We start from the raw sequence: 144,179 nt of genomic DNA, 5'->3' as shown, positions 1-144,179 counted from the left end.
GGAGGTACTTCTAAAACTTTAGAGAGAAGAGCTTTAGGAAGGGGGCCCAGTGGCTTATAAGCCACTCTTTTTCTGTGTGAGCTTGGATAACCTTTCTCCTGTCTCAGTTTTCTTATCTGCTAAATGGGATCATAGTAACAGTTCTCATAAGATCTCAAAAGAATCTTTATTGTAAACATTCACTGAATTAATACATGTAGGCATTAGAACAATATCTGGTACATACTAAACATTTAATATTTGATTTTATTATTGCTTTTAAAATATAAATATTGGATGCACATGGTGCAAATTTTAAAAGGTATACATCAGCACACAGTAAGAAGTAAGTTGGCCTCTGTCACTATCTCTGGACCCCCAGTTCTCTTCCCAAGGCAACCAGGGTTACCATATTTTTGGGTAAGCGCTTAGAGACATTGTAAACATGTAACATATGTGATATGTGTGTCTATACTTTTAAAAAAAAATAATGGTAGTGTATCCTGCATACCATTTTTTGCATTTTGCTTTTTTCACCTAATAATCCATCCTGAAGATAGTTCCTTATCTGTCCTTATAGAGATGCCCTGCTTATTTCAGTATCAATACAAGATATTTCATTAAATTTAAGTATCATGATTTATTAAGCAGATCTCTGTTGATGCACATGTGGATTGTTTCCAATCTTTTTTAATTGAAATATAGTTGATTTACAGTGTTGTGTTAGTTTCAGGTGTACAGCAAAGTGATTCAATTATATATATAGTTTATATAAATATATACATTCTTTTTCATATTCTTTTCCATCATAGGTTATTACAAGATATTGAATATAGTTCCCTGTGCTATATAGTAGGTACTTGTTGTTTATCTATTTCATGTAGGATTGTTTCTAATCTTTTGCTGTCACAAACAATGGTTTAATGTCTACACTTAGACATCTTTGCACAAATGTATGTTTATATCTGTAGGAAAAATGACTACAAGTGGATTTATTGGGTCAAAGGATATGTCCATTCTTTGTCCAATTGTCCGAAAGAAGATCTTCAGATGTGAATATACCTTGTCCAGTAAAAAGTATATCACATACAAAAGGTATAAAGGTATGCTGTTATATCACAATTTTCAAAGGGAGGAATCTGTTCGCCATCCAGCATCACCTGATGCAGAATGTCCTATAATTTTTTAATTGTTCACAATTATTTTTACTGAGTCACCCTCTCCTCCAAAGTTATAGAACTAATTAATTAAATACATTTGCTCAGCCTGGATAACTATGATAGGTCATGTGTGTGTACACTTTGCCCTGATCACATATAAAAATAGAATTAGGGGACTGAAAGTTAACATAGGAATTATTTTTCCAACCCTCTCATTTGACCTACAAGGATGCAAAGGAGGCACGGTGATATGTTCATGGATATATGTGGCAGAGGAAGGCCTAGAATTATCCAGGGTCCTCATTCAGGGTCAGGAGAAGACTGCCTCTTCCTCAATCTTGTTACCCGCTGAGGCCCAAATCAGGGGCCAAGGAGCAAAGTTTAAACTCATATAAGAGTAATTTTAAACAGCTTGTAATGGGGGGGACAGGTAGCAAAATGGGAAAGTGCAGTTTTTGTATGTATCTGACAAATTGATGAAATAAATACAATCCTATATAAATTATGCTTAACAACAAGCTTTTAAGATATCAAAAGTTACATCAATAATATAAACACTAATGGTTCTTCTCTGATGAGGTATATAAAAAAACTTTTTTGTCTCTTCTATATTTTTAGACATAGAAAATGTTTCATTTCCACAGAGGTTATACCTGTAGTTTTCTGAGGAATAAAATTTTCTTTTTCTTAGCAAAAGTCATTGAAATGAATATAGTAACACTTCAAAATAAGCTGAGGATTATTTTACAGATAACAATCAAAAACAAAATTATCTCCCCAAATTTAAAAATTCTTCCTCAAAATATAACTCTCTTCAGAATGTAGTCTTCCAAAAGGTAATCGACAGTTATCAATTGTTTGTATATCACTCATCTCACTGTCCTCCATAAAAGATAACATACTTTGAGTATTAATTCTAGATCAAAAAACTATTTTTAGCATTCTCACAAAATTGAAATAGTATCACTCTATGTATTATAAATAAATAATTTTTATTTAGAACTAGACTAGTTTACATAACATAAATTCATATCTGATGAAAGAAGAAACATAAATAACCAAAACACTCTACAGCATCCCTTATGGGAGGCTTAAGAACAATGTTTAATAAATACTATGTGTGACTACCATAATGAGATAGCAGTTTACTTTGTTTAGTTTCCCATGCTACAGAATTCTCCATAAAACATCTTTTATTTACCCCATACACAAAACACCAAAGTTAGAGGCTGACATGGCCTTACATAAAATTAGCTCTGCTACACATCCCAAATTATGTACATGGAGTGACTAATTACTTCCCTGCTTGTTTGGCTGGTATCATTAGAGTACATCTCATTTTACTGTTTTTGTATGTGCTTTTACATGTTTCTCCAATTTGATATTATCTGTTACAAACAGTCAGCTACTTATGGGCTGCTTCCAAAGTATTTTATAACAAGCCCAGGCGGGTGCTTAATGAGCCTATTACAAGGGCTTTGGGAAGAAGAGGCTTTTGTGAGTCCCTTTCTGCCCCCTTTCGAGTTTAGAAGGTGGGAGAAAGTGGTGGAGAGGGTTTAAATGAGCCTTTGCTGGTCGATCTACCTGTGAATAGAACTGGTGTGTTGCAATTAGAAAGGGGGAGTGGCTGGGGGAACTGAGAGCACTCCGGGGAGCATCTCTTGGGGGCTGACTTGGCAGCCACCTAAGGTTCCGGATTGAGGCCATCTCAGAGTCCAGGCAGATGGATTCCCGCCTTCACACCAACATAGCTTTGAGCAAGTGACTCTTTTCCAGACTCTGATGCTAGTGTCACTCTGATTTTTGAAAAACAGAATTTATCCCTGTAAAAATATTTCGATCTTGGGGCTTCCCTGGTGGCGCAGTGGTTGAGAGTCCGCCTGCCGATGCGGGAGACACGGGTTCGTGCCCCGGTCCGGGAAGATCCCACATGCCGCGGAGCGGCTGGGCCCGTGAGCCATGGCCGCTGAGCCTGCGCGTCCGTAGCCTGTGCTCCGCAACGGGAGAGGCCACAACGGTGAGAGGCCCGCGTACAGAAAAAAAAAAAAAAAAAAAAAAAATTCGATCTAGATAATTATATTAGAGTCAGAGTGATAGTGAAGATTCCCAGGAAATGAGGTCAGACCAACCAACAATCTACTCCCATCTCTGCCCCTTGCCAGCTCTGTGACCTTGAGCAAATTACTTAATAAGCTTATTTGTGCCTCAGTTTTCTCATCTATAAAATGGGCATGATAATCATGCCTTCCTCAGTTGTTTTGAAGATTAAGTGTTGCATGCAAATTACTTGTTTTGCAAAGATTTCTTATTAGCTGTGACTGTTCCCAGTACATAATAAGGGCTCCCTGGGAATCATATATACGTGTATAGTCCTCACTGCTCACCAGACCAAGGTAAATAGTAGGCGCCCAAAGGTGTATTGAATAAAATTTCTAATTATGTTAACACACCATAGTTGGTAAGAAAAAAAATAACGCCAGAAAGTAGCCATTACTGTTTTTGTTGCCTAATAATTTACTGAAATAATATTTTGTGCTTTCCCATTGAATTTTTCCAACACTGTGACCTCAGGCAGAGTAAGTATCCCAACCCTTCAGTTATTCTTGCATTTCTCTGCCTCAAGGAGTTTTGCAGAATTGAAAGTAGATGTTCAAGAGCTCATACTATATTTTGTAAAAGATTAAACAAAGGATTTCAAACTGAGATTCTCACACGGGTGTGTGTGTGTGTGTGTGTGTGTGTGTGTGTGTGTGTGTGTGTTTTAAATTGAATTTGAGAGGCTTTAGACATTCAATTACTCTCTAATTCACTAAAATCCCCATCCCTCCTTTGTTTCACACTAACTCACTTCTCTCATTTATTTATTTTAATTTTAAATTTATGTTTTAATATTAATATGGGAGATAACGATAAACAAAATTTAAATAAACAAAAGGTTTTATGGGTCCTCAATAAGATTTTTTTTTAATTTTTTTTTCACTTTCTTTTTTTTTTTACCTGCTTGCTCCTGAAGGAATTTGAGTCGCATCCTTGGAAGCTCATGAAAACATTATCCTGTGTATCCTTGGAGAGAACAGGAATAGGGGAGTGGGCTTTAAGGGAAAGATGAGGAAGAGATTTTCCTCAGGCTGAAAAAGACCAAATGTTTGGGGCACTGTGTCTGATGGGGGAGACTGCCTGGCCTGATGGCAGCAGAAACTCAGAGGGGACCTGACCAAGGACCTCCTGCCTCATCCATGATTCACCCATGTTCCAAACCTGATAGAAAAGCCACCGAGCCATTAGACTGAAGTGACCATGAGGAGGCCAGTGGGTATGTCGGCATTCAAGTGTGACCCGATGACCAGTGACAGGTGGCTGAAAGGGCATTCCCAATGCCTGGGTGTCACAACCCAGACCTCAGGTGACCCTGGCATGTGGAAGGTGGTGAAAAAAAACATAATGGCTGAGATTGCCTGACCACCAGCCCAACAGGATGGCTGCTGGGCTTGGACTAAATTAGCAAAAAGAAAATAAAAGATATGAGGATTATTTTATGCAGTTTGTCAACAATAAATTGTAGCTCACTCCATCACTGTCTTTTTAATATGATACATTTTATGCTAAATTAAAGAAAATAAGAGCTACATTTCAGTGGGAGAATGTTATTATGTCACTGTGTTAAGTGTGTGTGTTAAAGACTGCTTTATACATGAAAACCTCAGTGCTAGGCAATTTAGGTGTCCTCTCTGCCTACAACTGCTGCCCTCTGGCCCAACTGAGCAGTGGCTTTATTTTATTTGACTAGAAAAATAAAATGATTAAATTAAAATAAATAAATAAAATATATAAATAATAAAATAATACAGTTATACTTTAGGTAAGACACGAATTCTCTAGTTTCTGGGCCCAACTAGAAGCTCCATATTCTTTTGTAACGTGCCTGTCATGAAGGCATTTGAATTTCAGATTATGATGTAAAGGCTAACATGACAATGCTATGGGATATCCCGACCCCCTGTAATTAACTCCACCTCCACTCCATCTCATTAGGTATTGCACATGGACCTGGTGATGTTTACTTGAAAGAAAAATGGTCTTTTGAAACAAAATAGATCAAAACCACTATTTGTCTTTCAGTTTTTCTCTCTAGTAGATTTTGGTGAGTAAATGCTTGACTTTAATTTTGTCTTCAAATGTGTTTTTCTTTCCTATCTTCTTTCCTTCTTTCCTTCCTTCCTCCCTTCCTTTCTTTTCTTCCCTGAAGAAAGGAATGCTTCATTCAGATCTTTGGCCCAACTAATTAAAAATCTCAAAAAACTGTACTCTTGCTAATACCCAAGTGACTAACCACTGCAGGCCAGATTCAAATGGGATTTGTATTATTCACTCATGTCTGAGCTATTCACCATTAGGCTACATATTACAGTTTGTCACAAACCAAAAATCTTCTCTGTTATGCTAAAAGAGTATCATTTCACAGTCTCTGTTTCTGAGTTACATCACCACCATTTTTAGGAGAAGTCGTGACCCTGTCACCCCTTCGCAGCAGAGGCAATTTGGCCTCACTTGCTGCAACACAGCTGTGCCTCCGGTACTGTCCTCGTAACGCAAAAGGGGAAATCCATTTCTCTGTTCATTCAGGTCTTTGGCCTGTCTGCTGAGAAGCCCTGCAAGGATGAAAACCATGTTACTTACATAAGTGATTTAATTTTGATAGTGTAATAGCTGACCATTAGATCACAGACCAGATTCAAACAGGATTTGCTCTCCAAATTGTTCACCATTTCACTGTTTCACGGCAGACATTTTTGGTTTTGTTTTCTTTTTACTAGCTGGAAGCATTTGAAAATAATTGCAAAGATAAGAATCATCAGAGAATCTTAAAAGTAGAAAGTAGACCATGGTTCTTATGCTTAGATAAATATACAATCTCAGAAGTCAGAGGATTTATTGTACTGGCTTTCACATGTGATTGATTTAGGCTGTGGGAGTCCATTGACTTGATTATGTTCTTACACAAACTCATCGTAGAAAATGTCTTCTTCCAACAGCTTGGGGTTTAGTTTGGAGTGCCTTGTAGACAGCTGATGCCAGCTCTTGTGATCTAGTTAAAGAGAGACAGCATCTCGAATGTTTGGCATGATTCATTAGACAAATTACCAAATACTGCCATAAGGTAATCTTGCACTGTGTGGCAACGTTCCCTTCTTGCAAAGATTAGTTTCTTTAAGATGCATGAAGTCCTGCATCAAATGTATCTTGTTTTCTATTGTAGAAGCTTACTGAACAGAGTCATCTTTCCAAACAAATACATTAAGATCTGCTGCCTCAGTTCCAAACACACAAACTTCAAATCCGTCCACCAAAATTGCTTCTCATAGGGTTTATGGAAATATAGAAACATTCAAAGGTAGCCAATGTGAGCTTCCTCAGTTTGACATCATGATTAAAAATCAATAGAAATAAGGCATCGTTTTCTCTAATTGAGACACAGAGTTCTGTGTAGTTTAATTTTTGGTGACACCAATTGCTAAAGTACAGCTCTGAAATCGGCAGATATCCATTCTCATTTTGGCTTCCTATTCCACCTCTCTAATTCACTTCTGGGGCAAAATCATGGTCATTTCTAATTATACCCACAGTTGCTTAATTACTAGAGTAATTGGTCACTTGTGTACCCACAATCAGAGACAAATGCCGGATTTCCACTGCCAACAGCAGGTGTAATTATTTGTTAGCAGAATTTCTACCTGAAACTAAAAATGACCACCAGAACTACAGGTGTAAAAAATAAGATGCTGGAAATTGGGGCTGAATCAATGTCTCATTTGGCTGAAGGGAACTGGTAACCAAGAGAACATAAATAATGAGAATTGTCTATATGACCTTGGGAAATCTCCAGGAAATAGTGAAAGTCAGTTGTGCTGGGGGTGGATAGAAAGGTAGGTACAGAGAGAGAGAAGGAGGAAGAGAGGCAGAACCAACAGTCTTAGAGAAAAATAATACCACCTCATCAAAATGTACATACCACCTAATCAAAGCCAGCCTGACTTCTCTCATCTAAATCAGAACTGCAAGAATGAGGCTCTGGTGATCAATTTCTTTTCACAGAAAACAGAGGTGGAGAATACCTAACACCCCAGTACATTTTTCATCCTTAAAGAACACCCCCTCCAAGTCTGAAGGTTATTTTTTTCCCCTAAAGATGTTGTAGGGCCTAGGGAGCCACTTAAAGTTCCTTGCCATGCTTGCCCAAGAAGCACAAAGTGTTGGTAAAGTATAAACAGAGAGTGCTTTTTCTTTGACCCACTCTGCAGTGTGATGGGGCAGTGTTGTTAGTTTATGCGAGAGAAAATAGCATAGGCTTTCTGAAAAAAGTGGAATTGGATTAAGGCCTTTGTGCGAGCCTCAATGCTGAGGGGAATTAGCAAGAGTTGTAGGCACTTAAAGGGGCCCTCATGCTGAAGCTTATCCCAGATTTTGCACAATAAACATTTGAATATCAACAGTGTTTTGCAACTTGCAGCACTAATGTATAAACTTCTCTCTTTTGAAACTCCCAAATCCTTCCAAATGTCTGTAACACCCTTTACATAAACATATAGGAGCTAGAGTAGAAAACACCTAGTCAAGGGTGCAAGTCTGCTTTTTAAAAAAGATCTTTCTCCTTTTCTATCTGCAGGGTCTAGAATGCTTTATAATGGCCAGCTAAGGACTTTAGATGCTCTATTTCATTTTAACCATTCAACTTTCTTTCAGGCTCTGCATTCTGATATGGGGGTTGGGGGGCAATGGGGGTCCCAGGAATGAATAAGGAAGCACGGTTGAGCTCAGAACTGTTTTGACCAAGATTTTTGTTGTTGCTTTTTAAATATCAGAATCCAAGAAGGTGTTGTTTTAGAAGGACTTTTTAGGAAGTTTTCAGAAAGAAACCCAACTTTGGAAGAAACTGTTTTGTCTATAACAGCCCGCTGCTGCCTCATTGAGAATCCACATATGAGAGTCAGTTCCCACCCCACACACTAAACTGATTCCCAGTCTTCCTGACTAAAGACAGTAGACTGATTTTGTAGCAAGTGTCCAACATCAAACTTATTTGATGTTCCTGACACTAAGCAAGTTCTATTTTTCTCTTTAACAGTTCCAAACTCCCAAAAGTGAAATCGAAGTGTTGTAGAGCCTAGGGGGGATAAAGCTTTAATTCCTCTCTCTTCCGAGATCAATCAGAAGACAGACATAATATTTTGTTTTCTGAGAACAGTATATTTGCTTTTGGTTGCTGGGATAGCAGAATTCTCCCTTTCAGTTCTTTGTGTCATCTGTGCAATGGTGTCACTTTATCTGATTTGATGCTCTTAATTTTAGACTAAAGCAAACACTTGGGATGCAAGCACATTATTCATCAAAATCTATATCACCAGTTTATGGGATTTAATGAATAAACGTATCCCCTTCTTCCTTTCCAGCATGTATTATCTAGAGATGATTCTAAGTAACACAGTCTGGAGGTAATGTATTCCATCCAACTGAGGAATTTGCAGGGAAATTTATCTATGGTGACCCAACAGAGTAGTAAAACACTTGTTTGAAATTATTTTTTGGAACTGTGTTCATTTCATGCCTGAAAAGGCGGTGGTAAAAATCTCATTGCATTGGGGGCTGGGGGTAGGGGGGTGGGGAATGAAGACATAACTGTCCTGTCCAGCTCTGAGGCATGTTGAAGCAGTTTGCCTATTGAATTTGATACAATGATGTGTAGATGAATAAAGTTATCTCCAGTTCTGAATAGGATGGTGTCAGTGGGAGGGTAAGAAGGGGGGAACTTGGAATCTGAAAAGAATTCTTTTTTTTCTTTTTCTTAAAAAAAAAAAGAACTTGAAGGTCAGGGTCCAGCTGCCGGGCAAGAGTAGAACATAACAAAATGCTGGACAGGCCCAAATAAAGACAACTATAGACACCCAGACATACATATTGCAAAAGTTGCTTGCTTCAAGTAACTAATGTATTAACATGTATTTCTATAGGCAAACAGCCATTTCTTCCCTTTAGGCTGTCTTAGACACTGATGCAAACATAGGAACATCAAGAGCATCTGTAAAAATTACAGCTTTAATGAAACAGATGAAACAGGCCATCAAAGGTAGGAGAAAAGAAGAAATTCTAATGATTATGGCTTAATTCTAATAGATTATAATTATTATGATTGGTATGAACCAGTTTCTGACTGACATTCCATTTTCCCCATTTAAGCTTTCATTTAAAAAGGCGGGGGGGGGGAACAAAACCAACAGCCACTAATTATTCTCCAGGATTTGCTGTTTAACTCAATACAAGGCCTTTAATCAAATAGAGTAAAGAGATAAAACCTTTAAATACGAATCATCACACAGATACACACTTTTCCTCCTCCCGTTCTTTTTATATTGGCTTGAAAAGTTAACATTTTGATTTTTAATCGTTTGAGTTCTGTGATAGAAAAAGATGATCTGAAGAATTTTCAGGTAGTGGGATAGATTAAAACTAAAAAGGTTGGGAAGTTTATGGCAAATCGAGTTATCTAATAAATGTTTTATGTTCTCAGTATTTTTGATTACTTTTATATTTTTATTCAAATGTGGTGTTATTTTCCATGAAGTATAATGATTGTTAAACATTTACTTTGGTTAGATGATGCTTGTCTGTACTCTGATAAGTTTTTAGAAGACAGAGAGAATGAGAAAAAGAGAGATGAGAATAGGATAAGGGCAAAGCACAGCTTGCCCAAAGGGCCTGAAAATAATATCCCTTTCTGCCACATTGCAGCTCTTTACTTTCTATGGAGATATATCTGCAAAGTAACCTCAAAGTGCAAAATTTTAGATTTTTTATATACATATATGTTCATTTTTAATTCCATTTTAACATATTTTTGAAAAAAATCCTCTCATCCCAGGTTAATAGGTTGGAAGCATGCTGTATGAGAGTTTTGTTTCTCTGTACTTTGGACTAATGCACAATAGTAAATTAGTCAATTTTGATGATGCCAAACTACAAAAATTCAAAATGAATGAAAAAGGTTGCCTCTCTGTATTTGGCCACAGAATTTTATAAGTCCAGAGTAGAAATGTAAACTTGCAATCATAAACATTAGCATAGATTAAAAGGCTATTTTCATAGAAATTAAATTTCATTTGATATTTTCAATAAAGCCAAAACATCTTACAAATTAAAAAGTATTTAACTTCTTTGACAAACTATGAAAACTAATAATAATACTTAATAACCTAAGTTATTTCACCAGCTTACGTAACAACCACCTTATATTATTCCACATTTTATCAGCATGACTTGTACTAGAGCTTTTTCTTCTATTCTGTAATGAAAAAGCCAGGGAAAGATCTATAGACTGAACTGCATTAAGCTACAGGGTGGCACAGCTTTTTAACCATGACAGTTAGCTCTGTACTTCCACAGGAAAAAAAAAAATGATGAGTTTCTTCATCGTGCATGTTGCCATTAGACTATTGACATCCTATTGTGTGGTTGAGAGAGGTAAAGCAACCCAGGAGATTATTCAGAATGTGAGATTGTAAATGTTTCTTAAAGATGTCTTTACAGAAAGTACAGCTTCTCTCGTGTGGTCTTCCAGGCTGCCGTGCACAGCTCTGGAGCTGCAGTTGTTAAAGGCGGGATTGGTGGCATGCTGTGTTTAATGCAACTCTTACCAACAACTTGCAGAGATTAGGAGACTGGCAGAATGATGTCAATGGAGGTTTAAGGGCTCTGCTTTCTGAAGTTGTTCTGAGTTAATAATTAATGGATATCTTTCTTTGATGGCTCTTTTATATTTAGATGCAGCTGCCTGAAAATCAGCCACAAAGGAAACTTGGTTTTGTTTGTCATTAATTTTGACTTTGCTTAACAAATGTTTTTGTGTGCCTCAGCATCATAGCCTCCCTAATTTGGTCTTGGTTTCATGTGGAGATTAAATCCTTGATTAACAAAACTGTTGTTAATTTTCAGAGGTTGGTGATGGTTTTCTTTCTGGGTTTTTTTTTTGTTGTTGTTATTTGTTTGTTTTATGGAGTTAGGTCATTCAAAGTAGTTTTCAAATCTTTCAGATGGGCTGAATCCAAGTAACAGTTCAGTGGTGATGCTAATTTTGAGGGAATATGTTCACAGAGGAGTTCCTGGTCTCAGATAATGTAATAATTTATTCTGAGTTCCTTTAGCATATGACTATTCTGATATTCTCTCCTATGCTATATTTTAAAGGCAAGAGGGAGAATTACATAATTGCCCACGATGAGCAAATCCTAAATGTCTTCTCTATACATGAGTTCCACTAAATTACATGCAACAATTTGACCAAATTGATATGGAAGATATTAATTAAGAAAAAAATAAACTTTGAAGTATAACCAGGCTTGAAGATATTCAAATAAATTGTTGCCATAAGATACATGTAATTTACCAGGATTTTTATTTGCACCAAATCCAATCTGTCTCAAAGATCTCAGTACTATCTTAGAAATAAAACAGCAAATTTAATGTTTGTATTATATGCATTGGAAATAGTTTGGTAGAACCATACTTAAAGTCATTTCAAATGTCTTTTTTTATGCCAAAACAATTCCTGTTGACTCGTTTCCAATTTCTAATTATATGAATAATTATTTCTGAATCCCACAGTTCTCCTAAATAGCATCTATTTTAATAACTGCAATTGATACTTCCATCAGTTAATATACTGTCTTGCTTCAGCAAATAACTAAACATCTGCTGGTTGCATTTATTGTCACTGAGTAAATGATTTTATTTAAAAGAAATCATGTAAATTAGGTAGGACAGACTACACAATTTTCTCTTTTTCACTGGCAGAAGAGCTTCCTTTCCCTTAAGAACTGTATGTGCCTTATAGACCTAAAGAAAAGTATCTGCCTTACCAGCTTTCAGTAACAAGATTAGGGAATAAAATTTGATTCTAGAAAAATAATATGAAAATAAATTCTATTTGATTAAGTATATTCCTTAATATTCCAACTGTTGATATTTGATTAGTTAACTGGGATAGTTGAGCTCTTTAAGACTTATTGGCATTGGCGCTTCATTTTGCTATGTTATGTTATTTTCTGTTATCTAACTATAGCCTTAGATGTTAAAGGAAGCTTTTGGCCCCTAAAGCTCTATTTGTCACAGAAGGGGAAACTAGATGCTTTCAACACTATTTTTCTTAGACTTTTTTTTTCCTATAAGCACTTAAAAGTCTTTTTCTCAGCCCCTTCTAATAGCTACAGATGGCGTCCTTTAAAAAAAAAAAGTAAGCCTTCCTCATCATTCCAACATCCTGGTGCTATCGGTGATCTCCTGTAATTGATAAGAGCATCTCTAGCTTGTTTTTATCTGACAGGTGTCAGACTCGAAAGCCACAAACGCACTGGGGTCATAATATACTTGTTCATGCCCTTACCTGTTTTCACTGAGAAGGTTAAAAAAAGAAACTGTTACTCTCTTCCTGGATGTGTGATTACTACTTGGGTTGGACTTGACAATACCTTGGAACGATGTGTCAAAAAGATAGGGAGGGCACTTCGGAAAACTCCCAGACCAAAATGTTAAAAGGTGACTAGGTAATGAACACAAAGAGTGCAGGGAAGACATGAGAAGAATTCTTTTAAATAGTACAATCAATAACAGTGCTTTTAAAACTCCATTTGAAAAAAAGAAAGCAAAAGTTGTAGTTTTTTGTGAAAAGAAAGTTTGTCACAATTTGACAATTAATCTTACATAGTTAATATGAAAACACTTTTTAAAGAATCGTGACACTTGTTGCAAACATTTTCTTTTGATAACCTCTCACAATCACACATTAAAAATTACATTTTTGTCCTCAAAGCGGTAATTACAAGATCAACATTACACAGATGATTATATCCCTGTTTTATGACTGGTTTTGTGTTCCCAATATTAACAATTTTTAGTAGCCTATTTAGGGAGGAGAAAAAAGAGGAACAGTGGAATATTTTAGAGTGATTTTTATCATCTCTGATTTAATTCTGTTGAAGTTCCTCCATTAGCTAAAAATGGAAATTGCCCTTCTCACTGTTTTTGTCAAAATACATAATTTATTTTATCATTAGTTTCCAAACTGTCATCCATTTTCCAAGCCTAGAAAAAAAAATATTTAAAAGAAATGTTTGACGTTCAGTATCACTCAGAGAAAAAGAGGCATACATTTAACAATATGTATGTCTTCTAAAAGAGATTATGCAGGTATTTAAGGAACAAAAAAATAAAGCACTACCAGATTTTTACACTTTTTAATTTTGAGAAAGCTTACCTTGACATTGGAAGTTATTCTTGCTGTTGATTATAGTAACATTATCTAGAATGTATAGGTATCTTTAAAACAAGCTACCTCTATATTGGCCAGATGAAAATTCAAATCTCCACCTCATTGTCTTTAATCGTAAATACACTTTCAATGGCATAGCACCTAAACTGAGAATATACACCTCATGAAAAATGAAGGTCTAAAACACATTCACCCTATTAGCTTTCAACTATGACAAGATTAAATACGTTTTCCTTAAATTGATTTTACGTATTCCTGCTGTTTTTACTGAATCCTTCACTTTGTACTTTGGTTATGCTACCCTTTGCTCAAAAGAAGTACGGTGCTGGAATATTAGAAAATGTGGAAAAAACGCACCATGGTTCCAATGTAATAGATATTGTTTTAGAATATTTGTCCTTGAGTTTAAAATAAAAGAAATGTTAATAAGTGCCCCATTCAAGACTTTCCTCTCCAACGCTAAGAAGCTTGTTTTCATTTGATGAAAACTATTAATGCTAAAACAAAAATTGTTTTGAATTCATTTATAAGGGATATGCACCTACCTCTTTAATTAAAATCAGTGATCCATTAAGGCTTTTTAGCTTTTTTCCAAGCTGTGAGCATACTGAGTATTTAAGTATGAATAAGAGTGAATGTGGGGGGTAGGTTAGCTAAATAAAAGATTGCTTGATATCTTGGAGTTCTTTGAAGAGTTTTATAGGCTTAGAGTTCAGAGTTTGAATGAAGGACATTTTTTTAAACTTATATATATAGAAGTTTGTTAACCTGCATTTCAATTATGGAATAATTAATTAATTATACTAATTACCTTAGTGAAAAATTTTACACTGTGAGTACCCTAAGCTTAAGTCATAACTTAGTGATAGATTTGATATTGAAATAATTAAAATTGTCTTAGGGTGTCACTAATTTTTATTTTTCAGCATAGAATGTTCACTTTACATGAAAAATATTCAGGTGTCTGTTCTGGAATATTAGTTTAGCATTTATCAATGCTTCTAAACATTAAGCTATCAAAATAATGTATGCAAAGAGACCAGATATTTACATGCTGCAGTGTTTTGGCTTGAGGATTTGTAAATATTGGCACTTAAAGAAAATAAAAGTGATTAAATACATTTTTATGAAGAAATCTGATTCTTATATGCCAAGAAATTAAAATTAAAGAACAGAGAAGAGTAAATGGCAAAAAATGTGATCTACCTTCAGAAATTTTCCCTTTTATAAAAGTATTTTAATATAACAAGATATACCAAAAATTGTATAAATTGAAGAAAGAAAAAATTATCATTCTTTACTGAATTTTTACTACCTGTTTTGAAAAACTCTTATTCTTTATGTATCTAAGAATACGTAGGTCTTCAAACTCACAAAGCAAATAAAATGAATTGAATCGTGCAGACTTCTATGAAATAATTTTACCAACAGAAATAAATAGAAGGCAAACAGAGTTATACTTGTTCCAATATTGACACAAATCGATGAGAAATGTTTTCCCTTTCGAGTAAAACTCTCTGCCACCGTATTGTTTTTTAAGGATAGCCAAGATTAATATGCCAAACTTTCCACTGGCTTATTTCTTAATCATGATAGTAACTTAGAATTTTAACAGAATTATACCTTTGAAATATCTTTCCATCTTCATTAACTAATACTGCTGTGTGGTCTGTACAAATGATCTAGAATAGAGAAATAAGTCCAACAGAATGGCTCCACATATACTTGAGTTGCTTTGCTCCATTTTGTTATTTATTATGGTCTTTAGAAACTAACATAGTAAATTCTATTATAATTTTCTATAATAGAACATTTTAATATCATAAATGGTTTAAAATCATAAATTATAAAATTGAAATCAAACCCATAAATCTTTACCTTCTCTGCAATTTCTGATATTGTCTTTTAAGGTGACTGCTACAATCTATAAAATATATTAAAGCAAAAACATTTCTAATAATTATGAGTTACCTCCCTATTCTTCTTGCCCTTGGAATATATTTTGCAGTTGAATTTTATTACTTGGAATTATAATTAAGAAGATTTCTTCATAAATAATAATAGAATGTAAAAAGTATATTATCACTAAAAAAATCTCTAATTTTGATAGTCCATGTAAAAATTGTAAAATCTGCATAAGCCTAGTTTTATTTTTACTGTATTTTAGTCCACAAATAGAAACATAGTTGGGTGTATCTAAAATTAATCTTCTTTAAATATCAAAGTACTGACAACACTGACAGGGAAAAATAAAATTCTACTATATTAAAGTAAACAGTGTTGTTCTTAAACTCTACTTTTCTTAATTTAATACTATTTAAATAAATCTTAAATGTCTAGTTGATTGCTTTGATACAAAAATTTCCATAAAATTAAATGATCCACAAAAACTTAGATTTTTAAAAATATTAAAGACAGTGTTTGCATTCTACTTCATTTAGGTGTGCAACTTAAAGAAAAGCTATTTCTTAAAAATACATTTAAATAAATAGTAGTGTGATAATTTAACTTAGCATTTGGTTTAATGAAAAATTACTTGACAAATTGTAATGCTAGAGGACAAAAACAAAAGAATTTCTATTCCTTCTTGAAATTTAAATTATGAAAATAAAGGATTCATTGTTCATATCAAAGTATTGCAATACTCATTTTAATTTTAAATTGAGAAACAAAAAAATAGCATTGTAATTTTTTTCATAAATTAATATTATTTGGTATTAAACTGTGAAAAATACTTACTTAGGCCATGTGTTCAAATGCAAACTGAGATGAACTTCTTCATATTTAAAGAAGTCCTAAGGCATAGACAGCATATTATAACTTAAAGAAAAATATAGATATAAATAGTCTTGCTATTTTTGAATTGTTTGTATGCAAATTATATTGTCACATGAAAAGCTCAATCTTTAAAAAAATATAACTCAATATTTAAATAATAGTCTACAGTATTAAAATTTGAAACTATTTTTTCTTGTTTTGGTGGTCTGTGTTACATTACTACTTATTTATAAAACTTTTGAAATGTATACAAACTATAAGCAGCACCAATTATAGGTGAAAGTATTGGCTGGTATTTTATTTGTGGTAACTGAAAGAAGAGCAGGTCAAAATCTAATTTTTTAACTGTAATTCATGTTGGTTTTATTTTAATGTTTTTCCCATGTGAGTATATATCACTGCAGTTTGAAATCACTAAATAGCTTTTTGTGCCATAGTCTACATTCCAAGAAGAATTATCATACATATGAATTATACTCCGTGAACATTTTTAAATTTGTCAAAAGGTAATAGAATAAATTTTAACCATAAATTATTGCCTCATTTATTTACACAGATTCCAGTTGAATAAAATTTCAAAAATAAAAATACCTTTCTTAACTTTATCTCACATTAGAAAGTTTTTAGTATAAAGTGGTCTGAGTGACTTGGTCAGGAACAGATTGTATAGTAATGAATGAGAAGATTCTAGAATGAAAAATAGGACAGAATCTTCCAGTAATAAAAAGAGGCAATTAAATGTAGAGGGAAGTTTCTGAGATAATAAAGGATATAAGCTCCTTGGGTTATTATATACAGCAGTTGTTTTTTTAAGCATTTACTAACATATTTTTTAAAATGCTCAATGATTTTATATCTGTGTGTATCACATATTTTATGTATACATATATGTATGTGTATATATTATATTTTTATAATATATTATGTATTTAATATTTTATATTTGCAATAGGAACAGTTAAAATGTTTAACTTTTAAAGTGTGAAAATATTTTACATTCAACAAAGTAAGTAAGGTTGGATGAAATAAACCTTTTTAGACATTTTGTTGAGCTGGAGTTAAATGAACTCATTGTCATTGTACCTTCCTTTGGAACACATGATGAATAGATAGATTTACAAAGCAAAAATTTGAATTGAAAACACATCATTACTTGAGATGAAGACTTTTTTGATTAATTTAGTGTACTGATTTGGAGCCTATTAAACAAGGAGAAAAGTTGGCTGTTTTCAAAGTACTGAATTGAGGATTATCATTATTTTGATGAGGCCACCCTACTATGATAGGGCAATGTAATCAGAACATTGAATTAAGTCAAGCTGTAGTCTGCAAAGAATAAACTGTATTCATCAGTAAATGTTCTTAATGGGAATCCTGAAACTATTTCATTATTCCTAATTTAATTAAGGGGCCTTCAACACTTACTATGGGTCCACATTCATATTCAAGAATATATTATCAGCAATACCATAAGAAATGGTGCACTGGGTCCTGATTTCAACCTGCATTTTTATTTTCAAATGAGAAATAGGCTTCTTTGCTTTACGAACACTCATTCTGTATACAGTTCTGAAAATTTACAAAGTCGTTGGCTATGTATTACCAATAGAAACCTGCTTAAACCAACATGTTAATTAAACGTTAATTCATAAATATTTATTCTGGCTTTATGTTAATATGAAGTTCAATTATATTGGCCTTATCTGTATAAATAATGGATGTGCGACCCTATCAATAATTGTACCTCAGGAGTAGTGCATAACATCCCAAGCATGTTTATAGACAAGCATTTTTTTTGCATTATTTTCATCTACATCCACAATCGTTACATGGCAAGGGACAAGAGAACCACATCCCAGGTGTTTTCAGCATCAGAGGTGACGCAGTCACATCCTTAGCACAATGCCAGACACATAGTAAGCAGTGCAGAAGGAGTTATTCACAATATTACTAGAGGGTCCCTCTTCATAAGAGCACTGCTCTGTCATTATAGCCCAAAGGAAGTTCACTCAATTACACACTTCTTCAAAGTAACTCCTCACATCCATCACACATTTTATCAGTATAATATGCATTGCCATTTAGGGTTATACATAGTGTAAGGAAGAAATTGGTGCAGGCTGAATGTACTTCTGATAAAATATATGAAAAAGACTTGGCAGATGATTCTGTAGCAGAAAGTACACATAGTAACAAACCAAAGCCTGTGTCTTAACACAATCCACAGCTATATGCACGTTGGCAACAGGAAGGAACTGCACAAATTGAACAAACTGCACAGTCATACTTTAAACTTCTTCCCTAAAGGTTCTTGGTTTGCTGAACTTAAATTTGATTTGCTCCTTTTCACTCTCTCTAGTAAAATGGTAAGGGGACTCTGGTAGACATGCAAGCAAAGGGTATTGGGCCACACAATCCATTTGGTGCCTTTTCTGATACAATTGCTCTGAGTGGCAGTGCAGGGTGAAGAAATGGAGCATGTGTGTGATCTGATGAGCTTGGCTCAACGGAGGCTGCTTCTTTAGGCAGCTAAATTAAAAACCTCCCTGCAATTTTGAACTTAATCACCCCCTCCGAGGTTGTAATTGGTGATGGTCACTTAACTCTTTCTAGCCTTCTAAATTCAAATGTGTAGTGTCCCTTTATACCATGCATTTATTACAACCCTCCAAAAGGATTCAAATAACATGGAGTACATAGCCTTGCCAACATAATATTGAGATTGAAGGGTTTTGACTACATCAGATCTCATCAGTCTAATGCATTTTTCCCTTCTTCTTTTGAGTAAGAGAAAGGAGGTAACATCTCTAAAATAAAAGTGACATAGGGAGCTTCCCTGGTGGTGCAGTGGTTGAGAGTCCACCTGCCGATGCAGGGGACACGGGTTCGTGCCCCAGTCCAGGAAGATTCCACATGCCGCGGAGAGGCTGGGCCCGTGAGCCATGGCCGCTGAGCCTGCACGTCCGGAGCCTGTGCTCCACAACGGGAAAGGCCACAACAGTGAGAGGCCCGCATACCGCAAAAAAAAAAAAAAAAAAAAGTGACATAGGTTTTGACTTTTTCAAAGTTGATACTAAAAGCCCATATTTATAAAATAACAAAGGATTATACTGCGTACATTGGACCTATAATCTGTGAAATTGATGAAGTCCTTTAAAAATTGAAAAGCACTCTAAAATTTATTTAGAACTGAAGATCAAGCTAGAGGAAATCTAATCTTTAAAAAAATTCCAAATGTAAGAACATCTGATGACACTCTAAAAATGCTCAATGAAACCAAAGCAGGGCTCTCTGACAGTTAAGAGTGCTTGTTGCACTGGTGTTTCCTTTTCTGTATTTCTTTCTTAGCACAGAAACATAAATTATTGGGAGTTACAGGCGAACTAGGGTGATTATAGAAGATACCCAAATCCCCATGCAGTCCGGAAGGTGATTGTAGGGGCAGGGTAGAGGACTAGGTGAGTTTAATAAACATTTACTGAACTGTGGCAGGCCTGGGAGATGCGCACACACACAGATGAGGCTCCCTCCCTCATATTCCTCATAAGGAATTCACTGTCCCATGGGAAAGAGAGTGGACAGTCAAAGGGACATATCACTCAAATACTGATGGAAGCACGCCATAACAGAAACATGCACAAATACACCAGAGGGATGCAGCGAGGACCAAGAAGAAGGCCAAGAGTTGCAGAGAAGTTCATATTTCACCCAATAAAGACACCTGAGAAATAAAAAGTGGTCTCTCTCACATTGCTGTGCTTTAATTGATACAACTGAGACTTGTAAATTCATCTTCATGACTGAAAGGATGAGCTCAGCAGGACCGGGGCCGGAGAATGGAGTGTGGTGGTGTGGGAATGTTGGTGGAAACCCAGGTGGTTTTCTCGTGCTTGAATCCTGGTACCAGTGTCAGGAAGCATCTGGGTTAAAAGAGGAAAGAGAGAGAAATGATATTGGAAGAAAGAGTCTGTTTCTCTGCCCAGGCAGAGCAACCCTCTCTGTTGAAGCAGGCTCACATATTACTCAACAAGCATATTGTGTATGTCGGACCTCAGCTGACTCTGTTTCTGGGAGGGAGGAATGAGAAAGTAATGTTCTAATTCATTTTGAAGACAGTCCTCAGTCACACTTAAGCAACAAGCCAATCCAACTAGAGGGGAAGTTAGAACCCACCATCAGCCCTGTGCTGGGAGCTGGCAGGGAGCGTGGTCCCTGCGGTGGGGAGCTAAGGACCATCGTTACCTTGACCAACTACTGACTTTGTGGAACAACAGTGTGCCACGTACCTGCCTGTTGGGTCTGCAGTGTGAATTTAAAGCATCCACACTCTTCACTTCTTTCTGGTTTTACAGTCTAAGAACTGTGTGAGCCTAAGATATTTACAAATTCACACCAGGACCTGCAGGAAACTAGGTTCCTGGTCTCCTGATCTGCTGAATATTAGAGCTTAAGAAAATCAGAGGGATCCCTCTTTTATTTCTTCAGGAGAGGAAACTGAGGCCTAAAGGAGAAGTAACTTGCCTAAATTAGCAGCTTGTGACTGGTAAGGTTGAGACCAGAACCCATGTGGCTGAAATCTTTGTTCAGTGTTCTTTCCACAACATAAAAAATCTTGTTGTCATTCTGATTCTTGCTAATAAGCCATTCATTTAGCCCACTCAGAGCCGGACACTCTCAAGAGATATGACACTGAATGTGTTGTAATTCCAGTCCTCAAAGAACTTGCAGCCTTTTGGGGTGACACAGAAATAACTAGAAATTGCAGTGGAGTGTCTAGCTGTGTGTGGTTCTGGCGGGGTCCTGAATAGGCAAAAGACAGGGCTGTGTAAGTTATCATTTCTCATTTCCCAGTTTCTGCTCCCTCCTCCACCAGATACTGTGCCTGGAAATCTTTGGCTGTTCCACATGGGGCACTAAGAATTCCTAAGTGATCCAGACAAGAGATGAACACGCTTTTAGCATCTAACCAGAGACATGGGAAAGTAAGCACAGACACAACCTGTCCTTCCATATAAGAAAAGACCCAAGCCCAGAAACCAGCTATAGATCACTCAGCAAAATGGATAAATACTGATCATGGCTTCATATGTGTTGTTCAATCACGGAGCAAGCTGTGAAGACATCTGAGAGCAAATTGTATTATGTTGGGTGTACGTAGTGCACTGGCTTCCTGCTTTCTTCTCCTTACCTTGGGTCTCTTGTTCTACAACATTGTGGGAAATTCAGGATAACAGCTGCAGAGCCTCACAGAGCACACTGTGCAAAACAAGAGCCCTGAGCAAAACAGCTCTTTGCTCTCCATCCCACCGTGTAGCACACACTAGAGATTATTGATGCCAAGTACTTTCCTTCAGGAATTTTAAACATCCTCCCACTGAGCAGGAAATCATATACCATCCAGAGTTCTGATGTAAGCAGCACAAGCTTCCTGGAGCTTTGCAGGAGACATATGGAAGTGGTGTGACTTCTTTTGCGAGTTGCCAGCCCAAATGCATGGACCATGTCTTCCTTAGAAGGGTATGTGCTTCTTTTCAAAAGGGTTTTCTTTATGACAGTCATCTTGCAGGGCATGGTGGCAAGTCAGTGAGTCAGTAAGCCCCTGTGAGAAAGGCACTGAAGGAATTATCTTGGAGAATGATCCAGGTGGGACACTTCCCTTCCCGACTGGCAACAGGCTATGTGTACCCAACTCCCCTTCCCCTACCAGGATGAGTAAGGGAGCCCGGCTCTATAGTGGGAGACTCTCTTACCCACATGAGATATCCTGGAAGCGAAATGTGAAGAGATGAGGCTGTGAGGACATAGAAAGTTTAACCTAAGGAAACACCAGAGACGTGGGCTGCTGTCTGCAGCTGCACTCCAGGGTTCCCTGTGGCTTGGTTCAAGCTCCATTTGGCAGCCAGAAATGGGGTTTGATGAGTGTTATTGCCATAAGATTTTTCTAGAAGGGTGGAGGAGTGATTATAGAGGTCTCCACATGACTATAGAACCTCTAGACGTAGGGTCTAAGAGGACAGAGATTGTTGCTATTTTGTTCACTGCTGCATTCCCAGAAAGAAGAGCAACCTGGCACTCCCCTCTCGCATCCAGCAGACATTTGGTCCAAAATCAGGACAACCTCTCACTCTGTGCTCCAACTACTGCATTTCCCTCATTCATACAGGAGTTATAAGGAAAGCAGCCAATATATGGAAAACAAAATAAGAATTGGACACAGTTATATGATGTTTACTGCAAGCCAGTCTCCTTTTTCAGCATCTTCATTTACTTTAACTTCACATGAACATTTTTAGGTAGGTACTCTTATTATTTCCAAAGGAGGAGGAGGAAACTAAAGCAAAGAGAAGCGAGTAAGCTGCCGAGAACGCACAGCTAATAGTTGACAGATCCAGGATTATGAACCCAGCAGTCTGCTACACAACACCAATATGTTCTTTTCTTAAAACCAGCGGGCTTTTCTGTACACAGGAAGGTCTCCAGACCTTCTAGAGAAAACTTCTAGTGGGAAATAGATGACCATGGTGTTTTCCCCAACTTGAAAAACAATGGGCGATGATGGTTCCCTCAAATTCTTCCTTTACACATAACTTTAATTCCTTAGATGATGAGCGACCAGTGGTTGGGAGTGATTCCTCTCTCTCTCTCTCTCTCTCTCTCTCTCCTCTCCCAACTTCTGGCCTCGCTAACCGAGGAAACTCAATAAACACTACAATGTACTTCAAAGTAAAGATGACAGATTTATAGGAAACATCCATTTCCATTAATGGACAATAAAGGGAATTTTTTAAAGGAAAAAATACAAGGACAGGAAAAACAGAAGTTGTTACACTAACATCAACATTTTCAAAGGTGTAAGGCAGAGGGAAAAATAGCTGACACAAGAAAACAGAATCCTAACCGAGCATGGGGAAAGCAGACAACTGACCAAATTCATATCAGGCATCCCCAAAAGGCTCAAGAATTGGTGTTATCACATAACTCTGGAAAGAGGCATGAATAAGAGGTGCTAACAAAAAGAGGTTCAAATAAAAGTGTGTTTAAAAAAAAACCCTCAGACTCCCAAATCATTATTTCTGCACACCAGAGTGAACTGTTTCTTCTTCATCATGGTAAAAGATGAAAGCTCCAATCTTTGAAGAAAGCAAAAAACAGTCTTTGGACTGGGGGAACACCAGACATATCTGAGGGTGGGTATCATATGCAAACCAGGGTGATTCCAACACTGACTGCTCTTCATTCTCCTTGCCTCCAGAATGCTGGCAGCTTGACTTCCAGGCAAGAGATTAAAAGACATTTTCACCCAGGTTACTACCTTCTCCCCAAAGGAAAGACTGAAAGATTCTAACATTGGAGATTCCCCAACTAAACGGCCAAGTTACACCACACAACAGTTCAGCTTCCAGGTGGCAAGCTCAGTCAGCTTTTAAAATTCCTTTCTTTTAAACACAAGAAGACAAAGGGAAATTATGACACCAGAAAAGCCTATCACATGAAAGACAGGGATGATAACACAAAAACAGAAAAAGCAACTTGGAGGAAAGAAAAGATCAAATAATGTCCCCTCAAAAATAGGAGAAATAATGCAATTCGAAGCAATTTTTTTTAAGTTAGGAGAAAAATAAAATAAAGTAATATCCTCTGGGGTATTATTTTTAAAGGAACATTTAGAAAACCAACAAAGAAAAACTATTAGAAATTAAAAGCATAATAGCAGAAATAAAAACATCAATAGAAGGGTTAGAAGTTAAAGTTGACACAATCTAAAAAAGTAAAACAGAGGGACAAAAAGAAAATAAAGAAAATACATGGACAAGACCTTCCGTGTATCTCAGTAACAGAAGTTCCTGGAAGGAAGGAAATCATCAATAATTTAATTCAAGAGAATTTTCCAGAACTGAAGGATATAGATTTCCAGATGGAAAGAGCCCATTGAATTTTGAACATAATGGATGAAAAATCCACACAGGCACATCATCATGAAAGTTCAGAATTCTGGTGACAAAGATAAGGTCCTACCATCTAGAGATGGAAGACAATGGGTCATATAGGAAGAATCAGGAATCAGAGGGCTTTGAAATGCCTAATAGTAATACTAGAAGCCAATAGAATAATGTCTTCAACAATGGAGTAAGGAAGAAAAACAAAAAACATGTCATCCTAAAATTCTATTTCTAGGAAAACTAACAAACATAAAAATGAATATAAACGTTTTCAGCATGCTGGGTCACAAGAAACATTTCCCCTCCTATACTCTGTCTCAGGAAACTACTAAAGGATGTGTACCACGAAAACAAGGGAATAAACCAAGGAAGAAGGTGCAGGAGAGAGAAAACAAACTCCAACACAAGAGAAGAACAGAAAGAAGCTCAGGAGTCACAATTAAATGCTGACAGAATGGCACCTGAGCCCTAGGTGGAGATGGCACCCAGACCTGACAAAGCAGATCTAGGCCAGATGAAGGCAACTCCAGGAGAGAATATAAAATTAATAGAATACATAATATATTGTATATCAGAATGTCTTGAAAACAATATCTTCCCCCATCCTCTGCCCTCTAACTTCAATTATTTTGCCAATCCCATCTAGGCAAATGCTTAATCTACATAAAATCCAGGAACTTAGGAAGCAAGTGCATTTTTACAATGTCTACATGTTTTTCTTGCCATCCAGATTCTGACCCTAAATCCCTCTTACACAGAAGTTGGGCTCCACCACTGGTCAGCAGAAAGTGCTTTGAAATGAGAGAGACCTGAGTTCAAATCATATCTCTGCATTCAAATCTGTACTTTGCTGAGCCAAGTAGCTTCTTACAAATAATCTGGATTCACGTGCAACTTCACATAAAATCACAAGATACATTTTATTTTCCAAAACAAGAAAATAACTGGATAATTTTCATTGACCATATGAAAATCGTAAGATATTTCTGCATTTATGGGCAGGACAGATAAATACTAGGAGGTTGTTAGACTAGGGCACAGTAAGGGGTTCCAACAGTTAAGAAGGTAGTGACAGTGATTCAGAGTTTCAAAACTGGAACTAGGAAGGTGATGTTCTACTGGGGAGCTGAGCTTAGGAGGGATCCAATAGTGGTATATATCAAATAAAAGAAGTTATTATCCCTGCGACGTCAAACAGCTGTTCGCCATTTCCCCTGAAAGCAGTGGGAAATTGGCTTAAACTGTAAGGATTTGAGTTAGACATAAGGAAAAAATTCCTGACAGTAGGGGCTGTTAAACAATGGAACAAGTTAGCTATAACAATTGTGGAATGGGTTTCCCAGGGCTCTTTGGACATTGCACCCCATTTGTCTAGAAGGTTTTGATATAACCTTGCCTATTGGAGACCTCCGAGGATCCTTTCCAGTTCTCTGGGTCTTAATTAGTTCAGCATGCTATTACATTAATAGCATTATAATCCTCGTCACAACTGATTAAAAGACAAAAATCAATTTCCCACTCAAATCCCCCAAACAAGAAGGTGTTTTGCTCCCCTGTGCACAAGAACTGGGATGGTCTGCACATTTTCGTTCATATGTTTTTAATTCCTTTGGGGAAGTTTTAAAACTGAGATTTCCATAAACCAAAGTTTAGACCAAGAATACATGGAATTATAAACTGGTGGAAATGCTGAATAGTGATGTATAGTGGAAACATTAACAGGGCTTTAGCAATGATGGCAATAGCATGTCACTACAATGCAAGGAAATCGTGTTAAAGTAACTGCTATTGTAGATAAGGGGGCGCCGTTCTTAATAATGGATTTCTCATGCATTACTTCTATGCCTTTAACATTTTTTCCATCGTGAATAGTGACCTTGGAATAATGCTAAGAACCATATTTTGTATTTAACCTAAATACCAAATTTAAAGACTTAAATAGATGATACAAAAGACGACTCCATGCTGCTGGAGATTGTGCAAGGTCGTAGAATGCTTCTACAAACTCATATGTAATGGAAGTAAATCTTTTTTATTGAAAATATGCAGTGCATAACTACTGTCTTCCAACAATGCCAGGAATATTTCGTGGAAAGGAAAAAAAATTGGAACTGAACTGATAAGTAGATATCGTGTTGGTACAAAGATGGATGGAAGGAGCTTCAGCCTTCCCCTCCGATAATCCCTACAGTCCTGCCAAAGCCACCCTAAAAAATGTTTAAAGCAAATATAGTGTACTTGCAATCACAGTTTCCAGTGAATTCCCATAATCCTTCTTCCAACCAGACTGCTGTCCTAAGACTCTCCTCCACCTAAATTCTAAAACTCCAGTGTATCAAGAGAAACAAACAAAATAAATTGAGTATGTATTTATTCTGGTCCTAGAAAAAACTAAAAAGTATGGATTTAAACTTTGTTGACCCAAGCCACTTCCCTTAAAACTCTCAGTCCTTCACTCCTCTGGCATCTTAGCCATCCTCTGTGGCTAGCATACTCATGTCACACTCCATTTCTCTTGGTCTGTCCCTGCCCTGATTCTGCTCATCCCACTTCATATTCTAGTCTTTTTCTCTCAGGGTCAGGATGCCAACCAGCTGGGCTGACAAATTTACTGATCTGGTGGGAAATGGGTAGGTAAGTAAAGGACACAAGCTCTGAAGGAGACTGCCTGGTGTTAAATACCAACAGCTCCACCTCCATCTGTGAATCCTTGGACAGCATATTTAACCTTTTTGTGCTTGATTTTCATCCTCTATAAGATGGAGATGTTAATAATACCTATCTCCAGGGGTATTATTGGAGGATTAAATGAGTTAATACACATAAAACACAGACAGTGACTGGCACAGGTAAACACATAATAAATGTGAGTTGTTATTTAGTATTCAAGAGATAAGACCTTGATTTCCCCATAATTTGGGACTACATGGGTCAGCATTTCAGCTCAAGGCAAGCAAACAAGTGAATTCTTTGAGACAATGGGTCCTAGAATGTAAGTGACCAGTTTTTCTGCCCGTGAGAAATGACTGAAGAAACATATGCAGTGCATAATTGTGCATATATGTACCAGCTGGGTTAGAAAAGAAGAGCGTTCACCAACAAAATCCACCAAACAATCAAATAAGAATAACTGATATTGGCTCCAACTTCCACTGCCTTCAAACTGTGTGGCTTTAGGCAAGTCTGTTGACCTCTAAGAGCTTCTTTTTTCTTATTTGTAAAATAGAGACAATACTGATCTCACAGGAGATTTAGGAAGTGCAAAGGAGATAATGTAAGTGAAAGTTTATATTAAAGGAAATTATAGGGAATGATATAATTTGGTATATTACTTTTTTTGTTGAATTTTCTCCTGGAGTTTCTACTTTCCCTAATTTGAATTTCAGGGAAAATTGTCTTTTACAAAAACTTACTGTTTTTTTCTTGGTCTGCTCATCTCCAAATTTACCTCTAGAAAATCCACTTCCTGTCTCAAAATCTGTACTTGGAAAACTCTTTTGTCTGCTCTGGGATTCAGGGTTAAACAACCTCCTGCCTGCCCATGTTCTTTCATTCTCCCCAACTGAAGAAGGAAAGACTGTCTTGCATCTTGGTATAATTCTACATATGGCATTATTATTTTGGTTTTCTAAAAAACAAACAAAACAAAAAACCTTTATCTGAAGAAATGGCTGAGAAAGCGTTTTACTTTCTCCTACTAGCTCTTCTTCCTCCTCAGTTACCACAGTTTATCATGTAAAAAATTAATAATAACTGAAATTTTAGAAATTCATACTTCAAACAAAAAGAATGACAAAAGCTAGAAGTGTAAGTCTTAGTTTTGAAAGTTTGCCTTGGTCGTCTCCCCTCTTGTTAGGTTGTAATACAAAGAGAGTATCACAAGCAGGCGAATAAAGCATCAGATAAAAGAGACCCACAGCTATCTTGGAAAGATCCAGTCTCCAGGGAGACTCTACAAATCCCCATTCCTTCCAGATCTGCCTGGACCACAGACCACAATCAGGATATCTCAGATATCCTGAAAGCTGGGATGAATGGTATCACCAGGGCACTATTCCAGGTATCCAGGTTTTATAGGGAAATAAAGGGTGGGAATATAGAGTGGAAAGTGTTAGAGTGAAAAAGAAGAGAGAAAAGAAAAATAATGTATAAAAAATACAGCAACTACCTCTGTTGAACACTAGACAACTTCTCATTTAATCCTTACAACAATCCAGTAAGCTAAGGATGTTTATTCACATTTTCAGGCGGGAGACAGGCCCACAGAGCTAGTAAGCTATAGACCTGGGATCAGAAACCACATCTGTCTTATTTCAGAGCTTGTACTGTTGACTCACAGCTTCTCTAACCTCCTACACAGCTTAAATACATGTTCAGCCTGTCATATTTCATCAATATAATAAAATTAAGCTTACACACTATCACAGCCTAAAGTGTCAACTATTTAAGGAAAGAAAGCAGCCAACAAAAGTAAGATTTTGATTAAGCTGGTTTAAGAACTTGTTACTCTGATTCTCCTTATCTCCCTTGAGTGAGTACTCAACAATGCATCCTCTAGGAACATACCCACTCTCTTTCTGACTTACCTTACCCTGGGTCTCAGTAGGTTTCTTATTTATGTAATATTTTTAAAGATTTCTTTTTAATGTGGACCATTTTTGAAGTCTTTATTGAATTTGTTATAATATCACTTCTGTTTTATGTTTTGGTTTTTTGTCCCTGAGGCATGTGGGATCTTAGCTCCCTGACTAGGGATCGAACCTGCACCCCCTGCATTGGAAGTCAAAGTCTTAACCACTGGACCACCATAGAAGTCCCTTATTTATGTAATTTTTATTTCAAACCTACTTCAGTAAGCATCAGGCTAAGTGCTAATAATGCCACTTTATACCCAGACCACTCTTCCTTCCCAAAGTCAATTTCTTCTGCAATATTTTTGTGTTTGCACTCCACACTTGAGCTTGGAAACCCAGCAAGACATAAATCAAATCCAAGTCCACCATCAGGTGTGGACAAATTTCCTTCTTGGTTTCCTCATTTTAAAAAATGGGTGTAATTCATAAGATCTGAAAAAGTGTGTACAAAGTCCCAAGCATATAACACACTCTCTGTTAGTAACAACTATTGGCAATGTTACTCACGGTGAGGTTTGAAGACGTATTGTACAAAGATGGTACCTTTATGGGGACCAGAAGTTTCATACTATCTTTCTTCCCTGAATAATACTGGAGAAACCCTGCTAACTTCTGGATCTTTGTGTGCCCTTTTATCAGTCCCTACGCTGGTGGTGTACAAGCTTTTAGATATGAAAACTCATTTTTAACACCCAAAAAGCACACTGGTGTCTCATAGGGTGATAGTTGGTGGTTAAGAAAATAATTGTCATCAGACCCCTTTCCCATACATTGGGAACCTGCCTCTCAGCTTCTCATGCCCCTTCTGTTGAGAAATTCTCTCTCCAAACACAATATGAGAAAATGGGTCTTTACTCATCAAATAGCAATCACATTCCTACCTCCAGTTCTGCCTCCTGTTGAGAATTACAGGGTCACCTGGATTGGACAGTTGGCTATTCTCAAACTTTCCTGTTCACTTTGTAGAAAATGCCTTGATTTACTCTCACAGATGGTTCATCATGTCCATTGTTCATGAATTTTTTAATAGTTTAATACTCTGAAAACAACCTTATTTCCTTTTATTTTAAGTTCCTGGCAGAGTATGTGGGAAAGAAAAGATTTCACTTGACCCTTTGTACTTACAACATAGACTTTCAATAAACATACACTAATTTTGTTCATGATGTTGAGATTTAAAGTAGACATTTGCATTCTTCATAGAAACCCAACACTTTCCCAACTCCGAATTTTCTCTACCTAGAGGGGTTTCTCTTCGTGTTCAAATTCAGTCAATGCTTCTAAGGCCCAGTATTGCTCCAACACCAACTTCTTTAGGAAATATTCCTCTCCTGAACTCCTGACAGCTTGCCCACAGTTCAGGCTAGGACTTTCTGTCCCTAACCACACCACAGGATGCATCAATGCAATCATACGATGCCCGCCTGCTAGATTACAACCTAAAAATGTGACACAGCATTCCACAATCTTCCTTCTTATCCATGCCACCCGCACTCTCGCCCCTAATCTTCTCTGCCCTGCTCAAATCATTTTCTTATACTTAAGACTATGATCTCTGAGTCTAGGTCTTATTTTTCTTTGTATTTCCAACTGCCTGGGTTACAGTAGATACTAAACTATGGAGAACAGGGGGAGGATGAGTTTGCAAGCACCACTCTCTTCCTCTCCTTGCCACCTCCAGCTGTTTCTCTACATCTCCATTTTCCTTCCAACAATATTGTCATTTTGCTTACAGCAAACAAACTCAGGGTATCTCAGCACCCCACACCCACATATATTCCCATCAAAACCAAACACAAAGTAAGTGAAAAAGAGAAGGGCTTATATTTCCCATTACATCTGCTATCTGATCATATTTCAATTCTGAACATGTTTTCAGTTGTTATTTTCCTGGCTCAGGAAGGTTACTGGAATTACAAGGTGAAGATTATGGACATGAAGTCCAGTACCCATGAGTTCATATGAGATTAGGATGCTAAACAGTAGGTCCCACGGATTTCTCTTACCCGCAGGACTGAAATTATTAACACAGCATACCATTATAGATATAGATATAGATGTAGATATAGATATGGATCCCAACCATTTATTTTCTTGCTTGTTGCCTAATACATCACACAATTCAGGAACTGCTTTAGTGATTACTTAATCAACGAAGACCATCAAACCCAGGTATTACTTTTTACCTAATTGCCTCCCTCTTTCCCAGAGGCCTCTACTCTACAGCATCAGACCGTGCTCTGACTAGAAGGAAGGGGTCAAGGTACGAAGTGACTGCAGTGTTAATGTGGATGTCACGTAAATGCATTAGCTTGGTGGACCAAATAAGGGAAAATATTTTGATGAGAAAATGGCATCTAGAAATGTTAGTGCCTTTAAAACATTTTCCCAGTGTGGTTACATTAGTGGACCTAGACAATCAAGGGCCATGAGGCATTGCTGCAGGGACTGTGAGGTTAAAAAGTTACCCTTGTTCTGACACCTATTAATAACCACCTTTGGAGAATAATAAAGCAGAGTGAAAAGAGAATTGTTCATCTCTGCGCCTGCAAATATTCCATAACTGTAACTCATAGAAGCAAAATAAGAAAAAAAATCGGTACAATATGATATGTTTATTCTCTACTGAAAAAGAGGCTTTTGGCATTAAGAAATCTATTGTAAATAATTCTAGGTGCCGGTGGCACTTGGGACCATTTCCTGACATTTCCTACTTAAGGAGCAGATTGGTTGCACAGTCTGCACAATGTTTATTGGCCAAATAATTCAGAATGTATAAGCTTGTTCCAGCTTTGAAGGAATTTTCACTCCCTGGACTAAAGAAAACCTCAACACATGGGAAAAGAAGAACTTTTCTCATCTTAGATCTTTTGACTCAACTGCCTCTTGCAGCGAGTTCTGGAAATGCCTCCATTGGCATTGATTGCTTAAATTTTTCACTGAAGGAAGATGATTGTGGGGGAGGAAGGGAACCTCAGCGTGTGTTGATATTTAGGATTGTGCAATCAAATATCAAATGCCAGCTTGTTTGACCGAGTTACATTTACAGGATCGTGGTACATGATGAGAAGGAGCCTCTAATTAGCCTTCCATTTCCACTGGTATTGCTAATTTGGGCACCCTAAAGTCTCTCGCCACTGATGTCAAACTTAAACATCACTGGAAAGATCTTTATTTGTCCCTGAAGCAGAGAATTCCAAATGCAGAAGGCCAGCAAAAGGAGCTAAAGATCCTGTGCCTTTTTCTTAATCAACTCCTAAAAAGCCAAATTGGAGATATCCCATCTTAAGCGTCTGCCCTCGATGTACAGAGTTACTTTGACAGAGCTCAGATTCTAACCAGGGGCCCCTGTACTTATCTCTAGGCAGTTGTCATAAAGTTTAGACCAAAAGAGAGATTCCCTCTGGCCAAACCAGTAGGGGCTGTGATAAGCTAGTTGGAGTTTTAAGTCTTTCACAAAGACTTAAAAGGGATTATAGAGAAGACAAAACCTCAGTGTAAATTCAGCTCTGAGGCCAACGTCAGCCCTCAGACAGAGGCTGAATCTGGCAAGGCAGAGCAAATTGTAGAGGGATACTCACATCTGGAGGATATTGCCTGGGGGATGTGGATCCTGGGTGAGATGTATGTCTGTGGGACCCAGGCAACAGGGGAGTTACCTTCATTTTCAGGACTTGACAAGAGTTCTTTTCTCATTACAGATAAATAAACTAAAGTTCAGAATCATAAACTCATAGAAGTTCAGGATTGGAAAGGTTGTATTGTCCAATTTCCTGCTTCTTTGGATGCTCAGATCTTCACTATCGCATCCCCTTCAACTTCAGAATCACCAATTTCAGCATCAGGGCCACTATTAGAGCGTTAATTGAATGGCCACTATGCTCAGCCTTCCTTAAGCATTATTCCACTCATCTGCCCATCAATTCTGTGACTTGTTTATTATTAGCCCATTTCACACATGAAGAAACTGAGAAATTAAATAACTTGCCAAATCAAGAGGAGCTGGGATTTGAATGCTGATTATTCTATTGTTTCCCCAATGGGTCACCCAATGCCAACTTGAATACTATTAAGAACAAGGAGCTCAGTACTGCCCAAAGCAGTCATGTCTATTTTAAGACAGTTCCTTTTGTACCTACATGAAATAAGCTGAAATTCTGCCCTTAGATTGAAATTCTGCCTGCTGAGGTCCTGAAGAACAGGTCTAATCTGTCTTTTATATGGACACCCTGAAACCATGGGGAGACAGTAATTATGCCCCTCTATTTGAGTCTTCTTTCCTTCCAACTAAATTTCCTTTCCCCCCCCCCCCAACACTTCTTGTAACTAATAATGTGAGATTCTGGCCTCAAAACCCAAGCTTTTCTAAAGCAGGAGCTGGGGAGGAGCCAAGATGGCTGAATAAGAGAACATGGAATTCATCGCTCCTCACAAGTACATCAAGAATGGAACAATTCTCTCAGAGCACCTGCTGAACATTAGCGGAAGATTTTGGACACCAAAAAGGACAAGAAAAATCCCCTCTCAACCGGGTAAGACAAAAGAAAGAAAAAAAGAAAAGAGGAATCAAAACAGGGACCAGTAACCCTGGCAGGAAGCTGAAGGTGAAGAAAGGTCCGCACACTCAGAAAAGCTCCCTCATGGTGGGGAAATCAGCTGGGATAGAAAGGGACCTTTGGGGAGATCAAAGGAGAGCACAGTGGATGACCTTTGGAAGGCAGCACAAAGTATGAACTGCGTGCATGTTATGCGCTGCAACCCTGAGCATCCCAGCCTGAGTTGTGAGTCTCCTGTTCTGGAGGAGGTGGGGTGCTGGAAAATGGGGTTTGGAGTATGGACCCAGAGAGGGGACAGTTTTTGGCTGTAGAATGACAGCCTGAAGGGACAGGAATAAGGAGCTCCACAACTGGGAAAGTTTGCAGAAAAAGCCCAGGACACAATAGAAGCAAGGAGTCATTGTTGAGTGACATGCAAGGGGCAGGGCCGCCAATACAACCCCTTTCCCCACCCACTGGCTTCTTCAGCCTCCACGGGTACTGAGAGAGACTCCCACCAGAGTGAGTATGCCCCAGGCTGTTGCAACTGCCTGTCAGTACCCGCCACCACAGGCAATTCACGAACACAATTATAGCTGCCATACCCCTCTCCAGCCTAAGGGAGTAAGTGTGCCCCAATCAGTGGCTGCTTTCACTCCCTCTCATCTGTGGGGAACAGATGCCTGAGGGTGGTGCACACACAGAGGTGGGGCCCAAACCAAAGTGAGCCCCAGGGGCAGTGTGACTAAGGAAGAGGAAGTCTTTTGTGCAAGTGCACCAGCCACAGATTAAATCCCCATGATCAGCTTGGTAAATCCTGGGTCTGTGGAGTACCTGAATAGACAATGAGTGTTCCCACAACTGTTCCTGGTCTAGCCTTAGCAGCAGTGGACTTTGGGTCAAGTACTCATGGGAGTTGGGCCAGGTCAGAGTCTGAGCTGTCCCCACAGTGCCCACAGCAGGTCCAGAGACCTACCAAGAGTTTGGTTTTTGTTGTTAACATTTGACTTGGATTTGGAGTGAATGTTTGTTTTATTTCTTCTTTGTGTGTGTGTTGTTGTTGCTGATTTTTTTTTGTTTGTTTTTGCTATTTGTCCTGGGTTTTGTTTGTCTGTTTGTTTTCTTTTCCTTTTTTTTTCTTTCTCTTTTCCTTCTGTTTTCTCTGGCCATGCAGCATGGCTTGCGGGCTCTTGGTTCCCTGGCCAGGGGTCGGGCCTTGGCCTCCAGAGTGGGAGCACCGAGCCCAGGATGCTGGACCGCCAGAGAATTTCTGGGCCCAGGGAATATTAATCAGCATGTACTCTCCCAGAGGTATCCATCCTGACACCAAGTCCTGGCTCCACCCAACTGCCTGCAAGCTCCAGTGCTGGACACTTCATGTCAAACAACCAGCAAGACAGCCCTACCCATCAGCAGACAGGCTTCCAAAAGTCATACTAAGCCCACAGACACCCCCAAACACACCACCTGATGCAGCCCTGCCCATCAGAGAGGAAAGACTCAGCTCCACCCACCAGAGCACAGGTACCAGTCCCTCTCACCAGGAAGCCTACACAAGCCCCTGGACCAAACTCACTCACCAGGGGACAGACAACAGAAGCAAGAGGAACTACAACCCTGCAGCCTGTGGGAAGACCACAAACACAGTAAGTTAGACAAAATGAGATATCAGAGAAATATGCTGCAGATGAAGGAACAAGGTAAAAACCCACAAGACCAAACAAATGAAGAGGAAATAGGCAATCTACCTGAAAAAGAATTCAGAGTAATGATAGTAAAGATAATCCAAGATCTCGGAAATAGAATGGAGGAACAGATCAAGAAGACACAAGAAATGTTTAACAAGGACCCAGAAGAACTAAAGAAGAACAAATAATCAGTGATGAATGACATGATAACTGAAAACACAACAGAAAGAATGCATAGCAGGATAACTGAGGCAAAAGAACAGATAAGTGAGCTCAAAGATAGAATAGTGGAAATAACAGCCATGGAGCAGAATAAAGAAAAAGAATGAAAAGAATTGAGGACAGTCTCAGAGACCTCTGGGACAAAATTAAATGCACCAACATTCAAATTATAGGGGTTCCAGAAGAAGAAGAGAAAGGGAAAGGGCCTGAGAAAATATTTGAAGAGATTGTAGCTGAAAACTTTCCTAACATGGGAAAGGAAATAGTCAATCAAGTCCAGGAAGCAGAGAGAGTCCCATACAGGATAAACCCAATGAGAAACAGGCTGAAACCCATATTAATCAAATTAACAAAAATTAAATACAAAGAAAAAATATTAAAAGCAGCAAGGGAAAAGCAACAAATAACATACAAGAGAATCCCCATAATGTTATCAGCTGATTTTTCAGCAGAAACTCTGTAGGTCAGAAGGGAGTGGCAGGACATATTTAAAGTGATGAAAGGAAAAAAACCCTATAACCAAGATTACTTTACCCAGTAAGGATCTCATTTAGATTTGACAGAGAAATCAAAAGATTTACAGACAAGCAAAAGCTAAGAGAATTCAGCACCACCAAACCAACTTTACAACAAATGCTAAAGGAACATCTCTAGGCAGGAAACACAAGAGAAGAAAAAGACCTACAAAAACAAACCCAAAACAATTAAGAAAATGGTAATAGGAACATACATATCAATAATTACCTTAAATTTAAATGGATTAAATGCTCCAACCAAAAGACACACACTGATTGCATGAATACAAAAACAAGACCCATATATATGCTGTCTACAAGAGACCCACTTCAGACCTAGGGACACATACGGACTGGCGAAAGTGAGGGGATGGAAAAAGATATTCCATGCAAATGGAAATCAAAAGAAAGCTGGAGTAGCAATACTCATATCAGATAACATAGACTTTAAAATAAAGACTATTACAAGAGACAAAGAAGAACACTACATAATGATCAAGGGATCAATCCAAGAAGAAGATATAACAATTGTAAATATTTATGTACCCAACATAGGAGCACCTCAATACACAAGGCAAATGCTAATAGCCATAAAAGGGGAAACCAACAGTAACACAATAATAGTAGAGGACTTTAACACCCCACTTTCAACAACAGACAGATCATCCAAAATGAAAATAAATAAGGAAACATAAGCCTTAAATGACACTTTAGACCAGATAGACTTAATTGATACTTATAGGACATTCCATCTGAAAGCAGCAGAATACACGTTCTTCTCAAGTGCACACGGAACATTCTCCAGGATAGATTACATCTTGGGTCACAAATCAAGTCTTTGTAAATTTAAGAATATTGGAATCACATCAAGCATCTTTTCCGACCACAACGTTATGAAATCAGTAATTACAGGACAAAAACTGTAAAAATCACAAACACATGGAGGCTAAAAATTATGCTACTAAATAACCAAGAGATCACTGAAGAAATCAAAGAGGAAATTAAAAAATACCTAGAAACAAATGACAATGAAAATACAACAACCCAAAACCTATGGGATGCAGCAAAAGCAGTTCTAAGAGGGAAGTTTATAGCAATACAATCCTACCTCAAGAAACAAGAAAAATCTCAAATAAAAAATCTAGAGCAGGAGCCATTTCTTTCTTATCTCATATCCTCAAAACCTATCACTGTGTCTGGCCCAAAGTGAGCTCTCTATAAAAGCTAATTGGTATAGTAGGAGATCAATAAATTCTTCAATAGTAGGTTTTTGAGAGATATTAAACAATTTGAATGTTTGTCTTTAAAACTGTGGGAACTTTTCACAGTTTTTCATGGAGTGTGGAGCCAAAATGAAATGGAATCTCCATGTGTGAGATGGCTTTTAATTTGGATAAGACTAGCACATTCCTTCTGGGAAATGCTACATTACTCTTAATGCAGCATAGGATGGTGTTAGCATTTTGAGTGCCTGGTTACGCTGCTGACTCATGCCAAAATTAGGAAAAACAAAGCTCTAGATCATTTTGTATGGGTTGTTCATAATCCATGTTGTGCTAGAACAGTAGCTCTCAGGTCTAAGGGCAGGAATTTATCCCTAGTAAAGCTTATGCTAAGTCCATGGTCTAGCCTGCTAGTATGTTTTAGGATCCTGCAGTCGATCATGGAAAAGAGTCATTACCCTTTCTGCCTTTTGTTTTATGCTTGAATTTGTGAAGCCAGACATCCATGATCTTACTCCTACCATGGAAGAAAGACCTTTCATGGCTGGTTTTCCTTTTAAGCCCTCTTTTCCTACAAAATGAAGTCCTCTTGACTCTGCAATAGCTGATGTTTCTTGTCCCTTCACCTAGAATTAATCCTGATCCTTGAAAAGAGATTGTTAAGGAGTTTCATACTCAGGATCTGAGGGTCAAGTCACTCTATTTCATCCAGTTCTGATCTCCTTGGTACTCTGGTTCCTGGGTTGGTAATTAGTTTAGTACATTAGTTGCATGAGGGCCATGTAAGTTCAATTAAACTAGCTATATGCAGGAACAAACAAATTCCTAAAGCTATCAATAACACTCACAAATTTGTTTCACACTCATGCAAAGTTGGAGAGTCTATTTCCAGGCTAATTCCATCTTACGGTGCTACCATTTCAACATGTAGCCACCACAGTCACCATGGCAAGAGAAAGAACACAGGAAGCCTTACACTTGCTCTTGGGTGCTGCCTCCCAGAAGATACACCAAGCCATTTCCCATGGGATCAGTGGTCAGAACTTGGAAAAAGGCCTCCACCTAACAACAGTGTGATGCTGTTGGAAAACTTTTGTGTGCCTTGGAAGAAAAAAATGACACCAGACTTGATGGGCGCAGAGTATTGTTTCTGCTGCAACTATTGTCTTACATTCCCCCTTTCATCTTTTCTTCTGGGATTAATTCCTCCCCAAACTGAACATGGTGATTAGAACTGTACTTTTCTGATGCTTTCTGTCTGCCATAGTTCTTTTTAAAAAAACTTTTATTGAAATATAGTTGCTTTACAATGTTTCAGGTGTACAGCAAAGTGATTCAGTTATGTATGTGTATATATATATGTATATTTATACATATATATATGGAGAGACAGATTTTTCAGATTCTTTTCCATTATAGCTTATTACTCTGCCATAGTTCTTATCATCACCTCCTCTTTGATTTCTCACTGACATGCTCAGAAGATCCCATGCATCAATCAGGACTCCTGTCACAAATAACAGAAAATTCCACACACAGAGATTTAAGCAAGAAAGGGAATTTACTATCTCATGTAACAACGTAGTTCAGATGTAGATTTAGTTCTGAATTCACAGCTCAGATGATGTCATCAGGACTTGTCTACTCTCCATTTCTTGGGCTCTGTCTATTCCCATATTAGCTTCATTCTCAGGTTCCACACGTTAGGCACTGAGGACACAGACTCACATTATCACATCAAAGCATGTTCTGGGGCAGAGGGAGTATGTGAGCCCAATTCCTACGCAGATCAGTCAAAATTGCTGGGTATATATCTCCTAGTTTCTGATTAACCTGCCCAAACAGGTGCATGTTCCTGAACCAACTACTGTCTCTCATGAGATGGGCTGCTTTAATTGGGCAGACAGGGTCACGTGATATTTCCTGGAGCTAGATGTGGGATTCTGCAGGAGTCATATTCACATAAAGTAGGAATAAGTTGTATACTCAGATGAAAACTTGGGCTGTTTCATAAAATGAGTGAATAGGTTCTGGTAGTCACAGACATTGACTATCCATTAACCATCACTTACCTTTGTGTAAACTAGCCTCCGAGAGCAGAGTTTAACACCTGCCTGGCCTGAGCCTCAGTCGCCATAGCCTTTGCCAGCTGACCTACTCCTCCTTCAGCCCCTGGGAGTGGATCTGCTTGCCAGGACCAGATTTCATCTCAGCAGGAGGTTTAATTTTAGGTCAAATGTCCAGTTTAACCATTCTCACCAATAGAAACTAACCAGGCCTGATCTGTATCCTACGACAATGGATTGAAAAGAGCCTTGTGTCATACTATTAAAGACCACTTCAAGATGAATAGTGATACTCCTTCATGCAACACTCTAAAAAGCAATCAATCCTTCAGCCCCCAATTTTACTACTATCTGATTTGCATTTCTCCATTTTATTTTATAAGGCTTCGGTGAGAGACTGCATCAGTTGTCTTTCTGAAGTCCTTATACACTTAATCTTCCTGACTTGTAACTCTATCCAAAAAGGAAATGAAGTTATTAATCTGGCATGATTTATTCTCAGCAAATCCATCTAGTTTCTAAGACCACCACTTCTTTTTGTCAAGGGCTCACAAACCATCCTCTTAATAATCCATTCTAGAATTTCAGTCAGGATTGACATTAAACTCACAGGTCTATAGTTTGCAAAATCCCTTCTCCCCCTTTCCAAAGCCAGGGCTGTGCATGTCAGCCTCCTGTCTCTCAGCGCCTCCTCCTCTTTATAAGCAGGAGCTAATGGAGGATTTGCCTAATGTCTCTTAATGAGCCAGGATTAGAAGTCAGCAGACCGTGAGGGTCCAGACTTTTGCTTCTTCTTTGCAGCCCTGATGATTTCCCCACCCTGTTTTTCCCTGAGATGAGAGCTCTGCATCAGAACTGCCAAATGCAATATTTCTTTACAGAAATTGGTCAACCTTTCCTCTCCTTTTTACATGCTTCTCCCAGGGCATTGGAACAGTGGGTCAAATGGGAGAACTGGGGCCTGAGGCTTCTGTGCCCAGTGCAGGCCTAATCTACAGCGAGGAACGATCTATATCACTGTCACTGCTATAACTGATCTAGCATTTCCCCTGCTCATTTATGAATTGACTGTTATGAAGTGATTTCACCTGGAGGTCCTCTGAAACTGAATGTAAACACTGGGGTGTTGCCGCATAGCACAGGGAGATCAGCTCCATGCTTTGTGTCCACCTAGAGGGGGATAGGGAGGGTGGGAGGGAGACACAAGAGGGAGGAGATATGGGGATATATGTATATGTATAGTTGATTCACTTTGTTATACAGCAGAAACTAACACACCATTGTAAAGCAATTACACTCCAATAAAGATGTTAAAAAAAAAAATTGGGGGGTTGGGGGGTTAGAATCACATCTGTGTAAATGGCCAGTTGGAACTGCCTAGTAATTCCCACCATGCAGGCAACCACATTTTTTCTGAAAATCAACCTGCTCTGAGCTGGTTTAATTGGGTGAACTGCCTTCCTTTTAACTTTCTTTCTATTATCTTATGTGGATAACTTTACCTTTAAATATTAGCCCAATTTCCATTTCACATTTAAAAATCTCAACTAACTTAGCATAAGTTAATAAGAAAATCCACATTACACCACAATTTAGAGCTCAACTACCCCAATACCAGAGTGGCATTGGTCATATGTCTGGGCAGAATAGATTTCCAAATTGGTGTAAAGTGTACTTAATATTGATAGCTCTGTAATTTCCATAAGAGTTCAGAATCAGAGTGATGTAGTTAGGTTTTATTTGAGATTTTTCTTTAGATTTAAAGGGAAAGAGGGGGAAAATCAATATATTACCTTGCTATGAAGCAAAAATAAATGAATTGCCCGCCTGTTTTAATTTATCCCTTGAACTGAGGAGAATAATATTCACCTCTCTGGATGATTTTTTGTCACATCATGCATAGATACTGTGCTAATTTTTAAAGGCTAAATTCAATATTTCCACAAAATAGAGAAGTCGTTTTTCACTCCTGACTCACAATATGATTGAGTGTAGAATCTGTACACACACTCAATACACACTCAATTGAGTGTGTATCTGTACACATAACATTTCCTTTACTTTGTGCCACAGTGTGTTCTTATGAGAAAAAAAAAATACCTTATAAAAAATAACACCACCACCAACAACAAAACAGTCCAAATGATAAATTTTCTTCCTCTCTTCATATGTGGGGGTGGGGAGGAAGCACAGCTGTTGAAGGAAGACGGCACGAAAGTTTGAAGGCACCAAGTGAACCTAAGCACCCTACCAGTGGGTGAACTGAGGCAGGCCATTAACATCTCCAGTCTAACCATATATGACATGGGAGTAACAACACACACAATGTATTAGTCAGCTGTTGTGGTGACAGTGTTCTGTAACAAACATTCCCTAATTCCCAGTACCTCACAGAACAGTATTTTATTTCACACTCATGGGTCTGTGTATTGGCTGAGATTCTGCTGCTTCTAGGTGGCCATGACTGGGCTCAGCTGGACTGCAGACTTGCATGAGTTGGAGGTTTGCCCTCCATGTTTTCATTCTGGGATGTGGGCACACTCTTCTCATGGAAGGGGTCAGAAACTCAAGTGGGATAAAGTGAAACACATAAGGCCTCTTACAGACTTTGCCCCTAAGGGGAAGATTGACACTTCTACGCACATTCCATTGACCAAAGCAAATTTTTTGGCCAAGCCCAACATCAAAGAGATGGAGAAGTATATTCCACCCATAGTAAATATAACAAGTATGTAATAGAGGGAAAATATGAGCAAATGTTTCATCCTTTCCCCCTCCACATGGCTATTATAAGGATGTTTGAATGAGTTAAGGTGTATAAAGCACAAGAACATAATAGGCATGCAAAATGTGGAGCTATTATTGACCATCTCATTATGTGATTAAGGGATCTTAAAATTATCAACACATTTCTCAACCCTGATTCCAATGAGCCCTTATAGACTGGCATTTTAATCACTTGATACTCAACCATAAAGTGAGTGATTCTTTGCCAGAGAAATGTTTTGTCCATTTGACATCATATATATCAATACTTGGGATGTGGCCAAGCTACAAACAGAAGAATGTGTCTGTAATTGGCATAGCTTGGTTACAAGTGGAGTCAACTTGTTTCCACTTTCTACATTTATCTGAGAAGATATGAACAGGCACCTGCCCTCTTCCTGGTAAGCTGGTGAAACTGTTACAATTTGTGTTACTGAATAAAGGAATCAATGCAAATTGTTAAGATTTTTGGAGTGCCTGGCAGAGCTACTAGTAGATGCAATTCCACAAAATTCAGAACCTGTTTTGCTTGAGTTGGTGTTTTCAGTTTGTTTTTTTTTAAATTTCAATGCTGTTTCCTGCTTGAGAATGAAGGATCAGTTTAGAAAACATATCTTTAGGGTTAAAAAAAAAAATCCACATAGAATATTTTGAGCAGGAAAGGCAGCCCTGAGATCCTGTCCAACTCTGACTCATTTCTCCTATACATACAACTCTTAATCTCTCTGCACCTACCTCTTCTCAACGGTAAAGTAAGAGGATCTACTTGGAAAACCTTTGCTATCTTTTCAAGATCAAAACTTCTATGGTGTTAACCTAACTCCCACTTAAATTGGAAAGAGTCTCAACAGAGATTTGGCTCAGATGCAGAGGTGATGTCAGTTGTCAGGACACCCACAGGCAAAATCTTGATGAAGCATTCAATCCAAAGGGTTTTGCTGAAGCTAAAAACCTGTGTCATCATTGATCTCTTTCCCCTCTTTTCCACCACCAACACTCAACCTCCCACACATGCCCCAAATTTGCCCACAACTCGCTATTTCCACTGTGACCACCTGGGTCCAAGTTCTCACCTGAACATGGCAGAGCCTCCTCCCTGGCCTCCTGATTTCACTTCTGCCTCAATCCAGTCTGTTCTCCACCCAGTGGCCAGAATGCTATCTGTAAAATCAAAATTAGACCATCCTTACTTTTGGAACTCAATGTCTACTTCTTATACTTGGAATAAAATCTCAAGCCCTTCCATGGACTTTCAGGCCTGATATACCCTGGCCCCTGCCTACCCCTTCCCTCTGACTTCTTCTCAGTTCCATCTCCTCATTCTCTGTACCCCAGCCACATGGGCTTTCTTTTGGTCCTTGATCATGCCGAACTCACTCCCCATGTCTTTTCTCCACCATTCTTTCTATCTGGACATTCCCCCAGATTGTCGGGTCTCAGCTCCAGTATCACCTCCTCAGAGAACTTTCCTGAACATCACATCCAAAGAGCTCCCCTCTCCACCTCCAGTCTCTATTTTTCATAGTACATTTTTTAGACCCTTTATCATTATGTGAAATGGTCTTGTTCATTTGCCTACTTGCTTTTTACCTCACGCTAACATACAAGCTCTTACTGGTCCCTGCTGGATCCACAGCAGCTAAAATATTGTCTGGAACATAGTTGGGACTCAACAAATAATTTTTAAATCAGTGATGGAAGTTATGAGGTGAGCTGGCACACGCTTTATCCCAGCAGCTCAGAGAAAGGGAGAATGGATCTTCCAGTGGCCCTTTGAGTGGTTGGGACTATGTTCTCCCTGGAATAATAAAGTAAAAGTTGTTAAGTTGTTAACCCCAAGTATCTCTATCTCATGAGGTGAGTGAAGACTCCAGAAGGCTCTGAGAGGGAGAGGTGGGGTCCAGGTAGATTTCACAGAGGTCAACACCCAAATCATTCAATGTCAGGATGACTTTCTTGACCCAAGAAAGAGGAAAGCCCAGGATCCAAAGATCTAAGCAGTGAATATGAAGAGAAATCACAAGCTGCCCTGGGCATGATCACAGCCTAGCCTTGAACCTCAGAACCTCTCTCTCTCTCTCTCTCAGTCTTGGGTTTCTTGTCTGTGAAATGGAAATGGTGACAATGATTGTCACCCAATGGGCTTATTGGAAGAACTACATCAAACGTGTGAGAAAAGGCTCTAGCACATAACATGCACTCAGGAAAGAATAGTCTCTTTACTTCCTTTTTGGAAACCACATCAATGATGATACTTTTGGCAGCAAGTAAACCCATACCTAAGACGGGTTTACACAGAAGGAGCTTATTTTCCTCACATGACGTGATACTGGAGGAGGTGGTCCAGGGCCCAGCTGCCCCAGGTCTATTTGCATGTGATTCTGTCCACCTTCCCCACACAGGGACAAATCACCACCTTGGCTTCCATCATCCGGTCTCCCGGGACAAGAGTTGAAGGATGGAGAAAGAGGAAGGGACTTCCTTCTCCCTGTCTGTCTCTTTCTTTCAGAACCTAAGATGTGTCTTTTATCCCTTTGAATCTACCCTCCCTCCTCCACCTTCTCCACTCCCTGGAGGCTGACCTTCCTGCACCTGGGTAGCTTCCCTTGGCCTCTGGCTTTCAGTTGCATTTGGATCCCTCCCTGCTGAGTCCCACTTCCAGTGGGCTGCATACCTCAACCAAAGGCCACAGCTCCTGTTGGGTGGCCCTTTCCCACAGTAAGAGCCAGTGTCTCTGGGTTCTGGTAACCACTACCCACATGCTCTTGCAGTCCCCAAGTGCTAATGACTCCACACTGACTCTAACCCCACAGTGGGTCCCCTTAACCATCCCTTGTAAGCTTTCCTTAACCCTGCTTAGATCTGTGTAAATAGCACTTTATTAAAATCTCCTTAATTATCCTGTGTGAATCAGCCATCTGTTTCCTGCTGGGACCCTGACTAGTACAGGAAAAATAATCTTTCTCAGAAGCTGACCAATGCTCCCATCCCTCTTCCTGCCTAACCCAACCAAAACAAAACAAAACAAAACAAAACAAATCTTTTCTCTACATCTTGCTCTAGGATTGGATCATGCAATGGAGCTTGGGAAAACAAGTATCTGACATTTCCCAACAACCACCATGGGATGGTTATTGCTTGACAACAAATAATGTTTGCCTCAAGGGTACTCCAACTCTTTACCAAAAGAAGAAAAAATGTCCATGTGCAGAGTAGGAGAGAAAGACCAGACAGTTGGTCCCACACCCAGTTTTCTGGCAGCCAGAAGGAACTCTTCTGGCTCTCAGTTTGCCAAGAGTTACTGTGGTTATGGTGGTGGTGAGCAGCAAGAAACTGTTCCAGAGGGCAACCAAGGAGAGCGGCAGAAGGCTGCCAGCCACCTGCTCATGGATGCTCGCTCACATTACTAGCAATGATGAGAGGAACTTTTAGCTGGGAAATAAGAGGGATTTTCAGATCCTCATGAGTAAGCCTTGCTTTTCAGACTGAGACTCAACAAGGAAGTGTTTGTTGCTATTGTTGTTTTGCCCCAGATTCTTTCCTTTGGGTCCCCACACAGACAAAACAAAAAATTTGTGGGCCAGTGATGGAAAGTGTATCACCTGTATTTACACACACAACATATGATTAACTCTTAACCAGCCTGAGCTGATGGAGACATCGGAGATAAATTGGGACCCGGAGGGGATATTCAGATCGCCACCTATTTTGATCACGTGTGGTCCTGAATGTCTTTTTACTTTGTATCACATACAGTGTCACAGGTGTTTTATGAATGGCCAGGATAAAAAAGTCACCATGTCCTCTTCCTTAATAAGTAATTTGTTGTTGCTGTTATTTGTTTTTCGTTTTGTGTTTGTGTGTCTTTGTTTTGTTTTTTAGAAAAAGAGTCCTGGCTTTTAGCCATATGGAAATGAAGAGAAAAGGTCTTAATATAAAATAAGAATGTGTTTAGCCATTGAACATGTATTATTTGTCCAGCCACCATGGATGTTGCACGTAAATTTGATTTTCATGGCTTTTCCTTTGTTCACAAGCCTCTTATGACAGCAACCAAGGTTGATAAATATACACAATATATTATACGTATTTATCTTGTCTATTGAGTGTGTCACTTTCTAGAATGCAAAGCCAGGGATTTCTGACTATCATGCCCCCTGCTGTACCTCCAATACCTATAATGGTAGCTGGAACATAGTAGATGCTCAATAAACATTCGTTGACTACAGAATTGTATTAGTGGATGTGTGAATGGCTAAACATAACCTCTGACATTGCTTGCTGTCTGGAGTTCAGGCAATAACTCTCTCACCATCTCACACCACCCTTTTCCAGAGAAGATGCTCAGACTGTCCAGTGAATAAGTAAGAGGCTTGGGTGCCATATGGCAATTCCCACATACCTTAGGTCCCACAAGTCCCCGGGTGGAGAAATCTAGCCAGCAGCTTCTCTATTTTGAAAACTCTCAGATGTCTCAGAGTGATGCCTGAGCAGGTGAATATACAGCCATGAGTGGAGAAGGTATCTCAGAATAGTCCTCTGGAGCAACACCTTCTACTGGCACAAAGGGTGTGGCTGCTATTGACCAGTGTCTGGGATCATCATCACCATATTTGACAAATCTTTTTTTTTAACATCTTTATTGGAGTATAATTGATTTACAATGGTGTGTTAGTTTCTGCTTTATAACAAAGTGAATCAGTTATACACATACATATGTCCCCATATCTCTTCCCTCTTGCATCTCCCTCCCTCCCACCCTCCCTATCCCACCCCTCTAGGTGGTCACAAAGCACTGAGCTGATGTCCCTGTGCTATGCAGCTGCTTCTCACCAGCTATCTATTTTACATTTGGTAGTGTATACATGTCCATGCCACTCTCTCACTTTGTCCCAGCTTACCCTTCCCCCTCCCCATACCCTCAAGTCCATTCTCTAGTAGGTCTGTGTCTTTATTCCCGTCTTGCCCCTAGGTTCTTCATGGCCTTTTTTTTTTTTTTTCTCTTTCTGACTTACTTCACTCTGTATGACAGACTCTAGGTCCATCCACTTCACTACAAATAACTCAATTTTGCTCCTTTTATGGCTGAGTAATATTCCATTGTATATACGTGCCACATCTTCTTTATCTATTCATCTGTTTATGGACACTTAGGTTGCTTCCATGTCCTGGCTATTGTAAATAGAGCTGCAATGAACATTTTGGTACATGACTCTTTTTGAATTATGGTTTTCTCAGGGTATATGCCCAGTAGTGGGATTGCTGGGTCGTATGGTAGTTCTATTTTTAGTTTTTTTAAGGAACCTCCATACTGTTCTCCATAGTGGTTGTATCAATTTACATTCCCACCAACAGTGCAAGAGGGTTCCCTTTTCTCCACACCCTCTCCAGCATTTATTGTTTGTAGATTTTTTGATGATGGCCATTCTGACTGGTATGAGAAGATATCTCATTGTAGTTTTGATTTGCATTTCTCTAATGATGTTGAGAATTCTTTCATGTGTTTGTTTAACAAATCTTTGAGGCAGATAATTGAGCCTTTTTTTTTTTTCCAGAGGGAGGCAATGTTTCAAAGACTAAGTCAATGAGTTAAACCCAGTAAGAACTGCTCATTATGAGTTACAAAAAGAGGCCAAGATGGAGAGAAGCCTCTATTCCCTCCTTACCACTGACCTCAGGAAGACTGGACAGATGTTCAGAACACCTGCAGCTTTATATTTACCCTGTATTCACATACTCACTGCCTTGGAGGACACCATATTGCATCATTCAGAACCAGAAGTGTTGCTATCAAATGTTCTCCTCATTAGAAGCATGCTTCATGTCCACTACCCTAGATAATAGACATTCTGGTCAATGCCACCATCTGGGAGCTCTGTGCATTGCACAGCAGCAATCACTTAGGTGAAACTCAAAGCTAAGCACTTGACAAGAGGATCCCAATCTCTCTCCACTAAAAGCCTGGCAGTAAATTTCTAGCCTCTTTTTATTAGATCAAAGACTCTCAAATTATTTGTCTCATGACCTCTTTACACTCTTAAAAATTATTAAGAACCCAAAGAACTTTTGTTTATGTTGGTTATATGTGTCAATGCTTACAGAATTAGACAATAAAATTGAGAAGGGTTTAAAATATTAATTTTAAATCTATGTTAAATTTTAAACCTATATTAGAATAACCAGATAAACCATTACATGTTAACATAAATAACACATTTTTAATGGAAGATAATATTCGGCAAAACAGAAACAATGAGAAGAGTAGGATTGTTTTACATTTTTACAAATCTATTTAAAGTTCAGCTTAATACAAAAACAGCCGATTCTCATATCTGCTTCTGCGTTTTATGTAATGTGATATCACACAGCTTGCAGCCTCTGGAAAGTCCCACTGTACACTCATGAGAGAATGAAAATTAAAAAGGAAACAAAAACAAACAAACAAAGAAAAAACCTCATTATTATGAGAGTCATTTTGAACAATTCTCATCTTATTCTTTTGGGTCTATTGTCTCCCTCCCCATTGAGGCTCTGGCCCAAATGAATGGGTAATCTTCTCTGGTGGTAGACTAAAGAAATTTATTTTCATGGTGACCACGATGCTCAGGACACAGAGGGACAGCTTTCTCGATCATGACATGCTGGAGTCCATTCAATGTTAGTCTTCAACATACTCCATCCTTGAAATAGCTTTTGCCAGGTGAAGTGGGAGTGGGGTTGGGAACAATGGATATACCACTCCAACCAAGAGCTGACCTCCAGGGAATTCCCTGGTGGTCCACTGGTTGGGACTCTGTGCTCTCACTGCCAAGGCCCTGGGTTCAGTCCCTGGTAGGGGAATTAAGCCCTCTCATGCCGCACGGCACAGCCAAATAAATAAATAATAAAGTTTTAAAAAAAGAATAGGTGCAGACTGCTGCCCAATCTGAGTTCCCTATCTCCCAATCTGCCAACCCACCATAAGTGAAATAATAACATTGTATGAAATCCCTGGCAGGCGACCTGCAGTGTAGCTGGCATCATAAAAGTAATTACTTCAGCCTCAAGACAAAGTATTTTTCAGGACTGTACTCCTTTCAGAAATGACACTGAATAAAGCAATCGTGCTGATACTTGTTTCATTTTAAGAATTAATCAGAAGTCTGCAACAAATAGCTGGCATCATAAAAGTATCCATTTCTCAACCCCAAGGCAAAGTATTTTTAAGGACTGTGCTTCTTTTAGAAATGATACTAAATAAAGCAATATGGCAGATGTTTGTTTCATTTTAAGAATAAATCAGAAGTTTTCAACATTACACATTTGGGGAGCATTAATCCTCATTCACACCTCTGTTAAAGTAGAGAAGGAAGAGGTGGCTTCCTCAGAAGTGTGCTTAACACTTCACTGCTTACCCTAAAATGGAATTTCACAGAGCTTCAAGGGACGAAAAGTTTCACCAGCCTCCAAATGGCCACAATCCAGCTTTATGATCTAGGAGAGGAAGTAGCTGCTTTCTGGAACTCTGAGTGAATCCTGCTTTACAAAACTATCTGCCTCTCCAACAAGAAAATTTATCTTTAAAAGTATCTTTTATTCAAATAGAACAAAATTATGATCAATATTCTTATGGTTAAATTTTTGTGCACATTCATGATTGTTTATAATCGTGGTTCTACCTCGATAAAAAAGAAAAAAAAAAAAAAAAAAGAAAGGAAATTGTCCAGCCAAAGAGAATTATCTAAGTGCATGATAGCATAAAAGAAGCAAGTATGTGTGAAGTGCTTAGTGCAGGCCTGGGACATAGTAGGTTCTCAACAAAACACTTTATTATTATTATTATTGCAACAATAGTGCAGTGATCCAGGTCGTATGTAGATACAGTATTTTTTTTTTTTTTTTTTTTTTTTTTTTTTGCGGTACGCAGGCCTCTCACTGTTGTGGCCTCTCCCTTTGCGGAGCACAGGCTCTGGACGCGCAGGCTCAGCTGCCATGGCTCACAGGCCCAGCCGCTCTGCGGCACGTAGGATCTTCCCGGACTGGGGCATGAACCCGTGTCCCCTGCATTGGCAGGCGGACTCTCAACCACTGCGCCACCAGGGAAGCCCAGGATACAGTATTTTTAAAGATGGGGAAAATAAAAAGAAATGCCATTGAAATATGTCCCCAATATACTATGAAGTAAAAATAATCATTACAAAATACTGTGTGTTTGAGATCTCATATGTTTTTCTTCTCTTATGTTTTTTAATATGTTAAAAGCATTACAATTTTCTTTATGTATTTTTTCTTCCACTAATTTTCTATATATTTTTGTAACATTTTAATAAAAATTTCTAAAATACAAGACATTTGAAAGAATTTTACAGTAAATATCCATACACCCAAACCTAGATTCTTCCATTAATATTGTACTATAGTTCTGTTGTCACATGTACTTCTGTTGTCACATGTCTAGGCATTTACTTATCACATATCTAGGCATTTAGTTATCCTCTATCCATCAACAATCTACCTAATTTTTGAACTATATTTCAAAGTAATTGCAGATATTACCATGTGTCTCCCTATTTAATTATTTAATTCAGCATGCAGATTGTTAATTAAGACTTCAGTATTTCAAGTTTCTTATTTTGAGGTAAAATTTATACACAATGAAATATAAATCTTAGGTATACAATAGTTAAGTTTTGACAAAGACCTACACTCATGTAACCCAACCTCTATCAAAATTTCATTTTTTGATTCATTTTGTTACAATATTTTCCAGAATTAAAGCCCATTGATTTTTAAAAGAAGGAAAATGTTCTATGTTCAAAACACTATTTGCCAATGTTACTAAAGTTTTCTCCCTCCCTCAAGTAAAATGCCATGACCCCTATGAGAGGTGGCACTTGGAGCCTTCTTGGTAGCTTTAGTTGCAGACCAAGGCGCCACTGAGGTATGAGGTGGACTGGTGAAAACAGTTGATCAAACTGGACAGACTCATGGTTTTTCCCAAGAGTGTTTCTGAAGGCATCATGTTGATTTTCAGCAGAGAAGCCTTTTTCCTCCCTCTGGAATATCAGTTATACTAGGAGAAACAGAATATAAGCAGGATCTCAATAGAAAGTCAAGAGCATAAAAGGAGCTGTCTCTCCTCCACACCTCACCTGCCATGGGTTCTGGTGATTTGGGGTGAGGAAGACCAGAATTGGGTCTATACTCTGCTGCTGACCAGATAAGGAACCATGGCCAGATCCAGACATTTCCTGAGTCTATTTCCTCACTTACCAAGTGGGAATCATAATATTATCAAACTTCCTAGAGATTTGTAAGCACTAAATGAGATAATATATCTAAAAATCTTTAGCACAATGTCTGATGCTCAATAAATGTCAGATACTGTGATATTTATTTGCCAGGGTCAAGGGGAAAAGTGAGCTATTTTCATGCTTAAGACTATTAAATAAGTTAAACTATATCATGCTTGGTATTTCTGTAGCATTTCCACAATTTCCTTTTTATTCTAGAAAATTCAGGCACCCGGCAAACTTCCTATTTTGGAAATCCACTTTCATCAGACTTTTCTTTTAGCCTGAAGGCTACAGTGTTTGAGGTTCAGAAGTTCACCATGTCTATTTTTATCTTTAGTTAGTCTGATAGCTGTTCTTTAATAGGAAACTTCTGGGAAAGAATAAGATTATAACAGTACTATTCTAAAATAAACTATAAGGACTGAACATATAGCCCGCTTCATTTAAGAAAGATCTATATCCCAGAATTGAAAGTTATGATAATAATCTTTAATGGTTTTTGAGAATAAGTATCTATGCATTCCTGGTTCTGTTTGTTTTTTGACTTAGAAATCCAGTGAACTATAATCAGGGCCTCTTCAAAGTTGTGTGTGTGTGTGTGTTTGTGTGTCTGTGTGTGTGTGTCTGTGTGTGTGTCTGTGTGTTAGCACATAAAAATAGATGTACTGGGTTACTTATTAGGGAGAATGATGCTGGAATAAAATTAGATGAGAAGTCACTTTGCACTTTTATCCAAGTTAAAAATATAAGATGCCTCAGAGAAGCTCCATACCATAAAAGTTAGTGAATATGCCCAAAAAATATCTATGTGGATGTAGTAATAGAACTTCCCGGGAGATTTGACTTCAAGTATTCTACTCTTGGGTACCCATAGGCACATTATTATTGTAAGACTAGGCATCTCAATTTGGGATTTGGAACATCTGACCCTTGAGCACACAATAGATCTGTCTCCATTGGACGCCCACTCTGACCCCCAAATTGGCCAGTTGAATTCTGTACAAGGTTCCCTTTTCACCCAGCCAATACATTTTGTCTTCAACCAATTCTATTTTAGGTTTATAAATGTAGGAATCAAGGTGATTTGATGGCCCCTGCCATGCCCAAGTCTTGCTCCTAGTTACATCTTTCTAATTTCCCCAGTAATAGCAGGTGACCCACTTTTCTTCTGCAAACTTCCATGGATGGGATGGTGGCAAATGTCAGTACACATTTGCTACTGGTTACCTATTTGATATCACCTAGATTATTTTAAGTTTTTGTAAAAAATATGAATAATAAACTATGTATTAAATGCTTCCTCTGTGGCAATCATCATACTAAGTGCTTCACGTGCATTATATCATTCAATCCTCACAATACAGATGAAGAATCTGAGACTCAGAGGCCTTAGGGAATTTGACCAAATGACAAGCTCATGAGGAGCACATCAGATAGATTTTGTCTAGTTCTGATGCCTATTTATCCAGATGTCTTATTTTAAAGTCTCTTCTCTACTCCACTGAAAACTCTGCTGAGGAAATGGGAATGCAAGCTGTAGACAAGTCCAGAGAAGACCCAGTTGGAGCAAATCATTGAGTTTGTCAGTTGGAGAAGAAAGCTGCTGACACTGATGGCTTCCTTTGGTCTCATGGGGTGATGAGGAAAAGAAAGCAGGAATCAGCTGAGCATGCTGTACCTCGCTGGTTACATGAAGCAGTTCCCTTTGCCTGACAGTAGGGAGCGTGCTAGCGAGAGAAGGGCAACACATTACCTTAAACTTTACTTCATATCTTTAGGACATTATTTTGACCTACACCAGAGTCTTAGGAGTTTTTCTGCTCCCCAGACTTGTGTTACATTTAAAGACCCTATGTCACAACACTACACTGAATGGTGTGACATACTCATTGGCTTCCCCAGTAAGGTCATAGCAACCTGAGGGTGGTGACTGTGTTTTATTTCCACTTGGAATCTAGGACATGGCCTGACATTCAGGAGGAAACCAAAAATGGTGAATAAATGAACAGATGGATCTTAGAATAAAACACAACTGTGCCACATATACACACACATAGACTTGCTATGCCATCTGCATCTCAGCCACCTTACTTATGCCAGTATCTCTGCCTAGAATCTTTGCTGCCTTCCTCTTACCTCTAAAAATAATCTTGTCCTTCAAGGCCCCAATTCAAAATTTCACCTCTTCTGTGAAGATTTTGCTATGCCATTTTCTCAATGTTGCTTTGACTGTGTATATTTCTGTTATTTATACTTCATAGTTTAACACACGGGGTTCTTTGTTTCTTGACTGGTCTCAGTAAGACTATACATTCCCAAAGGATAGATAGACTGTATTTTAGACTTTAATAAAAGACTCCCAAACAACCAGAAACCCTACATACTGCTGGTAAGTGGGTATAATACTTTTGAAAACTCTTTGGTAGGGGGCTTCCCTGGTGGCGCAGTGGTTGAGAGTCCACCTGCCGATGCAGGGGACACGGGTTTGTGCCCCAGTCCGGGAAGATCCCACATGTCGCGGAGCAGCTGGGCCTGTGAGCCATGGCCGCTGAGCCTGCGCACCTGGAGCCTGTGCTCCGCAAAGGGAGAGGCCACAACAGTGAGAGGCCCACGTACAGAAAAAAAAAAAAAAAACCTCTTTGGTAGTATCTATTAAAGATAAATATGTGCATATCCTATGACCCAGCAGGTAAATTTCTAATGTGTGTTCATCAGAAATGCATATACCTGTTCACCAAAACACATAACCTATAGTGTTCTGGTAGTACTATTGTCATAGCTAAAACCCAACAATCATGCAAATTTCCTCAATATTAATATGTCAACATAGGAATACTGTACAGCAATGATAATGAATGAATTCAAATACATGCAACATGAAAAATCTTTTACAAAAATAATACTTAGCAAAAGCAGCCAGACACTAAACACTGCAATGTTTCATTTATATAAAGTTCAAAAAGAGGCAAAATACAATCTACATAATTAGCAATCAGGATTATAGTTAACATTGGGGCAGGTGTAAAGCTAGCAGGAAACCAAAAATGGTGACTGGAGCACTGATAATGCTTTGATTATTGATCTGGGTGCTAATTTCACGTATGTGCTCAATTTGTGAAAATCCACTAAAGTGAAAACTCACAGGCTCTATTCTGCATGTATGTTATACTTCTATGTTTTGCTTTGCTTTTTAAGTCTCCCAAAGAAACTTTCAGTTCAGGCCAAGATGGAGTAAAAGGGACCAGATTTACTCACCTATCTTAAACAATTAAAAAACCAAACGAAATACATGAAACAATGGTTTTCAGAAATTGAATAACAAGCAACACAGGACTATCATGCCTGAAAGAAGGGGAACAAGTAAGGAACTATCAATGTTCCAGTCTCCAGCCTGCAACATAGGGAGGGGAAAAGACAATCCAACTGTCTCACTAAACTGACAAGAGAGAGATTAGCATACAGAAAGATTTTAAGAAGGCAAAGGCAGCTATAATAGGGGTGAGGAACAGAATGCTAGAGAGGAGGGAGCTACTATAAAGAGGGCTCTGGAAAACTGCTGTGGTGTCTCCATGAGTTTTTAGTTGAATACTGATTGGCATGTGCATGAAACTACCAAAGAACAGGGGAAGAACCACTAAAAATAAATTGACTGGCTGAGCAGTCCCCATGGCTCACACAGGGTTGGTGATAAGTTTTGCTTCTACCAGTCATAGCGAAAGACCTCATGATGCATAGGGAATTGGGTAGAGCTCTCAGAAATGTATCACTTAATAGTGGAGTAAATTAGCCCTAAACTAAAGAGGGCTCCAGACTACTCATAAGTCTTAAATGCAAGCCTTGAAAAGATCAATCTGATCTCAAGTAAATTAACTGGTGCCACACAAAATCTGACACTACTTAAAACAACACATCAAAATCCAGCACCCAACAAGGTAAAATTCACAATGCCTAACATCCAATTTAAGAAAATAGGCATTCAAAGAAGCATAAGAATATGACCCCCATAAGCAGTAGAAAACTCAATCAATAAAAACAGATCCAGATTTGACAAAGAGAATTAACAGACATGTATGTCAAAACAGGTTTTACAAATATACTCCAGAAGTTCAAAAACGTAGAAGCTCATATGCTCATATGAGCATAATAAGGATTAAAATGTAAGGTAATTAAAAAGATCCAAATGGAACTTCTAGAGATGAAAAATAAAATATCTCAAATTAAAAAAAAAAAAAAAAACACTGACCAGTATTAATAGTAGATTAGACACTATGGAGAAAAAGATCAGTGAACTTGAAGCACAAAGAGAAAAGTTTTTAATGAACAGAACATCAGACATATAAAGCAATCTAGCATAAATGTAAATGGATTCCCTAGAAGAGGGAGTAAGGAACAAATATTTTGAAAAATAATTATCAAAATGTTCAAAATATGAGGAAATTATAAAACAACAGATACAAGAAGCTCAAAAATTCAAGCAGAAGGAGCATAAAGAAAATGTATCAAGGCACACTGTAACTAAACTTCTGAAAATGAGTGAGAAAGAGTAAAGTCATAAAACTACCAGAGGAAAATGACATATTATGTAAAGGAACAAAGAAGAATGGCAACAGACTTCTGATCAGAAGCTATAAGGAACACCATCTTTAAAGTAACGGAAGAAAAAATATCTGTCAATCTAGAATTCTATACCAAGTGAAAATATCTTTTAAAATTAAGGCAAAATGAAGACTTTTTCAGACAATAAGAAGCTGAGAGAATTCATCACCAGCAGCGATGCACTACTGTTTAAATAAATTCTTCAGGCAGAAGGAAAATAATAACAGATGGAAATTTGGATCTACACTAAAGAAATGAAAAGAGCAAAAACTGGTAAGTATGTGGGTAAATATAAAACACATTTTCTCATGTTTTAAATAGCATTTAAAAGCAAGTTAATAAAACGTTGTATTTGGGGGATTAAAACATACATAAAAATAAAATGTATAATAATCGCACAAAGAGCAAGAGAGTGCAAGTGAAAGCATACTGTTACAAGGTTTTTACACTAAACATGAAGTGGCACAACATTATTTGAAGGTAGTCTGTGATAAGACAACATGTATACAGTAAACACTACAGCAACCATTAAAAAGTAAAACTAGAAAAAGGAAAAGCTAATAAGTCAATAACAGAGAAGAAATAGAATCATAGCAAGACTAAGTAAGGAAAAAAAAAAAGGTAAGGATAAAAGGGAAAATATAAAACAAGTAGCATGATCATGATTAAACCCAAAGCATTTGATAATTATATTAATTTTAATAGTTTAAACACATTAAGTAAAAGGCAAATTTTGCAAATTTGATTAAAATGCAAGACCCAACCATACGCCAACTATAAGAAAGACAATTTAAATATAAAGATTGTAATGGGCTAAAAGTAATAGAATGGGGAAATATATATATGAAAATACTAACCAAAAGAAAGTTGATTGGATATAGTAATATCAGACAAAGTAAATTTCATAACAATATTACCAGGATAAAGGGGATATTTCATAATGATTCAACAGAGGAACATAACAATTCTATATGTGTATGTACCCATTAACTGAACTTCAAAATACATGAAGCAAACCTGATAGAACTAAGAGAAATGAGCAAATGCAAAATTCGGCTTGAAATTTCAAAATTCCTCTCTCAGTAATTGATAGAACAATTAGAAAGAAAATCAGGAGATTTAGAAGACTTAGACAACACTATCAATCAACTTGACCTAAATGACATTTACAGAACACTTCATCTATCAACAGCAAAATACACAGTCTTTTCAAGTGTAAAAAGAACATTTACTAAGACACACCATATATGTACTAAGACCATATATTGACTCAATAATTTTAGAAATATTGAAATGATGTAAAGTATGTTCTCTGACAACAGAATTAAGCTAGAAAACAATAGCAGAAAGATATCTGCAAAATCTGAAAACATTTGGAAATTAATAATGCACTCCTAAAAAACCCAGTGTCAAAGAAGAAATTGTAATGGAAATTAGAAAAAAAAATACAGTTAATAAAAATAAAAGCAAAACATATCAAATTGTGAGCAATGTCATTAAAGTGCTTGAGAAATACTTATATCATTAAATTCTTATATTAGAAAAGAAAAAAAGAAACAATTATCTAAGACCTAACCTTAAGGAACTAGAATAAGAAGATTAAATTAAACCCTAATGAATGAAAATTGAAATGACAAAGATAAGAAGAGAACCATGAAATGGGAAGCAGGAAAACTGTTAGTTGTTTGAAAAGTCAGTTTGCTTAAAAAAAGCAGCTCTAGCCAAAATAAACAGGAAAAAAATAGAGACTGCACAAATTACTTTTGTCAGGAATAAAAGAGTGGACTTCACTACAAATCCTAAATATGTTAAAAGGTCAATAAGAGAATATTATGAACACCTCTATGTCAAGATAGCCAACAGCTTAGATAATATGGAAAAATTCCTGAAAAATACAAACTACCAAACTCATTTACTCGAGAAGAATTAGATAATGTCAATAGCCTTATATCTATTTTTTAAATTAAATTTATGATTAAAAAACTTCCCCACAACCTAAGAAAAAAAATCCAGAGACAGATGGCTTCACTGGTGAATTCTCCAAAATATTTAAGTAGTAAATAATAGCAGATTATACAAACACCTCCAGAAAATAAAGAAAAAACTCATACCAGCTCATTTTATGAAGTCATCATGACCCTGGTTTTGGCCAAAAATCCAGACCAAAAATTATGAGAAAATATACTTGCAGACCAGTGTCTCTCATGAGCATGAATACAAAATTATCAAATTTTTTTTAGAAAATAAAATCCAGAAATATATAAATAGGATATTACATCAAGACTAAGTGGAGTTGATACCAGGAATGCAAGATTGGTTTAACATTTGAAAATCAAGGTGTGTACCTCATCATATTAACAGTCTAAGGAAGAAAAACCACAATTACCTCAAGAGATGCCAAAAAAACATTTGACAAAATCCAACATCTACTCATCACTCATTAAACTTCCTCAACCTGAGAAAGAGAACCTCAAAAACAAAACTACAACTAACATCATACTTATTGATGAAAGACTGAAAAATTTCCCCTTCACAACAATAATAAGAATCTCCATTCTCACTAATCCTAATCCAACATTCTACTAGAGGTCCTAACAAGTGCAATAAGGGAAGAAAAAAAAATAATAAATGGCATATTTATTGAAAAAGAAAGAAGCAATTTTTCTTTATTTACAAACAACATAATCATCTACATAAATATTTTAAGAAATTATTTTTTAAAGCTACTAGAACTCATAGTGAGTTAACAAAGTTATAGTCTACAAGGTCAATATTTTAAAAATCAATTATATTTTCATATACTAGAAATAAACAATTGTAAATGGAAATATAAAAGATGTAATCTCTGCAACAGCACAAAAACATAAGATACTTTGGGACACATTTAACAAAATATGTGAAAAACCTTGATGAGAAATTAAAGAATGCCTAAATAAATGAAGCAATATACTATGTTCACGTACTCAATCTTGTTAAGATACCATTCTCCCCAAATTAATATATAGCTCAATGAAATTCTCATCAAAATCCAAAAATTTATGTTTGGAGAAATAGACAAGTTATTCTAAAATTTATATGGAAAGTCAAAGAACCAAGAATGCCCAAAACAATTTTGAAAAACATAAATTTAGAAAACTTATACTACCTCTTTTTAAGACTTATTATAAAGGTACAATAATCATAACAACATGGTATTGACATAAAGTTATACAAATAGCTCAATGGAATAGAAATGAGTGTTCAAAAACAGATCCAGGTATATATAATGAATTAGTTTTCAAGAGAGATGCCAAGACAATTTATTAGAGAATGGATCGTCTTCTCAACAAATGGCATTGGAACAACTGGACAGCCATATGTGAAACATGAACTTCAATGCTTCTCTCATACTATCAATAAAATTAACTAAAGCTGATAGTGGTAGACCTAAATGTAAAGGCTAAAACAAATTTCTAGAAGAAAACATAAGAGAAAATCTTTGTGATATTTGGTTAAGCTAAATTTTTTGGACAGGACAAGGAAGCATTAACTATTAATTTAAAAAATTAATGAATTAGTTTTCATAAAAATTTTAAACTGTTGTTCTTCAAAAGACTCTTAAAAATCAAAAAGCAAACCACAGACTAGCATAAAATTTGTCCAAAACCCAAATCTGAAAAAGAACTTTTATCCAAAATATATAAGAACTTTTACAACTCAATAGTAAGAAGAGAAACAATCCAATTTTTAAAAAGTAGAAAATAACTGAAGAAGATATATGGATGACAAATAAGCACATGAAAAGATGTTCTACATCATTTGTCATTTGAAATGCAAATCAAAACCACCATGAAATACCACTACACACTCATTAGAATAGTGAAAATTGAAAAGACTAATAATAGCTAGTGTTGGCAAGTATGTAAAACTACTGGAAGTATCTTACATTGCTGGTGGAAGGTACAAACGGTACAGCCACTTTGGAAAAGAGTTTGACAGTTTCTTATAAAGTTACATATACATCTACCATATGAGCCAGCAATCATCGTCTTTTCTATTAATCCAAGAGAATGAAAACAAACTTCCACACAGAGACTGGTATTCAAATGTTCATAGCAGTTTCATGTATTGTAGCCAAAACTTGAAAACAATCCAAGTATTCATCAATTGGTGAATGGATAAATAAACTATGATGCATCTACGCAATGAAATATTGCTCAGCAATAAAAAAGAAAAAAATGATACACAGAAGATCATGAATTAATCTCAAAAGCATTAAACTGAGTGGAAAAAGCCAAACAGAAAGGACTATACAAGTTATGACTCCATTTACATGAAATTCTAGAAAAGGTAAAACATTAGTGACAAAAATAAATATCAGTGGTTGACACAGGCTAGAAGGGAAGGAGATTAATGACATCAGAGCATGAAGGAACATTTGGGTGTAAAGGGAATGCCCTACATCATGATTATGGTGGTGGTCCCATGACTGTGTGAATTTCTCAAAATTCATCAAATTGTCTCTTAAAATTAGTGACTTTCATTGTGTGTAAATTATATTTTAATAAAGTTGATTAAAAAGTCTTCAAAGAGAAAAATTATATATATAGACACACACACACATATATATACATTCCTACCAGACATACTCATATATATACTTTTTAAATTAAATCTTTACATCCATAGACAACCTATGGAATGGAAGAAAATATTTGCAAATGATGTGACCAATAAGGTGTTAATATCAAAAGAATATACAAACATCACATACAACTCAATATCAAAAAAGCAAACAACCCCATCAAAATATGTACAGAAGGGCTTCCCTGGTGGCGCAGTGGTTGGGAGTCTGCCTGCCGATTCAGGGGACGCGGGTTCGTGCCCCGGTCCGGGAGGATCCCACATGCCGCGGAGGGGCTGGGCCCGTGGGCCTTGGCCGCTGGGCCTGCGCGTCCGGAGCCTGTGCTCCGCAGCGGGAGAAGCCACAACAGTGAGAGGCCGCGTACCACAAAATATATATGTATATACATATATATATGTATATATATATATATATGTATATATATATATACAGAAGAAGTAAATAGACATTTCTCCAAAGAAGACACACAGATATCCAATGGGCACATAAAAGATGCTCAACATCACCAATTATTAGAGAAATGCAAATCAAAACCACAATGAGGTATCACCTCACACCAGTCAGAATGGCTATCATCAAAAAGCCTACAAATAATAAATGCCAGAGAGGGTGTGGAGAAAAGGGAACTCTCCTACACTGTTGGTAGGAACATATATTGGTGCAGCTACTAGGGAAAACAGTAAGGAGGTTCCTTAAAAAACTAAAAATAGAGCTACCATATGATCCAGCAATCCCACTCCTGGGTATATATCTGGAAAAAAAAGAAAAAAAAAACTGGAGTTCAAAAAGATACATGTGCCCCAGTGTTCACAGCAGTACTGTTTGCAGTAGCCAAGACATGGAAACAACCCAAGTGCCCATCAACAGACAATTGGCTTAAGAAGATGCAATATATATATATATATATATGTTGGAATATTAGCTATAAAAAAGAATCAAATACTGCCATTTGTAGCACCATGGATGGACTTAGATAATATTACACTTAGTGAAGTAAGTCAAGCAGAGAAAGTTAAATATGATATCACTTACATGTGGAATCTAAAAAATTTTTCAAATGAATCTATATACAAAACAGAAACAGACTCACAGGCATAGAAAACAAACTTAGGGTTACCAAAGGGGAAAGGGAGGGGGAAAGGGATAAATTAGGAGTATGGGATTAACAGATACAAACTACTATACATAAAATAGATAAGCAACAAGGATTTGCTATATAGCACAGGGAGTATATTCGATATCTTGTAATAAACTACAAAGGAAAGTAATCTCAAAAAATATATATATATATATATATAACTGATCACTTTGCTGTATACCTGAAACTAACACAGTATTGTAAATTAACTATACTTCAATTAAAAAACCTTTACATTCATGCAGAATAGAATGCTAGTTATCTAAAATAGGATAACAACTTTTAAAATGGCAAGTCTTTGATAATATTTTTATGTAATTGCTTGCTCCCTTTCCACCCAGAAGAATATGATACCTACATATTTTCTGTACACCAAAAGCATATGAAATAGTATCGTAAGTTTCACCGATAATCCGCCCCCAAACACTTATTAACTCTAGTCCCTGATGTAAACTTTCCATTTCTTAGAGGACAAAATGAGACTGTGGTTGATGAAAAACTAATTCTTAATCCATATTCAGATCTATTTTATTAGACTATTTCATTTAACAATGTTTATGAAGAGGTTTGGAAACATTTTCCTAGAGAAAAACTCAAAGCCGTAGTGACTCTATGACAAGCATTTACTATTTTTCTTACAACATACAGAGCAGGATTCAAGGATAAGGGTAGAATACCGAAGATTTGCTCCATGAGCAATTTTAATGGCAACGGAAAGTTGACTTTTGCTTATTATATAATTTCAACTAAAACTGACCTTCATCATATGAAGATTTCATTTTCACAAATAAATGGTTGGACTGAAGTCTTTTAGATTCACAAACAGTAATCAGCATAGATGCTTTCAAGGCTACAGTCTTTCTTTTAATTCAAACTACACATAACAGAACAGAAGTCATGGGAGGCACTAAAAGCTAAAGTAATCTTTGTTTCTTAAGAACACATAGCTATTTACTTAGGGATCTCATTCTGCCACTTTCCAACATTATCAAGTTTTCATATTTATCCTGTTAATGGGATGGATTTATTGTTTGTGTATAATAATTTGGGCCCAAGCTGCGTTGATGTGTTTTATGGCATGTAGTCAATGCCGATATATTGCGGGTCTATAACCGCTCCATAAACTGCAGATGCCATCATTGAAATGAATGAGCCCAAGTATCTACTGAGCTGTTTTTAATTACATGTTTATCTTTCCTCATTCCTTTGACTCACATTTTGTTTATACCAAATGTGGTTACATGTGGTATAGAAGCAATTTTAGAGGGTTTTGGAAACCCTAAGCAATCATCTTATTTTACTCAGCAAAGCCACATTACTTACATTGACAGCAATTATGTCTCTATATATCATAACATTCATACAATTTCTGGTCCCTTCCAACCACACTATTTCCATTTGATTTCTCATAAAGACAGAAGACTTTAAATGAAGCTTATTCATTGTTCTTGAAATTCCAAATGATTCATTCCATTGTGTTTGTAGTTATAACCATGCCATAATGCCTAAGCCTAATTAATTATTGAATTATTCTATGATATCCTACACTAAAAAAAAATTACAAATATTTACTGAAAATTTTAACTTGTCCTAGGAAATAATTACTTGTAGGTCCAATTTAAACTATTTTGATTCATAGAGTTTATCTAGGCATGCATTACCTTTGCTTTGAATTAACAGGATCTCAACAGACTAAAATTATCCTGCTGCCCAGAGACCAGGTTTACCATGAGCCAGACATTTTCATTTTCTACCTGTGTAGCTTCAGCTCACACTTTCCAACCTCACCCCACACTAATTGCAGTGATATGTGAATAACTTCTGGCCTTTGACTTGCTGTCCATGAAATGAGAGCCTCTCTCCCAGTATCTTCCTGGTGACTAGGGCCCTTCCTGACCTCTGCCCTGAAGGCCAGAACTCATGCCCTTCAGATATTTTGCATTTATGCCTACGTTCCCTACTGCCTGGTCCAAACTTCCTACTTCTCCAAGAGTACTTTGCATTCAAGTCCACTCAGATTATGACAACGGCTTTGAAATGTTAAACTGCATTTTCCTTTTTCTGTGGGCTGTTAATTTCTGCATATAATTACTGTTTGAATCTTTTTTCCATGCTTCTTCTGCTGCTTAGCAGCATGAATAAAATCTCACTGGTATGACTTTATTAAGGGCAGAAGGAATGTTCTCTCACTCTATAACTCAGCTTCATCTAACTGGTTAGATTATCTGATTTAACAGAACTTTAAGACTGTGAGTTTTATCATCAGGATTGGCCTCTTAGAAAAAGTTGACAGGTTGTCTAGAGATAGCAGAGATTGGAAAAGAGTATTGAGATGTTCAGAATAATTACCATTACAAACCCACTTACATACTTGCCAGTTTGGACAGGGGAAGGGTCAAGGGCTTATCAAATAATTGTATTCAGTGCATCCAGACAGCCAGTTAGAGCTAGGCTCACATGCACAATTTAGTCTCCATCAGACTGACTGTCACTTACACTTACAACATTGGCTCAAGAACTGTCTACTTCAGCTAACTTGCTATAAACCAGATATACACACCCAGAAAAGCACAAGGGGAGGTAGGCTTCTCCTGGGACATATTTCATCACAAAGTAGAAGCCATACATGCCTTCTGATAAACATCCTTGACTCTTTAGAGAAGGAAGCTCAAAAGGCCAATGGTTTGTTTCAAAGCAGGGAAAGCAGCAAGTTGAAGGCATTAGTTTTGTTCCATTTCTTTTTTTAAGAGTTTAGTCTGTGCCTAAATCTGAATTTATACTTCTAAGAGGTGAGTTTTTTAACTTAGAAGCATATATAGGACCTTTTGCTGCCTGGAGCATTTCTGGAGAGCTCATTTTAACCTTATAAAACATTGCAATATTTAGATTTTGAAGTTGATTAATTCATTGGTTTGTTCATTGAACAACTATCTAATTGCTGCATCCGACACTGTCCTAGGTGTTGGGGATACTGCAGGGAGAAAAATATAAAATACTGTCTCCATGGACCTTCCATTCTGGTTGGGAAGACTGACAGTAAAACAAAGAATTAACATGTGGCTGAACTCCAGGCAATAATAAGTATCATGAAGAAATAAAAAGAGAGTACAGTCTAAACACAGAAGAGGGGGGACAAATTTATAGGTAGAACAGTCAGGAAAGGTCCCCCTGAGGAGCTAAGACCCTACATGTCTGAGAAGTGAGACCCAGATCAATATGGGGCAGAGGAGTCAGAGGAGTCTTCCAGCAAAAGGAAGAGAAAGTCCAAAGTCCCTGAGGCAGAGAAAAATAACCTTGGTCTGTTCAAAGAGCAGCAAGAGGCCAATGTGCCTGGAGCTACGGAAGCAAGGGAGACAGGTTAATATTCTCCAGCCTGGTCATTTCATATCATGTTAAATATTTTTTCTCCGTAGCGTGCCAAGTAAACACTGCTTTAAATCAAGACATTTTTTTTTCCTGACCCCAACCTGACTCAGAAGTCACCTTTGTTTGAATTAATTATTTAATCACTTTCATCACACATGACTTCAAGAACCGTCTTGTGTTCAATTCAAGACAGTTGGCTTTCTCTTTGAAGACAGATTAAAAACGGAGTGGCAGAATGGAGAGGCGGTGTCTTAAGCTTAGGACTGATGCAGAGAAGAGCCAGGCGGGGGGTGTCCATGGTACTTTTCTTTGACTCACAAGAGCCATTTAGATTCTGGCAGTGACAACCTCCAAATTTAGCCAAGCGACAATGTTCACAGAATAGGGAGCTAATATAATAAATAAACCCAGTGCAAGAGCCACACCTGCCTGAAGCCCGTCATTATGTGACCAAGGGGTTCTGAAAACAAGAGACTGGACGGGGGTTAAGCTGAGTTAGAAAGAGGGCAGAACCCCATCACGCCAAGCCTCCTACACTGGCTGGTGTGTGATCTTCTGGCAGCAACACTGTCTGCTTTATCTGATTTTTTTTTTTTTTTTTTTAGACAGCTGTAATCTTCTCCCTTCAAACCCTTGTCACTGCCGTTCACAGGAATGTAAGTGATATGATTAGGGAACATGGCATCTTGTGTAATCGGTCATAATCACCATCTGAGGGTTTCAGGAACATGACACACACTTCTAGGGCTGCCTGAGAGCAGGAGCACAGGATGACAGGAGACACACTCGTGTCCCCACCCCATACGTGCACACTTCCTTTTAGCCAATGCATGGAACTCCCACGCATTGGGGAACACTTTCTTGTTTTTATTTGTTAGATGAAAAATTTGCACTTCCTCTGTCAACGTGTTCTGCCTAAGAGGATTTTCCAGATAACTGAAGGATTTGCCTTTAAGTGTGCAAATAATTCATCTTTCAATGCAATTTTTAAAAACTCTTTTAAAACAGGTTTTAATTCTGTTACTTAAAAATTATATGGCAAACCTCCCTCTTTTCTCTAAAATAAATATTATTTAGCAGTACCTTGAGATCAAAGGAGTCTCATTTTTATTGTCTGAAATGATATAATGAAGTCCTTAGGATCTGTAAAAGTTTATGGCTGTTCATTCCTTATATGATGTCCTATGCGAAAAACACCTGGTGGTGGACCCTAGCTCTGCTACTCTCTAGCTGTGTGATCTTGGGCAAGTTGCTTACTCTCTCTGAATTTGTTTCCTCATTTCTAAGAAGAGACATGGAGACATTTCTAAGAAGAGACATAAGCCTCACTGAGTTGTCCTGAGCACTTGTGCCAGTTGGGGTTCTTAGTTGCAAAAAAGAGAATGGGACTCTGGCTCATTTACATGGAAAGTAAACATTTGGAAAGATATCAGGTAACTCATGGAATTGAAGGAAAATATGGAAAACTAGGTCAAGAAAATGAGTGGGAACAAAGAAGCCAGGCAGCAGAAAACACAGGAGAAGTCATGCTCCAGGCTATACAGTTAGAAGACCTCACAGGACATACCACCACACATTTTGCTACCACAACTGGGGCATCAACACAAACAGTCCCTGGTGGCCTCTCTGCCATCTCATTACTCCTTCCACAGCTGAAGACCACCTGTTGATGGGGAATGGGGAAAAGAGACCCTCTTCTTCTTGAAGTTCTTAGTGGGAGGCAGGGTGCTACCACCTCAAAATCCACACCCCAGGGATCTCCCAAAGGAAGACTGGGTTCAGAAGTTGAAGTGTGCTATTAGTAAGATCTAGACATGTGAGCTATCAATTTTTATTCTTCTCTTTTATTCCCTTAAAAACAATGATTGGAGAGTCAGAGCTTGTAAAACTTCTTGTGTCCCCCCTTCTTTCGGAATCTCAAGCTGGAGTTAGTGAGTCCTTCCCCCAGAGAACAGTTGTGAGTATTGTACAAGATAATATTGATACAAAGCCCCCACCCAGTAATAAGCAGGTAATAGGTTAATGTTTATCGGAGGCTTCCCACTCTTCAGAGTGTATGGAGATCTTCATCTTTTCTTTGCTCTCTATACCCATGGGGGTCTAGAAATCTCTATGCCCAGACTGCACCCCAGACCAATTATATCAGAACCATCCAGGGAAGAAACCAAGCATCAGTATTTTCAACACTACTCAGGGGACTGTCACATGCAGCCAGGTTGGGGAGCACAGCTCTCTACTTTTATCCCTTCTCATAGCTTCACTGAACATCTGCATACAGAGACCCGAGACCTCCCTCTCTAGCTTTCACAATCAATGGAATTAATCAGTTTCATATTTTTAGCTACTTGTAGGCAATCGATATGCCATCCATTACCTGAAATTCTGTAGTTTCACATCTAAGTTTGCTTCCTCCCCGGTCCTACCTGAGATAACATGGGTTCATCTCCAAACCTTCCCTTTCTATGCTTGCCGCCACCAATCTCCTGGCCACCAGAGCTCAGAATCATGAGTATATGGTTTCTCTCCATCACCTAAGGAGTCCTCAAGTTCTCTCTTGGTCATCTCTCTCTGATTAAACCTTGTTTTCAATACTATATCCCACCTCTAGTATATCACACTAAGAGTTTTCCTACAGCTTAATTTTTCCCTAGCTCAAATCCATGAATCCTGCCTCCAGGTTCGTCTTCCTAAAACTTCACTTCCTTTTTCACACCTCCTACTGTTAATCTGTCATGAGCCTTCATTTCCCATTGGATAAATTCCAAATTACCAGTCCTGGTCTTTGTAATGTACAAAAAACCCTATCTTACTCAACCTATGAGTACTCAATCAATTAGTCAATCAGTAATCATTGATTAGTAGATACTAACCAATAATCCCCAATTATGTACCAGCATAGTGAGAGGGTTCAGAGATTCTTGGCAGCCAGAATAGGAATATAATCCTACCGTGAGTGGATTGACCTGTATGTGTGAGCTGCTCACCCAGCTGGGGGGAATCAGCTCTCCAAGGACACTAACTCCCTTCTAGAAATAATCTATAGCACACTACTATGGAATTCCAAAGTTAACTGAATGCATCTTACCCGGCTTTGCTACTGAATCAGATATCCTTTGGGGGAAAAAATATCATTCTTCACAGAATTTGCAAACTCACTAACTTTTTCTAGGCACCTACTATATGCCAAGGATATTTACTTTTTTCATCCTCTGTCGTGTCATTGTTGTCCCCATTGTATAGATAAGTTAACTGAAAATTTCAGTGTTTAAAAAACTAGTTGTCAGGCTTCCCTGGTGGCGCAGTGGTTGAGAGTCCGCCTGCCAATGCAGGGGACACGGGTTCGTGCCCCAGTCCGGGAAGATCCCACATGCCGCGGAGAGGCTGGGCCCGTGAGCCATGGCTGCTGAGCCTGCACGTCCAGAGACTGTGCTCCTCAACGGGAGAGGCCACAACAGTGAGAGGCCCGCATTCCACAAAAAAAAAAAAAAAAAACTAGTTGTCACACTTAGTTAAAGCCAGGACTAGAACTCAGTTCTCTCTGACTCCAGACCCCAAATCAGAACCACTTAGCATCAAGGCCCACTGAGTTTTAGAGCTGGGAAGAACCTTGGAGATGCTACTCTGATGCTCTCATTTAACTGATAAAAGAAATACGTTAATTAAATGTTTCATGTTCTTGCAGGATGGACGTGTCAGAGCCAGGACAGGAACTGGGGTCTCCTGCCTTCCATGTTATTTTGCTTACTCAGCTCACAAAATCGTGAACAAACCAGGCCCATTGCCCCCCTTGATCTCATGTTTTCTTGCCACCTAAAATGTCTTTGTCTTCTTTCTTTTCTTACCCATATCCTACCCTTTCCTCCAAAGCCATCCTAGACCTTCATTCCCCAAGGACATTGAGCTCCACCAATTCTTCCCAGTTTTGATCTGTAGCGTGTCTGCCTGTATTTGCCACTTCATCATTTAATCATGAGTCTTCTGGTATTGTTTCCTACTTGTTTCTCATGAAGACATTGTAGCCCTAATGAGATTTTACAGGCTTTCAGCATAAGTAATCTGATTCTTCTTGAGGTTATCCCCAACATCAGTAATCCCAGAGACCTTGTGAGGGACAGGGTAGGTGCTCAATAAATGTATGATTGAATTAAATTTCTGTAATACAAACAGCCCCTGATCATCAATAATAGATGCTTCAACCCCTGCATTTATTTTTTGAATTGTATTTACATCTGGGTGTTTCTCAGCATATTCAATGAAGACAGAAGATTAAAGTTAAGACTTTGTGTTCTCAGTGGTGTTGGGTGACCAGCAGGCCAGGAATAGCTGACAGGTCTGTTTTCTTAAGTCCTCTTCTTACAATTGCCTTAAAATATTAATGTTGTTTTATTTTCAAATATAAGTGAACCAACGTTTTTGTATCAATTCCAAGATGGATGGTTTAAAATGTACTTTTCTGAATTGGGTTGATTCAGGTCAAGGCTTAAAAGAAAAATGTGTGTATGGATAAGTAGTTGGAGATTAAATCTGTAAACAGCCCTCCATTTGCTAAGGCTCTTTTGTCCTTGTTTTCTATTTTGCAACAAAATAACTTGAAGAATGTGTTGACATCTAAATATACAAATGCAACCTATAAAATTGATTTAAGTGAAAAATGTGTTTTAGGGTAAGAATTAGGGTAAGAGTCAACAGATAATGTAGAAAACACAAGGGAAAAGACTCAAACCTAACAGCAAAACTCTGCAAATACCAGCGTCTACATTTATTTTCTATTAGAAACTTCACATGCTTCATCTTTCTATTTAGACAACAGCTTGTATATCCTCCCTGTGTGTGTCTCTAGCTCTTCCCAAAAAGTATTAACTACCTGCCTCAAGCTTGTACTAGGAAATTAACATAAGATATTTTCATTTGACTGTGATCACATGAAGCCCTCTCTAATCTCATTTGGCACATTACCCATCAGATTTATGGAAATTCTCAATGAACTCTGACACTGAAGTGTAACTGTTGCATAACCTGTATGTGAGATGCAGCTGTGATGTTCACAAGGTATACCCTTGACCTTGGCTACTGGCTAAGTCTTCACCTAGAATCCACAGTGAAATGTGCAATAAAACCAGGCTTCCAAATACATGACACTGGGGCTGATTAAGAGGAGTGGGGTAAGAGGAATTTATAATGAGGGGGATAAAGATAACCAGAAACTGCAAACAGCAGGGATCCTATTTCCACAGAACTTGAAAATAAAGTAACAATAGAAAGGATAGTCATCTAATTAAATATTTTTTCCTCTTTAATGGTGCTTATGTTATTTAATGCCTTGACTTCTTTAATTATTGGAACTATAATTTCAGTATAATTATCAAAAGGAAAGTTGTCAAACTTAACAAGCTCATGATCAACCATAGTGAGTAACACGTCACAGATGGAAAGAAAAATTTTTAAGCCATTTGGCAGCAAGGTGCCCTATAAAAAGACTGATACTTGAGAAAAAGTTGGTAAACTTCAAACAAGGCATGGCTTTCAAACCTTATCATCTCCCAGAGTTCTGAAGTATTAAAAAGGGGATGGGGAGAGGAGAAATTCAGAAAAAATAATTATGTATTTCCTTCAAAATAAGCAGTATCATCTTCTGAAGGGAGCATAAGGCAGTGTCTCTAGTTATCTGTTGAATCCAATCTACAATGTCAAATGTATGTTTGTTTTTTTAATTTTAATTTTAATTTTATTTATTTGTTTTGGCTGCGTTGGGTCTTCATTGCTGCGTGCGGGCTTTCTCTAGTTGTGGTGAGCGGGGGCTACTCTTCGTTGCGGCGCGGAGGCTTCTCATTGCAGTGGTTTCTCTTGTTGCGGACCACAGGCTCTAGGTGTTCAGGCTTCAGTAGTTGTGGCTCACGGGCTTAGTTGCTCCACGGCATGTGGGATCTTCCCGGACCAGGGCTCGAACCCATGTCCCCTGCATTGGCAGGCGGATTCTTAACCACTGCGCCACTAGGGAAGCCCAAATGTATGTATTTTTGACGCCAAAAAATAATGTGGTTCAGAGCACAGTGTCATCCTTCCTGGTTTGAATTCCCACTCTGTCACTCATTAGCATGTGTCCTTAGGAACATAGATTAACCTTACTAAACCTTGGTTTTCTCATTTTATAGATCCACTTAATCTCTTAGGATCTGCATGGAGATTAAAATTAATTTAAGCAAAGTGCTTACTACTGGACCTGACATAGAGTTAGTGCTCAATACACTGTTAGCATACTCTCCTTTCTCTCCTCTTCTTCTTCCTCCTCCTTCTCCTCCTCCTCCTCCTTCACCTCTCCCTGTTCCTTCTTCTTCTTAAGGCATTTTCCCTTCAAAATAGGAACATCTTCTTCCAATCTGAGCCTGGGTAAATTCAGCCACTATTTTACATTTTTCCATCATTAAAAAAGTATGTTATCGTCAACCCCTAGAATCATTGCTGGTTGGTGTCAGAAGAAGACCAACCTCCTCCCAATAGATGAGGAAACTGAAACTCAGGGAAAAAAATGGCCTACCCAAGCAGTAACCCAACAACGTACTGCTTTCTAAATTAACAAACAACTCATGTCACTCACACCTAGATATCATACCAAGCGTAATTTCACTGGTCACTATAAATAACTACTTTGCTGTTCTGAGGATCTCTTGAAATAGATTTTCCAAGCTTCATGAAGTCCTTTGTTAAACAAATATAAGTACCTAATTTTCTTATGAACAACCTTGCTTAGATTGACTTTGTTTTTGAATTTTTTGGTGGCAAGAGGCAAGACCCAGAATTGTTGAGCCCAACTGTATATCAGAACCATCATTTTTAGAACTTTCTAGAAACATGCCCATTTCCCAATCTCATCCCATCTACCAAGTCAGGATTTCCAAGACATGTGGTGCCCGTGACTCTGAATCTTTAGAGCATTCTCTGGTGTTTCCAGATCTTGGGCAATCTTTGGAAATGTTGGTATTATAAAACATCATCTTTTAAACCTGGTGGAGTACAGTTGTGTAATGCAATGGAAGGTAGGAGAGCTTATAGGCTCTGAGTAACTTTCCTTTGTTATTATTAACTCTTCTTAATAAATATTCTAAAGATGTGTCTTATTTTTTCATAGCATAAAAATATATGCATATGTGTTTAAATAGTATTTGTCCACTCACGGTATTTTAATTCCATTTCACACTTCTGAAGTCATAGTGAAACCAAACAGGTGTTTTGAGCATGAGCTACCCGCTCTCCTTACTTGGCCCTGCAATAAACCTTTGTCTGCTCCAAATTCTGACATTTTGGTTTGTTTAACCTCACTGTGTGCCCGGCACACAAACTTGCATTCGGTAACAATAGCACCGTTGAAATCTGCAATTGCCTACTGCAGTCTTGGTTTTTATCACCATTGTAATAATCTCTCTATATCAGAACAACTTGTTACCCAGTTTTTATGGTGCCACCATGACTTATTAGTCTTAGATGGCTTTAAAAGAATAGCTCCTTCTAGAATATTAAGATTAAGAGCACACAGGGACATATATACATTATATAGCTAATGTATTAAGGAATTTTAATTTACTTTAAGAAGTTCACAGCACCTTTGCAATAAAATAAAGACAATTTTTAGGATGTCACAAAGCCAGAGTCTCTGAACCAGAAATCACAGAAGCTTAAAGTAATAAATGTGGCAATTTCCAAACATGCGCTTCTACAGAGATGTTTAGAGCGTGGGAGAGTCTGTGGACATACCTCCTATGGCTTGTAACCCCTTGAACTACCATGCACCTTTTTCCCTTTTCATCTTCATTATAATCTCTTTTCTACTGAGTCTCCATATAACTTAACACCCCCCCCCACTTATGTACCAGCGTAGCGAGACAGTTCAGAGAGTCTAGGCAGCCAAAATAGAAAACTAATCCTACTGTGAGTGAATTGACCTGTATTTGTGAGCTGCTCACCCTGCTGAGGGGAATCAGCTCTCCAAGGACACTAAGACCCTTCTAGAAATAATCTCTTGCATCTCACAACAGAATTCCAGAGTTAACTGAATGCATCTTTCCCAGGTTTGTTACTGAAGGATCAGCCCAATGTAGCTTTACAGGCAAGACAGCCTCCTCCCTGCTGTGGAAATCATTGATTAGAAAAATAGTTGCACATATCAATGCTAAACATTACCCACATGGAAACAAGAAAGTTTCCTCTTTGATTGTCCAAGGGAAATATTAAATGAAGACTTTGTCTTGTACTTTGTGTTAGCCATTTACTATTACTTTTTAATACAATGAAACAAAGAAACATGGATGGAACATTGTAATGGAGTTTGAGTGAGTATCCTGGGAATGCAGGGTTTCTTTTCTGCTATAATTGCATTACTGGTGCTGCTCTATTCTGCATGAATGTGGCTACTAGTATTCATCTAAAAGATGCCCTAAGGCTTAAACCTTCCCCAAATGGTGAGTAAGGATGGTGGGAATGTGGTTAGGGGAATTTAAAACCCACTCAAACATCATTAATTAGAAATTCCCTGATGAAATTAAACCTTTGTATTTTGTTGGGATCATTTCTCAGCATTCTGAGTGATTCTGGGGTTTTTTGGGGGGTTTTTTGGTTTGTTTTAATTTCAGTATACTCAGAGCCATGTTTTAAGTGTACTGATTTTCTAAGAAAACTTGCCAAGTTAGCAATGTTTTTCCAAACATCCAAAACTAATGGATAAATAAGTTGAAAGATTTAAGAATTTCATACTCAAGTGACTTCAGTGTATCTAGTTCCAAGGCCTGAGGCAAGATTTCCAACCTCCAAATCCAGTGTCATCACTGAATACTTTTATCAGACAAATGGGTGGAAGTGCGCCCTGTGAGCACTCACAGATGTCTGGGCCATTAGTGTTCTGAAAGCATAGCAGAGTAGAGGGCCACCGTGCCTAGAAAAGAAAAATAATTATTCCAGCTAACTTTAATTATAATTTAGCTTCTGTAAATTGCAAACACAAAAAAAAATGGAGGGAGAGAATAGAGACCGGAAGTTTTGATGTTCCATACCAAAAAGGGCAGCAACAACCCATTAATCCCACAGATGATAGAATCAATAGGAAGTGGGTCCGTATGATCAGTTTTCAGTCTAAAACATTTTTCTACCGGCGTCTCCATAGTAAGTTGCAGTCTGGAGTTGTCTCATATATCCTAATACTTAATGGTATTAATACTAGTTATTGGCTATCCTGAGCTGCCCATTGTTATTTATTAGTAGCTACTGTGAATTGAGTGAAAAATATATGGAAGAAACTACTGAGCCTTTTATACAGCATATCTCACTTAATCTTCACCATAACTCTCTGACTTGGGTATCATTAATCTCCCACTTTGCAGGTGAGTAACCTGAGACTTAGGGAATCTGAGTAACCCTCTCAGGTCACACATCTAGTATGAGAAAAACTAGGAGGTCCAACCCAGGACCATCACAAAGACTCATTCAGCAACTCCTGACATAGTTTGTTCAGAACCAGGCTTAACACGTTATAGTAAAGTGATTCCTTTTGAACTGAATTTTTTATTTGAGTCTACAAATCCAGATTAATACATTATAGAATATTATAAATGACTCACTCGTATATTATGGAATTGTTGGGGGGGTTGGTCACAGGGAAGTTGATGAGGCTAAGGTTATAAAAAGATGTTCATCTCATTGCGCAACTGATAAACTACAGCTACCAATGACAAAAGTAGTCCAATCTGTTGGGTTTTGACACCCACACAAAATTGTAGAATTTACTTAATAAAAGGAATATCTTTTTAACAGCATTAAACTTGTCAGCCAGTTTAATCCTTTTCTCAAATGGGTTCATGAGGATACTTAGCTTGGGACCACAGCCTACGTTAGAGAACCTGATGATGGATCCAGGAATTTTCAAGGCTTAGTTAACAACAATTACCTATGCAACTAGTCCAGCGGTGGAGTCAAAAGTGCAATTGTCTGGGAGCCAGGAGAGTTGGGTCCTAATCTTGGTTGGGTGACCTTAGGCAAATCACTTAGCCTCTTGAGGTTCTAGAAGATTGTATGGTTTTATTTTCCAGGTAGATATTTCTTTGTGTGGCAAATTTAAAACCTCCTTTTTTTTTTTTTTTTAGCAACTGCTCATTCAATAAAATAGTAATTAGGAAATGTTTTTCTGTATCGACCTCTGACACTATAGTTTGAGAATAAGGATTGCTGTCTTTATTAGATAACTAATTAAAGAAGCAAGTTAATTTTAAGTGTCAGAGTGTTGTACATATGTGTTCTAGTCTGCATAATATATAGAGATCTTGGGTATAACATCTACCACAAAAACTACTTATTTCATTTAACAAAACTAAAAAGAGGATTTATTGTACCAATATTAAATCCAACATCCACCAAAGTGATTATATCAATTGGATTTCATATCTTTTTTAATTATTAGTTTTATTATTCAGTGTTATTTCCAGAGAAGCTCATTGATTGAAAAATAATATTTTTTTCTTTAGTAGAAAAAGAGTATTTGTACAAATGAAATATTAGGGTCAGAAAACGCAAGTGAGGAACCTGAGGTTTGTGTCCAGGCCAAGCAAATGGGCCAAAAGTTTCCTAGGTGCTTTGGCAGTGATCTATTCTCTGACCCAAAGACCCTGAGATGAGATGTTGAAGCCAGTGGGTTCGTGCAAAAGTCCTACTGGTAAACTTGGGTAGCCACGGCTACCCAGATGCTCAGAGCTAAAAATGTATGGCTCTTAGGGACATCTCTTTTAGTTAGTGGAAAAAATTAAAAGAAATGAGACAAAAGCATTCACAGTGATTCAGTTTTACAGGTATTTTCACCTTCTGAGTTAATATGTTTGTACTGTTTGAAATTTGGCAATCAATCTACTTTAATTTTACCATTAAAAAGAGGACAATAAAGATATCAACAGCACTTTACAAATGATGTTTTATTTGACTCATTCATTTCAATAAACATATATCGAGCCAGGTTTCAGCTAAGTCCTGGGAATGCAAAAGTGAAAATGACCAGTTGCTGCCTTAAAGAACATTGTAGATTTTTTTTAATTTTAGAAAATATAATACATCTTATAATTTTCTCAAAAAAACTCTATGTCTAAAAAATAAAACACAATCCAATAATGACTCAACAGCTTGATGAAAGGTGCTAAGAGAATCATTACACAAAAAAAGAAAAAAATCCCGATCACAAAAAAGAATTACCTTGAGGATAGACTGTCTAATTTCACTGCCAAAGAATTGGAGTCATGATTTTCTGCAGTTTTCAACCTCATATTGTATAGCCATTTCATTAGCTTTTTTTTTAATTGAAAAGATAAATAAACTACCTGTTGGAAATATTTCTGTCATTTAGCCCTTCTTCATGTCATCTCTGAGTAGGACTCATGGATTTTGCTGTACAAATGATGCTTAAACATTTATATATAAGGTATGTTCTCCTTTACAGCTCAAATAATTTATATATATATATATATATATATATGTACATATATGTATATATATGTAAATATACACAACACAAAATGTCTGGAATGGCATATATAAAATGTAACTAATAATTATTATGTTGAGTGGAATTCAAGATGACTTTTTTGTTTGTTTTATAAAATATTCCAATATCTATAATGATTATGTGCAACTTTTATAACTAAAAACATAGATTTATAAGTTCTTTCACTAATTTTCCAAATTTTATACAATAATTATGTATTATTTTTATGATCAGAAAAAGTAAATGTTATTTTCTCTTCTCTTATATATGTCTCATAAGATCACAATTATGTTTCAAATACATAGCAAAAATAAGAATCAGAAATATACATCTTTATTAATAGTGATTACATATAGTGAGACTAAATGGACCTAATCCTTCTATTTTCTGATTTTTAGCTTTTTTTCTAAAATGAGCATGTATTGAATTTCATAGTGAAACATGAACTTTATTTTTTAAATGCAAGTCAAAAGAGAAATACCAAGATGAACCAACTGAAATACATTGTTCTCTGAATTTTTAAAGTCCCTGGAAAACTATGATCTTTCATTTACAATCAAAGTATACTTTAATGTTTATGGACAAACTTTTAGAGTGAAAACAAGTAATAGTATATTTTATGATAGATTTAGAGCAAGAATCTGCCCAAATATTCACTAATAAAGAAAAATTGAGTACTAAGCATTGTATATGACACCATACCATGACTGCCTCAATCAAGGCTAGCATTGGAACCCTATAAGGCAGGTTAAAAATCCAAGCGTATTTTCATATTTCTCTAACTGGATGGAAGTGAGATCCATCAATGTAAAAGTCTAACCATATGGAAACATAAAGCCAGGTAGAGAGACACACAAACAACTAAGGCTAACAAGTCTGAACTGCTCTACTGGGTTGGAGTGTGAGAAGCTGATCTGCTCAGTTCCTAGAGCAAATCTATTGCCCCTCTGACCAGATAGAAAAGAGAATCCAGGTTCACAGCATCACAAATTCAAGAGGGTTTTAAATCAAGGGGCAGGAGGCAGAGCCTGAGTGGTTTTCAAGGCTGTGAAGCCAGGGTAGCTACAGGGGCTCTTTCCAGGGTATACAGAGCCCCAGTCCCTGTGCCAGGGCTTAGATTGAGCCCATCAGGGCAGAAGAGGTAAGTGCATAGTAAGCTTTTCTGTAATACAAAAACTTCAGGGAGGTTTCAACCTCTGCGTATAGTAATTTCTTCTCCTCTAACTTGGCAATCATTCAGTTATTCATTTAACGTATGTTTATTTAGCACATACTACATTCCAGACACTATTCTAGGTACTAGAGTTGTAAGAATAGACAAAAAAGTAACATAGTGATAAATATCATAAAGAAAATGAAGCACAGTAAGAGGATGGACTAAAGAGGGAATGGTCTGGCCTTGTGCACTGTTGCTGGGAATGTAAATTGGTGCAGCCACTATGGAAAACAGTATGGAGGTTCTTCAAAAAACTAAAAATAGAACTACTATACGTTCTGGCAATCCCACTTCTGGGTATATATCCAAAGGAAATGAAAACAAGATCTCAAAGAGGTATCTACAGTCCCATGTTCATTGCAGTATTATTCACAATAGCCAGGATATGGAAACAACTTAAGTGTCTGCCAGTGGATGAATGGACAAAGAAAATGGAAAACACAGATTAACCTTGAGGTCATTACACTAAGTGAAATAAGTCAGACGGGGAAAGGCAAACACTATATGATTCCACTGTATCACTTACATGTGGAATCTAAAAAAATTGAACTCAGAGAACCAGAGAGTAGAGTGGTAATTACCAGAGGCTGGGGTGGGGGAATGGGAGATGTTGTTCAAAGTGTACAAAATTCCAGTTATAACATGAATAAGTTCTAGGCTTCTAATGTACAATGTGATTATAGTTAATAATACTGTACCATATATTTGAAAGTTGCTAAGAAAACAGATCTTAAATATTTTCACCACAAAAAAGAAATGGTAATTATATGAAGTGTGGAAGGTGTTAGCTAATGTTAAGGCGGTAATCATTTTGCAATATATCAGCATATCAGATCAACGTGTTGTACACCTTAAACTTACACAGTGTTATATGTCAATTATATCTCAATAAAGCTGGGGGTGGAGAGGAAATAGTCTGGGGAGTCCCTGGGGAAGTGAGCAGATTTCTGAACGGTAGGAAAGGGTGGGCAAGAAGAAAGACTACAAGAGTCGCCTGAGCAGAGGTTGCTCAGTTTGAGCAACACACAGAAATAATGTCACGAGGCTAGAGTACAGCAATCACTGGGCAAGTGGTGAGAGAAATTGGAGGGGTCAAGAAGGGATGCTCCGCAGGTGATAGGAAGCCATCAGAGAAGAAGCTGAAACCTGAACTAATTTGCATCTTTAAGAGTTCATTCTTTTATATGAAGAAAAGATTATAGAATGACAAAAGTGGAAGCTGGAAATTAAGGCCAAAGAGGCACTGTAGTTGTTTGCTTCTTGTCCAGGTTGGGAAGCTAGTGGTTAGCATGGCAAGAAATGGTCCAATTCTGGATGAATTTTGAAGGTAGAGGGGATAGGGCTTGCTGGACAGATTGGATATGGAGAAAAGTGAAGGAGAGGAGAGAATCAAGGATAATATAATTTTTGTCTAATCCATTGAGTGGATGGTGGTACCATTTATTAACACAGGGAAGATTGGAGAAGGATAGGGTGGGGGCTGTCGAGGATGGAGGCAGAAAGTCAAGATTTGTGTTTTAGACACATTAAGTTTGAGATCCCTATTAGACAGCCAGGAGAAGATTTGTAATCCAAGCATCTAGATAATGCATCTGGAGCTCAGAAGACAGGTCAAGGCTGGAGAGAAAAACCTGGAAAGAATAATGGTTTAGATAGTACCTAGTGACATGGCAGTAAATGAGATCACCTAAGGAAAGTGTATATAAAAAGAAAGAGGGGGGCTTCCCTAGTGGCGCAGTGGTTGAGAGTCCGCCTGCCGATGCAGGGGACACGGGTTCGTGCCCCGGTCCGGGAAGATGCCACATGCCATGGAGCGGCTGGGCCCGTGAGCCATGGCTGCTGAGCCTGCGCGTCTGAAGCCTGTGCTCCGCAACGGGAGAGGCCACAACAGTGAGAGGCCCACGTACTGCAAAAAAAAAAAAAAAGAAAAGAAAGAGGGCTAAGGACTGAGCCCTTACTGGACACACCAGTATTTAGAGGTGAGGAAGAGAAAAAGAGAACCAGCAGAGAGTGGTGGCCTGGAAGCCAAAGAAAGTGTTTCAAGGAGAGAGAATGATGAGTTATGTCAAACACTGCCAAGAGGTCAAGAAAAACAAAGGCAGGGAGAGACACAGAGAGAGAGTCAGACATTGTCTTTTGGAGTTCATCAGTGATCCTAAGAAGAGCAGTTGAATAGAATGGTAGGAATGGAGAGAAAAAAGAAGACAGGAAAATTAATTAGCTAAAGTTGTTTTAGGGTGGTCATTGATAGAGGCTGCCAGCAGGAAGGAAATACACTAATGTGTTGTAACCACCCGAAACTGAACTCTACAAAAGGGCAATGGACCAGATGTCCACTTTGAAGCATATGCTTTCTTCTCATTCAAGCTACTCATTTTAGGTTTTATAAAGTCAAATAGAAAACATTATAAGATTGGGACATAGGATTTCAGAATTTTCATTTCTCCTCTTATGATTGCAAAAAATAAATAAATAAATCCTACTTCAAAATAAATAAAATAAAAAGACCTTATGTCCTTTAGAAAAAGACATGATATTTTGCTTATGAAGCTTAATCTGTTAAGTTTAAATGGAGTTGGTGGTTTATATCAGGACCCTCTTGAAACAGTAGTAGAAAAATCTGTATCCCGCCTTTTTTGCACCACCAATATCAACATTTTTTAAAATTGAGATCTATACTAGGGTGTTTTTTTCTTGGGTCTTTTGAAATGTGTCCCTCCCTTGAAGCTTTCGTCAATTATTGATAGTTTCTTAACCCATTTTGTGGCTTCTATATTTGTTTTTGTAAGAAATATAAATAGGTATCTTAGAGTCTGAAGACATTCTGTTCCTGCCTGAAATATTTATCATGATATTAGACATATATTTTATCCCATAAGATGTAAAAAACAAAAATTTTATATTTTAGCCAAACTATTTGGAGGAGAAAACCTCTCTTGACGTAGTATACCTATCCATTTATAATGACATAAAATTTGTACATATTTTGTGATCTTTAAGCTTCAGAATTTTAGATTTTTGATATTCATAGATCATAAATTTAGATATCTCAAATCCTTCTATTTACAGAACATATTGATTTATTTATTAGTTGTAGTTGTTATTTTTCTATTTCTTGTAATAAACTGATTTAAGAATGATGAGGACAAAGTGAGAGAGTGGCATGGACATATATACACTACCAAACGTAAAATAGATAGCTAATGGGAAGCAGTCGCATAGCACAGGGAGATCAGCTCAGTGCTTTGTGACCGACCACCTAGAGGGGTGGGATAGGGAGGGTGGGAGGGAGGGTGACACAAGAGGGAAGAGATATGGGAACGTGTGTATATGTATAGCTGATCCACTTTGTTATAGAGCAGAAATTAACACACCATTGTAAAGCAATTATACTCCAATAAAGATGTTAAAAAATAAAATATAAAATAAAATAAAATAAAAAAGAATGATGAAGTTTAAAACATGACTCATGGTTAGTTGTAGGCTATTCTGAACACTTGCTTCTGCTCGGAATATCAATGAATTCTTTTTCTGGATGCATATGGAAAGCTGTATGTAGTGCAATGAACATGGACTTTAAAACTCAGAGCTGGGTCTAAGTGATCTCAGACACTTCACCTAAACTCCCTGAGTCTCCATTTTTGTGTGTACAGTAGTGATGCATATATTCCCCCCTTCACAGCATAGCTGGCAGATTAAGGAGTTGATATGTGTGAAGTGAGAGGCACATGGCAGGCACTCAGTAAAAGGACTATATTTCTATGATGCTCATCTATGTGATTGCAGATGTTTGTGTTGTGATTAACCCGATGATGGTGTTTAGGCTCTATAAAATATAGCCAGAGTTTAGAAACAGTTTCTGGACTTTATTAACACATGAAACCTTTTGTTAAATCTACACTAGGTAATATTAACTTTTACTTAATTAAAAACCTGGCTGGGTATTAAAATGTCTTACTGTTTGATTAACGGAAATAGATTAGAAGGCAATGTTTTGTCATACTAAAGGTGCATTCGGTTGCACAACCAGAGAGAGAGCAAGTGACATGGGACACCATCTAAACAAAAATCAGCAGCTACTAATGAGGCTTGTTAGTGATGCTAATCTATGTAAATGTTATTAATTGAGAACATCTATCTTTTATCTCCAACATTTGGTAATCAGGCAATTAAAAAACAATGACATTCCCGGTGGTTGTTCTTCCTGGGTTTTTTTCTTTTTTTAAGTGATCAAAGAGTTCAGAATAAGAAAAAAGAAAGTCCCTTATCAAGAGGTAGGCCTTGCCTTGGGCTACTAGGCCTCATTAAAGGCAGAAAAGCTCTGTTGATCACCAATTAACCTGATTTGTAGGAACTCTGATAAAGACCTCGAATAACAGGAGATTTCTTACTATGGTAAATGACACAGTTTGTTGACAAAAATAAAAGCAATGCATTGAAGAAAATAAAAGAAGACTATAAAGGAGTCATTGGAATTGAAAGTCATTCTACATACATGGAGAGAGGAGGTTTTGCCCCTCTGGTGGCTTAATACCACATCAAGAGAATCACTCCCACTTTTAGTCAGGTAGAACCAGAGCCCAAAGATGCCTTTCCCTTTCCACCATCCTGTAAAATCTCTGCCTGCTCCTCCAGTTATAGTAGACAACAGACTCAATTTTTTTAAGGGTGGGTGGGCACCCCATTCCTGGAACAATGGAGTTCATATCCAGGGTTGCCTTGAGAGCCAATAGTTGAAGTTTTCAGGTATTCAGTTTTGAAATCCAACACAGTTTTGTTTTTGTACATTGAAGATGTAGTTAATAGTAGAAATAGCAGTAAAGACGGCAATAATAGGAACTATTGTCTGTTGGTCACTACATACCATGCACAGTGCTAAGCACTTTGCACTGGATTCTCCCTATTGATATTGACAATATAACCTCATGGTGTGTATACCATTCCAAAGACAGGTAAGTAGGGAGATTAGATAGATATCCTGCATTTGGCACTTCACTCAAAAAGTTCATAATTCATCAAATATACTTTAAAACCATTTATTTTAAGCAGCTATATTTGGCTCTGCCTTTCTCTTTCTCCAAGGCCTTAAAGGTCTTTGAGAAACCCTTAAATAGATAGAGTTAAACTCCAGTAGCAAACTGAATTTCCCAGTCAGGCGGTGAACATGCAATGTAAATACCCAATAAGCGTGTCAGCTCTCCAGGGAGGGGTTAGGCAGCCAAAGCATAGGGTGGCTGTGTCACATGTAGGCTACGGGACTCTCTAAGGGGTATAAAGCTTTAGTGAAGTCATTGACATGGTGTTAAGAGGAAATATCTGTGACTGTGGTGTTTTGGGCTTCTTTTTCTTTCCCAAGTGATTCTCCCAGTGGTACCTTCACTATGTGGAGTGGTCCCAGGTGGCCCAACATAGGCCAGAATGCAAACAAGATAAGCACTGCCCCCTATGGGTATAAAGATGGTACATTTGCTCTATCGTGATCCACTTAGAACAACATAAAAATGAACATTTTATCAGAACAGTCAGAAACCTTATTCTCATCCTTCTTAATATTAATGCTTATTATATTGTAGTTGTTGGTAGTTGTTAGCTTCAAATCAGTATACCTCTGAACGTATTGTCATTTATATATATTGTTTTTTAAAATATGAAGTCTCTATGAACTAAACATTGTTTAAAATACTTGGCGTTGTGTGCTGCTTGATTTCTTTCACTTGATGGTCAAGGATAGGATGTCAGGCTTGAAAGAGAACTAAAGATACAAGTTAGCTCACTAACAGTCTGGACCACACTGAGAGTGACTCTGATTTTATTCCTGTAATGTGAGTGATGGTGAAGATTTAGGTACAAGATTAATTTCTCAGAGTCTTAGTAACTGCACATTATAGGATGTTGGTGGAGATGCAAAATGTAGGAAAAGGCTTTAATTAGATACCCATTTTATCTAAGTTGATAAATTATGAATAAAATTTATAACAGGGTATATCTGAATATTATCCTAAAGCAGTGGTTTTCAAACATTAGTGTACATAAAAATTCCTCAGCGGATGTTAAAATTTAGTAAATCTAGTGTGAAGCCCCATAGCCTGAGCTTTAACAGACGTGCCCTAAGCACACAAACACACATACACACATACAATCCTTAACCAGTGATCCTGCTACTAGTAGGCCAAGGGACAAAAAAAGTTTAAAGGACGGTTCTACTTCATCCCCCAAAAATGTATTAAATGCTTACTATGTGTAAGGAAAGATGTCTAGAGGCTACTTGATATGTAAGATGAATTTCTTTCTTCCCCTTTTATCTGAGGGACAATTTGGAAACAAACTCAAAACAGGAGATGTGGTGACCCATTGTCAATTGCATTTGGAAACTAGAAAATCCATCTCAGGAGATCTGAATTCATGTTACAATAACAATTTGGTTCTTGGATCCTTTTTTGACATATTTTGCAACAAGAAATTAATCACATTAGCCTCAAATCTAGGGCATTGGATTCTATTTCCATTTTAAAGACTTACTGAGTAGTGGTAAGGAAACATGCAAGAGGAGAGTGAGGACAATTGATTTATTGATTAATGATTTGGGGGAACCACCAAGTGACCTGGATAGAGTTCAGAGAATACAAATGACACCATTTGTGCTTTTTAAATCCCATTCTCTGTTTGGTCACCTCTACATATTTTGAGTTCGATGGGTCCCTGAACAATTGCCCACTGACTTTCTGAATGTCCTCACGCCAGCAAAACCCAGTCATATGATTATAAAGCACCAGTAGGTAGCTGAGGTTTTCCAGAAGACTGAAACACTAGGATGATTGAAAGGATGGCTGAAGACAGGTGGGCATAACCTGGAAAGTTTTCTCCAATAGGCTGAAGCAAGCAGTTGTTCAGAAGAAGAGAGAGAGAAAGTAACAAGGATTGCTTGGTGAAGATGATTCTGACGGCCACAAAAGGAGCAGGAAGGGGAGAGATTTAAAGTAACACACAGAAGGATTGCCTGACTAAAGGTCTTGATTATCGGTGATAATTTGAATATGACACAGAAGCGAATGGGAAGTCATTTGAGGGTCTTGAGAAGGGAAGAATGGAAACAGCAGGCATAAAAAATTACCTGAGGGCTTCCCTAGTGGCGCAGTGGTTGAGAGTCCGCCTGCCGATGCAGGGGACACGGGTTCGTGCCCTGGTCTGGGAGGATCTCACATGCCGCGGGGCGGCTGGGCCCGTGAGCCATGGCCTCTGAGCCTGCGCGTCCAGAGCCTGTGTTCTGCAACGGGAGAGGCCACAACGGTGACAGGCCTGCGTACCACAAATAAAAAAAAAATTAAAAATTATCTGAGGCACAAAAGATTGGGCCAACTGGAGGATGAGAGGCAGAGAACCGAGAAAGGCTGGTAGGGAAGCCCAGACCGCTGTAAGGCCCTGAGGCACCTGGAGCCTTAATTACAATGAGGAAGCACAGCCAGGCAGGTTAAGTGGCATGTCCAGGGCCCTCTTGCCAGTTGTTTTGTTTTTATTTTCTTTGCTTATTTGTATTCTGTATGTATATATGTATATGTATACGTATATGTATATTCTGTCTTACTCTTAACATACAATTTAATATAGTTTGTTTCTTGTGTAATTTTACTCTATCAGCTTCTGAAAGGGTTTACCAAATTAACCAAAATCAGTTAAATCAGAATGTCTGGAGGTGGATCTCAGACTTCAATATTTCTTAAAAACTGCTCAGAAAATGCTAACTTGCAGCTAGGGTCATAAAGCAGCTTCCCAAAGGCAGCAAAAGAAATAGACGCTCTCACATCCTTGAGAGGCTCAGCATGGATGACAAATTAAAGACAGCTTCCTGGTAGCTGAGATCCAACAGGACATGCATTGGCCAAACCATTTTACTTTTCTGCTAAAAGAAAGGTTAAGCATCAGTTTTCAGTGGCAAAACTTCTTCTGGAAACTAAACTCGTCAGAAAGTAGGGCTGGTTCTCTTTAAATGGTCTTTGTGAAAAAGTCACTATCCATTAGAGTTTTAATAAAGCAGTACGCACACTTTGTCCAAATGTTCCCTTGTAGATATGCATGCGTGACTAGGTTCACACCATTAATGGGCAACTCAGGGAAGGTGTGACTCTAGGAAGATGGACAAGATGGCCTGGCTAATTTTATTTTTCTAATTCTAGAGGAATATGAGGTGTTTGAACAAACCTCTAGCAGAGGCTGAATTGCCAACATCTCATGAAATCATTCTCTAACAAGAACCTAGGGTGAGGATACTTTATGATCTTATTTAAGCTAAGAACTGTATGCTTTAAACACCAGACACAAAGAAGGAAAGATTATTAATCCATTGCTTGTGTTTGAAGGGTTAGATTTTTTCTTCAAGTTCAGCAGGAGGTTAACCCTATTCAGACAAAGACCAAGGGCTCTTTCTTCAGGGACATTCAATATTTTCATCTGAAAGTAGGTCTAGTTCTTTTTGAGAAAAGCAGATACTTGGCTGAGACCCAAAGTAGTATGTCCCACAGCATAAAGATACAACTAACTAGAAACCCAGCCAGAACCACCACTCTGCTCAGAGCTCATTCCCACGATGGTGCTCCCCACTCTGTCCCTCCCTGCCTTCCATCCCACAATTTCACAGTAGTTGTTAGGATTGGAAGTGCAACCCGAGCACAGAGAAGAAGAAGGGGAAGAAAAACAAAGAGACTGAAAGATTGGATAACAGAGTGGAAAACAGGACAGAGGGGCGGAAGTCGGAAATTAAATGGGTTGCCTAATGCCAGACACCCTGATGAAAAATAATTGCTTTTAAGTCAGTGATCTGGATGCTTTGCCTCCATGCTACTAAACATCTGATCATCTGGGACGTCTGGAAGGTTGTCCGAATTCTTCATTTTCCATCTGAATGTTTGGTGTCACTTGGACACAACCAGACACCATTTATGGAGAGCATAGCTGAGAAGATGTCTGGAAAAAGGAAAGAGGAGACTGTTTCCTTTGTCAGAATCAAATTAATCTTATTAATAAGGTAGAAAAGTTGAAATCCAAATAAGGGTCTATCTGGTTAAATCTGGATCAACGGAAAATATGCCACGAAAAACACTAAACAAAGAACAGCAGTAATTATGCCCACATGAAAGAGAGGCATGAATTAGAATCACACCAGCAGACCAGAAAGCATGGCTCGCAATATGGCGAGATTGCTATAGTTGTATTAAGACGTCTTAATTATATGATTGATGTGGGCTTCAAAAGAAAACTCAGAAGCCACATTGACTCTGAGGGCATGAGTATTATCGAAAGGATAAAGACAGCTTCCCCAGAAGAAAACCACTCTATGAGGAAGCCTGGGAGGTTTCCATGGCAGAACTAATCAATAATGTCTTGGTTTTATCTATATTAAGTTTAATAAAATTTGATGACATCCATGATTGAAGATCACACACACAATTATGGCCACATCAAAGGTATTCAGTAGCATACGTTCAGCCTGAGAAGTATAGCAAATCAGAGCCTGAATGTATATGACACTGCACACCCCGGGGACACGCAGACAAGGGGACAAGGACTGGTTGAGTGACTTCTATTTCCATGTTTACCAAAAGAAGTATGAGCTTTCTCACCAGCCAAAACCAAGCACACTTGCCTCTCATTCTGCAGGCTTTCTGATCTCAGGATTTTTTTTAAAACAATAAGCGAAAGAGCATGCCTTCCAGGGTAGTTCCTAAATCTGCCAAGTAAACAAAAGTCTACACTGGATTGGTTTTCCCTTTATCTCATTTCATGAGCCAAAGGAAACCAGAGCATTTCAAAGGAGACACAGCAGAGAGGAAAGGGGGAAATCTGGTGAAATTTCCACCTAGTCCTCTGCAAAAAAAAAAAAAAAAAAAAAAGTGGGAGGGAGAGAGGACTTTCTTGTCAAATTTCAAATGCGGCTCTGCAGAACAAAAGAGGAAAATGAGACCTGCAATTACCTCAGCTTTAAGAGATCAGTACAAACCACCTTAATCCCCCAGACTCTGTACCACTGTCATATTTTATTTTGTTTTCAACAGGTGTACAAATTGTTTGGACTGGAGCTGGAAAACACCATTCACACTCTATCGGCTGAACCAAAAGCAGAGTATTTCATAACTTTAGTTGCTGTTGGTCACCTGGTATTTCCTCCAGGAAAGAGGACTTTACTTGGATCACTCTGATTTATTTTAATCAGATTGTCAGCAGAAAATACTCTGACTTTCCTCACAAAAGGGATTCAATTAGCTGAGCATTCCCTTAGTTTAGATCTGAGAGGTAAAGCAACTGTTGCTAGCTTTAATTTGACTTTAACAGTTTGACTGTGGAAAATAATAAAGTTCAGCACAGTCTGTCCTATACCCATGTTGGATGCTGTTTCATACTTGAGGACCTCTTTACAAACTCGATACCTGACATGATGCATGATGGAAGCTGGGTTTTTCTTTTTTTACTTTGCTTTTTAAAAAGCAACAAGTTTCAGACAAAAAAAAAAGTCATAAGAAGCTATTAACAAATCAAAAAGTAACTTTGCTTCTGCAAGTAATTATTTTCCTAAAACTCTGATTTGATTCCATTTTCCTCTCCTAACTTGCAGCAGATGAAAATTTTCTACGCAAGTGTGAAGCGGTCTGCTTTTACCAAGTACTATAGCCTCATTTCCCTATCAAATAAGTAGAAGTTCCAGAACTCTGAAAACAGGGCTTTTGACTCAAAAGCTGTGTTGTTTCTGTCATACCACGCTACGTTTAGTTGAAGAAATCAACACAATATCATATTTGAAATACCTTCATTTTACTAGATTTATCTGTGGTATTTTCTACAGCTATTTAACAGAAATTTTCTGAGGTCGTTAAGTGACCAAGGGGAAAGGGGACCCTCTCTTACACCATAGCCATTGCCCACCCTGAGAGCCAATATTCACAGTGGTAAAAAGAATCTGCATCAGATCAGGTCCTCTGAGAAGCAGAAACTGAGACGAGATTAGCCATACAAGAGACTTGAACGGTTAAGTTTGCCAAGTCAGGGGCTACTTCAGTAGAAGCAGGTCAGATCCTGAGAAGGTCACCACCAATCTGAGTGTTGCTTCACCAAGAAGACTTTGCATCTCTCTGTCCCCAAAAGAAGTCGGCTGCATATTGCATTTCCTTGGCATGTTTGAAAACTGTATTTTGAACTCGCTGGAGCCGCATCCCCAGTGAAGAGGGATATGATTACCTCTGATTGACCAGGTCTGACGGTAAGAGAGTGAGAGTTAGTGCTCCATAAATTACACAGAGTGTGTATCAAGATGAAAATAAAAGCTGCAATGTGCAGACAGGAGGGGTGAAGGGTCCACTGAAAATCAGAGACATTAGCAACTCATCACATTATTTGTGGGTTATCAGGAGACAGAGGTAATGAAAGTGAGACCTATATTCTTGATCAATAAGAGTTTGACTGCATTTTGAGTTCATTTTCCCCTGCTGAGAGAGACAGCAGGCTTTACTATCGATCACCATGCTAATCCATAACCAGACTGGGCCTTAGCCTGGTGGAGCAAGCAGGAAAAATAAGATAATAAGCAGGAACTCTTGATCTTTTATTATGGTGTGCTAGATAAAGAGAGTGTGGGAGTTCAAGGTGGAATACTTTATAGTTAACCCTTACATTCCCTCTTAATTTGGAATGCATGAGAAGAAAACCTGCAGCCCACCTTAGTCTGACTTTTATTTGACCTTATTTTGCCTGCTTCCTAACTAACAGGCACCAAGGACCCTTTTTAAAGATTGGAGGCAGAGAGTAACAGGGCCAAGGGACATTTGCAACCATTTTAGGCCCTTAGTAAGGAGGATGCACGCCCAGACCCCACTCACAAAAGTCAAATCAGATGAAGTGTTAATTGTACCTTTTACATTTTGGGTTATATTTTCTATATTTGTCGTGATATTTCAGAGTCACTGAATCTCAGCATCCTTATATAAGTGAATTGGTAATAATATGTTTCACTCTGCTAACTCAATAGTGAGCATAATTTAGCTTGTGTTTAAGGAAACAGGAAAAATGAAGACATTAGAGTTCTGTTGCTGTGACTCTGTGATCTCAAAGAAGTCTGCTGGGTCCCTAAAACCAGCATTATAGAGGATCTAGAACCATCTTAGAAAGATAGCAGTCCACCTTTTCTTTCAAAACCTCCGGATACACCTCCTTGATCTAACTTAAACCCCTGCTATAATTTAGGTATTTCCTGCCCTGCTTAATCTACAACAAAAATCAACTCTTTGTCAGTGACTCAATATTTACTCACAGTTGTTTTTGCTGAAATGTAGACTAGCTCTACCACTAACCCATCTGATACCTTCGTACAAATTAGGAAAATGTGATCCCTCTCACAAGCACAGGCACAAGCAAAGGGGTAGGTTTCAGCCTTCCTTTCTCTCCTGTCTTCCCAGGATCCTTGCACACCATCCTAAGAGGTGGCCTTGATATGCACACAACAGCAAAGAAAGCAGGCTGATGATGTGAATTTAACCAATCCTCTTGAACCTTACACAGACGCCATTTAGTTTTCACTCTGTGTTCTTGTCCCAACTCGGCTGTTTCTCATTTTGATATTTCCTGTGCTTTTCCAACTGAGTTTCCAACTGCTTCTTAAAAGATACTCATCCTTCCACCTAATATGCACCTATTAAGAATGGCAGCATGTCACCCTAGAGTTAAGTACAGATTCATAACAAGAGGAGGAGTGGTGTGTGTCAGCATGTCAGTATGTGAGAGAGAGGGCAAAGGAAACAAAGTGTTCTACTTCAGAAGCATAATACTTAAGCTGCTCTAATTAACTGGGAGATCCATTTGATTATAACAAATTTAAGTATAAAACTTTTTAAAAATGAAATGCCTTGTGATTATTTAGCCCCTTATTGTTGGATAACCAGGGAAGCTAAACAACTTGAACAAGCTCATACCGTTATTATGTGGGGAAAATTGACCCTAACCCAGGACTTCTGAAGCTGGAACCGGAGTTATTTTTATAAGAGTAAATTAGGTTGGATAGGGAGGGTGGGAGGGAGATGCAAGAGGAAGGAGATATGGGGATATATGTTTTTGTATAGCTGATTTACTTTGTTATACAGCAGAAACTAACACATCATTATAAAGCAATTATACTCCAATAAAGATGTTTAAAAAATAAAATAAAATAAAATAGCAAGAGCTGGTCCTGGAAAGAAAAAAAAAATTTTTTTTAACTGAAACAGCATAGGTTACTAAGGAACTCATTTTCAGAATTAAAAACACTGGCTTTGAACCACCATACTCACTGCTTATGATAAATAAGTAGGTAACTCCCTCTGAAGTGGGCAAGACACTGAAAATTCTCCTCCTGTCTGGGAGTTAGTATTAATTTACATTTTGTATGAAAAAATGATCGTTGAGGAAAGATTTCTCTCTATCTTAAAATGACAAAAGTCAGCCACTATTTACCTGAAGCCTCTACTAAACAAGCCCTTCAAGTCATGTCACATGATTTGGGGATGTGGAAATAGAGTAAATTGTTTGTGGAGTCGGTTTGGAATAACAGACGCTAGAATATCTCAGGTAGGTCAGCTGATGACTAGTCATGAGACCTTGGGCAACTTTTCTAAGCTTTTCTCTCTTCTGGAATGATTCACATGATCATTCTAGCTTTAATATTCCATCATCTCCCACAATAAAATAATCCTAGCTGGCTCTTCAGCACCGTGTGTAACCACAGCACTGGTTCTTGGTCTTTGCAGCAACATGATCAAAATCATTTTGATTGCCACCAAAATAAGAAAATGAAGTTTGTTTTCTGATCCAATGGGATGTTCCTATGGGATTGAGCTGACTTTTGTTTGTGTTTTTTAATTAATTTATTTATTTTTTGGCCGCATTGGGTCCTCGTTGCTGTGCACGGGTTTTCTCTAGTTGTGGCAAGTAGGGGCTACTCTTCATTGCAGTGCTTGGGCTTCTCATTGAGGTGGCTTCTCTTGTGGAGCACGGGCTCTAGGCATGCAGGTTTCAGTAGTTATGGCGCACGGGCTCAGTCATTGTGGCTTGCAGGCTCTACAGCGCAGGCTCAGTAGTTGTGGTGAATGGGCTTAGCTGCTCCGCGGCATGTGGGATCTTCCTGGACTAGGGATTGAACCCATGTCCCCTGCACTGGCAGGCAGATTCTTAACCACTGCACCACCAGGGAAGTCCTGGCTCTTATTTTAATAAATCAAGAATAATTTAACAGTGTAGATGTCACCCAAAGGAGAATTTTTGAAAGCAAGGGACAACTTATAATGGCTTTATTAAAATCTTTGTTTTTAATTTAATAAAAATCAGGACTCAACTTAAAATGGAAAAATAATGTGTTTGAAGATGAATGCAGAAACTGAGAAAGAAAATTCTCTTATAAACAACATTTTTCCTGGTTATAGAAAAAATATGTTCCTTATAGAAAATATGACAAATCCAAAAAAATGTGTAAAGTATTCATCAAAGCCATGTACACATTTTGTAGCACAAACTCTCAGCTTTTCCCTCTATGCTCATATGTAAATGCAGATTCTTGACAAAATTGGAATCACATTCTAAATAATAATTAAGTTGACTTTTCCCTTAACTTATACGCTTACTTCTCCACATTCTTTAAATATTGTTTAAAAACTAAAGAATAGAGTCTTCTAAAATATAGCCTCTCCTCTAAATCAAAGATAAAGTCTACTTTCCTTATTTGTAAACAGGCTAGTGTCACTGGACCAAATTCTGAAAGACAAAGAAGATTAATTGTCATGTAGCCAGCATCATTTTAGTAATTAGAACATTCATTTCTTTAAAATTAGCAATGAAATGATACTTTCTAGTTTTTTGTTTTTTTGTTTTGCAGTACGTGGGCCTCTCACTGTTGTGGCCTCTCCCTTTGTGGAGCACAGGCTCCGGACACACAGGCTCAACGCCCATGGCTCATGGGCCTAGCCGCTCTGCAGCATGTGGGATCTTCCCGGACCAGGGCACAAGCCCGTGTCCCCTGCATCGGCAGGCGGACTCTCAACCACTGCACCACCAGAGAAGCCCAATAATTTCCAATTTTTTAATCTAATAATAATTTCAAGTGAATCAGAATATAAGAATATATATATTCAGGCTGGAAAGATTGCTGGAAATATTGCTATATGCTCTACCTTTGGGTATTGTCTTTGTCCATTCAGAGTGATATAACAGAATTCTATAGACTTATAAACAACAGAAATTTATTTTGCACAGTTCTGGAGACTGAGAAGTAAAAGATCAAGGCACTGGCAAATTCAGTGTCTGGTGAGAGCCTGATTCCTGATTCCTATTGTATCTTTACATGGTGGAAGGGGTGAGGGAGCTCTCTGGGGTCTCTTTTATAAGGGCACTAATCCCATTCATGAGGATCCCACCCTCACAATCGAATTACCTCCCAAAGTCTCCACCTCCTAATACCATCATATTGGGGGTGAATATTTCAACATCTGAAATTTGGGAGGACGAAAACATTCAATCTATTACAGGTGTAATAAGACACTCTCTTATTCACTCCATGTAAATGTGCAGAGACACCTCCAGAACAAATAAAGTAACCCCTCTGATGGATTTTTGGCTTCTCTTTTTACTTAGCTGTTTTTCCTGGATATATAACAACCTGATTTCAAGTACCTAATTTATTCTATTGTTTTTCCTATACCTGTAAAAAAACAAACTCAAGATTGATTAAAATGTTCACCTTTGCATTTGATCATCCAAGCCTGGACCTGCCCTTCACCTTGTGGTACTCTTCTCCACCAGGATTCCACGATTCCTATGATGAAAAGATGTTTTATTCCACTAAGCTGATTAATAAATACACATTTTCAAGAGTATCCCAGGAATCCTGAAGTATATTTAAGGCTCATATCAATTGATGCATCAAAATTTTGATTGGTAATTTTCTTTTTGTAGTCTAGGGTAGCTTAGCAAGCAAGCAGAAACCCCTGTAGCAGGTTCATGAGCAAGCAGGTAAGACCTCTGCCACAAAATTTCTCCCTTAAGGATAGTGTCAGCTACCACATGCTGTGCTAAGCATTTTTTTATTCATTCCAACTCTTTAAGCAGCTCTTCACTAGCCCCATTTGACAGATGAGAAAACGAAGCCTCAGGGATCTGGAAGCCATAACTAAAATTCATGTAACCCACAAAATGGTACAACTGACACTCTTTATCTTTTACTTAGAAGACTCAATTGAATCAAAGAGCAAGCCAACCGCTTAGTGTATCAGGAGAGAGAATGGAAGCCTGGAAAGGGAAATCTGTGGTTCTCACAGACAACTTTCACCTGACTATATTCAGGAATGTATTTGCACTGGAAGTCTTCAATCTCCACCCACAAAATGTCTTGGCATTCATGTGATGGATATTACCTCAGCATTTGATGGCAGCTAGGTTGGACATCTCCTAAAAGCTCCTCCCACCCTGAAATTCTAGAACCCCTAAACCATCCCACAAATGCATTTGTCACCAAGATGGCTGATCATCCCAATACTGGGAAAACCACATACAGCCTGTGATGTTCCAAACACTTGGGTGCCTTTGGAGAAGGCACATTGGTTCCTGAAGAGAAAGAAAGAGTGTTGTTGGGTCTGCAGTTCATTATTTCAGTAAAGTTAGCATTACTTCTGAGATCAGACTTTTCACCATGGTATTTCTAGTTCTGTTTCACTTGGTTCCACAATCCAGGACAGCAACCCCAATCCCAACTATTTTTGCATATTCATATGCCATGATTAGAAGAGAGGATGAGAGAGAGAATGGTGTGATCTGTTCCAATGCATCACACAACCAAAACAGTACTCCTCAGGACTGTAAGAATAAAATATTGTTCTTCATAAAACATCCAAGATCCCTGACTTCAGTGATGTAACAGTTCTCCAAGTTCTTTTTTCTCAACCAGAAATTGGAAAGAGGGAAATAGAACATGAGCTGAAAAGCTTATACATTCAAACGGTTTTGTTTTTTCATTAAGAAAATAGTTTTTGAATATGCTTTTAATACTACAGTTTGAATAATAAAATATTTACAATTATAATGCAGCAAAAATCTAGCAGTAAGAAAATGAGGAAGCATTCCAAATTCTTAGGTAAATCTTATTTACCTAAGCAAATAAGTATACTTATTTACTTAGTAAATAAGTATATGTAAATCATATACATATACTTTCACTCACTTCCCTAACCAACCAAATGTTAGAAAAGAATTTTTTAAAGATGTAAGCCTACAAAGACAGGGAGAATGGAAGATAATATTAGAGCAGTTAAACTTTTGAATCTAGAAAGCAGTTGGAAGACTGATAACTAAATTAGCAGATCCTAGAAAACTGAATCATAAGTCAAGCATGTGAACCAAATATGAATTATATGGCAGGATCTCCAAGAATGCAAATATGCATCACATCAAGTATTTCTGAAAGTAAGAGAGGGGGAAGGAGAGGAGATTAAAACAGTAAAATAACAGAAATTGGTTGAAAAAACACTTTAAGAATAAGTCAGTTTTCTAGATCTTCTCCCCAGATTACATAACCAAAAATATCCCACACTAACCCTAGGAAAAAAAGGACTAGAAGTTTATTCTCTGGAGTAGTTTTCAAAAATTTTAAGGCAACTGATTTCTAACTTAGACTTCTATACCCAGCCAAACTAAGTATAAAGTTAAAGGCTAGAATAAAGACATTTTTAGATATGTCTCTAAAACTTTCCTCCTGCACTCTTTCTCAGAAAGCTATCAGAGAATGTGTTCCATTGAAATGAAGGAGTAAACAAATGTAAAAGATGTGAGATAAAGGAAGCAAGAAATACTCCAAACTGAAATGACTTTAAGAATGAAGATTTTTATTTCTCTTTTCCATAACAATATTGAGTGGGGGGAGGGCTGTTGAGCTCCATTTGGCCATTTGGAGACCCAAATTCCTTTCCCCTTTCATAGTCATTATTTCAAGGCCAAAGTTCAGTCACAGCTACATCAGTTTTCCAGCCCTTGGGAAGAGGAAAGAAAAATAAGAGGAGTGTAGGTACAACGTTTTAAGGCCCCAGCATGGAAGTGGCATAATATCACTTCTGTCCTACTCTGTTACTCACAAGGGCATATCTACCTGCAAAGGACCGCTGGAAAATTAAGTCCCCTCTGGGCAGCCACATGCCTAACATGCTTACTAGCAAAGAAGAGGAAAATGAATTGGGGTCACATTTTGAGGCCAAGAGCAAATACCTGAGACTAAATATTCCAACAGAGAACACAGGAATACTACTCCAAAAGAACCAAATGGGAACAAAGACCACTAAGAATATAGAGGATGTCATGTAAAGCCCCCCTCACATCCCTGGCCACCACAAAGTCATCCTAGATGCTATGTTGGAAAGGACCAGAAGGAAAGGAAAGAAACTCAAAAGACTTGCCATTGGCCCCAAAGAGGCAGAGTTTTCCAGACAGTTCAAAAAAACGGATAAGACTACAAGTCCATTCAATGGTACATTGAAAGTCCAATCACCCACCACTAACCCCACTACTACCTTTGCCCTCCAATAAGTTAGGGCCTCATGAAAACATCCAATTAGCTACCAAGAAATTAAAAGCCTGCATTTTCTTTTCCTGGCAGTGGTAAGTGTATATCAGAACCAGCACCCGCTGAAGGACATTCAGTATGCTTCCAATTTATTGCTGTTTTAAACAATGCTATGATAAATACACGTGTGTGTATATGTGTGTGTACCTGTGTGTGTGCATTTCTCAGGGTACTTTTTCCCCCTTTGAATAGCATCCTAGAAATGAAGCTGCTAGATTGAAGAGAATGAATTTTTTAAGATTGTTGATAACTCATACTAAACCGTCTCCAATAAGGTTGTACCAGCTTATAATTCTGCAGCAGTATGTGAGAGAACTGAGCTCTCCTCATCCTGAGTGTTGGAAATACCTCATATATTTCATAGGATTCTTATCCTAAAAGAATCTACTAGATAATTTTGTTTTCATTATGCATCCTATACATTGAATCAGGGTGTAAATTGAGAAAGTAGTCAGGGAGTGTTAAACTCAATAATGAGTAATACTTCTTTTCTAATCATTTAATATGTTTTGTGGTAGATGCAGTAGAAGGAATACTGAACTGAGTCCCAGAGTCACTACATTCAATAGCCACTTCAAGCAGTAGCTAGCTGTGTGATATTAGTAAATGATTCAACCTCTCTGGGTTTTGATTTCTTTTACAAAAATAGAAGATAGAGTTAAATTTATTAATTTCTTGCCCCATAAAGTAACAGAAATCTTTTTTTTTTTTTTTTTTTGTTTTGTGGTACGCGGGCCTCTCACTGTTGTGGCCTCTCCCGTTGCGGAGCACAGGCTCCGGACATGCAGGCTCAGCGGCCATGGTTCACGGGCCCAGCCGCTCCGCGGCATGTGGGATCTTCTCGGACCAGGGCACGAACCCGCGTCCCCTGAATCTGCAGGCGGACTCTCAACCACTGCGCCACCAGGGAAGCCCCAGAAATCTTAATGAGAATAAATTCTATACTTTTCATTTGTATCAAAGACACTTGCCTAAAGACTGTGCCATGCATGACTGAAACAGAAAACTCAAAGGAGAAGGAATATTTCATTTTGTACTGTCACCAAAATAATCTCACCAAAAACATTATTAATGATTCCCCTGTGCAAGATAGCAACTGCTGACTAAAATTCAGATGAATGTGTATAGCTAATGTGAAATTTTCAGCATATTTCACTTAAATTCAAATTCAACATACCTTCATTGTGCCAGGAGCTATTCCATATGAAGATTATAAAACAATGACCCTGTTTAAAGAAGCTGACAACATAGTTAAGTCATTTTCTCCCCGTAGGTTTTTCAAACTAGAATCATTTCTGCTTACATAAAAGGACCAAGACTAAGACAAAGAAATGCTAAAATAAAATAACAAACTTTCCAAACTTATCTCAAAATTGAGGCTCACTTTTAGAAGTTATTTTCAGATTTTTCTTAATATTTAATATATTTTGCATATATTGTAAATAAATGTTTTAAGAAATATGAGCTGTGTGTGTTGTGTATATAATCTTACTAATAACCTATAGTAATTTTAGTATTAAAATTAACTAGTTATACATTTAATAATGCTTGAGTCACAGTTTCAAAATTAACAAAGAAATATGATTGACATCAGAACTGTAACATGTTATAAAATACAATCACTTAATTTTAAAAATTAACTCCATATAATTAACTAATACACCAATTAAGCAACATGTAATTAAGTAAGTTATAGTCCCTGCCACTTAGTCATTTAATCATAAAAGCGAAGCATATTTTTATAAACAAATGAAATAAATATGAAATCTATTAATTAAATGTGTGGTTGGAGCTAAGAATAAACATTAAGAATAAAATTATTTCCACAATCTGTATAATCAGAAAACAGGTCTTATGATCCAGTGCATAATTATTATATTAGTGTAGCGTAGTTGGTGTATAAAGTGTGGCTTGGTACCTTACTTTGGATGCTGGCTCTGCCACATAACAGCAACTCACTTAACCTCTCTGAGTATATTTCTTCATCAGTAAAATGAATATAATAATAGTATTTCACTGTGTTGTTTTCAGAATTAAATGAGATAATGAATGGATAGTGTTTACCATAACACTGGTTATGACACCTGGAAAATCCTAGGTACGATTATTATCTAGACGATTTGGGAAATGGTCAGTTTTATGCATTATTTGATATTAAATCAGAATTCTGGGATATCCTGTATATATACAACCTACTTCTTTTTTTTTTTTTTTTTTTTTTTTTTTTTTGCGGTACGCAGGTCTCTCACTGCTGTGGCCTCTCCTGTTGCGGAGCACAGGCTCCGGACGTGCAGGCTCAGCAGCCATGGCTCACGGGCCCAGCTGCTCTGCGGCATGTGGGATCTTCCCGGACTGGGGCACGAACTCGTGTCCCCTGCATCGGCAGGCGGACTCTCAACCACTGTGCCACCAGGGAAGCCCAAACTAGTTCTTTTTTATGATTGGTAGGGAAACTTTAAGAATGGAAGTGAAAATATCATTACTTTAGTAAAAATCCTAGACTCCTCTCCTCCAGCAAATTACCCCTTTCTTCTCAGGGGAATCAGGGTATTGTTATGAAAGTTCCTCTCAGTCCAACTAGCAAACTACTTCCACAAGCTTGATCTGGTGACTGTGGGTTCATGTTTCTAAAAGAGAACTTACATAGATGGGTCCTTTGAGGGAGACAACAAAAAAGTTACTCTGGCTAATGTCAAGTGAAAAAAATCTGTTAGAAGGAGATTAGGAGCACAGGATATTTTCAGGAGGGTTGTAGAACCAGGTTTGGAAGCAGACGGGAACAGAGGTAGCTCTGGACAGTAGAAGCAGGCCCACGAGGACCACCCTCACTGTAGGAATCACCTGGCCAGAGGCAGCCTCTGGGCAGGAAGAAGTCTTACCTCCTCTTCCATCTGTCTGCAAGGCTTGGGATACATGCCCAAGCCTGTCTGTCCTGGGACAGAGAAAAGGAAGATCTGTCCCTTTGGACTTCTCTGTCAGGATACCAGATCCAGAACACTGCCTAGGTTGGGTGCTTGAGGACTGTGAATGGATTCTGGACAACCTCAGACATGGGGTGGTCACAATCAAATACATGAAGAATCCACAGAGCTTCATGAAGCTAAAATATAATTGTATCAATGTTACTGGGGGGAAAATCAGAATAAGCTCCTACTCAGGGGGCTTTAGCAATCACAATACTGTGAAGGATTTACATGGGGAGAAGGTACGTAAAACCAGAAGGTAATTATAAACTAGCAGAATTCTAACATTTTTATAGGATTGAATAATGCCATGTCTGTGAAAATCCTTCATAAAACACAGCCCACCATGAGGATGCAAAGTGATAGCAGTGTCAGCAAACTCCTGTTAGAAAAGCAGATGCCATACTTACCTACCATTGGTGGGAGACAAGACATTCTCTTTCCTCACCTATTATTCCCTTATCTGCTAGCTCTCTTTCCTTTTAACATTATTATGTTTTAATCACAGCAAAGGTAGAATTTTAGAAATTTTAAGAATTTTTTTTTAAGTTTAAGAAATTTTATTCAGAAAGAATATGTATCTTCTGGCTGTGCTAAATGCAGGCCCCATTTCTTAAAGCTATTCATAAAGTATCCTCCTACAGGTTTAACTGGCAACGTTCAGGTATTGCAAAGAAAGAACCTAAGGACAGAAAATGCTTTCCAATGAGGCCTGTCTCGGAAGCAGCAATCAAATAGGAATTCAGAGGATGTTCTTATATCAGGATTAGAAGGACTAGTTTGTTTGCATCTGTTAAATTTATGGTGCTTAACTTTTCAACACCAATACTGTCAAATTTCCAGGAAGTATTTTATTCTCTCAGGTTCCTTTGTCTGCAAAATGAAGCCATCACTGAAATATTTCCAAGGAAATCCCAGTGGAGATCTTTACAGACAGAGAGGTAATTGCATAGATGGAATGAACTGGCTCTGAGTCTTCTTACATGTAGAAAGGCAAATAATATTCTGATGATACTGAAGTTAGCAAATCTGGGGTTTTAGAGGTAAAAGCCACAGAGTAATGTTTATGCTTAATAGTGAAAAAGAAAGCAAAAGAGAGAAAGCAAGTTAAAGTACACCTTTTTGAAGCAAGGTTCAAAAAATTCTACATTTTGCTAAATATTAAAGAGTCCAAATTATGCCAAAGTTTTGTAAAATGGAGACCAAAAAATTCTATTCATTTTTCTAGAAATGTCTCTTGATATGCAGGCCTTATATTTTGATAAAGTAATTTATTTTTTATATTTAATTTTTATCTTTTTTTAAAAGCGTTTATAGTCTAAGAAAAGTTGCCTACCCCATCTTCTTAAAGATAGTCTCTTTTTCTCTGGAAGTTCATACTTTTTGCTTTTATTGTAGATTCACGATCCATCTGGAATTATTGTTTGTATATGATATATTACCATATTTTTACTTGGATATCCAATTGTTCCAGAACTATTCACGGAAAACACTTTCCTTTTTTTTTTTTTTTTTCCTACTGAATTGTTCTGTGTGCTAGTGTAAAATTTACTGACTTCATAAGTGTGGGTCTCTTTCTGGACTCTACTTTGTCTCATTGGTCTATTGGTCCCATTGGTTTATCCCACACAACACTGCTTAATTATTGTGATTTTATAGTAAGTCTTGAAGTCAGTAAAAATCAGTAGTATAAGCCCTCCATCTTTATTCTTCTTCCACAAAATGTTCTTGGCTATTCTAGGCTTTTTGCATTGTCATATAAATTTTAGAATCAGTATGCCAAGTTCTTTTTTAAAAAAATCTGGAACAGAGCTTGCATATCAGCCCTAAACAGTCTACCTCAGGACTTTTCCATGAGGGAGAAATAAACTGTATCTTGTTGAAGCTGCTCTCATTTTGGATGTCTTTCACTGGAAAACAAACAATCTTACTGATAAAAGCATTTGTTGGCTCTGATGGACCGCTTGCCAAGCCCTGAACCAACTGCCATGGACAGGAATTATGATGGAGGCAGAGCCACCATCTTGGGGCTAGAACCGATTATGGAGAAGAGATGGATCTCCAGGGAAATCAGGGTGTAAGCTAGAATTAAAAGTGGCTGGAAGGTTAAGGGGTGGGTACCACAGGGTGTATCTACCACCCACCAACACAGCCCCCAGACTAAACAGGCTGGAAGATACATATATGCCTTGATTGGTTTTGTGTTTGATACCATCTCTTTTTGAAAAGACTCATTTTGTTTGTTTGTTTTTGAAAAAACTCATTTGGTTAAAATGTGCTTCTAGCTATTGAGTTGCTTATAAATTCTGAAATACAAACAGTAGCACCCAGAACAGAGTATGTGGAAGAGCCCTAACTGCATAGTGTTCCCAGAGGTACCAAAGCACGGTCTGCTGAAGAATTGGCAAGCTGCTGAGCTAGCCTATGGGAGAAGCCAGAAGTCAATCTTGTGAGAACAAACTATGGCACACAGCAAATGAGGAAGCCTCAAAAGGTACTTCGTTTGTTTCTTTGCCTGTTTTTCCTTGATTTGCACTAACCAAACAAGTTTCAACAAAAATGGGAAGGGACATATTTTTATATTGGGAAGTTACTATTGCAATCTTAATTTAAAAAGCAAGTGCTGATGGGATGGCCTCTGCCAAATATTTTCTAAAACCCGGAAGAGGGCTTCCCTGGTGGCGCAGTGGTTGAGAGTCCGCCTGCCGGTGCAAGGGACACGGGTTCGTGCCCCGGTCCGGGAAGATCCCACATGCCACGGAGCGGCTGGGCCCGTGAGCCGTGGCCGCTGGGCTTGCGCGTCCGGAGCCTGTGCTCCGCAACGGGAGAGGCCACAACAGTGAGAGGCCTGCATACCACCAAAAAGGAAAAAAAAAAAAAAAAACAGAAGTTAGGAAACATGGATGTGGCAGATGTACAAAGCCCAGAGTAAAACCGAGGCCAGTCTCCTTATTAATGCCTGACAACACTGCATGAACATTAGAACTGGAATGTGCTGTTGAGAGATGACTCACGTAACCCGTTGGCAGAAGATGTAAATTCCTTGGAAATGCCTTCCTGCCTGCGTTGAACTCCTTGCTAGAAGATAGCTGGCTGAGCTTCATGGTGTACATCTACAGGATGAGAATGAGAGATGACGCCAACCTATGAAATGCAAGGCTGCTGAGGAAGATGCTTGGTTACCTCTGGGGTGGATGCTTGGCTATAGCCTTCTGAGGATCATGCCCTTTGCCCATCTCTATTCCATCAAACACCAGTAGTACACCAAGCCCCTCACTTTCAGATAAGGAAACTTGCAAAGAAACCCTCTGGGAATTTTTTTTTTTTTTTTTTTTTGCGGTACGCGGGCCTCTCACTGTTGTGGCCTCTCCCGTTGCGGAGCACAGGCTCCGGACGTGCAGGCTCAGCAGCCATGGCTCACGGGCCCAGCTGCTCCGCGGCATGTGAGATCTTCCCGGACCGGGGCAAGAACCCGTGTCCCCTGCATCGGCAGGCAGACTCTCAACCACTGCGCCACCAGGGAAGCCCGTCCCTCTGGGAATTTTTTTAAGTGTGAGATAACTTACTTGCCCTTGAACAAAAAAACTTCTTGTTTTGTGTTTATCTTGTTTCTTTCCCATGGCTCTTTTTATTTCTTCCTCTTCTGAAATCATCCACCCTAAAGCCCTCCCTATGTTTCAACCAACCAAATTTAATGAACCTTAAAACAAACGAAAAATCAAAGAAGGACTTTCAGTGTTGAAGTGTGTGATGGACATGATCGTACATTTGATTTAAAGCAATTAACCTGAAGCACTATCATCAATTTGATGACACTGTTTTAACTAAAGATCTGTCTATAGTGCTCTGCCAGATAAATTATACATGGAATCAAATAGACAAGATCCCAGGCTTCAGATTATAATCCCATGCAGGTTGCTTTAGGTTACTAGCAACAAGTGTTCTTCTTAGGTATCACCCATCACTTCTCCATGTCTCAGGTGCAGATAGATCTGTTAGCACCTCAGCATTCAGGAGTCACAAACCCAAAAGGACATCCTGTAGTAAGGATAGAGACAAGGTCGGGGCCTCATTTCGGAAATGAGACCGTTTCATCCACTTTGCTTCCTTTCTGCCTTCACATGGCCCATGTCACCCTGTAACATGATACTCTTAGAGCCTAAGAGACTACCTTTCCTTTATGAGCTCAGAGTCAAGTTCATAACCCAACACGAGTAGGGGAATAGGACTTTATGGAATGCTATTTTGTACTCCATCTGCCTTTCCTTCTTGCTTTATTGTATTTGCTTCTAATTTGTTTTACTTAGCAATATAATGTGTATTTTTGTTAATCCCTTTGAATCCTTTATGGAGCAAGGTATGATTTATATTATATTTTATTTTATTTTATTTTATTATAATGTGTGTGCATATAAATTTGGGAGTATCACCAAAAGAGGCTTTGGAATCATACCTCCTTGCTTTAAATCTCTTTTCTGCCACTTAGTGCCTGTGTGACCTGGGATGAGTTATTTAACCTCTTTGAGATTCAATTTCTTTACTTGTGAATTAGGACTGAGAATATCTACCTCAGAAAAGGTTGTCAGGACTGAAGGTAGCATAGGTAAAATGCCTTGCACATTGCCTGGCACCCATGTATCATTAGATAAACTTATTTATGAAGCAAGTTATCTGCAAAGTATTTAGAGGTGAATCTATATTCTAAACAGGACTGAGTACAAGCAAGGAAAGCAAAAACCAAGTGGGACTACGTCAAACTAAAAAGCTCTGCACAGCAAAAGAAACAACAAAATGAAAAGGCAACCTATGGAATGGGAGAAAATATTTGCACACTACATATCTGATAAAGGGTTAATATCCAAAGTATATAAAAAATTCATACAACTCAATAACCAAAAAAAAGTCCCACAAATAATCCTATTTAAAAATGGGCAGAGGAGCTGAATTGACATTTTTCCAAAGAAGATAACCAAATGGCTAACAGGTAGATGAAAAGTTGCTCAATATCACTAATCATCAGGGAAATACACACCTGTTAGAATAGCTACCATCAAGAAGACAAGAGATAACAAGTATTTGTGAGGATGTGGAGAAAGTGAAATCTTGTATACTGTTGGTAGGAAAATAAATTTGTTCAGCCACTATGGAAATCAGTATGGAAGTTCCTCAAAAAAATTAAAAATACAACTACCATTCAATCCAGCAATCCCACTTTTGGATATTTATCCAAAGAAAATGAAAACACTAATTCAAAAAGATATATGTACCCCTATGTTCATTGCACGGGGCGGGGCGGGGGGCAATATAGGTAAAGGAGATTAAGAGGTGCAAACTTTCAGTTCTGAAATAAAGGTCATAAGAATATAATGTACAGCATATAAAATTTAGTCAATAATCTTGCAATAACTGTATGGTGACAGATGGTAACTAGACTTATTATGGTGATTATTTTATAATGAATAAAAGTACTGAATTACTATGTTGTATGCCTGAAACTAACATGTTATGTCAATTATAATTTTTTAAAAAGTTAAAAACAGAACTACCATATGACCTAGCAATCTCACTTCTAGGTGTATATACAAAGGAAATGAAATTGTGATCTCAAAGAGATGTCCACACTCCCATGTTTACTGTGGTGAATGACCAGGATATGGAAACAACCTAAGTGTCTGCTGACAGATGAATAGATAAGATAATGATATATGTATGTGTATCTATGTATGTTTGTGTGTGTGTATAAAATTCCATTGTGTGCATGTACATATAGACACACATATATATATATATATTTATGAATATTATTCAGCCATGAGAAAGAAGGAAATCCTGCCATTTGTGACAACATGGATGGACCTTGAGGGCATTGTGCTGAGATAAATCAGACAGCAAAGGACAAATACTGTATGATTTCACTTATATGTGAAATCTAAAAAAGCCTAACTTGTAGAGACAGAGAGAAGAATAGTGGTTACCAGGGTCTGGGGATGATGAAGAGTGGGGGGGTTGTGAGGGAATTGAGGAGATGTTGGCAAAAGGGTACAAACTTGCAGTTAAAATATGAACAAATTCTGGAGAATTAATCTGATTATAGTTAACAATACTGTATTCTATACTTCAAAGCCGCTAAGAGACCAGATGTTAAATGTTCTCTCCACGATAAAGAAATGAGAACTATGTGCCGTGATAGAGGTGTTAGCTAATGCTATGGTGGTAACCATGTTGCAACATATAAGTGTTGTACACCTTAAGCTTATACAATGTTATATGTCGGTTATATATCAATCTTAAAATAATTGGTTCATGATTAATAGGATTGAGCATTTCCTACCAAGATAACAAGGCTGAATCCAACAATATCAATACTGCCCTGCTTCCTGTGTCCCACTGCAGAAGTGTCAGCTACATACATCCCTAATATCTCATGTTGATACAAGGAGGGAGGGAAATAAAAGAAACAGTGGAAGAGGAGTCAGGGAGACTCCCTGAATTAATCCACAAGTGAATACCCAGCAATTACTAAGCCAGTGGGGGCAGCACTATGACCGGCTGCCCACTTGCACATTCACTGACCAAAGTCAGTCTCAGTATCAGCTGGGAACTTGTAAGGAGTGCCGATCAGAATCTCTTACCGTGGAGGCCAGAAGTCTGTGATGTAACACGTTCTCCAGGTGATTCTTAAACATGGTAAAGTTTGAGAAGCGCTGCTGGAGAATATAATGACAGAAGGTACCTGTAGCTATCAGTCAGTCCAAATGGAACAAGCCAGTGACCCACAGGCTAGATCTAGCCTCCAGGATTATTTGTTTGGAACTGCAAAATAATTTTTTAAATGGCTGCTTTCGCATTTTGAAATTTTGAATTTCCACGTCACCTTGAAAATCAAAAGCTGTGGTAAAACTGAATCCTGCATTTCCACAAGGCCACATTTAACAAGCGTCAAATAGCGGTGCCACTCTTTAGAACCTCTCTCTCCATTTTACCATGGTCCCCACCACTCCCAATTATCGCACCTGGTCTATATTATCCATCTATAGTCCCCATCAGGTCCCTATGGGCATTTGGTTTGACCAATCCTGATCTAGTTCAACTCCTCCACTCCCTGTTCAGAAAAGTAAACTTAGTGTCAGAGAGTTTAAGCAAATTCAGTTTGCAATTTAGGAAAGAATACTGTATTACATAAATGGTAGCCATTATTACAATATCACTCGTTAAAAGAAAAAAAGAATTTGGGCCAGGATGCTAGTTTTGAGATGGTTTCTGTATTACGGTTCTGCATATTTTTCTCCTGTGGCTTTTCTTGATATTCACTTTTATCAGATTCCTCCCATATCAGAGTGCTATTTGGAAAAGGATACACAATGCGATTTGCTGAGTTTCACAGGGAACAATCAAAAAGGCCAACAATTTTGCTCTCACATTGACTGCATTTCATCTTGGTATTAGACAAAGTGTCTCATTTCTGACAAATACCATGACATTCCACGTGTAAATGCTGTGCTTATGTCTGTGCAAAAAGACATTTCTAATATATTTGTAACGTGGATATTTAAAGTGTCCCAGGTGATTCCATTTTATGCAACCAGTTTTAGGAAGCACTGATTTGTGCGGCCCCAGCATAATCCAATTATCCTCCCTCTGCCACCCCTGATGGATGACATGGTCATTTTTTTTTAATGTTTTTAAACTGATCTAATTATTGGAGAGTCCTTCCTTATGAAACCGAAATCCACTACCTGCAATGCCTGTTTTCTACCCCTTTCCCTTTGAAAGCTCTTTGGGGACATTTTGCACATCCCACCCAATAGTACCTGAACTGATCTTTAAATCATTTTGTTTCTGAACTGAGATCTATTTTGGCCATCATCCTTAGGAGTCATAATGAGATTTGTCATTTATGAAAACCTTATTCTGTGTCAGGTATAGGACTAAGAACTTTGGATCCCTTCTCTCACATTCTCAACAAGGCAGAAAAGTGGATTCTATCACCCATTCTTCAACTGGCAAAGCCAGAACTGGGACCGAGGCAGTCCCACTAGTAAAAACCTTACTGGCCTGGAACAATTTGGTGGCCAGAACTGGGCACAATATTTTTTAAATTGGGAGATTCCTGGTTTAGAACACTGTATTTTCAGGTTTAAAGTTAATAAGCAAAGCATTGCATAATTTGTTTTAGACTCGGTCTCATATCTGACTGATTGGAAGATGAACCTTGGGAGATGTCAGGAGCAGCTTGCTAAATGCATAATCCTTCGCACGCATCCACCTGAAAATGCAGGGGTTGGGAGATTAGCTTGTTAGGTCCTTAAACACAAGACAAGAGTCCTGACAGAATAGGGGGAAGGACAGCTAAGTATTCATTGGTGAGAAGCCTTAATGAGGGGCTGGGTAGCAGACACTACACATGACCTTTGACCATTAAAATGTGGGCTGTATTTGGGAATGTAAAAAATAAAACAAAAAAAAAAAACAAAAAGTGGGGGAAGGGAAAAGAGCCTAGATTGTTTTGTTTGTGTTTTGGTTTGGGCTTTGATTTTGTTTTGTTTTTGCTAGTCCCTGTATCCCCTGCATTCCTCCTCCATCTTCATTTTAAAAATAACTATAACTAAATGCAATTTTAATTTAAAAAAGAACATAGCCTATAATTCCAATGAATACCCCTCAAAATAAAGAATAGGAACTACAAGGTGGTCTGGCGTGTTCAACTAACCTTCATCTTCTTTTGGCATCTTATCTTATACGGGAGGTGTCATGAGACCTTATACACTCCAGGTATGTGCTTGGAGTTTTATGTCTCTTTGTTAATGTAGTGACGAGTTAATTCCAGAGACCTCACAGATTTCTGCTAGAATTTTGCTTTATGGTACTGCATCTCTGGGGACAGTAATTTTATTGGAAATGCATTTCTGAGATGTGAATTTTCACTATTTAGAGAAAAGAGTCAAGTCTGTTGAACATTTACCTTCCATCGTAAATATTATTTCAAATTCTGTCCAATGACTGTTTCAAGAGAAAATTAAATGTGAACTCCAATTTATGTTTTTCTTTTTAAATGGCTTACACAAATTGATTCCTTTTTAATTGAAAGTTATTTGGCTTGATTATGCAACTTCCATAACAATAACAAAGTCAGTTCGAAATCACTTGATTTAATTCATGTTTTGCCACTCTGCCGTTATTAAATTAATTCACCTTCTAATAAAAATAATTCCTAATGTTCAGAAAATACAGACAAGTAGAGAGAAGCTTTATTAAGATCATCTGTATTAAAGTTAAATCCTTTTTTCTCATTAAAGAAGACACTGTCAATTTAATTAATTCACATTAATCCCCAGTTGACATTAAATTCATCTAAAAATCTACACTTATATAGATTATTAACACTAAGGCATAAAAATGTTTTAAATGATTAATATATAGAAGAAACACATTTCTAAAGATTCAAGTGATTATATTTTAAAATGTTCTACAGATGAACTAACCTTTTGAGGCCATTTTTTCAGTTTTTCAAATACTTTCAATTTAGAAATATAAGAAATCAGAAACATACCTTTCCTAGAGAAAAAAAAATAGAAAAATTTTACTAGGATATGATTTAGAGCTTATATTTCCTCCTAAATTAACTTACAGTAATCACAGCATAAAAATTGAGCCCCGGGCTTACCTGGTGGCGCAGTGCTTGAGAGTCCGCCTGCCGATGCAGGAGGCAAGGGTTCGTGCCCCAGTCCAGGAAGATCCCACATGCCGCGGAGCGGCTGGGCCCGTGAGCCATGGCCGCTGAGCCTGCGCGTCCGGAGCCTGTGCTCCGCAACGGGAGAGGCCACAACAGTGAGAGGCCCGCGTACTGCAAAAAAAAAAAAAAAAATTTATGCCCCAAATTATCTTTATATTCACATCATTAAAATTCTTATTTTGAGAGACAGCTCTATTTTGTGAAACTTCCTGATATTTTATTCCTTTACTTTTCTAGAAAAGGGAAATTAGTATAAGGCAGTCAATAGTTCACCTCCAGCATTCTTTAATCATTCTAGATTGCAAAGCTATTTTATTTTAAAACATCTTTATGTATGAACTTATTTTAATTGGGCTTTTAGAACTGAGCCTAATTATAAGTACTGGATGTCAGGTGGCATATTTTTATTCTGGCTTTATCAATCTGTTTTCAGACTATAGGTCACTTCACAAAGAATGTCATCATGTATGTTAACACTAATTTCAAACTGAGTTCTCATCTCAAGTTTATGCAAATCAGCCTTCTAAAAGTTTAACTTCAATTCATCAGCTCCTTTATACAGGGCTCAAAACTTCTACCAGGGCAAGACAAGCCAAACAAAATAACTGTCCTTCCAAAGTACACTGACTTAAAGAACTGAACTTTCACATCAAATAACAGCAAGAAATAGACTTGTATTTTATCCAGCTTTTCAATTTAATGATAAGCTCTAGACCTAATTAATAGACTACAAGATGCCAATTTTCTTTATTTACCTTTTTTGTCTCGATAAACATGAGTGTGCTTGAATGGACACCTCTATTTTCCTTAGGGTTTTAAAGCTTTCTTTCATGTGTGTGAAAAATAGCTAAATATGTCAGGGTTTATCGAACAGAGCCTTGTTTTTTTGGCTGGTCCCTTTCACCTTATCTAGCAAACACATTACCCTCTCCATCAAAATGTGGCAGTGCAAACACTGCAGTAGGCCCGCACACATAACCAGAGCTACCTTTAAACAGCCTCCAGACTTTTTAAACTCAGCTAGAAAGCTGATTAGGTCCCAGATCTTGGGCATTATCTTATTTTTGATAGCTGTGCTATGAAAAGGCAGTAAAGAAAAAGCTGTCTAATAGGAAGGCAAGTTAAAGTGTCTGCTTACTTAAGAGCTGCACTTGAAAGGAACGCTAAAAAAGAGAACTGTGTAAACTAGTTTAGCTATTTGCAAATCTCAAAGGGAGCAATGTTTAAAAAAGAATGTATATATGAGTTAAAGGAGAACCACGATATTCCCTTAAATGTCAGCATTCACATACAGGAAACAACAGATCACCATGTTGTGTTTTCCTTTCTGGGGACATTCTAATATCTTTGTTTGACCTTTTAGGCAACTTTGAAGCTATTATTAGTCCAAATATGAGAAAGCCACAGGATCCTTCTAGATCTATGGAACAATCTTGAAAAGACATATAGGAAGTTGTGCTTATTTCGCTAAAGTTATCTTTCTCTGATCTAAGAGTAAATTAATTAAAATGTGAAAAGATATTTAACACTGAAGCTGAGTTTAAACAACTGAGATTCACTTTTTTTTAATCAAATAGATCAATGACACATATTTAAGAGGAAATATTTTATGCAAATCAAAATTACAATGCGATATCATCTCACACCGGTCAGAATGGCCATCATCAAAAACTCTACAAACAATAAATGCTGGAGAGGGTGTGGAGAAAAGGGAACCCTCATACACTGTTGGTGGGAATGTAAATTGATACAACCACTATGGAGAACAGTATGGAGGTTCCTTAAAAAACTAAAAATAGAACCACCATATGACCCAGCAATCCCACCACCGGGCATATGCCCTGAGAAAACCATAATTCAAAAAGAGTCATGTACCACAATGTTCACTGCAGCTCTATTTACAATAGCCAGGACATGGAAGCAACCTAAGTGTCCATCAACAGATGAATGGATAAAGAAGATGTAGCACGTATGTACAAGGGAATATTACTCAGCCATAAAGAGGAACGAAATTGAGTCATTTGTAGTGAGGTGGATGGACCTAGAGTCTGTCATACAGAGTGAAGTAAGTCAGAAGGAGAAAAACAAATACCATATGCTAACACATATATATGGAATCTAAAAAAACAAAAATGGTCATGAAGAAGCTAGGGGCAAGACTGGAATAAAGATGCAGACCTACTTGATAGTGGACTTGAGGACACGGGGAGGGGGAAGGGTAAGCTGAGACGAAGTGAGAGAGTGGCATGGACATATAAACACTACCACATGTAAAATAGATAGCTAACGGGAAGCAGTCGCATAGCATAGGGAGATCAGCTAGGTGCTTTGTGACCGCCTGGAGGGGTGGGATAGGGAGGGTGGGAGAGAGGGAGACGCAAGAGGGAAGAGATATGGGGACATATGTATATGTATAACTGATTCACTTTGTTATAAAGCAGAAACTAACACCATTGTAAAGCAATTATACTCCAATAAAAATGTTAAGAAAAAAAATAAGAGGAAATATTTTAGTGGATGAGCAAAAACATGCCTGTTTTGGGGGATCTTAACCTTGCAAAATGTTCAGCTGCCAGAAGTTCATGGATTTTTGGTGTATGTACAGAGTGGAAACAGACTGTCTTACACCACGGAGCAGGTTGAAAAGAAAAGATGTGAAAGGGATATGGAATTCTGATTTAAAGAAATGAGAGGTGTGGTTCTAAGTGGCAAGGTCAATGTTAACACGTGTAAGAAAACACCAGCTCCTGTCTGGCCTTGTTTGCATGATTTAGTTTGGGGAGTGACATAAAATGAAAACTATTCATACCTGAGGTCCTGTGATCTAATTGTAACAAAAGCAAGTCATATTCTGTATCCATGTCAGATAACCTAAAGAGAAGGGGGAAGTGCTGTTAGCAGCCTTTCAAGCGCTCTGGTTTCACTTTAGCTCTGATCTCAAGTTACTCTCTGAAGTGGCAACAGATCAGCTCAAAAACAAAAAGAAAGATATTCCAAAGTTGAGGTAATGCTGATACTACTCCCAATTGAAATTGGTTTTGTCTAAATTTCAAAAGTCAACATGTGGACAAATCCAACCCCCCCCAAACTTTATTATTTAATTCCATTCATTTTCACATCAAGATTCTAATTTTTAATTGATATTCTAACCTATTATCAGGAAACATTGCTTTCTGTTCGGCTTCAACAGTCTAACAGAGGGCAGTGCCTGGCACATGAAAAAAGCATATCATAAAACCCATAGGATGTTAACATATGCTATGAAGGACTTAGATACGTAAGACAAAAATGAGGAAGGGCGTGCTGGCATCCTTAGCAGAGTGGCTGGAGAGCTGTTTGCCTTTTTACAGACTTTTGGTGGAGTCTTCCTGTGATTTGATGTACAAACGCTTCAGTAGCGTACCCACAATTCCCTGGAGTGGCATTTTAGCTTGGCATTTACATAGAAGGCTACTTAGTGTGTCTGGGGCCTAGGGAGATAGGGAGAAAGATAGTAATCGCTTTGCCCATTTAGGGACAATTTTGCACTTCAGTATAATGCAGATTTGAGCACAATGCCTAAAAAAAATCACTTCAAATTTACAGTTTAAGTTTTGAGGTCTAGTCATAATAATCCAGGTGACCAAAATTAAAACTATTGTTGTCAATAGTGATATTAGTAACACAGTAATGCATACTATGGGCTATAATAACAGCAGATGCAAATCTAGATATAAGTACATGGCAGGTACTGCTTTAAGAACTTTGCACGTGTTAACACACTCCTTATGGCAACCCCTGAGGCAGGTACTATTATAATTTCACTAGATGAGGAAACCGAGGGAAGGAGAAATGAAGTAACTTGTCCAGGGTTGCACAGCTAAGAAGTGACTAAACTTCAAAGAAGTTCATTTGTATATGTGTCTGGTGTGAGCATGTATTAAACACGGTAAAAAAGGAGCCTCTTGAAAAGAAATAGGACCCAATTTATTTGTCTCCTCAGGAAACAGGCAACATGTGAAAGTATTTTCTTCCTTATTAGGGGTAATGTACATTTTATTAAAGAAACCTGGTGGTGGATGGCTTTAAAAGGTTTATTTTCAATGCAAACCAATGCAAAACTAAAACATTTTGGAAAAATGGTTGCAAGTTGATTCACAAGGTATCTCAAAACTCCTTAGCTCAAGTGATTAAAATGTGTAGATTTGGTTCATCACAAACAAATTGGCCTTTTCTTCACCTTGCTTGACCTGCCTTACTACACCCTGCTGCCCATTGAGTCACAGATAAATATTTCCTTTGTCGGCCTGCCCTTTCTCTTTCTCTCTGGGTATTGTGTCTGTACTGACTTTTGATAACGGCTGTTTTTCTCAGCAGAAAGATGCATCTCCTAGAGTTTTGTAAACATTTTGGTTTTTTGTCATCAAACATCATCTAAGGGTAAATAGCAACATCTAAGGATAAAAATAAGTTGCTGAATATATTATTAGCAATGAAGGTTTACCATCAGGGTCTCCAAAGCTGCTCCAAATATAAGGGGCATTTGATAAAAGGAAATATTAACTGGAATGGGAGGTGTTGATCACCCTGGTTAATTTCTTTACCATCATTATAAAGTGCACAATCAAGCCAAAAGGTGCACTTTTGTGAATAAAAACACGCAAGAATGAGGAAAAATGAATGATGGATGGATGGACAGAGAAGAAAGTTTTAATTATAAATGTTGGAATCCCTGCCATCACCGGATATATAATTTTCCCCCAATATTAACCTGAGCTGAAGGGGAAAAAAACACTTTAAATGTGTTCAGTTATTGGGGGGCAACTATCCACTTAACATCTTTTTTTTTAAATGCTATTAATCCCCACCTTAGTGCAGCATTTTATATATATATGTAATTAACCACTTTGGTAAGGATCTTCCCATCTAATCTAGAATGACAAAATGAAACTCTGATGGACAAAGAGATACATAATAGTGCTAAGGTTGCCTTTCCAGGCTTCGGGAGTCATTCCAAGAGTTTCTAAAGGACAAACCTAAAAATAGCAAGCACAATAAACAGCATCTCTATTACTGGAAAATAGCACACATTTGAAACTGCATTTTACACACACATACATACAAAAAACCATTGCTAACCAGAATAATAATAATCCAAGAAGATGAACAAAAAATATATCCCATTTTTATTATAGCAAAAAATATATATTATTTTTCAAGCATAGTTAATTAGTAACATATATGTGTACTCTGTTGTTAGTTTAAAAAAAAGTCGAGGGGAAGTCTCCTTTTTTAAAGAAATCTCATAGGAAGTAATTATTCATTGGTACTTAAGTAGGTAATTCTTATTTCAGATCACAAATTTCAGAACCACAAGGATGCTCCCAGATCATTGAAATTATTTACTTGAAAAGACACAAATATTAAGAAGTTTATTCCACACACTGGAGAGTGTATCACTTATTTAAAAAAAATCTTTCCTCACCCACAGGGGTACGGTGAGGGGGGTTGGGGGATAGAGAGGTAGTAAAAGTCTAGTCTACTGCCAAAGGACATTATGAACTAATTCCCAAAGCAACCTCAGGAGAGTGCAAAAGAGCCACTTCGTCTGCCTTTCTACTGCTTCCACATCTCAAACCTGTTATTGAAGGAAAGAGAGCAAAAGAGAAGAAAAGAAAAGCTCACACTATTTGACATTTTCACCACTGCCACCCCACCCCCGTGCCATCCTCAGTTAAGGAAATGATGGTCCAGCCACAAATTAAAATGAATAATCTAATCACACTTAGGGAATCAGGGCAAATAAAGGTTGTGTGCCCTGTAATTACACAAACTGAACCATCTCAGGAGGTATTTAAAATATTTGGGGGTTGCAGGTTTCTTGGCAGTAGTTGTTCATTGAAATCTCTTACAGGATTTTTTTTTTTTTTTTGAAACCTAGTCTGTGATGCAAAACCTGCTGTGCTAAATTATGAACCAAAGGCTTTGGGGTGGGAACAATCAATCAAAATACCTGGGGTAGTGTGTAATGTGCATGCTCTTGTCAGCATGAACAGGCTGCCCCTGAACACAGTCCCCCAGCAGGTTAAATAAATATGATACTATAGACAAACCGACAGGATCACACGGCTGCATCAATCAGCTGTTGATAAAATACAGTCTTCCTTTAATACACGCTGAGAAAGTTATTTAACACTTACAAAACCTATATCCATTTCTTGTCCTTTTTTTTTTTTTTTTTAATCTTCTTTGAAAGTGCAACTCTTAAAGGGCAAGGGGGAAGAAGATGCACGATCCCGGGGGAAGGAAGAAGAGATAATGACACCAAAGAAACAGTGAGGCACAGCTATTAATTTGGGGGGATGGGGGCTACAAGTAACAGCGGTTGAGAGTGGGAGAACTGGCCAGAGGGTCGGTGAGAATGCAAACCTCATTTGAAGCTTTTCCACGGATTTCGAAAAGGTGAATGCCTTGTTGAAACTATTCCCGCAGTGAAACCCCTGATGCAAAGCAAACCCACGTTATGGCAATTCCGTTCTTATTTCAGCTCATTTCAGCTCGGCAGTTTGCTGCATCTGGAGCACATGAGGAACTATTCTGGATTAATTGGGGAAAAAAAGAAATGGAGAGGAAATCATTTAAAAGTGGGGAGCCCCCAGTGAACGGAAGAGAAAAGTGATCCCGTAGAGCTGGTGGTAAGGGGGAGGTGATGGGTGACTCCACAGCGGTGACGCTTCGGGGGGTCAGTCAAAGGGAAATAGTTGCCCGGAGTTCGCAACCAGGGGGTTTTGCCTGCGTGCTTTGTGGCTTAACAAGCTCCCCGCTCTGATCAAGCACTCCCCTCTCTCCACTTGCAAACAGACAAAAATGACAGGGGTTGGTGCCAGGACCCAGGCTGGGCTGTCATTTCAGTCGATTTTGACTTGAACCTTTCTCTGGCGTCTCGCACGCCGTCGCCCTGCCCCAGTTTAACCCCGGTTCGTCCCCTTGTCGCGCGTGGACCTGCGACACTGCGCGCCCGTGTCGGGCCAGGAGGGGAGTGGCGGGGTGCTGGGCATGGGGATGGCGTCGTCAGAGAGTGGGAAAGCCCCGGGCCCACGCTGACAAGCTATCTCTTAACAAGTGAAGATTAATGTCCCATCTAAAACTAAGCTCTCCTAAGTGCTGTCGGTACAACATAAATACTGAAAGTGAGGAAAGGCGTCGCCTGCCACTCAAAATACCGATCTTTCCCAGCCTGTTGAAATAACTCGCCCGGGCAGCTGGAGGTGTTGACTGCCACGTTTGTCAGCGCGTCGCGCCTCCCCGGACCCTCCTCGGCGGCGACCGCAGCTCGGAAGTGATCCAACCTTGGCGGCGGCGGCCCGGGTCGCGCCACTCTTCCCGCGTCCACGCGCTCCCTCCCCTCCGGTTTTCCCAAGACCCACGCCCGGGCAGGGGCTGCACTGGCGATCCAGGGCCTGGAGTCCGAGCGACCTGAGATCACTGCAAACTGCCCCCTGCGCCCCCAGCCCCACCTCGTCGCTGGATCGCCCGGGCGGCCTTTGCCACTTGAGTGCACGAGGGTACAAATCGAGACCCGAAACGCGCCGGGACGCGGCCAACCCGCCTGGGCAGGCCTCCCCGAGTCCCCTCCCAGACGCCCTACCCAGCCCCAGGTCCAATGTTGAGGCCGGTCCTTTGGGCAGGGGGCGGGGAAGGATGGAGGTGAGGACGGAAGGTACGGATCCGGCCGCCCTTGACAGTGATTTCAATCCCCAAAACTTGCTTGGGGTTCCTTCTATCCCCGGGCGAAGACCCCCTCCTGCGGTGGCTGCACCGGGGCTGCGGGGACTTGAGAAGGCGCTGGAATCCTTGTAACCTTTTTGGAGACTTTGCGCTTTCAAGAGCTCTTTACCTGAAACTGACACCCGCAAGCACTCTCCCGGGGCCTGCTGGGCAGATGGAGCGGCAGGGCCAGGCGGGGCCTGTTGGCGAGACACGGAGACATTTGTCATGGGTGACCCGGAACCTTGGCTTCTGAGCCCACGCCGGCGCGGAGAGGCCCGCGCTAATGTAATAAAGCGAGAGAGACAAGAGGAAAGGCCTCTCTTGCCCCGGGGCCGCCACTTGCCCACTCGGTTTTACTGTCAGGGCTGGTCGAGGCTGTGGCTTCATTTCATATTCCATTAATATTTACAGCAGCTATCGAATTTCCTATTACAAAGTTCACCATACACACTGCTAATATGAAATTTTAATAGTATTGTGCCCATTATGAAAAGTCCCACCATTAAGAAGGGAGGTGGGAGGGTCCTAGGGAGAAGTTGCCCTGGGAAGTTATCTGCCACTGAATGCTGGAAACGCCCCCCCGAGTACTTAAATGTATTCATTTGCAACTATTACCATAAAGATGTGAACTGGTGGGCATTTTATCAATATTGTAATCAAAAGTGAGGGAGGGAATGGAGTGGGTAAAAAAGATCGCTGGTTAAATTGAGTTTGCAAAGTTGTGTGTGTTGGTGCTCTGCCCTCACTTGGAGATGCTTCTCCTCTTCCGCAGCTGGCGGCCTCGGGAGAAGGGAGGCAGGAACCAGCAGAACTTTGCAGGTGGTACTGGGTTCTGGCTGCAGCCAGTCCTAGGTGGAGGCTGCTAGGGCTGCAGGGCTGGCAGGGGTGTGTCTAGGGGGCCTCTCCTCCCGGCTTTCCCCACCCCCAGCCTGAAGCTCCTGGAGTTCCCAAAGCTGCAGTCCGGGTGTGGGGTGGGGGATGGGTCAGGGAGGGAGGATGGCCCCAGGGGAACAAAGTCCTGCGAAGAGCTGTGAGAATCGCCTGTTTGAAACTTTTCAGGATTTGCATCCCTAAAGTCAGGTGGTTTTCCTGGGAGACAGATTGTCCTAGGAAACGAGGTTTCCCTGTTAGGTGTGACACAGCCGAGGGGGAGAAATGCTAATCTGGAGTGAAAAAGGGAGGAGGGACAGGAAGATGGAGAGAGGGAGAGTTTGGCCTGGACAGTTGGAAGTGCTGGTGCACAAACCTGACCCCAAAGTCCAGCCGCCTAAAGTGGTCCAGAGAATATCAAACCCCGAGGCTCCAGGGTGACCCACACTGATTCATGGGGCCGGGTTTCTCCCACCGGCCTCTCAAGGGCCGCTCAGTGGAGCGGAGCGGCGGGGTCAGGCGCGTGACAACAGCCAGCTTTGGCTGGAGGCGCGCCTTCCGACACCGACGCGGAGGGAAAGCACCTTCCTCTGCAGCAGCTCACAGTCACGCCTCGTCGGGGGCGCGTGGGGCGGGGTGTGGCGTGGGATACATGCCCACCTACCCGCCTGTCCAGTCCAGGACCCCCGCGTGGCCCTTCCACCGCAGGTACCCACGTGACGCGCGCGGAGGTGTGTCGGGCCTTCCGCCTTTATAGAACTGTAAGGACAGTCAACTTCCTGGGAGAACCAACTGGTCTCCAAGCCTCTCACCTTTTGCACTTAACATTGTCCTGGGGTGGATAGTTAAAATGAAAGGAAAGGCATACTTACTTTATTAGTTGGGGAGGGGGCATGTGATGTAATTTGTCCAGTCTGCACCAGGCTTTCACACCCCCTGCCCACCCCCGTCACACCATCCCCTCCCCACACCCCTGGGGTGTAAATTAAGACACTATTTTGAGAGCCACAGTGGTGTCTTAATAAGCTTCATTTCTGCAACGAGAAGACAATTTCTGAATCTTTAGGTCACTTTTCAGCTAAAAGAAAGTGACAGTGCCAGAAGGTAAAGATGGGAGACATTTCCACAGAAAGATCTGGTGTTGATTTTTCTCCCTGGTTTTTAAAAATTATGACTATTATTAGTGTTCCCCCCATTTTGTCTGCGTGTGTGTGTGTGTTTTACAGCCTCTAAAATGTGTCATGCTGTGTCACATCCTCTGTGTGTGTTTTTAGAGAACATTTGAATAAAAGGCTCAATGCCAGGTATTGGTGACACAGGGGGTGGAATTTTCAGCCGTTCCACAAAGCATTGGCCGCCTCTATTTGCATAAGGTCAGAGTAGTGCTTCTGATAGAACTTTAGCAGCATCCCTGTCTCTTAGCAACACCCTTGCACTCTTGGTCCCTGCATTAAATTGACTGGTCCCTTCCTTTTCTTCCTTTCATTGGGAGGCTTACAATAAAATGTCACCCTTCCAACCTGTGCCTGTCACCCAGTAGGTCATCTGTACCTTCCCCTCCCCCTCCCCTTGCCTTCTCTTCCCCTCCTCCTCCCCTTTCTCTCCAGCTCCAATTAGACAATGAGAAGATTTATTTGGTGGATTCTCCAAACTGTTTCATTTTATTGTGTTAATTAATATTCTCCCTTTGTTATTAATAAAACGCCCTCATAAACAGAGGCGCGATAAGGAGCAAATTGCCAACACCTGCCCAACAATGGGCCTGGAGAGGGGGAATAAGGCGAGTGGAGATAGAGGGAGCAAGGTTTGGGTCAGCCTCTCCATCCATTTAGTTGATGCAGGGTTAGGCGCAGCCTGGAAGCCCCTGAAGCGCTTGGAATATGCCAGGCAGCCCTCTTGGCTCTGGGATGGGACACAGTGACAGGATCCAGATGCTGATAGGTGGTGTTAATGGAGGGTCACCTTTGGACAATAGTATCCATCACTTGCCTCCTGGCTCTTCTGTCACATGGAGTCATTTCTGACTACTCCATCACTCAGATTTGGGATAGATTCAATTATTGCCTTCACCCTGGCAACAGGATATACAAATCTATGCCCAAAGCACTAAATAATAATAATTATTATTACCATTACCATTGTTATTTTGACAGCAACTTTCCTCTTTTTCATTTTAAAAGAAGAAGAAACCCCTAAGTGTTCAAAAATCCCTTCCTATTTTAGCCTAACAAACAGCTGCCGAGTTACTCAAGCCCCCCAGGATAATGGCTGCTCAATTAGCACAAAGAAACTTTTGTTTGAATGCCTGAATGATTATTGCTGATTTTTATAATGTTATCAGTTACCTAAATTAAATAGTCCCTGGACGTTTTCAAAGTTTTGAAAGTTCAACTTAGAGAGGGCCTTTGAGCTATCTTTAAAAGTACATGGAAAATGTTTCTTCCCTTTTGAGAAGTGTTTGCAACAGAGTAAAAACAGGAGTTGTATCCAAAAAAAGGGGGAAGTGGAGGAGGAAGGGGAGGCAGAGAAGAGCCCTTTATATGATTATTGTTCATAAAGTTAAAAATTCATTTAAATCGGATTAAAGATGACAAGAATTAAAATCCTAAGAAGCTCTGCCGGAAGGAACTGGGAATCAGAGGGATATAAGGAGGGGCGATGCTGAAGGTCCCTGAAATTCTGTCTGCTTTCTGGTACAGAGAAACTGACCCCCTTCTTAGACTAGGAGTGCTTTGTTTTCTGCAACATATTACTCATCCCCTTAAGTGGCACAAATAGGAAGGTAAAACATTCTGCTTTTCCCTGATATTTTCACAAAATCCCGGCTTTGCTTTCTCCTCTCTTCCTCCTCACTGGCACGCCCTGTAATTCTGGTAATTTATTGCTAGATAAATTTGCAGGTAATGGGGTCTGAGAAAGGCAGTCAGGGTTAAAAGTCAACTAGCTCCTCTTTAATAAGTCACTTGTCATATTTCTTCCACTATGTCAAGTTTGCTAAAGAAGATGGACAGGAACTGACGGGCGGCCACTTGAGTTTATTATTCCAAGCCTCAGAAGTGAGGAAAACCATAAAAAGAGATGCCCCTGCGCTTCTTACAAAGGGGCTGAAGCAGCCCCAGCCTTCCTCAGAGTTCCTCATTTCATCTTCCTCGCCTCACTTTCTAGTTCTTCTCCAAGCTGCCTGGAAGATTTATAAAGATAGGGGAGCAAAAATTATTTCTAGGGACTTTGCCGAGATTTACTTAAACTCTCCTTACAAATTTGTCCCCTTTCCCCCCTCATCAGTACCTTCCTTCTTATTCACTGCCAAGTGGTTATTCCTTTCTCTTTTTTTCTCTCTCTCTTTTTTTTTTTTTTTCTTTTCTCCTCCCCCTGCCCCCGTCACAATACACAACACTTCTGCAGGGCAATTTCACTTACAGGTGATGGCTCTGTTTTTAACTTTCTTACAGATGACCTTTCTTATGTTTACAATTATTTATTTTTTTTCTGGGGTGTTGCTGGTGACAGCTTCACGTACCTTCTCCTTAAATCTCTCTATTCTCTTTCTTTTCGGCAGGATGTACGGGAAAGTTTGAGATGTGCGATTTTTCTTTACTCTCAACAATTTGCTATTTTCACCACAGGTAGAAAGGACAAGAACATGTAAAAATCCATGAATTTTAAGCATATTTGAGTTTGATTCTGGAAGACAAATTAATATATAACCCAATTCTAGAAAGGAAGAGAGAAGAAATAAAGAAATAAAGATTGATTCTTACCTGTTAAGACTTTGCCAAAGGCAAGAATGGGCACTGAGCTCAGTTCAGTTTGCGTTTTCCTATCGCCCCAGCAGATTTGTAAGGATTCCCAATTTACACAGACCAAGCCAGGGGGGTGATTTCGTTTACAATTTCTCTCTCCCATTTTTTTTCAAAAACAAAACATTAGAGGAAGGTTTTCCATCCTGAAGGCTAAAAGTTTTTTATATGTTAATATTTTAAGAAAAGAGTCCTAGAATTCCACAAAACTTCTAGCTGATGCCTTGCCAATGGACAGGCATTTGAAGAACAATAATTTTGCTTTTTTAAAGTTCTGAAGCAGTTTAAAACAAAAATAACACAAATAAATGGATCTCTGGGGAAATATGGTTTTATCTTCAAGGTACTATTATCACAAATGGCCCATCATGACAGAAAAATAAATAACATCTCTCATTCTATTCATCTTGTAACTTCATGCCACACAAATTTTCTATTTTCCAGGGGCCTATCCCACTCATTCCCACGGCTCTTTACATTTGATGTAAGTTTTGCAGGAGTTGCTCTGCACACGGTGAGCACTCAGGACTTGCTTTTCAGGCTCAGTTCTTTTTCTATGAACTTTCTCCAACTTCTGTCACAAATTTGCAGTAAAGGTCTGTTTATACATCTGAAACAAGTTGTTGTGGGGAGGGGAGGGTTAACTGAGAGTTCCAGAGGGAGAGCAATTAAAGTTTATAAAAATCAGGCACACTTTGACATGAGGGGATACATAGTTCTGCAAGAAACTTCTAGTAAGAGATTGGATTGAGGTTGGGAAAACAAAATTGTGTTTGCACTAGTCTGTGGCACGGGGTGGTGGTGGAGGGGAAGGGGTCATATATGTTCAAGACCATCACTCCAAGAAACTGCCTTTCTACGAGTTTGGGGAGTTGTTACATTTATCGGATTCAACCATCAGGCAAGCACTTAAGCAACTTTTCATACACCTGGCAGGACCCAGCCCTCCTTCAAAGGATGGAAATAGTGGGTGACAAACACCAGCTATATATCTGCAGTTTATCTGCTCTCTCTACCTCCTCAGTAATAGAGGTCCAGAGAGTTGTTCACTTTTTATTTCCATAGACTTTTTTTTTTTAACCAGGAGGGGGAAGAGGGAAGAGAAAGATCTGTAGGTTTGTTTGTTTGTTTGTTTGATTGTTTTAAGTATTCGCCATAGTGTGCAAAGTATTACTGTTAGAAAGTTTTTTGTTTCTGGCTTTGATTGAGCTCAAAACCTGCAAATGAATGAACTTTGTAGGAAGGCTTGCTTCTGAAACTACTAACGATGTCTTCTCTAGATCTGAGCGATAGGAATGGAATTTGGATAAACATGTCTCCCTTTTGGGAATCCATTGCCCCCCACTCTTTTCCTCCTGCATTTCTCCAGATAACTGCCCCCCTGGAACTCAACTGGCATCCTCAGACCAAGCTCCACTTGCATTTGGGGCGCTGGTTTTGTGTTCTCTTGGGGGTCCTCCATCCCACTGCGAGTTCAGAGCAGGGCAAGGCTCTGCAGGTCTGAGCACTCACGGAGACAGAACTATTTTCCACTGGCGATGGGTGATGAAAAGCATCTGAAAGGCTGCCAGGGAGAAGGGGGATGTGTTCCCCACTCTGCAAAATCAGCTCGTCAGCGGGACCCTGAGCAGCTGTTAAGACTGCGGGACTGACTTAGCAGAAACCCCAAAAGGCGCATCTCCCACCTGGTGGAAAATAGAACTCTCTGCTTGATTTCCTTTTTTTTTTCGGTTTTAAAGAGGTGAGAAGATGTAAACTCAGAAAAACTGAAAGTGGAAGTGTGTATGGGGCACAACACAGATTATAGGAGGAACATCCCTATTCTCACAGAGGTTCAGAAAGAAACAGAACCCGGGGAGGAGAGGAAGGTGCAGATTCCTGCAGATAATCAAAAAACGCAAAGTAGCAAATTTGGGCGGAGGGGGCTGGCGCGAATCTTCTGGGACGATCGGTCGCAGCAGTGGCTTGACTCTTGGAGGAGATGGAGGGAAGGTCGGAAGCGGGCGCGGGCGGCGCGGGGAGCGGGGGCCTGGGCGTCTCCATCCCCACGCGGCCGCTCCCACCCGGCCGAGCGCGCACATTCCATCCCGAGTCCTGCTAACACCTATCATTTGAAGCCGTCTTCGCTCTGTCTCCCAAACATCTCGGGCATTTTTTATTCCGCTCGCAGCTCTTTCTTGAGTTCTCCGTGTCTCTCGGCAACTTGTCATAACCTGTAATAAAATGCCCTTTCTGGCGGGAGTTAAAGTCCAGAGGGCAGCCGTTCTATTTCCAACTGATGGCCGAGAAAAGGAGACGCGGCCGCCTCCCTTTTGCCTGCCTCCGGGTTTAACTCCTGCGGGGCCGGCCAGGGACACCGGCCCCGCGCGGCCTCCTCTGGCCTCGGGCTCCGAGGTCTCCGGTCGGGGGATTAGCCTCCCCAGCTCCCGGGCTCGGCCCCGCGGCTCTGGGAGAAGGTTCTGGGTCTGGCGGCTGCGCGAACACGTGCTGCTAAGGTGTGTTCCTCAAAATGAGAAAAGCCTCTTTGCACTTTTTAGTTAAGTTTTTAAGGGGTGGGGGGCTTGGCCAAGAGGAACAGAACAGAATGGGGACAGATAGAAGAACGGTACCCAGGTCACTCCCGCCAGCATCCCATGAGCTTTTCACTAGGCTGGTTATTTAACTGGTTCAAACCATCTTTAATTAGTACCATAATTGTTTTCATAAGCCTGAAATCAAAATAGGAAGATTTATTCGAGATTTCCTACCCGGCATGTGAACGTTAAGGGTTCACACGAACTGCCATTTCATCTCACCAGGAATGAGGGAGAGCAACAGGACCGGCGTCAGCATCCCACCCCTGCAAAAAGCAGGGAGATGGTGTGTCCCGTGTCCCGCAGGCCACCCAGGTGGCCAGGTACGAGGTCTTCCTAGCAACAGTGAGTGCCCCTGAACATGACCTCCGGCTTCACATCCTTCTGAGGGGTCCCTAATCCCCAGGTCTCTGGAACACCCCTCTTTGCCACCATTATGTATTTAGAAAGAGCTGCCCCATTTCTTCTTACCTGACTACCCCCAGAGAAGTCACCTTGGAATACCCCAAGGTGGCTGAGGGGAGTCAGGGTGTCTCCAGCCATTTTTCAATTTGTCTTCCACCATTTGTGACAGAGGAGAATCAACGTCTGCGATGTCACCCAATTGGAAAGAGGGATTAGGGGAGAAGGTAAGGGGGGAGATGTAACTGTGAAAGGGAAACCAAAAACTCAGCAGCTGTCTCCCTGGCGCATTATTTTGTCCTGGGTTTATTTGTTTAAACAAGGAAGTAGGGAGTTCCCTCATGAAGATGATGTCGGGTGTCATGGAGATGGTCTCCTCCCTGACCTCTAGGGCCCCATGTCCAATCCCAGAACTCCTCTTCAAAGACCCACAAAGGAAGAGTGGCTATGAGATTATTCTCATCCAGCTGTAAGGCAGAAACATCCTATTCTTAACTTACCCCTAGGCATGCTATCCTACCTCCTCAGAGCATCCCCAAGAGACAGGTGCCCTGACTCTGGCCTGTGTGACTGAGGTTCCAGACTTCCTGCACCCTTCCCTCTCCAATTCACACACTCTCTGCTAATTTCTTTCTACACTGGGAAGTTAGTAAAACCTTAGAAACAATACTTTAAAACCCAAACTACATTTTGTTCCTTAAAAGAAACCTGCAGAAATTGACCAGCTGAAATCTGCAAGTGATTTCCTTTTTTTGGGGGGGTGGGGGGTGGTAGAGAGTTTGTGTCATAAACTGTGATAAGAGAGGGAAAGTAGGAAGATTTGATTTGAGAGTCTGGGTTATCTGATATTCCTCCACATAAAAGTCCATTCTGTTCAGTTAAGGAAGAAAATGTATTTCTGTCTTCTGCATCAGAAAGCACTGGTGGGACATAGTGGGGAGAAGTTTAATACATCTAGGAAAACTTAAGCAGTGGAGACTCTTTATCACCCAAAGAATAAAAGTTAAGAAAAAATTAGCAAGAATATAGACAAAAATGCTTGTTTGAGCAATCATTTTAGGAATACTCTACTGCATTGTTTATTGCAATCTCCCATTTCTCTTTATTTCTCAAGGTTGATCTGTGAGTCTCTAGTATAACCTTTGATGTGGGCATCTTCAAGTGATAGTTTGCCATCAGCCATTCAGGAGCTGCTGCCTTTATGAAGGTGAAGATTATTGTCCCTTTTAATCTCTGGACAAAGCCAGAATCCTTTTCCCCATGTGTCCTACTTTTATAGAGACTATGAGGCTGTAGATCCTAGAAACGGTATTCGTTTAAACCCCTGTTCTGAAATTCTCAGGACATATTTGAGGATCCTGACAATTATAGTCCCATTCTCCCCACTTAGCTCATAGACTCTATTCAGAAGGAAGCTATTTGGGAGCATGTAAAAGCCAGTACATTTCCTGATGCACAAAAGAAAATGGTGCTTTCTGCCCACTGCCTATTTCCACTCGAAAGTGAATAATGCCCCAGTTACCACCAGGCCTGACTTGATTTATCTTGGTTAATAGGATTAACGTGTCAGCCCCTCTCAAGAATTTCCAAATGCAATCCGGAGTGTCACTGACTCGCTGGTGTCTTTTTTCCTCTCTGATGGGCATAATGACGCACCTACAAGCAGAGGGCCTTTGTCCAGTGAGAGCAGACAGATTATCTGTCTCCAGTGAAATAAGGCGTGTTGCGGGGCCACCTTTGCCAAGACTCAAAGCCAGAACCCAGTCACTATAAAATAATTGTGTCACTACCTCACCAGTGCACTGTTCGTGTTTCATTTATCTTTTGACTGTAATTGAATGGTTGAAAAGCAAAAATGTAGACAAATTCCAGCTGTATTCAGATCTGTTTCTTCCTCCACTACCTCGACCCATCATTAGATACTTTCCCTCTCTGCGCAGGAGGTCAGAGTGTATAAATATAAATTGCATTTTGCATTACTTCTAGATGAGTGAAGCTGTCAAAGCAATAATATGAGCTTTCAGTTCCACATTCTACCACTTCTTTCCCATTTTTTGGCCAAGAGGTCATGTGCAAATTGAACGTGACAACCCAGAAGACATGTCCAACAGACTCATATTGTTACCCCGCTCAGCCGCCTGGCTCATAACAACATTAAACCCACATTAGTCTCCAGCCTCTGCCAGAGAGGAGCTCGTAAACTTGGGACCCAGCTTTCTCAAAAATTTCACTTCAATGGTGACATTTCACCTGAAAGTCATAGGCAGCACTAACCTAAAATATTTTGCACCCAGGATTCATGAGGATGTCATACTTAGAAACACCAAGCCAGTGTCTTGCAAGACAAAGGACAAAGAACAAGATAAAGAGCTAAGAGCCCTCCAACACACACACACACACACACACACACACACACACACAGGAAAATGTACATGCTTCTATTTGAAATTATGCAAATTTTCCAGAATCCAATAGCCATGTGGTTAAAATCATTTTTGTTGTTGTTTGAACAATGAAGATATCATTCAGGGAGTCACCTTAAAATATGGCTTGGCCTTATACCCTTATTTGCAAGTTATGCTTAGCATTGTTTTAAAAACCCAATTGCTCAACAAAAATTAAAGTTTTGGCAGGTTATTATCACCATGATTAAAAGATAACCCTCCCCAAACTGTATCGTAATGAAAGAATCAGGAACTTTCATCAATCTGAAGGAAGCCGAATGGCTCAGAGGATTGGTAATTGGCTATCGATGTGACCCGTTCATGTCTTGCCCAGATTGCAGTTAATGGAGAGCTGTTGTTCCCTGACAGGGTGTTTGATGGTTTCTAGGAAATGAGTGGCTGTTTTCATTCCTGTTCCAAATGGACAGGTGTCTACATCAGAATTGGCAACCTGGTTGACACGCTCAAAGAGTGGCCAAAGAGCGAATTGTTTGTGGAGAATAAACTTCCCTCCCTCCTGCAATGCCTGTGCACACGTGTGCGTAGGGAGGGGGCAAAATGGAGATGCTGCAGGAAGAAAGATTGATTCAAGTCCATGAAAAGTAAGCAGGCTGAAGTCCTTTGGTTCTGAGTGGCGCGGTGTGCAACTGCATCTCTCCTGCAGCTTTTTCTTGCGCTTTACCGCATTGTGCTCTAAATGCACAAATAAAAAGCCATGAAAGACTCTTAGACTTATCAGTCTCAACAAATAAAATGAACCAAGAGTTTTTTTACACTTTGTTAAATAAGCATTATTTTCATATATCTTTCTTTTCTCAATAAAATGGACCTTTTTTTGGTTTTTCATCCCCTCCTCTATAGGTCAGATGAATTGCATGTGTTTAGTTCTGAATGTGAGGTAATAGAAACTGCAAGAATCACACCTGGTAATACCTGGTCCAAAGTAGGAAGTATTGCTCTTCTCCTTAGTGGATAATATTATATTTTATTGTATTATACCTAAGAGAAGACCATCACACCTCTAAAAGTATTTATCTCTCCTTTCACTTTACACACAATCCCTACAACCCCAAGTTATTGTTCATGCAAATGATTTTTACTTCCTGAGTGTTATTATAAAGCAGTACACGAGTCATATTCTTAAGAAAAATATGTCATTGTAATACTCCAAAACTCTGATGTCCTTTTATTGTTTAACATTTAATTCCACAAATATTAAAGTTGTTTTAAGTTTTGGAAAAATATTATTATTATTATTTATTTTTTTTGTTTTTGCGTTACGTGGGCCTCTCACTGTCGTGGCCTCTCCCGTTGCGGAGCACAGGCTCCGGACGCGCAGGCTCAGCGGCCATGGCTCACGGGCCGAGTCGCTCCACGGTATGGGGGATCCTCCCGGACCGGGGCACAAACCCGTGTCCCCTGCATCGGCAGGTGGACTCTCAACCACTGTGCCACCAGGGAAGCCCAAAGATTATTTTTTAAAGAAAAAAAAGATAAAAGACCTCTGACTATGAAACTAAAGCAGACACTGTTGTTGACACTGAAGAGATTTGTATTTAATGTGGTATAACGTTTATTAGTAAGAATGTTTAATTGTTCCAAACTTTAAAATTTAAGTTTCCAGTCGCGAGATTTTTTAATTCTCTTTTGTCTTAACTTTTCCCTTTTCTTCTTAATGAAATATTTCTGTAATTAATTTTTAGTTCATTTTTACTCCACTGCATAGCCAGAAATTGTAGCAATGAAAGTCAAAAGCTTTGGAGTGAAGCTACCTCTTACACTTCTATGTGATGCATTCTATGGCCTTGGGCACATAAGTTAATTTCCTGAGCCTCAGTTTCTTCATCTGTGATATGGGGGTATTAACAGTCCTTAATTTACAAACTTGTTTGAGGATTCCGGAAATAACGTGGCTCTCCACGTTTCTGAAAAGGAGTGCATCAGTGTAAACCACCGTTATTGCTATTTATGATTGATGATGATGGTGATATAACACCTCTAAGTGTTAGAATCTTCATCTGTGGAACAGAAATAATAGTACCAATAAGATTGTAGACAAAGTTTGTAGAGCATTTGGCATGGTGGCTGAATCAGAGCAGGCCTTCAGTAAATGGGCAGTGGTTTACTGTTGCTTGAGAGCTTTGGAAGTGTGTGAAATATTCACTTTTGGAAAAAAATCCATTGTTCAAGATCCTTTGTCTGGATCTGGAGGCTACATTGGTAGAGGATGGCATGAACAAAGCCAACGCTGAGAATGATGCCCAGTTAGTTTCCTTTGTCTTGGGACCATAACTCATGCCCATTGCTCTCATGATTTCCTCCCACTGGGTGGGGGTGAGAAACCCCAGCAAGAGTGGGTAGGGGTAGACAGCCCAAGTCCACCTCTTCTGATGAAGAAAATGGATGAAATAAAACTCAGGGAAGGTGCTTCACTTATCCAAAATGAGTCTCGAAATCTGAAGGAGATTGTAGAGAGTTGGAATGTATGGTTTCCTTCCTGATATAATTAATTCACTTCTAGAAATAGAATCAAACCTTTCTGGAGTTTGCTTTTAAGGACAGACCAAGGTGCCATTTAAAGATTCATCCTGAAAGAACCCAAAGGAACCCTGAAGCCAGCCTCCAGCAGCTGCAGAAACAGTCAGGTAGTTCTCAGAAAACTGCCTGGGAAGGAGCTATAAGTCCTGGTTTTCTGGGAACATCACATTGAGACAATAATTCAACTTTATTGGGGCTTTTGGGGTCCATATATTGAAATAGAATTTCATGTTGAAAATAATATTCCATAACTTGCGCAATTCTCTTACATATTAGAGTTCATGGGTATAATCTCCCTGGAAGATGGGGAGTCGGTAAGAACTGGAAATTTCCAGTCTTAAGTCATTTATGTGTAACACAACTAAATAAAATGCTTGTCTTAGATGATTCTGTATATAAAACTAAACATTCCTTGAATGATTATATAGAAAACTAGTTTGTTCAGATAATTCCTATTCTTTTTTTTTTGCAGTACGCGGGCCTCTCACTGCTGTGGCCTCTCCCGTTGTGGAGCACAGGCTCCAGACGCGCAGGTTCAGCAGCCATGGCTCACGGGCCTAGCCGCTCTGCGGCATGTGGGATCTTCCCGGACCGGGGCATGAACCCATGTCCCCTGCATTGGCAGGCAGACTCCCAACCACTGCACCACCAGGGAAGCCCAACCCCTATTCTTGATTCACTGTATGAGATTTGGTGTGTGTGTGTTTCTACTCTATCAACTGCCCAGAGATATGTAAAACCCCTCATGTCCTCAGTTCAGCAAGGAAGCCAAATGGAGTTGGGTTCATTCCATTTTCTCTAAACATAACTGCCTCATTGTGCACAGTAAATTAGAAAATTTAATGAATAATGAAAATTAAAATGTAAGCAGAGAGAAGTAACTTTTCTACCCAGAGTCACCACTGAAGACCCACACAACCAAGAGTTTGGCATTTGCCTGTCATCTGCTTTTCTGACCATAGGGAGTAGCTCAAGTGACAGGCACACAGATGGACACATTGTATGATTAATGGCATCAACCAGGCCTGGTGGTGAATATGCAGGAAATGGCAACAGACATGAGCTAGTTCCCTTTTTGGTTTAATGTTCTTTCCAAGGTTTGCAGTTGAGAGTGATTAGGAAAAATTCCAGCCATCTTTGCTAGAAAATCTGAAGACACCCTTCCTTCTTTCTCCAGCATCACTTGCCAAGACCAAACCTTTAGTGGGAAGCTATATCAGCCTTCAGATTGGCCCACCAAAATTATTCTCCCTGCCTCCCTCCCTCCTTCTCTTCCTTCGTTCCTCTGTCTCTTTCTTTGTTCTTTTTTTCCCCCTTGCCTTCTGCTTTTCTCTTCTTTCTCCCAAGAAAGAAGTTGTCTCATTGTCTCATCTCAGCAAGCTCAGGGTGCAAACTGGTCCGCCAGAATGGGCTCTCCGAAGGATCTCTGAGGAAGAGATGAATGTGCAGATTTGAGCAGTGTCAGAGCACGCAGCATGAAAACCTATAGCAACTCCCAACTTAACACCCTTTGACTCTACCCCAGCCACCTTCTGACCAAACAGGTTGTTCCTGAGCATGGCTCCTCTATTGCATCAAGAACACAGGAGACCAAGACTCCATCATTTAAAACGGACCAAACTTGGGAATTCCATGGTGGCCTAGTGGTTAGGATTCCAGGTTTTCACTGCAGTGGCCCAGGTCCAGTCCCTCGTTGGGGAACTGACATCCCACAAGCCACACAGCACAGCCAAAAAAATAAATTAAAAAATAAAACAGTGTTCAAGAAAAAAAAAAAGAATTACTTTACACTAAAAAAAAAAAAAAAGAACAAAACTTGAAGCCATAGCCTCAGGATCATGCCCAAAGTTGAGAATCCTTTCCTTTACTGGTTTTTAAATTTTAATTTATTTTAAATCGACATGTAAAAGGTAGGAAAGGATAAAACCTCTTCCTCCAGTCCTATCTCCCAGCCCCTCCCATCCAAACTCACCAGCACCCTTTCTTTAAATCAATAGAATTTTTTTTGGAGGAATTTTAGATTTATAGGAAATTTGAGTTTCTGTATATCCCCTCACACCCCTCCCCACCTTGCCCACCTAATACCATCTTGCATTTTTGTGGTACATTTGTTACAATTGATGATCCAATACTGATACATTATCATTAGCTAAAGTTCATAGTTTACATTAGGGTTCATTTGGTGTTGTATGTTCTGTGGGTTTTCGCAAATATATAATGATATGTATCCACCATTAGGGTATCATATGGAATAGCTTCACTGTCCTAAAAATTCCCTGTGTTCTACCTATTCATCCCTCTCTCCTTATGAAACCTCTGGCAACAGCTGATCTTTTTACTGTCTCTATAGTTTTGCCTTTTCCATAATGTCATATAGTTGGAATTACATGCAGTGTATGTAAGTTTCCTCCATGTCTGTTCATGGCTCACTTCTTTTTATTTTCACATAATATTCCAATGTCTGGTGTACCAAGGTTTGTTTATCCATTCACCTACTGAAGGACATCTTGACAAGTACTAAGTTTTGCCAGTTATGAATAAGGCTGCTATATACACCCATGTACAAAGTTTTGTGTGTACATAAATCTTCATCTCATATGAATACATATCAAGGAATGTGTGATTGTTAGATCATATGGGAAGAGTGTGTTTAGTTTTGTAAGAAATTGCCTAACTGTCTTCTAATCCAATGTGTTTCTTGGAGTTTTAAAGTACATATTAGTTAGCACAATAGGTCCCTAGCAAATATGGAGAACCAGAACAAATCTTGGGGGACACCGAGGCAAGAGCTGGGGCCATTTGGAGGAACAAAGAGTTGCTCTTAAGAACATGAACTTGATCAAGCTACAGAGGTTCATGCCTTGCCTTGGTGACTTACTTGCTCTGTGACCTCAGGCAACTTACTTAACCTTTCCATGCTTCTATTTCCTCAACTGAAATTAACTTGGTAACAGTACCCAGACTCTAGGGTTCTGAGCATTACCTGAGATATCTCATACATGTCTTAGCACATCACTTAGTAAAAGTGCTCGGTAAAAGTTCATTATTATTATATCTTATTACAAACACCAGCATCTCTTCCACCACCACCTCCCACACACGTATAGCCAGTATATTCTTTAGTGATGAATTTGTGTAACAATTCACTCAGGTACAGAATGATTTTGTACGTTGTGAAATCTGGTGAGAAAAAAATGTGCAGCAGCTAAAATAAAAGGAAGCCTAAACTAGAAAGGAAATGTCTTTAAGTGCGGAGCTTTTGGTCCACAGAATAAATTCTCTCGCTCTACTCTAGCCCTTGACTCCCAACAGTGTCTTTTTGGCTCAGAATCCTCCGGGGTAAGTCCTGGATTATGAAATGCCCTCTCTCTGGTAGCCTGCCAAAGCCTGCTCCACAGACACCCCGGCTAACCTGGCACTGCTGACACTGAGAAGCCTCCTCACTCCGAGGGCCTGACTAATGCTCATGTATTTTCCTTTCTCAGACAGTTCCACAGGCAGGCAGGACAAGGGCCATTAAGCAATCCATATGGTAATTTTTTTTCTATTTCTTTGGGCAATTCTTCTAGGATGACATAATTATATGCGTTAACAATGAAAAATAAGTGCGCTGTACTGTATGTTTGAATTGGGTTTACTCTGGAAATTAACCAACCAACAAACAAAAATTCTCTCCTATGCTTTCCTGACTAATAATCTATGACTCCCACAATGCCCTCACACCAGTGGAAAAGGAAACATTTGAGTGTTTCGACCAGCTGATTTACCTTCATGATATCAGATAACTATAGTTTTCTTGTTTTAACTGCATGAGCGGGGTTTAGGTGTCATGAGGTCAGAGCGTATGGAATTTTTTTTAAACTAAGGGTAAACAATGAAACCTGATAACTTATTCAGGGCATATGGCTCAAAAGCAAGCAGTCACTAATGTAAGTCATATTGCATGAATAAAGCACGACATTAAGGGCACATTTAGATCAAAATATTTTGGAGTAAGTGTAAAACTGAAATATGACAACAGAGCTCAGAATTCTACTTAGGAATTACAAAGAGGTAGGTTAGAAAAGTTGAACTGTAGGACATGTGGGTCTGCTGGAGTCTTCCAAAGGGATGGTGACAGCCAGGTATTAAGACTGTTTAGCCCATCAGTCCTGTGAGAACAGGAAGACGGCAGAGGATCAGAATGAGCAGGGTCTTTCTCGTTCCGCTCTCCCACACGCACACAAGTGTCTTGCAGTTCCTGGCACAGCTTAATAGAGTTGTGAGAAAAAGAAAGGAAGGACAAAGGAAAGAAGGAAAGAATCGGCCCCAAGGGGAGGTCTCCCACTCTAAATTTGTTTTAGATGTGCTAGGGCCCAGGGAAATCTATCTAGATTTTCTAAAACCTTCTGGGTTTTAAGGTCCAGCCTGCTGAGCTTGGATAACGATTAACAGCACAGTATCAAGAATCAGACAATAGTAACCAACTTGGACTTCTGGCTCCACCTTCTACTAGTCCTATGAAATTGAGCAGTTCCTCTCTAAGCCTGAGCTCCTTTGGTTGTAAAACAGAAATAATTATAGCAACATACCTCCTCCAGCTGCTGTAAGGGTCACAGAAAATCAGTGCTTGACACAGTCTCTGATGCACAGTAAGTGCTCAGTCTCGGTCGTTACTGCACTATTGTTGTCATCATTGCTATTTTGAGTTGACTACCACAGTTAGGGATATTCTTCTATCTGGAACGGGAAATAGGCAGGAAAGAAATTAGTAGTATCAGGGTTCAGGCATGGACACTGGGGTTAAGTGTTTCAGCATCCTTAGATGCCACCAGCTGTGCTGCTCTGTTATTTAATTCAGTTCAACAAGTGTGTTTTGAGTCCCTTCTTTGTAGAAAACTCAGGAAAAGGTTCTGGGAAGTGTTCCAGGATCCAGGGGACGTGGTGATATCCCTGCCTGACAAGCACTTTGCCTGCACAAGGGGATTCCACAAATGTGGCTATTCAGTTAGTGATGTCACATGAAGTTGGAGATAGCCTCTCAAAATATCAGATTGGCCTCTATGAATCTGAATTAGCACGCACATTATCCTAACCCCTATTCTCCTTCTCCCCCAAATATAGATGATAGATAGATAGATATAGTATTTTAATAAAACAATTTCAGTTTAGAATCTCTTTTAAGTTAAAAATTTAATTATTAATACAAACTGTATTAAAATATGTCTAAGCAAAAGAGTTTTGTCCTATATATCCCTTGAGGAAAACACGGTTTCAAATGTTTAAGCAACATATCAACCTAAAGAATGAAGGCACTGGTCCTGTGCTGTTTGTCTCTGCACCCAAAGCATTTCCCTGCCTCTGTGAGAACGTGGGTGAGTCACGGCTCTGTAATGATTTGGCATATAACTTCTGCTTCAACTTTAATTTTTTCTGGTATAAAAGAATATTAAGGCCAGAAACTGAATGATGGTCTAGGACCCTACACTGACTCCTCAACCAAGCTTCAGAATACTTTCTTACCTTTGCAAAAGAGCACCTATATCTTAGATATCTCTCCTGACCACTTGCCTTCGTTAGGCCAAACAAAAATAAAATTAGGGGATCAAATAAGATATATAAGCAGATAGACTAGTAAACTGAGATGTTAAACTCATTCATCAAGAATATTTGGAAGAAGGATGCGGGCTCAAATTGCCTTCTTGATGTCCAGTAAATCATGACTCCATGAGGCAGAAATATGCTGGGCTCCAAGGAGCCTTATTCTAGCAAATTTTGTTCTCAACTTGAAGCTGAATGTCCCTTGTTCTCCTGTCAGTCATGGAGACATGGATAGATGAATGGAGGGGCCCTGGGGCTTTTGCCTTCAGGTGCAGTCAGAGCCCTGCAATTATTTTTCTGTACCAGTGGGAAGATGGGCAGGGGGATCTTGCCTCTGACCTTTAATTTTTACTCATTGTCAACAGAGTGATCCTCCCCCTGCATGGGAAAGCTAAAACGTTGTTTAATTTTTATGACTTTCATGGTTTTGACTAAAAAAAAAAAAAGGTTTTGAGAGCTAGTATTAAAAGTACTACATATCTGGGACTTCCCTGGCAGTCCAGTGGTTAAGACTTTGCCTTCCATTGCAGGGTGTGTAGGTTCAATCTCTGATCAGGGAGCTAAGATCCCACATGCCTTGTGGCCAAAAAAAAAACCCAAAACATAAAACAGAAGCATATTTTAACAAATTCAAGAAAGACTTCAGTAATGATCCACATCAAAAAAAAATCCTTAAAAAATATAGTACTACATATCTGGAAAGGAGTTGTCTATGGTATCTCTAAGTTGTATGTGCCTGATGCTGAAAGGAGTACCCTTAAAGAAAAAAATCTCTCCACACCAGGTGAGCCTCTGCCAGTTTACAGATACAGTAATCGCCATTATACCCAGCTAGTCCCCCAGGGCTGCCCATATTCCATATTCTGGTCCCCATATAGGGAGGAGGTTCCGGGATATAGATGTTTGGTGTATACTTGAATGTCTAATGGTCCTCTTTCTCGAAATCCTAAAGCGACTTCAAAGTATTTTACTGTAATGATTTCAAGTCTATCTAATCTTTACTAGATTTAGAGAAAAGAACATCAAATACTGTCCTTAGTTGTGTTTTCAAAGCAATACCTGGCACTCCAAGCCCTGATGTCCTCACTAGTGAACTCTTCCTTAGAACCCTGCCCTTCAACCCTCCAGCCCTCCTGGACTTCCTTCAGCTTGTCTGCCACAAACCCTGTTTGCTTTATGGATGACTTTTTCTCTTCCTAACTCCTTCTTCTCCTGGCTGACTTCCACCCATCCCTCATGCATCAGCTTGAACACGGCTTCCCAAAGGAAATCTTCACAGCCCCCTCAACTAAGACGTGGGCTCTTTACCCACGCTCCACTGGTTCCTATACAATGACTTCTAAGGCACTCCATGCAATTGCTTTTTGGCTGCATGTTTCTTGCTCTGAGTTCAGAGACTATTTCTGTCTTTACACATGGTAGGTGCTCGATAATCTTTGACGGAAGCACAATCTTTACACATGGTAGATGCTCAATAATCTTTGATGGAAGTAAAAGAGAGAGAAGATATGGAGAAAGAGAGAGAGGAAGGAAGGGAAAGAGGGAGGGAGGGAGGGAGGGAAGAACATGAGAGAAAGGGCAAAAAAAGCATCACTGCAGAGGCATTCCTAATTTGTCATAGCCCCCACCATGTGGCCTCTCCCCTCCTCTTTTTCTCTCCCTCCTCTATCATCTCCTCTTCATGGAAACACCATAATTAAACAAAATTAAAACCATCCTTGCCTCAGTGTGTACCACAATTTGAGGTGTCTTTTTTTTTTTTTTTTTTTTTGGTCCTTCTGGGTCCTGCCTCCACAATTTAAATATACAATTTCAAAGCCAATTTACTAAACAAGCACAAAGCATCATATCTCTCTCACATACATCTCAATAAATAACTCACAAAATATGTTTTGTTAAAATATAATTTTTTCACTTAAGGTTTGAAAATCTTACACAAGTTTTCTTGTCACCAAATAAGTCCAAATTGACAGTGACATTACATAACTAAGAAAAACACTAGAAATAATATTATTTGGGGGTGCAGATGGAGATGAGGTATATCTTGGCAAAAATCTAGAGAAAAATGTGGTGTTTGTATAGTTGGACATTTTATATATAATTTGATTTCATTAGTAACTAATGCTTGAGATCTCCATTTATTTAATAAAATAGATGTCTATTCTATTAAATAAAAAGAAGGCTTCACCCCACACCCAAGGGATGTCGAAATTAGAACAATTAATGCCAAAGCCCCTTTAGGTCATTTTCTAAAGGATAAAAAATCCCCAACTGTATAATGCTGTAAAAGGGAACATTGCACTGTATGTGAATATGAACTAGATAAAAAATTTTTCAAAGCAACTTTCCATTGTCTTCCATGAATTTTCCTTTTTTTTGTTCAGAGAAATCAAGAAGATAAAAAAATAAGAGCGAGCATAGTACCATAGTATTATAGAGGAGAATAATCCGTGTTCATCTGCATTACTGTCTCCATTTTTCACTTTCTCACCTTAAAGAATGTAGTTCAGGGATGGCAGAGCTCCAGAGCAGGGCAAGAAACCGAGTAGTGTAGATTCACTCATGACGAGAGATTTCAAAAGTTAAAATTACTAAGTCAGGGCTGGAAAATAAGAGATTTACTTAGGCATTAAAGATAGGTACTGGGCAGTGAAGCTGATAGATCCTTATTACATTGTCCCATAAGAGACTGAGCCACTCAGAGAAGTTAATGTTAAAGAAATTTAAAGCAAGTTATAGGAGATACTTCTCCACCTGGTAGAATGCATTCTGAGGAATTTGCTGCTACAGGCAGTCATAAAATCAATCACTGAGTTGCATTTTTCAAAAGGGCAGAATAATGTATGACCCATTCTTCTGACTAGTTGGGGAAGATAAAAGCAATCAATTCACCTGCTTCTAGAAGATCATAGTTGATTACAAGTGGGGTCAGCAAAAATATGTACCCCGCCCTTGATCAGGATAATTAAAAAGTGTTTGCCCGTGCTCATATGTCCTGGAAGGAAAGTGGAAATAGGATGTAAAGTTCAAATGACCTGATCTAATATGACAAACATTTGTTGACAGGGACAAAAAATTAAACAATACAAAAAAAAAAAAAAAACTATTCCAGGAACTAATTATAGATGTTCCTAAAATATTTTTCATAAAAACATTTTTTCTGATAATATAAATATTACATGATGTTTTTGTTTTTGAATCTGATTTTTCTTTTTTTCTTTTTTTTTTTTTTTTGTGGTACGCAGTCCTCTCACTGTTGTGGTCTCTCCTGCTGCGGAGCACAGGCTCCGGACACGCAGGCTCAGCGGCCATGGCTCACGGGCCCAGCTGCTCCGCGCGCATGTGGGATCTTCCCGGACCGGGCCACGAACCCGTGTCCCCTGCATCGGCAGGCGGACTCTCAACCACTGCGCCACCAGGGAAGCCCCTGAATCTGATTTTGACCAGTATTCTCAGAGTAAATCTGCCAAACTTGAAAACAGTTAACAAGCATGACTTTTTCCCAATGGAAAGTAGAGTTTAGTCAGAAGTTATGCATGCACTGGAAATGTTAGCAAGGCAATGTTAATTCGGAGGTTGTCAGGTAGAAGGTCAGTAACAAACTCCCTGGATAAAGGCATCACAGTTTAAAATAAGCTTCTTTTTATTTAATCTGCCCCACCTCTTTAACTTTTTTTCTTGAAAATGTAGTGTATTCTCTAGAATTTCACTTTATGCTACTACACGTGCTTCAAAAGCCATATTGCACCTTTGATATCCTAATGTATGAGCTTCTGAAAGAGACACTCAAAAAAGGCATTTCAGGGATGGTTGGAACCTGCATTTTCATTTGGGGACAAAAGAATGTCACACCACCTACAAAAAGGAGAAATTTTGTTTTAAAAAATTACAAAGTAAAATAAAATCCTGAATAAGTCATAATAAAACCTAGTCCTTGAAGTTCAACGAAGTGTAGCAGCGCTGAAAAGGCCAAGAAAAGTCATCATTGTCACCTCCTGGAAACCAGGAAGTGTTACTGACTTTAACAGACAGTGACCTCTCTAGTTTCATTACTCATGTTAAAGAAAAAGCAAAAGTAAAGAAAAGGTGTCTGGAAGTTCTTTCATGGTAAACCTCCATAACTTGCAATAGTAGTTATAAGTTGAGCTTAAGGACATCTTTATTTTCATAAGCACATTTTATTAAAACATTGTCTTGCCCCAAAACTTTTAAAACGAAAGAGTAAATGTCTTATATTAATACATTAATTTCAGGAGAATTTTCTATAGTTTTATGGCACTGTTGGAAGCTCTACAGGCATTCCTGAATCAGCTCATGGGACACCTCACTGCTACAAGTACTCCTTGTGGAAGGGATATTACCTGGAACCAAGCTCCCTGGGTTTCAGTCCAGGAAAGGCATGAGCTGAGTTCATTGGGCAGATCATTTCACTCTCCTTGCCTCAATATCCTCACTTATAAAATGGGTAGAACAATAGTGCCTATACCACAGGGTTGTTTAAATCAATATAAAGTAACTAAAACTGTGCCTGGTATATAGTAGTGCTCAGGCGTTGTTATTTTCCTTCAATACCCAGAAAGTCTGGGTTTTAAAGGAAATCATCTTTCACCTAGGACAGAATGGGACAGCGGAGGTCATTTCCTCTTTCGTGGAGTTGGGTGTAGGAATGGGAGAAGTTTCCATTGTTACTCTCTCTCCCCATTCTCGTCCCTACCCTTTCTTCTGCCTTCTCTCCTGCCAGGTTTCTCCTTAAATTCTGTGCTCCACAATCCAGCTAAGTTTGCTCACTCCTCACAGGCCTTGCATCTGCTCTTCCCTTGGCCTGGAATAGTTGCCTCCTCTCTCCCCACACCAAACCCTGCATGGCTAATTCACAATAATCCATCAGCCCTCTCGCTGGATGTCATCATTTCTGAGAAACCCCCCCTACCAAATCTGTGCTAGGTGCTCCCCGTACACGTGCTCACAGCCTCCATCCTTCAGTCACCACCTTTCATTTCCGGCTCTCTGTCTCTACCATTAGACCGGAAGCTCCTCTTGGCAGGGATTTGGATCTGCCCATGGGCCACTGCTCCCTATTGCTGAGCATCAATTCTGACACACTGAAAGGAAAGAAACCCTCAAGACCAACAGGAAAGCCTGCCCTTTCTCAGGAACATGCTGTCTATTTCCATTTGCCTTTACTCTACAAAATCACCTGCTGATGAGGGTCTATTCGAAAGAAATGGATGTTTTGGCTATTATATGCGAAGTCAGTGTTATAGAAGGACCATGTTGGGGCTGTGTGGAAATAATCGGTTTACTTTTTATAAAACAAACGCTAAGAAAATCTATCATGCAGGCTGAATTGGCAAAAGTTCAAAACAAAGTAAAATGGAAGAAATACTTTCTTTGAGACTTATTTAGTCTAAAACAAAAACCAGACTCCAATAGGTGGTGGCGATATTTATATAAAGTCTAAACTTAATTGTTTAATTATATTGCAGAGTTTACGCTTATCTCCTTGAATATGCAAAATAGCATTAACCTTATAATCTTTTGAGTACAAATAATATATACTTGGCTTTATGGTGGATGATCAGAAAGGGAAAAAAATAGATCATTGGGATTGACATATATACACTAATATGTGTAAAATAGATAACTAATAAGAACTTACTGTATTCAAAAAAATAAAATCAAATTAAAAAAATAGATCAAGCAATTAGACGCAAGCATAGTGAGGTAAAAGACTGATTCAGGCAATTCACTCTCGCGTTTTACTCATACCTGAAAAATGCAGTTAATAGAGGCAGAAGCATGGAACACTCCAGATGAATGATTCAGTTCTTTATTTCTCTTTGTGAATGCAGGTTAAATATGCATTTAGAGATATATGATAACAACAATATCTAGACTATTGAAGCACGGTCTACATTCAGAGTTTTTACTAAGCATTGTCCGTGAATAATTTCATTTAATCATCACAAGATTCCTATGAGGTACGGAATGATTAAAACAATACAGTTGAGGGCTTCCCTGGTGGCGCAGTGGTTGAGAGTCCGCCTGCCAATGCAGGGGACACGGGTTCGTGCCCCGGTCCGGGAGGGTCCCACATGCCGCGGAGTGGCTGGGCCCGTGAGCCATGGCCGCTGAGCTTGCGCGTCCGGAGCCTGTGCTCTGCAACGGGAGAGGCCGCAGCAGTGAGAGGCCCGCAGACCGCAAAAAAACAAACAAAGAAAAAAAACAACACAGTTGAGTAATTTGAGGTTAAATGATTAAGAAATTTGCCCAAGGTCATACAACTAACAATCAGCAGTCAGTATTCAAACGCTTGTTCATTCATTCCTGAGTTTTTCCTCTTACATTCTAGCCTACGCTACAGCCCTCACCCAAACTCAGGTAACAGGATGTAGTTGGAAAAACCTGAGGTCTGGACTCCAAAAACTCACATTAGTTATCAGTTTGAGTAGATCACTCCATCTCTGCTTCATCATTTTTGATAGGAGAGTAATAATATTCTTATCTGCCCTACCTGACTTCCAAAGTTCCCATGACGATCAGGTGAGATGGTTTACATGCAGGAACTTAGGAAGCAGGAATGTGCTATACAAATATCAGTTGGCAGGGTTTATTTACAAGCATAATCTGCTGATGGATCTGCATGAATTTAATTGGTATTTAGGGAATATTTTATATATGATGGTTGATATGGTAAATGGATATGATGAATGGATGAAAATGATGGACCAGATATGATAAATGGATGAAAATGATGGACTTCGCCCACACAGATAAATGGATGTGATTTGAAGAAGGAAGTGGCTGTCCCATAACTGCACTCCAGACTTGAGGAAACAGTAATTGGCATCCATAGAAAATTAGAATATCAAAAACAAGGTTCCTCTTCTGAATGCAGTTGTGCTTTGGACCAGCACTGCTTACAAATTAAGCAAAGGTAAAGCCATTTGAATAACAGGGATTTACTGGGGATTGAAAAGTGATCTTATCTAAAGAATAGACCAGCATCTCCATGTTTATTTACTTGGAGAAAACTGATCATTTACAAGGTTTTAAAATCTTGTTTTATAGCCTATACACCTTCCCCCCAGTACATTTTTCTATAAGAAATAAAAATGTAAAAGATGTTATCTACCTCTATTACGTGTGCAAAGCTCTGGGAAAATGTAGTGTTAAAGAGAGGAAGGTAACTTGAGATCCAATTTCATCTATCAGATTTTTCCACCTGTCCTTAACATCCTAACTCTCTTTGTTTTCAACATACATAACACCCTTGCCTATAATAATCTATTTTCTCTCCTGCATTTGTTGAGTACTCAAGTATATAGCTGAGTACTATAATAGATATCTGTAATTCTTCTCTGCCCAGCATCCATTCCCTCTTTATGTAATAAAAGCTTGATTTTCTGTTAAGATACCACCCCCTTTCTGTATTCTCAGTCCTTAAGGTTTAAATAGAGCTGACTCCACCCATTGGGCCCAGCAGCTGGCAGGTAACTGAGGCCTGACCAATCAAAATGTTGGTGATGTTTCCAAGCCTGGGCATGTGACCCAATCAAGACCTATGGATGTTAACCCTGAAATGTTTGACGCAACTACTGAGAAAAAAACCTAAACTATGAAGCTATAATCTTTGAGGTACTAGTAGCCATCTTTGCTGCCACTTGAAGAGAATCCACTTGAGAATGAAGCCAACACAAAGAAAAGCAGAGCCAAAAGATAAAAAAAATAATTTCCTAGGGGCTTATTTACACATTTAGCTCTTCCCTGTTCTTTTCCACTGCCTGAAATAATACATTCTTTTTTGATCAAGCCAGCTTCTACTCAAGTTCTAATAGTTGCAACTGAAAGCAACCTCACTAACCCAAGGAGATGTATCAGTTGTGCAAAGTTTCTGTGTATTACATATATTGTCTATCAGTATTCTGATGGCTTCTCAGGAATAGAAAGTAGATATAGAAAGAGAATTTGTAGAGCTGGATTTACTCCTTTTGTTTCATTTTCCTCCTCTGTTCTTGATTATTCCAGAATATTGAGTAATAGTAAGAGCAAACATGCATATAGCACATGCAATATAAGAGGCACTCTTTTTTTTTTTTTTTTCCTGCGGTACGCAGGCCTCTCACTGTTGTGGCCTCTCCCGTTGCGGAGCACAGGCTCCGGACTCGCAGGCTCAGCGGCCATGGTTCACGGGCCCAGCCGCTCCGCAGCATGTGGGATCCTCCCGGACCGGAGCACGAACCCGCGTCCCCTGCATTGGCAGGCAGACTCTCAACCACTGCGCCACCAGGGAAGCCCAAGAGGCACTCTTTTAAACACATGTCTTAGTTATAATTATTATTCCCAGCTAAGGAAACCAAAAGGACCCAAAAATTGTTTTGTATTTCAAAAGAGCACTGGAGATATAAGTTGAGGCTCAATGTAACACCTTCCAGATGTCAACATGTGTTGTATTTTTTTCAACATAAGAATCTAGCAAAAGCATCCTAGGTTAAGAGTCAAATTAGGCTCCTCATTCTGCCACTGAAAAGCTGTTGAAGCTTGGAGAAAGTAACCTAATTATTTCTTTCACACCAGGAAATCCACAATGCCAGGAAATAATGGAAGCAAACTAGCTTGTGCTCTAGTACTGGTTTTGAAAATCAAAGCTTTGAATTTTAGTCCCAAGGTCACCATTAATGGGCTATGTGAGCTTGGGCATATCATGTCATTGCCCTGGGTATATGTAAAATTAAGTCAGTGACACCCAGCCTCTTTATTTCTGGTACATTATGTGTAAAGCACATGAGAAAAGATGCTTGAAAATGATTTGAGAAGTTTGTGTCTAAGTATCAATACATGCAGGATATCATTACTACTTCTAGTGTAAAAAACTCTCATTTGCTTGAGTAAGAGAGGGAAAACTCCCTTCATCATGGTACTAGAAGATATGACCTGGAAATCCTCTAAGCCACAACCAGAAAATAAACTTTGACTGAGGTAGGATAGAAAAAGGTAATTTAAAATCACAGCAAGGTCATCATTCTTCATTCACACTTGACGATTTATTCTACATATTCTGTAGCTCTGCAATATTCTTGTGCCATTAATTTCCATAGAGGAAAGAGTTAACTACTGTCAAAATAACAGCAGAAATAATACTTGATATCAAAAGAGCTGAGTTCTAGTATTGACTCTGCCACTAGCTTATTTTGTGACCTAGGACAAAGCCCCTTCTAGTCCTTGGTTTTCTTGAAGGGATTGAATTATGTAATGTGGTAGACATCACTGGCACTCACCAATATCTGGCTTTCCTCTCCCTTCCAAACACATAGAAGACTATATTTCCCACATTCCTTGTAGTTATGCTTTGCCAGGTGACTAGCTCTGGT

The sequence above is a fragment of the Monodon monoceros genome, unplaced genomic scaffold (assembly GCF_005190385.1).
Source record: "Monodon monoceros isolate NGI ecotype Baffin Bay Population unplaced genomic scaffold, NGI_Narwhal_1 Super_Scaffold_21, whole genome shotgun sequence".
Lineage (NCBI taxonomy): Eukaryota > Metazoa > Chordata > Mammalia > Artiodactyla > Monodontidae > Monodon > Monodon monoceros.
This window is presented reverse-complemented; position numbering follows the sequence as displayed.